The following is a 144,179-nucleotide window of genomic DNA, read 5'->3' as shown; positions in this document are numbered from 1 at the left end:
CCACACCAACTTGAGCATTCAGCCAGTGTGCAAAAGACAACAAACTTTGCAAATACAAAAAAAAAGAAATATTAATAATAAATAAGCATACAATAAATATCGAGAACATGAGGTGAAACGTTGTTCAAAGTGAATCCATTAGTTGTGGGAACAGTTCAGTGATGGGGTAAGTGAAGTTGAGTGAAGTTATCCTCACAGGTTCAAGAACCTGATGGTTGAGGGATAATAACTGCTCCTGGACCCGGTGGTGGGGGCCCTTGGGCTTCGGTACCTCTTTCCTGATTGCAGCAGAAACAAGAGAGCATGGCCAGGAAGGTGGCATTTCTTGATGATGGATGCTGCTTTCCTGTGACAGCGCTCCATGTAGAAGTGCCCAGTGGTGGGGAGGGCTTTACCCTGGACCGTATCCACTACTTTCTGTACAAAAACATTAGTGTTTCCATACCAGGTTGTGATGAGGTCATCAATATACACTCCACTGGTAGAAGTGAAGATTGTCGAAGTTTTAGATGTCATGCAGAACCGTTGCAAACTCCTGAAGAAGTAGAGGCACTGCCGTGCTTTCTTCATAATTGCACTTACATGCTGGGCCCATGACAGAGCATTTGAAATGATAACACTGAGGAATATAAAGTTGCTGACCTTCTCCACCTCTGTTCCTCCAGTGAGGACTGGCTCATGGACCTCTGCTTTCCTCTTCCTGATGTCAATAATCAGTTCCTTGGTCTTGCTGATATTGAATGAGAGGTTGTTGTTATGACACCATTCAGACAGATTTTCAATCTCCCTCCTATAAGCTGACTGATCACCATGCCTGATTTGGCCCACGACAGTTGTGTCGTCAGTAAACTGTGCTTAGCCATACAGTCATAAGTGCCTAGCGAGTAGAGCAGGAGACTAAGCACACAGCCTTGTGGTACACCTGTGCTGATGGAGATCGTGGAGGGGATGTTTTTGCCAATCCGAACTGACTGGGGTCTGCAAGTGAGGAAATGGAGGATCCAAATGCACAGGGAGGTATTAAGGGCAAGGTCTTGAAGCTTATTGATTAATTTTGAGAGGATGATGGTATTGAATGCCAAGCTATAGTTTATAAAGAGCATCCTGATGTATGCACTTTTGCTGTCTAGATGCTCCAGGATTGAGTGAAGAGCCAATGAAATGGCAACTGTTATGGACCTGTTATGCTGATTGGCAAATTGGAGCAGATCCAAGTCACTTCTCAGGCAGGAGTTGATATGTTTTATCACCAACCTCTCAAACACTTCATCACTGTGGATGCAAATGCTACTGGATGATTGTCATTGAAGCAGATCACCACATTCTCCAAGGCACCATTATAACTGAAACCTGCTTGAAGCAGGTGTGTACCTCAGACTGCCAAAGTGATATATTAAAGATGTCAGTAAACACTCCAGCCAGTTGATCTGCACAGGTCTTTAGTACTTGGCCAGGTACCCCATTTGGGCCGGATGCTTTTTGTGGGTTCACCCTCCTGAAGGTTGCTTGCAAGTCAACCTCAGACACTGAAATCACCGGATCATTGGGGGCGGTGGAGTTTATGATGGTTCCTCCATGTTTTGATGGTCAAAGTGAACAGGAAAGGCAGTGAGTTCATCTGGAAGCGAAGCCCTGGTGTCTCTCATGTCGCTTGATTTAACATGTGGCCTTCCTGTTAGCTTGAACCAGTCTAGCCATTCTCCTTTGACCTCTCTCACTAACAAAATGTTTTCAACCACAGAACTGCCACTCACTCATTTTTCTTTTTTGTTTCTTGCACCATTCTCTGTAAACTCTAGAGACTGTTGTGCATGGAAATCCCAGGAGATCAGGACTTTCTGAGACACTCAAACCACCCTGTCTGGCACCAACAATCATTCCACAATTAAAGACAAGTTAAAGACGACTGAAGTCTACAATCATTTCCTTGGTCTTAATGACGTTGAGTGAGAGATTGTTGTTATTACACCACTCAGCCAAGTTTTCAGTCTCTCTCCTGCATGCTGATTCATTCCTATCTTTGATACAGTCAACAACAGTGGTGTCATCAGCAAAGTTGCATGCAAAGAGGTGTACAGGTGTACCTAATAAAGTGGCCACTGAGTTTATATACAGTACGTATAATACTCGGCTTTCTTGACACTCGTTGTATCAACCAATCTATGCATTAATAGTGTTAGCAAGGTAGTGTCATCAAATCAACACAACCTCTATACAAAGCACTAATGGCACACATGTGCCCTCTTTGAATAATGCTCCCTGCAAGTGTTTGTGGGTCTGTTACACAGCACCCATGCCGTCAGAGTCCAATAGTGAATTTATCAATCTAACACTCCAGGCATAATTTGAAAATGTTGCAATTTTGAAAATAAATAGTATACATCCATTGATGATTGTCAAACAAAATTTAGAAAGTTTGGGACAGCCTTGCAGATTAACCTCTTGCAAGAATGCTAACACTGTTTTTTCATTAGCATGATCATATAATAAATAAGACCATCAGACATAGGAGCACAATTAGGCCATTCAGCCCATCGAGTCTGCTCTGCCATTCCATCATGGCTGATCCCAGATCCCACTCAACCCCATACACCTGCCTTCTAGCCTTATCCTTTGATTTTCTAACTGATCAGGAAATAATCAACTTCTGCCTTAAATACAGCCATGGACTTGGCCTCCAACACAGTCTGTGACAGAGTATTCCACAGTTTAGCTACTCTCTGGCTAAAAAAAAATCCTCCTGACCACTGTTCTAAAGGGTCTCCCCTCAATTTTGAAGCTGTGCCCTCCAGTTCTGGACACCCCCACCATAGGAAACATCCTCCCCACATCCACCCTATCTAGCCCTTTCAACATTTAGTAGGTTTCAATGAGAACCCCCAGCATTCTTCTAAATTCCAGTGAGTACAGGCCCAAAGCTACCAAATGCGCCTCATATGTTAACCCCTTCATTCTCAGAATCATCTTCATGAACCTCCTCTGGACTCTCTCCAATGACAACACATCCTTTCTGAGATATGGGTCCAAAACTGTTGACAATACTCCAAGTGTGGCCCGACTAGTATCTTATAAAGGCTCAGCATTATTTCCTTGCTTTTATTTTCTATTCCCCTTGAAATAAATGTCAATATTGCATTTGCCCTCTTTACCCCAGACACAACCTGTAAATTAACCTTCTGGGAGTCTTGCATGAGGACTCCTAAATCCCTCTGCACCTCTGATGTATGAATTTCCTCCCTGTTTTAGATAATAGTCTGCACTATTGTTCCTTATACCAAAATGCATTATCATACGTTTCCCAACACTGTATTCCATCTGCTACTCTTTTGTCCATTCTTCCAATTTATCGAAATGCTGCTGCAATCGCATTGCTCCCTCAGCACTACCTATTCCTCCATATCTTTGTATCATCTGCAAACCTTGCCACAAAACAATCAATTCCATTATCCAAATCATTGACATACAATGTGAAAAGTAGTGGCCCCAATACTGACCCCCGAGGAGCACCACTAGTCACTGGCAGCCAACTAGAAAAGGCCCCCTTTATTCCCATTCACTGCCTCCTACCTGTCAGCCATTCCTCTATCCATGCCAGTATCTTTCCTGTAACACCATAGGATTTTATCTTGTTAAGCAGCCTCATGTGTGGCACCTTATCAAATGCCTTCTGAAAATCCAAGTAAATGACATCCACTGCCTTTCCTTTGTTGCCCTGCTTGTTACTTCCTTGAAGAACTTTACCAGGCTTGTCAGGCAAGATTTCCCTTCACAGAAGCCATGCTGACTTTGACTTATTTTATCATTAGTCTCCAAGTACTCCAAAACCTCATCCTTAATAACACTTTCCCAACCACTGAGGTTGGGCTAACTGATCTATAATTTCCTTTCTTTTGCCTTCCGCCCTTCTTAAAGAGTGGGGTAACATTTACAATCTTCTTGTCCTCCCAGACCATACCAGAATCAAGTGATTCTTGAAAGATCATGACCAATGCATCCGTTATCCCCTTAGCAACCTCTTTCAGGACTCTGGGATGTAGTCCATCTGGTCCTGGTGACTTATCCACCTTAAGACCTTTCAGTTTGCCTAGCACTTTTTCCTTTTTAATAGCAGTGACACTCACTCCTGCTCCGACACTCACAGAACTCTGGCACACTGCTAGTGTCTTCTACAGTGAAGACTGAAGCAAAGCACCCATTAAGTTCGTCTGCCATTTCTTTGTCCCCCATTACTACCTCACCAGCATCATTTTCCAGTGGTCCAATATCAACTCTCATCTTCCTTTTACTCTTTATATAACTGAAAAACTTCTAGAATCCTATTTTATATTATTGGCTAGTTTTCCCTCATATTTCATCTTTTCCCTCTTTATTGCTCTCTTAGTTGCCTTTTGTCAGATTTTAAAAGCTTCCCAATCATCCAACTTCCCTCTCACTTTTGCTACATTACAAGCCCTTTCCTTGGCTTTTATGCAGTCCTTAACTTCCCTTGTCAGCCACGGTTGCCTACCCCTGCCACTTGAGAACAACTTCTTCTATGGGACATACCTATCCTGCGTCTTGTGAACTATTGCCAGAAACTTCAGCCTACTCTGTTCAGCCGTCATCCCTGCCAGTATCCTCCTCCAATCCACCTGGGCAAGCTTCTCTCTCATGCCTCTGTAATTCCCCTTATTCCGTGTGGTTAATCAAATGTATCCAGGGGTCAGGATAGTGAGTAGTGAGTATTGTGGGCATCACAGTAGCACAATGGTTCGGATAATGCTTTGCAGTGTCAGCTGTAAGATCAGAGTTCAATTCCTACTGCTATTTGTAAGGAGTCTGTATATACTCCAAGAATTTTTGTGGGTTTCCTCTTGGTGCTCCAGTTTCCTTCCAACTTCCAAAGATGTTCAGGTTAGATTGAGTGAGTTGTGGGCCTGCTATGTTGGTACCAGAAGCGTGGTGACACTTGCGGGCTGCCCCCTGCACAATCCTCACTGATTTGATTTGACCCAAATGATGTATTTCACTGTACATGTAGCAAATAAAGCTAACCTTTCAAACATAAAATCTTTTGTCTCAGGCCTAGAAAATCATATTAGATCAACATTCAAAATGTTCATTAAGGTTTTCTCACCCAGAAACGTTTACAGGCAAGAAACTTATTTAGAGTTAAGTTGGGCTGGTATCCATTGTCCAAATTACCCAAACTATAACTGAAGCAAAAAAATTTCAGTTTAAAGACTTGCTCATTGTTAGATGTGGGTGCCCGCCTTTAATGATCAGAGGAAATGTACTCTGCACATGAGTTTCATTTGTAAGAACAATTACCAAAAGCCTAACAGAAATTTATCGTAAAAAAATTATAATAATGAATGAGGCCATTTGATACATCACACCTGTACTGGAAATTCACAATGTACTTAGGTGTGAATCTACAGGGGTGTTTACCAATATATCATGATACAGTAAGTTATATTTATAGGGAAACTATACAGTAAATTCTGCCACTGTGGTATTAAGGACCTGTCATCAGTGCATTTTCCCTTTTGATGGATGCGTTCAAATAATTCCTCCTTTCTCCTTCTCAGTAATCCACTTATTTTCTTTTTCATTTAATAGTAACAAAGAAGGAAGCTTTCAAATCATCAAGTTCATGCCAGACCCCTATACTGCATCAGCAGTATAGATCTCTTATCAGATTCCTTCTTCTCTAGCCCTTGACCTTTCCCAGCCACCTGGCTTCAGCTACCACCTTCCAGCTGATCCTTCTTCCACCCCCCCCCCGACTTTTTATCCTGGCTTCTTCCCCCTTCCTTTCCAGTCCTGATGAAGTCCTCAGCCCAAAACTATATCTATTCATTTCCATTGATGTTGCCTGTCCTGATGAGTTCATCCAGCAAGTGTGTGTTACTTTGGATTTCCAGCATCTACAGAATCTCTTGTGTTTATGAATTATATATATAGAAACATAGACAACCTACAGCACAATATAGGCCCTTTGGCCCACAAGGCTGTGCCGAACATGTCCTTACCTAATCAAAAAATAAACTTATACTAATCACTGGAGTGCAGTTTGCAAATTCGAACCGTAACCACATAGGGCTGTGTTCTCCATTTTTAAAGCTTTATCCAATGGTTGATATAATAATGAATTCTGACTGTGGTCAGTAAAACATTGTCACTAATACATGAGTGTGAGTTAAAGTCAACATTTACTAACAATAAAAATCTCTTCCTGCAAAACCTAAAATGTGTTTCCTCATGTTATCTCTCCTCCCAGAGCTCCAGAGATACTGAGCAGTCAGTCTACAGCTGTGTACTGTATATTAGAAACAATCTTTGGAGTGAACCATATTATAGCAGTAGTGAATCTAATCATATATCGCAGATGAGTGCAAAAGTTTATTGCTGTGCATATGCAAAGTTAGGCTCTAGGAATCCAATCAGGCATAAAACAAACCCAAATAAGGTCCTTTAAAAGAAGTGGCCTGCCATCTCTGTGGAAATAAATGATTTGAGGGACCTTAGGTGTGTTTGATTTGACCAATGTTGAGGTGCTTGTAGCTTAAACTGGTACAAATGATTGTAATCAGGACAGCACCTTGCAAACCCACAACTTCTCCCACCAAAAAGGGCAAAGGCAACAGCGGCTAGGATCATCACAACCCACAGGTTCTCCTCCAATTTGCACACCATCCTTACTTGAAAATATTCTGCTGCTCTTTTACTTACTATGTTGTTGCTGGAATCTGTGGTGACGCTTACGGGCTGCCCCCAGTACAAACTCGAGTGTGTTGGTTGTTCACAGAGATGACACATCTCACTGGATTTCACTGTACACATGATAAATAATCTTGAATCGTGAATCCAAAGTTCTTGGAATACTTGCCCCAACATCACTATGGAATTATCTTCACCAGAAGGGGGACAGCAGTTCAAGAAGGTTGTTCACCTTCGCCTTCATTTTTTAAACATAAAGAAGATTTGCTTAATTTGTCAAATTTACATTGATACATACAATGAAATGTGTCAATGTGTCAAATTGACATTATGCCAGGCAGCCCACAAGTGTTGGTATGCTTCAGGTGCCAACTAGCATGCCCACAGCTCACTAACCCTAACCACATGTCCTTGAAGTATTGGAGGAAACCGGAGCACCTGGTCACGGGGAGAATGTACAGAGCAGCAGGAATCGAACCCTGACCTCACAGATAACCACTGTGCCACCTGCCCTAATTGTTCTTCTAAAAGACAACTAGGATGCACAAGAAATGTATCCCCAGTTCTAGGAAAATGAATAGATTAAAAAATATTCTCCACAGCATCTTTTTAGTATGTAGCTTGAGGATTTATTTGAAATCTTATTTTTGGAGGACATTTAAAATGACCAAGTGTCATTCTTCCTGGCATTCAGGCTTGTATTTTGCACAAAACCTCAGAAGACTTCTTCTGAAACAGTTAGAATGGATACAGATGCACATTTCGCAATTTGAAAGTGACGCTAATTAGCGTCACTAAGCTGAATTATTGCTACTCTGCCACTATTTTAGTAAGAGAGAGGATGTCTGGGTTCAAATGAAGGGAACTGAAATACTGATGGTTAGTATTTTTAATATTTTTTAGGTTTTGGTTGCTGTTCAGTCTAAAATAAGACAGTAATTTTGGTCATAGATATTGGCCAAGTTTACGGGAAGGAGAACAATTGTCCTTCTTAGAATTCACTATTGGTTCTGTTATGATCAAGGGTAAATTTTGATACATCAAAGAATAAAAAATAAAAATATCAAATTGTTGCTACAGAATTCAAAGCTAGGTTCCAATTATGTAAAGACTGATAATCTATTCAATTAGAAACATAGAAAACCTACAGCACAATACAAGCCCTTCAGCCCACAAAGCTGTGCCAAACATGTCCTTACTTTCGAACTACCTAGGGTTACCCATAGCCCTCTATTTTTCTAAGCTCCATGTATCCATCCAGGAGTCTCTTAAAAGGCCCTATCATTTCCGTCTCGACCACTGTCGCCAGCAGACCATTCCACACACTCACCACACTTTGTGTAAAAATCTTACTGCTGACAGCTCCTCTGTACCTACTTCCAAGCACCTTAAAACAATTCCCTCTCATGCTAGCCATTTCAGCCCTGGGAAAAAGCCTCTGACTATCCACATGATCAATGCCTCTCATTATCTTGTACACCTCTATCAGGTCACCTCTCATCCTCCGTCACTCCAAGGAGAAAAGACCGAGTTCACTCAACCTATTCTCATAAGGCATGCTCCCCAATCCAGGCAACATCTTTGTAAACCTCCTCTGCACCCTTTCTATAGTTTACACACCCTTCCTGTAGTGAGGTGACCAGAACTGAGCAGAGTACTCCAAGTGGAGTCTGACCGGGATCCTATATAGATGCAATATTACCTCTCGGCTCTTAAACTCAATCCTACAATTGATAAAGGCCAATGCACCGTATGTCTGCTTAACCACAGAGTCAACCTGTGTAGCAGCATTGAGTGTCCAATGGACTCGGACCTCAAGATCCCTCTGATCCTCCACACTGTCAAGAGTCTTACCATTAGTGCTATATTCTGCCATCATATTTGACCTACCAAAGTAAACCACCTCACACTTAACTGGGTTGAACTCCATCTGCCACTTCTCAGCCCAGTTTTGCACCCTGTCAATGTCCCGTTGTAACCTCTGACAGCCTCCACACTATCCACAACACTCCCAACCTTTGTGTCATCAGCGAATTTACTAACCCATCCCTCCATTTCCTCATCCAGGTCATTTATAAAGATCACAAAGAGAAGGGGTCTCAGAACAGATCCCCGAGGCACACCACTGGTCACTGACCTCCATGCAGAATATGACCCGTCTACAACCACTCTTTGCCTTCTGTGGGCAAGCCAGTTCTGGATCCACAAAGCAATGTCCCCTTGGATCCCATGCCTCCTTCCTTTCTCAATAAGCCTTGCATGGGGTACCTTATAAAATGCCTTGCTGAAATCCATATACACTACACCTACTGCTCTACCTTCATCAATGTGTTTAGTCACATCTTCAAAAAATTAAATCAGGCTTGTAAGACATGACCTGCCTCTGACAAAGCCATGCTGACTACTCCTAATCATATTATGTCTCTCTAAATGTTCATAAATGCCTCTCTAAATGCCTCTCAGGATCTTCTCCATCAACTTACCAACCACTGAAGTAAGACTCACTGGTCTATAATTTCCTGGGCTATCTCTCCTCCCTTTCTTGAATAAGGGAACAATATCCACAACCCTCCAATCCTCCAGAACCTCTCCCATCCTCATTGATGATGCGAAGATCATCACCAGAGGCTCAGCAATCTCCTCCCTCGCTTCCCACAGTAGCCTGGGTTACAACCCATTGGGTCCTGGTGACTAATCTACCTTGATGCTTTCCAAAAGCCCCAGCACATCACTTTCCTTAATATCTATATGCTCAAGCTTTTTAGTCTGCTGCAAGTCATCCCTACAATCGCCAAGTTCCTTTTCCGTAGTGAATTCTGAAGCAATGTATTCATCAAGTACCTCTGCTATCTCCTCTGGTTCCATACACACTTTTCCCACTGTCACGCTTGATTGGTCCTTTTCTCTCATGTCTTATCCTCTTGCTCTTCACATACTTGTAGAATGCCTTGGGGTTTTCCTTAATCCTGTCCGCCAAGGCCTATTCATGGCCCCTTCTGGCTCTCCTAATTTCATTCTTAAGCTCCTTCCTGCTAGTCTTATAATCTTCTAGTTACTTTAGACCATAAGACCATAAGAGGTAGGCGCAGAATTAGGCCATTTGGCGCATTGAGCCTGCTCCACCATTTCAACATGGATGATTCATTTTCCTCTCAACCTCATTCTTCCACCTTCACCCCTTCATGCCCTGACTAATCAAGAAGCTATCAACATCTGCCTTAAACACACCCAATGACCTGGCTTCTACAGCCACCTGTGGCAATGAATTCCACAGATTCACCATCCTGTGGCTAAAGTAATTCAACTTCATCTCCATTTTAAGTGGACATCCCTCGATTCTGAGATGGAGCCCTCTGGTCCTGGACTCCCCCACTACTGGAAACATTGAGGCCTTTCAGCATTCGATGGGTTTCTATGTGATGCACTCTCATAGTTCTAAATTCCAGTGAGTACAGGCCCAGAACCATCAAACACTCCTCAAATGATAAACCTTTCATTCTCGTGAAGCTCCTCTGAACTCTTCACATTCTTAGATAAGGGGCCCAAAATTGCTCCCAACACTCCAAACGAGGCCTCACCAGTACCTTATAAAGCCTCAGCATTACATCCTTGCTTTTATATTCTAGTCATCTCGAAGTCAATGTTGAGGCATTTCTTTTCATCACTATTGACTCAACCTGCAAGTTAACCTTTAGGAAATCCTGCACAAGGACTCTCCAGTCACTTCGCACCTTGGATTTTTGAATTTTCTGTCCATTTAGAAAATAGTCTATCCTTTTTACCTTCTCTCAAAATGCATGCTAGTATCTTTCCTATAATACCATGTGCTAAGTCTCTTGGTCATATGTGGCACTTTGTCAAAGGTTTCTGAAAATCCAAGTAAAATATAACCACTAACTGTCCTTTGTTTGTCTTGCCTGTAATTTTCTAAAAGAATTCCAACAGATTTGTCAGGCAAGATTTTCCCTTGAAGAAACCATGCTGACCACGACCTATTTTATCATGTGTCTCCAAGTGCCCTGAGACCTCATCCTTAACAATGCACTCCAACATCTTCCTAACTATATAGGTCAGACTAACTGGCCTATGATTTCCTTTCTTCTGCCTCCCTCCCTTCTTGAAGAGTGGAGTGACATTTGCAATTTTTCAGTCCTCTGAAACCATTCCAGAATCTTGTGATTCTTGAAATATCGTTACCAATGCCTCCACAATTTTTTCAGCCATCTTTTTCAGAACCCTGGGATGTAGTCCATCTGCTTCAGGTGACTTATCTACCTTCAGACCTTTCAGCTTCCCAAGCATCTTCTCTTTAGTAATCACAATTGCTCACTTCTGCCCCGATACTCTTGAACCTCTGGCATGCTGTTAGTGTTTTCAATCATTAAGACTGATGCAAAATACTTATTTAGCTCATCTGCCATCTCTTGTCCCTCATTACTGTCTCTCCAGTGTCATTTTTCAGTGGCCCGATATCCTCTATTTTATTCTTTATATACAGCATCTGGGGAAAAAAGACTTTTAGTATCTTGTTTGATGTTATTACCTTCGTACTTCATCTTTTCTCTCTTTATGGCTTTCTAGTTGCCTTCTGTTGGATTTTAAAAGCTTCACAATCCTCAACCTTCCCACTAATTTTTGCTCTTTCATTTGCCCTTCTTTTACTTTTATGTAGTTTTGACTTCCTTTGTCAGCCACGGTTCATCATCCTGTATTTAGGATGCTTTGTCTTTTGGATGTACCTATCTCGTACCTTCCAAATTGTTCCCAGTAACTCCAGCCATTGCTTTTCTGCTGTTATCCCAGCTAGTGTCCTCTTCCAATCAACTTTGGCCAGCTCCTCTCTCATGCCTCTGTAATTCGCTTTTCTCCACCGTAATACTGATACATCTGAATTTAGTTTCTCCCTCTCAAACTTCAGGGTGTAGTTTATCATATTATGATCACTGATTCCTAAGGGTTCCTTTACCTTAAGCTCCCTAATCAAATCTGGTTCATTACACAACACCTAATCCAGAATTGTCTTTGCGCTAGTGGGCTCAACCACAAGCTGTTCGAAAAAGCCATCTCATAGGCATTCTATAAATTCTGTCTCTTAGGATCCAACACCAATTTTCCCAGTATACCTGCATATTGAAGACCCCCATGACTATCATAACATTGACCTTTTGACATGTAATTTCTACTTCCCGCTGTCATTAGTAGCCCACATCCAAGCTCCTGTCTGGAGGCCTTTATATACTCCCATTAGGGTCTTTTGAGTCTTGCAGTTTCTTAACTATACCCTCAAGAATTCTACACCTTCCGATCCTATGTCATCTCTTTCTAAGCATTTGATTTCATTATTTACCAAACAAGTCACCTCAGCCCTTCTACCTACCTTGCTGTTCTTTTGAAACAGTGTGTACTCTTGGACATTAAGCTGTCATCTTCTTTCAGCTACAACTCAGTGATGCCCGCAATGTCATACAATCCAAACTGTGACTATGCTACGTTCATCGACCTCATTCTGTATACTGCGTGCATTCAGATATAACATCTTCAGTCCTGTATTCATCAACCTTTTTGGTTAGTCCCCTATTACACTGCAACTCATTCCATTGACTGCAATTTTACCCGATCATCTGTGTTTCCTTCCTGATAGTGTCTCTCCTTGTAAACCTACTGCTCCATCCTTAGCCCTGTCACTCCAGTTTCCATTCCCCAGCCAAATTGGTTTAAACCCTCCCCAACAGCTCTAGCAAACCAGTCTACAAGGATATTGGTGCCCCTCGGGGTTCAGCTGTGACCTGTCCTTTTTGTACAGGTCATCCTTCCCCAGGGGAGATCTCAATGATCCAGAACTCTGAAACCCTGCCCTCTGCACTAATTCTTCAGCCACACAGTCATCTGATAAATCATCATATTCTTACCCTCACTGGCATATGGCCCAGGCAGCAATCTAGAGATTACTACCCTGGAGGTTCTGCTTTTCAGTTTTCTGCTCCACTCCCAAAATTTTGTCTTCAGGACCCCCTCACCTTTCATTGTGTCAATAAGTAACAAGATTTCTGGCTGCTCACCCTCCCCCCTTAGAATGCTGTGGACCCAATCCAAGCCAACCCTGACCCTGGCACCTGGAAGGCAACATACCCTCCGGTGTCTTTACCACACTGAGTATTTCATCTCTACCTCTCTAACCACCCCTATCACAACGGCAGATCTCTTCAACACCCCCTTCCCTTTTGAGCCACAGAGCCAAAGACTCAGTTGCTGCAGCACCCCCGGCTAGATCAACCCCCTCAACAGGATCCAAAGCAGTGAACTTATTACTGAGGGGAACGGTTACAGTGATACTCTGCACTGGCTTCCCATTTCTCTTCCTTCTCCCGATAGTCACCCAAGAAAGTGAAGAAAGGTGGTGAAGAAAGTTGTTGGTATGTTTGCCTTCATCAGTCACAATACCAAGTTTAGGATTTGGAACATCATGTTACAGCTGAACAAGAGATTGCTAAGGCCACATGTGTATAGTCTGGTTGTCCTACTGTAGGAAGGATGTCATTAAACTGGAGATGGTGCAAAAATAAAGATTTACTGACACAGTAAGGAGATGTTGGATAGACTAGGATTTTTTTCCCTGGACCATGGGAGGCTGAGGGGTGACCTCATAGAGGTTGATAAAATCTTGAGGGGCAGAGATAAGGTGAACAGCAAGAAGAGTCCAAAATTAGAGTTTTAGAGTGAAAGAAGAAGGTTTTAGAAAGGACCTGGTGGCCAACTTTTCCACACAGAGGGTGGTGAATGCATGGAATGAGCTGCCAGAAAAAGTGGTGGAAGCAGATGCAACTTTGACATTTAAAAGACAATTAAACAGTTACAGGAAAAGGAATATAGACCAAATAAGGCAAATGGCTCAAGTGCAGTTAGGACCTGAGTTATAGGGAAAGATTGAATAGGTTAAGGCTTTATTCCTTGGAATGTAGGAGAATGAGGGGAGATTTGATAGAGTTATACAAAATTAGGAGGAGCTACAGATAGGGTAAATGCACAGAGAGCAGTTGACATCAAGAACTTGCAGTCTGAGGAGCTGGTAGAATTAGATACAAATTAAGAGATATGTAGGCAAAGCACAGAAGAATGCAGACCTAATGTGGGTCAATGTCAACTGGCTTAGATTCCGATTCAGATTCATTCATCACCAGTACTTCAAAACATACAGCAAAATTCATCCTTTGTACTAAGCAGCACAGCCAAAGACTTTTTTGCTTTATGTCTCCTCATATCAAGTTCAGATTCAGATCCACTTATTTATCACATGTACATCGAAACATGCTGTGACCTGTGCTGTTTGCATTAAGGGTGAGTTGGGGGCAGCCTGCAAATGTTGCCACACATTCCAAAGCCAACGTAGCACTCCCCCAATGTTCAGCAGAACAACACAGAACACGACAAGCAAAAAAGAACAACTGCAAAACAAACTCCTTTCCTCCCTCACAGAGAGGACAATGAGCTTCTGAGTTAACCAGCATGTCAACCATTGGACCTCGATTTGAGGATTTCCAATTAAGATTTGATTTTCAGATGGATATGATGGTCCAAAGGGCCATTTAATGTCTTGTCAACATCTATGACGATGACGCCTGATGTGAAGCAGGTTCAAAATGAATTCTAAATTCGAAGCAAATTATTTCAGCGTGATTTCTTCAAAACATCTAGTCAGTTTTTTGTTATTTACCACTGTGTACACTTATTATTATTATCATGATTTGACACAACTTATCTTTGAGCTATCTTATAGAGTTTCAACCAATATGCAAATCACAGTGTAAGTGGCATCCCAAGATATGATGACCAAATGAAAAAAAAGTACATTCTCAATGGGCTATCCCCTTGAATTTACATTAAACATGTCAAAAGGAAATTGCAATTTCTACCCTAACGTGTAATGTGGCATATCTTGCTGAGTCACTCTATTACTGCAATGACAGAGCTGCTTTAAGGTGCAGTATTTTCATTACATTTATACATTACATTTTAATGCACGGTGTTATTTATTTGTTTATTTATTGGGGTTTTTTTGTACAGTTCATCTTCTTTTGCACATTAGTTGCTTGCAAGTCATTAATTGTGTGTAATTTTTCCTTGATTCTGTAGTATTTCTTTGTTCCACTGCGAATGCTTGCAAGAAAATGAATCTCAGGGTTGTATATGGTGATATGTACACATTTTGATAATATATTTACTTTGAACTTTGAACTAAAAGCGGTTTTTACAGTTTGATATCATTTTATAGATCAAAATCACAGTAATTTTTTTATCAAAGGACGTATACAGTATGTCACCATATACAATCCGGAGATTCATTATTTTGCAGGCATATTCAATAAATCCATAGAATAATAATAGAATAATGAAAGACCACAACAACTTGGGCATTCAGCCAGTGTGCAAAAGACAGCAAACAGTGCAAATACAAAAAGAAAGAAATAATAATAATAAATAAACAATAATTATCAAGAACATGAGATGAAGAATCCTTAAAAGTGAATCCATATGTTGTGGGAACAGTTCAGTGATGGGCAATTGAAGTTAAGTGAAATTATCCCCTCTGGTTCAAGAGCCTGGTGTTTGAGGGGTAATAATTGCTGGTGTGAGTCCTGAGGCTTCTGTGAAGAGAGCATGCCTGGGTGGTGGGGGTCCTTGATGATGGATGCTGCTCTCTTGCGACAGTGTTTTGTGTAGACGTGCTCAAAATTGGGGAGGGCTTTACCCATGATGGACTGAGCCATATCCACTACTTTTTGTAGGATTTTTCATGCAAGGGCATTGATGTTTCCATACCAGGCTGTGACACAGCCAGTCAATATACTCTCCACTACACATCTATAGAAGTTTGTCGAAGTTTTAGATGTCATGCCAAATCTCCGCAAACTCCCAAGGAAGTAGAGGCACTGTTGTGTTTTCTTCGTAATTGCACTTACATGCCAGGCACAGGATAGATCGTCCGATGAGGACTGACTGATGGACCTCTGTTTTCCTCTTCAATAATCAGCTCCTTGTTCTTGCTGACATTGAATGAGAGGTTGTTGTTGTGGCACCACTCAACCAGATTTTCAATCTCCCTCCTATATGCTGACTCATTTCATTTCAATTATTAACTGAAATTTATTTATCCATATATTGTAAAGCTAATAGGTACAGTAGCACAATGCTTTACAGCACCAATGATCACTGGTACTGCCTGTAAGAGTTTGTACGTTCACGTAAGAGTGTGACTTTCCTCTGGGTGACTTAGTTTCCTTCCACATTCCAAAGACGTAACCAGGGTTAATGAGTTGTGGGCATGCTATATTAATGCCGGAAGCTTGCCGAGACATGCCCTCAGCTGATTTAAATTGATACATTATTACTGGAACCAAAAAGAAATATTGGTGATAGAAATGGAGATAGAAGTAGGGAGAGGTTATCAGCAGTGGAGATGGAGATAAGGTAGATTGAAGTTAAAGGTAGTAACAAATTGACGACACATCAATAATAAGACACATTATTGTTGAGCTACTTTTTTGTACAAAAGCAAATTTGAGGGGAGGTTGAAGAAAACAAGTTTCTGCTTCCACTAAAACAGCAATTAGGGGAATTCACGTGTGTAATATTTTTCTGCTCACGTTATCAGCAATCAGTTCAAGCCTACTAGACCACACAGGGTGTGGCTTGTAACTCAACAGTAGTGCTCCCACTGCACAAACTGCAGACGCTCACAGCCTCCTTCTCAAGGACATTTGGGGATGATGGGCAAGAAATGCTGGCCTTGTTAACAACACCCACGTCCCAGAAACAAAAGAGAGAAAAAGTCATCAAGTTTGCAAGTTCAAAGTCAACCCCTGAAACTCAGACATGAACTAAACTGACGCTTCAGTTTTGTACTGAGGGAGGATCATTAGATGAACCTTGAAACTGAGCTTCCACACTCACACACAGAGTGCCGGAGGAGCTCAGCAGGTCAGGCAGTGCCCTTGGAGAGGAATAAACAGTCAGTGTTTCAGGTCGGGACCCTTCATCAGGACTGGAAAGGAAGGGGGAAGATGCCAGAATAAGAAGGTGGGGGGGGGGAGGTGGAAGGTGTACAGGCGAGAAGATGATAGGTAAAGCCAGGTAAGTGGGGGAGATGGGATGAAGTGAGAAGCTGGAATGGGACAGGTGGAAAATGTAGAGGACTGAAGAAGGAATCTGATAAGAGAGGAGAGAAGGTCACGGGAGAATGGCAACATGGCTGATGTCCTTCCTTCACCTACACTTCCAATTACCTCACTGGCCACAAAAGGCAGAATCGGATCAGAATTAGGGTTAATATCATTGACCACTCTTGTGAGATTTGTTGTTTTGCCACAGCAGTACAGTGCAATACATATTAAAACTATAAGTTACAGTAAGAAATAAAAGAAATAAATAGTGCAAAAGAAAACGAAATAGTGAAGTAGTATTGTGCATTCATAGTCCTAATGAATGGGCTTGGCCTGAAATGTGAACCATTTATCGTATGTGTTCCTATGTTTAATTGTCCATTTAGAAATCTGATGGTGGAGGGGAAGAAGTTGTCCCTGAAACATTGAGTTTGTGTCTTCAGGCTCCTGGACCCCCTCCTAGATGGCAGTAATGAGCGTGACCTGGGTCATGAGGGTCACCTTCCTGAAGCATCACCTTTTGAATTTAAACTAATCTTTTCTGTCTCTACATGATTCATACTTCTTTATCTCTGTAGGTTTGTGCGCCTAATTCCCTGTAGTAAAGAAAATAAATAGCCTGAGAATATATCAGTTCAGCTTAAAAGTATGTCATTAACTGTGACATGTTTTAGGCTATCCTGTAATTGTGAAAGTTAGTATGTAAATGTTAATTTTGCTGGGCTCTCTTAGTGAAAAACTTACTTCTGGAGGTCAAAAGCCAGCTTAAAAGATAACCTTGTTCCTTCTATTGCATTCCCGATGTTAAGGGACCACATAGGGGAAATACATTGTCTTTCTACCACCCCCAGAAGCCTGATTATAGCAAGTGTGGAAACAGCTCTGAGCAAATTCTCATTTGAATTATTGCATAAGGTTCTGCAAATTTTCAGGTGGCAGAATTGTTGTATCAACAGCCACCTTCCATGTGTCATCAGGAATAACGAAATGTTTTAATTCAACTTAATGAAATAGTTCACAACATTAGAACTAATTATCAATGCACAGATGAAAGAGGTCAAAAAGTAGCAAGGGAAAAACAAGGAAGGGAAGAAGTTATCCAGTAATACCTTCTCAATAAGGATGAGGTATTGGGAATGAAAGGGTTATCATATTAAGAGTGTTTGATGACTCTGGGTCTAGACTCACTGGAGTTTCAGATGATGAGGGGGGATTTCATTGAAGCCTATTGAATATTGAAAGACCTAGATAGAGTGTATGGAGAGAGGATGTTTCCTATGGTGGGTGAGCCTAGGACCAGAGGGCACAACCTCACAATACAAGGACGTCCCTTTAGAACTGAGATGAGGAATAATTTCTATAGCTAGATGGTGGTGAATCTGTAGGATTTATTGCCATAAACACCCACGTATGTCATGTCATTAGGCATATTAAAAGCAAAGGTTGATAGGTTCTTGATTAGCTACGGTGTCAAAGGTTACGGGGAGAGGGCAGGAGAATGGGTTTGAGCGGGATAATGAATCAGCCGTAACGGAATAGCAGAGCAGACCCAATGGGCCAAATGGCCTAATTCTGCACCTATATCTTACAGTCTCTGACTCACCCCTTCACCACTGATCCCTCACTCCCACACATGATAAAGCCCGTAAGGCCTGACGGAGATCCCACCTCAGAAAGCTGTATTGATCAAAGTTGGGGCTTCCTGCTGAGAAGACCAAATTTCCAATCCATTCAAACTAACCATTGACACTTGAATGTCACCGATCTGCATGGCATTTTTTTACTTTACAAGAACATGTTTTTCTTTAAGCATTTGCTGTTCTTTGAGCAGTAACTGTGAACCAGCTGAGGACTTGGCAGGGGAACAGTGTTAAAGCCATTCAAGCAGGCTGTGATTCGTGTTGTTCACGTGAGTTTATAGGAAATGGGCTGCAGCTAAAACAGCAATGTTTCGATTCACACTTCCCACAGCGAGGGTCATGAGATCTGAGAGGATTGAATAAATTATACTCCTAAAAAAGAGGCTCTAATCATATTCTGCATCTTGTGGTTTATAGGTGTTTGGGAACTTGCATATGAACTGGTAGTAAAAAAATCAACTGTCATTTTTCCTCCCGTTTCGTCTTTTCAGATGTTTACAGTATGGAATAATCTTAAACCATTAGACCATAAGACATTGGAGCAGAAATCTGCTCCACCATGACTGATTTATCATCCATCTCAGCCTCATTCTCTTGTCTTCTCCTTGTAAGCTTTGCTGGTCTGACAAATCAGGAGCTTCAAATATACCCAATGACTTAGCTGTCTTCTTCAAATTAAAAAGAGAACTGGGAAATGTGTAGAGTTTATTCAAATGGCACTGATGCACCATCAATAACTCACACTGAGACGTAAGGCGAGATATCGGCTTTTATTGACTGGAAGAAGGAACCAGGAGTGAGTGTCCATCATACTATGACCTGGAGACTGAGGCCGAGCGTCAGGCCTCAGATCGCCTTTATACAGGGGCCTGTGGGAGGAGCCACAGGAGCATTCAGCAGGGGGCATGTCCAGACAGGCACATAGTTCACCACAGGCACCACTGAAAACAGCCTATTATTCCCATGTAACCTGAACAATGCTTGCTCCTGAATCAAAATCTCTTCAATAAATTATCTGGAGAATGTCACGTTGCCTCTTCTGGTATCTTGCTCTGCACACATAGTCTGCCACATTTAAAGATTAGTTTTATTTGTCACATTTACATTGAAACATACAGTGAAATGATTCATTTATGTCAAATTGTGCTGGGCAGCCAGTAAATGTTGCTTCTTTCACGTGCCAACGAAGCATGCCCACAATTCATCAACACTAACCTCTACATCTCTGGAATGTAGGAGGAAACCTATGTGGTCATGCAAGCTCCTTACGGACAGTGTCGGGAATTGAACCCTGATCAGTGATCGCTGGCACTGTAAAGCGATTGTGCTAACCACTATGCTGTTGTGCCACCCCTGTGTTACAGCAGTGGTCAGCCTTCAAAAGGCCATGTGCAGACCTGAGGCTTCAAAAACTCCCCAAAAATGTTTGTCTTTGTTATTAAAGTTCCTATTTCATTTTGAACCATCAAGAGAAATATGAGATGTAGCACACTTCAAAGTTCAAGGTTCAAGGTAACCTTATTATCAAAGTACATTTCAGTCAAAGTTTCAGATGACGTGCCAAATCATTGCAAACTTCTATGAAAATAGAAATGCTCTGGTGCCTTCTTCATAATGGCATTTATGTGCAGGACCCAGTACAGACTCTCTGAAATGATGACATTGAGGGATTTAAAGTTGCTGACTCTCCACCTCTGATCCTCCGATTAGGACTGGCTCATGGACTTCCGGTTTCGTCCTCCTGTCTTCAATAATCAGCTCTTTGCTGACATTGAGTAAAAGGTTGTTGTTGTGGCATCACTCAGACAGATTTTCAATCTCCCTCCTACATGCTGATTCGTCACCACCTTTGATTCGGCCAACAGCCGTGGTATCGTCAGTAAATTTACTTAAGACAGAAGAAGAGGTTTAGAAAGTGGAACAGAAGGCCGAAAGAAAAATCAGGAGATGTGAATGCAGTGTACTGCATGTTGTTATGTCTGTGGAAGAAGCATCATTAGCAAGTTCCATCAGCAGATTCAAAAAGCAACAAGTAATAAATTGCCCACTAAGTCCGTGATCTGATACTTGATAGCCTTCTATTGGGAAGTAGGAGAGGGCTGCTTAAAGTTCAAAGTCAAAGTAAAGTTTATTATCAAAGTATGTATGTGTTACCATATACTACCTTGAGATTTATTTTCTTGCTGGCAGTCACAGGAAAATAAAGAAATACAATAGAATTTAGGAAAATCTGCACGCAAAGTCTGACAAACAGCCGATGCACAAAAGAAGAAAAAATGTGCAACCCAAAAATATTACTGAAAATATGCATATTATGTATTCAAAGCACTGCTACCACAAATCAACAAATGCCAGTGATATTAAACCTAATTCTGATTCTGAGAGAGTCCTCGAAAATGACTCCATAGGTTGCAGAACCATTTCAGTGTTGAGGTGACGCAAGTTGTCCACTCTGGTTGAGGACCCTGATAGTTGTGGGGTCATAACTGTTCTTGAACCTGGTGGTATGGAACCTTTACCTCCTACCTGGTGGCAGCAATGAGAAGATAGTCTGGTCTGCATAGTGACGATAGATGCTGTTTTCCTGTGCCACTGCTCCTTGAGAGTGGTCTTCATTTTTGAAGCCTTCAAAAAAGGTGAAAAATTAGTATTCTCTGCAGTATCTCTTCCCCACTGATCTCATCCCCTTATGGTTTCCTCCACCACTTCTCCCTCAAACTCCTCTTCACTCCCTGTGATCTCTTTCTAACTCAGATCTTTGTCTCCTGTCTTCTCCCTATAACACTTGACGCCCCTACTAATCAGAAACCTATCAAGCTCTGCTTTAAATGTACTCGATGATTTGGCCTCCACAGTCATTTATGGCAATGAATTCCACAGATTCAACAGCTTCTGGATAAAGAAATTTAGAAACATATAAACATAGAAACCCTACAGCACAATACAGGCCCTTCAGCCCACAAAGTTGTGCTGAACATGTCCCTACTTAGAAATTACTAGGCTTACCTACAGCCCTCTATTTTACTAAGCTCCATGTACCTATCCAAAAGTCTCTTAAAAGACCCTATCATATCTGCCTGCACCACCGTCATCAGCAGCCCATTCCACGCACTCACCAATCTCTGCGTAAAAAAACTTACCCCTGACATTTCCTCTGTACCTACTCCCCAGCACCTTAAACTTGTGCCTTCTTGTGGCAGCCATTTCAGCCTGGGAACAAGTCTCTGACTATCTACATGATCAATGCCGCAAATACACCTCTATCAGGTCACCTCTCATTCTCTGTCGCTCCAAGGAGAAAAGGCCGAGATCACTCAACCTGTCTTCATAAGGCATGCTCCCCAATCCAGGCAACATCCTTGTAAATCTCCTCTGCACCTTTTCTATGGTTTCCACATCCTTCCTGTAGTGAGGCGACCAGAACTGAGCACAGTACTCCAAGTGGGGTCTGACCAGGGTCCTATACAGCTGCAACATTACCTCTCAGCTCCTAAACTCAATCCCACGATTGATGAAGGCCAATACACCATATGCCTTCTTAAACACTGAATCAACCTGCACAGCTGCTTTGAGCGTCCTATAGACTCAGACCCCAAGATCCCTCTGATCCTCCACACTGCCAAGAGTCTTTCCATTAATACTATATTCTGCCATCATATTTGACCTATAGAAATGAACCACTTCAGACTTATCTTGGTTGAACTCCATCTGACACTTCTCAGCCCAGTTTTGCATCCTAACAATGTCCTGCTGTAACCTCTGACAGCCCTCCACACTATCCACAACACCCCCAACCTTTGTGTCATCAATGAACTTACTAACCCATCCCTCCACTTTCTCATCCAGGTCATTTATAAAAATCATGAAGAGTAAGGGTCCCAGAACAGATCCCTGAGGCACTCCACTGGTCACCGACCTCCATGCAGAATATGACCCATCTACAACCACTCTTTGCCTTCTGTGGGCAAGCCAGTTCTGGATCCACAAAGCAATTTCCCCTTGGATCCTATGCCTCCTTACTTTCTCAATAAGCCTTGCATGGGGTACCTTATCAAATGCCTTGCTAAAATCCATATGCACTATATCTACTGCTCTACCTTCATCAATGTGTTTAGTCACCTCCTCAAAAAATTCAATCAGGCTCGTAATGCACGACCTGCCCTTGACAAAGCCATGCTGACTATTTCTAATCATATTATATCTCTCCAAATGTTCATAAATCCTGCCTCTCAGGATCTTCTGCACCAACTTACCAACCAATAAAGTAAGACTCACTGGCCTATAATAACCTGGGCTATCTCTACTCCCTTTGTTGAATAAAGGAGCAACACCTGCAACCCTCCAATCCTCTGGAACCTCTCCCGACCCATTGATGATGCAAAGATCATCGCCAGAGGCTCAGCAATCTCCTCCCTCGCTTCCCACAGCAGCCTATGGTAAATCTCATCTGGTCCCGGCAACTTATCCAACTTGATGCTTTCCAAAAACTCCAGCACATCCTCTTAATATCTGCATGCTCAAGCTTTTCAGTCTGCTGCAAGTCATCACTACAATCACCCAGATCCTTTTCCATGGTGAATACTGAAGTAAAGTATTCATTAAGTACCTCTGCTATTTCCTCCGGTTCCATACACACTTTCTCACTGTCACACTTGATTGGTCCTATTCTTTAACATCTCTCTACTACCCTCTCACTCCGCTGCCCACTGGATATGGTTGTCTTCTTTATAAACTTTTCCCACTCTACTGGCTGACGTTACATGCCTGCACAGTCTTACCTCTCTTTTACCCCGAGTAGTAAAACCTCTTCGCTCCGAAAATCCTTAGCTATTTCACTCGCAGCCTTTTCCCTTTGAATCTAAAACCGCTGAAGATTCCTTGCCTTTTTAAACTTTTCCTGCTCTACTACCTGACGTCACAGTCTGACCTTTCTTTACCCCGAATAGTAAAATGCCTTTGCTCCGGAACTCCTTAGCCGTTCCACTTGCAGCCTTCTTGCTTCAAACCTCCTCATCTTTCTCCTCATCTCTGTTTGTAAATGGATGTCCTTCCATTCGGAGGCTGTGCTCGCTGGTCGTAGACTCCCCCACTACAGGAAACACCCTCTCCACATCCACTCTTATCTGTGTCCTCTGGTCCTAGACTCCCCCACTATAGGAAACATTCTCTCCACATCCACTGTATCTGTGTCCTCTGGTCCTAGACTCCCCCACAATAGGAAACATCCTCTCCACATCCACTCTATTGTGTCCTCTGGTCCTAGACTCCCCCACTATAGGAAACATCCTCTCCACATCCACTCTATCTGTGTCCTCTGGTCCTAGACTCCCCCACTACAGGAAACATACTCTCCACATCCACTCTATCTGTGTCCTCTGGTCCTAGACACCCCCACTACAGGAAACATCCTCTCCACATCCACTCTATCTGTGTCCTCTGGTCCTAGACTCCCCCACTATAGGAAACATCCTCTCCACATCCACTCTATCTGTGTCCTCTGGTCCTATACTCCCCCACTATAGGAAACATCCCCTCCACATCCACTCTATCTGTGTCCTCTGGTCCTAGACTCCCCCACTACAGGGAACATCCTCTCCACATCCACTCTATCTGTGCCCTCTGGTCCTAGACTCCCCCACTATAGGAAACATCCTCTCCACATCCACTCTATCTGTGTCCTCTGGTCCTAGACTCCCCCACTACAGGGAACATCCTCTCCACATCCACTCTATCTGTGCCCTCTGGTCCTAGACTCCCCCACTATAGGAAACATCCTCTCCACATCCACTCTATCTGTGCCCTCTGGTCCTAGACTCCCCACTATAGGAAACATTCTCTCCACATCCACTCTATCTGTGTCCTCTGGTCCTAGACTCCCCCACTATAGGAACATCCTCTCCACATCCACTCTATCTGTGTCCTCTGGTCCTGGACTCCTCCCACTATAGGAAACATCCTCTCCACATCCACTCTATCTGTGTCCTCTGGTCCTAGACTCCCCCACTATAGGAAACATCCTCTCCACATCCACTCTATCTGTGTCCTCTGGTCCTAGACTCCCCCACTATAGGAAACATCCCCTCCACATCCACTCTATCTGTGCCCTCTGGTCCTAGACTCCCCCACTATAGGAAACATCCCCTCCACATCCACTCTATCTGTGTCCTCTGGTCCTAGACTCCCCCACTATAGGAAACATCCTCTCCACATCCACTCTATCTGTGTCCTCTGGTCCTAGACTCCCCCACTATAGGAAACATCCCCTCCACATCCACTCTATCTGTGTCCTCTGGTCCTAGACTCCCCCACTATAGGAAACATCCCCTCCACATCCACTCTATCTGTGTCCTCTGGTCCTAGACTCCCCCACTATAGGAAACATTCTCTCCACTTCCACTCTATCTATGTCCTCTGGTCCTAGACTCCCCCACTATAGGAAACATCCTCTCCACATCCACTCTATCTGTGTCCTCTGGTCCTAGACTCCCCCACTATAGGAAACATTCTCTCCACTTCCACTCTATCTGTGCCCTCTGGTCCTGGACTCCCCCACTATAGGAAACATCCTCTCCACATCCACTCTACCTGTGTCCTCTGGTCCTAGACTCCCCCACTATAGGAAACATTCTCTCCACATCCACTCTATCTGTGCCCTCTGGTCCTAGACTCCCCCACTATAGGAAACATCCTCTCCACATCCACTCTATCTGTGCCCTCTGGTCCTAGACTCCCCCACTATAGGAAACATTCTCTCCACATCCACTCTATCTAGGCCTTTCAATATTCGATAGACTTCAATGAGATCCCCATCATTCTTTTGAACTCTAGTGAATACAGGCCTAGATGTTAAAGAACCACCCTTGTATTCTGTGAGGTTGTGTCCTCTTGTCCTAGACTCACCCACCGTAGGAAACATCCTCTCCAAGGGAAATAATCCTCCTGTATTCTCCATTGCTGTGAGTCAATATCAGGAACATTTCAGGTCAGTGACCTTTTATCAGAACTATAAATGACCTTCAACAATGATCTTTGAGGTTAGGTGGGATGAGACACGCACTCTGTGTTCACTGAGCAATTGTGTTCGAAAGTTTCCTGTACAACTGTTAAGCTTCAGCTGATCATTTCCATCATGTAGGAAAGGGGAGAAGGTAATCATTCTGTAATACAGAGGAGGATCCAAGAGTTACAAGTCACCACAAAATTGAACAAACCACAATACAGACAGCCAGCCGCTTTTTTAAAGGATGTTCTGTGCAGGTTCTAACCAACCTGCCGCCTCTTAAAGCATTTACTCCCACATCCACTTTGCTATCAGCATCAGGTTTATTATCACTGACATACTGTATGTCATGAAATTTGTTGCTTTGCAGCAGTTCTATATTGAAAGTTTACTATAAGTTACAATAAGAATATTATGTAAAAATAAGTAAGTGGTGCATAAAGAGAGCAAAAAGTGAGGTAGTGTTCATAGTCCAATCAGAAATCTGAAGTGGTTGCTAAAATGTTAAGTTTGTGCCTTCAGGCTCCTGAACCTCCTCCTTGATGGTAGCAATGAGAAGAGGGCATGTCCTGAGTGATGGGGCCCTTCATGATGGTTGCTGCCTTCTTGAGGCATCGCCTTTTGAAGATGTCCTCAATGATGGAGCTGGCTGAGTTTACAACTTTCTGAAGCTTTTTCTGATTTTGTGCTGTATAAACCTCCCCCCACCCCCCCCCCCACGACCAGACGGTGATGCAACCAGTCAGAATGTTCTCCACTGTACATCTGGCAATACAAAATCTCCTCAAATCTTATTCTGCCATTTGTAAGGAAGGCGTGCAATATTCGGTCATCAATGATTTAGAAAGCTAAGAAGCCTGGAGCAGAAAAACAACCTTCTGGAGAAACTCAGCGAATCGACTAGCATCTGTGGGGGAAGGAGCTGTCAACCTTTCGGGTTGAACCTTGCATCAGGACTTGGCCCAAAATGTTCACTATTCCTTAACCAGACCTCCCCCTCAGATGTTGCTCAATCTGCAGAGCTCCTCCCGAAGTTTGTGATCAGTGATTTAATTATTTCAATTTAATCTTTAAATAATAGCCTAAAATCCAGTCACATAGATTAAAATCATCTTTAGAAAACATTTGCCTTAAGCGATTAAGGTTTAAGACATTCCAAAGAGCACAATAAGATTAGCTACAGCTGGGGGTTATGTAAACAACAGCAGTGAATCACTTGAAGCGTGCATGCACTTCGTGGTTTCTCACAGTCAGGTGCACATGTTGCACAACTAGAGAAGGCGAAGGAAGCTTGAGGTAAATGTGACTCATGCAAAGAGAGAAAAAGCTGGAAATATTTGAGCAGTATGTGTGGACAAACTATAGTTCAACGACTTTTCACCAGCACTTGGGAAAATTAGAAATGAAAATATTTCCATATAGCAGAGAAAGTGGGGAAAGGCAGTGACAGCAAAAAAGAAGGCTATCAGTAATAGGGAACGAGTGGCACAAGTCTTGAACAACAGCTTTTGGATTACATACAACTCATCATTGCTACAAGTCATTTATTTTAAAAAGTAGGAGGGTTATTATAAGATAAAGATTATAAAGATTAGCTTTATTTTGTCACATATACATTGAAAAATAAAGTGAAATGTGCCACTTGTCCAACTAACATAAACAACCAACATAGTCTGGGAATATGCTGGGGGCAGCCTGAAACTTATTAACACTTACCATATGTCTGTGGAATGTGGGGAAGAGTACAAAGAGACATCTACACTGTCACAGGGAGACTGTACAGGTTCCTTACAGACAGCAGCAGGAACTGGACCCCAATTACTGGCGCTACACTTCCGTGGTATAAGAGCAGCATTAAAAATGGATTAACGGATAATGTTTTAGCACTTCATATTTCTTTCTCTGGAAGTACTGTTACAACATTAGAGGTTTGGAGCTACTACCAGCTGTTCTTTCATATAGTGCAATGACTCTTACAGTGAGAAAGATGTTTGCAACTCTTGACGTGGTATAAACGATAATATGCAAAGTGGAAAGATGAAGGTCAGATAGAATGGACCATTAAAAGCAGAAGAAAGGACTAGTTTTTACTTGGCTTTACGAAGCACGGAAGGAAGAGCTAAATAACTCTAAATAATGGCTAATATGAGGGGGCAATATTTTAAGGTGATCGGAGGAAAGTATGGGGGGATGACGGAGCTAAGGTTTTGACACAGTGATTGGTGGTAGAGGCAGATACATCAGGGACAATTAAGAAACTCTTAGATAACAGAAAAATTGAGGGTTGTGGGGAAGGGAAGGGAAGGGATAGATTGATCTCAGAGTACGTAAAAAGTTTGGCACATAATAAAATCCATCTCCAAAAATCTAAAAAAGTGGGTGGCATGGCTTTACCTAACTTTCGTTTATATTATTGGGCAGCTAATATACGTTGTGCTACCGTTTGGTCTTTCTTCCATGGCCAACCCGGGTGCACTAACTGGGTGGCGATGGAGCTGAGCTCCACTAAAGAATTATCTATCTCTGCACTTCTTGGCTCTGCACTCCCTAGTAGTCTGCCCAGATCAATAGCTAATCCTCTTGTTAGACACACTTTGCGTATATGGGCTCAGATCAGGAAATGCTATGGTTTCCAGGGGTTTTCCGTTTCCAGCCCTGTTGCTCATAATCACCTTTTTTTTACCTACTACATACGATTCAGCATTCCAGGTTTGGTATAGGAAGGGCATTAGACATTTTGAAGATCTTTTCATTGATAATCGCCTTGCTTCTTTTCAGCAGCTCTCTGTTAAGTTCAATCTGCCCGATGCTCATTTTTTCAGATATCTCCAAATTAGACACTTTATTGCTCCTTTAATTCCTAACTTTCCTGAAATACCTGCGAAAAATGCTATGGACTTATTTCTTTCCATTAATCCACTAGGTAAAGGTGTAATATCAATCATCCGAGATAAACTAGCAGCCTTACGACGGGCCCCCATGGATAAAATTAAAATGGCATGGGAGCAGGATTTAAATATCTCCTTATCTGATGAGAGTTGGGACTCGATTTTCAAATCGGTTAACTCAACCTCTCCTTGTGCTCGCCTTTGCCTTTTACAGTTTAAGATTGTTCAGAGAGCCCATATGTCTAAATCTAAACTATCTCGATTCTACCCTAGCGTTAGTTCGCTCTGTGATAAATGCAAGAGGGGCGTGGCCTCTCTCATTCATATGTACTGGTTCTGTCCTAGCTTGGAGAAATTTTGGAAAGATGTCTTCACTACATTATCGTATATTCTGAATCAGCACCTAGAACCGAACCCCTTAATTGCTCTGTTCGGTTTCTGGGGCGAGACAGATTTATGTCTGAGTCCGACCAAATGCCGAATATTATCCTTTGCCTCTCTCCTGGCTAGACGCTTGATCCTCCTCAGATGGAGAGATGTTGCCCCGCCCACTCATGCTCAATGGCTTAACGACATCATGGCCTGTTTGGACCTCGAAAAAATTCATCATTCAGTTCTCAATTCGGATCTAGAGTTCCATAAGGTCTGGGGACCTTTTATCGAGTACTTTCGTAACCTTCCTCTTAACTAGGGTTTTTTTTCTTTTCGGTCCCTTGCTTTCAGCTCCCTTTTTTTTCTGGTAGTAGGCATTACTATCCTCTGTTACTAAGTGTATTCACAGTCTGGGAGTTTGAATGTCCTGATTTATATTCTCTATATTGTGTTGTGGTTGGTCTGGAGTTTTTTTTGTGTTGCGGGGCTTGGGGAGGATACTAACTTTACTTGTCTTCAATTTGGGTGCTTTTTTTAAAAAATTCTCTTTCTTTGTATCATATTGTCATTGTATGCTTAATTTTGCACTGTATTAATGTTCCTCATTTTGATTTGGGGTTTTTTAATTTGTAAAATGTATAAAAAAACTAATTAAAAAAAAGTTTGGCACAAGCGGCCTGTACTGTGCTGTAATGTTCTATGTTGTAACTCCAGGAAGGGAGACAGCAGAAATGAAGCAGAAGCGATGAGGAAGTAATCAGTGTCAGTGAAGTAAAACCTACATTCAAAAATATCATTTCACGTGTTTGCAGGGATAGGGCAGCCCAAGATCGTGGAAGCATTTGGTGGAGCATAAAGCCACTGATATTGACAAATGGAGAGTAGTGAAGAACAGGATATTTGAAGGGAAGAGCTTTCAGCAGGTTAGGACATGACACGCTCCAGATTGTATCTTGCAGAGGGTGGGACTTGGGAGAAAGTAGGACCCTTGCAATAAAGACAAGCACGCATGTGTCTTCAATCACAAGTGGGAATGTAAGTGTTTTTTTTAACTGAGCTCCAGCAGCTTTGAAGGTACACTGTTAGAGGATGCTTTGCTACTTTTAACTATTTTATGGGAAGAAAAGAAGAATCTTGCCATGCAGAGGAGAGCATTTTGCCACTCTGCAAGGTCTCTGAACTCTCCAATTAATCCCAAACAGGTAAACACCCCACCCCTTTCTACAGAGCCCAACAAATATTCCAAGTTCAGAGTTCAAAGTTCAAAGTAAGTTCTTTATCAAAGTATGTATATGCACCATATAATACCCTGAGATTCATTTTCTTGCAGGCATTCACAGTAGAACAGAGAAATACAATAGAATCAATGGAAAAACTACACACAAAGACTGATAAAAATCAAAAGAAAACAATATGTATAAATACAAAATAATACTAATAATAGTAATAATAATCCAGATTTAGAGTCAGAGTTTGACAAATAATGTTACAACTGATCTGTTATTGCAGTTAGGACAATCCATAATAACCATCCGGATATAATATTACAGAACAAAACAAGCAAGAACAACTAACAGAAATCAATAAGTGAAACACATTATAAATATAGTGAGTTACAAGAGGAAATTGAAAGACTATGGAACATGAACAGGATATACATTGTCCCAACAATAATATCTACGACTGGTATCATCCCAAAGTCACTACACAATAGCATTAAACACAGCAATATTTATGTAAATCTCCAGAAAGCCACAATACTAAACACCAGTAGAATAGTCCGAAAGTTCCTAGCAATTGAGAAATGGGTGTTCTTGGCTCTGCCCGTACCTGAGGTTTCACCAGCTTGAGCTGAGAAAAAAAATAAAAATACACGAATAATAGGAAGAAGAAATAAGAAAATAAATACGAGTGAGAAAATGAGTTGCAGAGTCCTCGGATGTAAGTTCTTAGGTTGTGGAATTAATTCAGTTTTGAGGTAAATCTGATGGTTGAAGGATAATAACTGTTCCTGAACCTGGTGGTGTGGAACCTAAAGCTCCTGTATCTCCTTCCTGATGACAGCAGCAAGAAGAGAGCGTGGCCTGGATGCTGGGGATCCCTAATGGTGGTTGATGCTTTCTTGTGGCAGTTGTCCTTATAGAATCATAGAATAGAGTCATAGAAAAATACAGCTCAGAAGCAGGCCCTTTGGCCCATCTAGCTTGTGCTGAACCATTTAAGCTGCCTACTCCCATCAACCTGCACTGGAACCATAGCTCTCCATACCCTTATTATTCATGTGCCTATCCAAACTTCTCTTAAACATCGAAATCAAGCTTGCATGCACCACTTGTGCAGGCAGTTTGTTCCACACTCTCATGACCCTCTGAGTGAAGATGTTTCCCCTCATGTTACCCTGTAACTTTTCACCTTTCACCCTTAACCCATGATCTCTGGTTGTAGTACCACCCAATCTCAGTGGAAAAAGCCAGCTTGCATTTACCTATTTATACCCCTCATAATTTTGTATACCTCTATCAAATCTCCTGTCAATCTTCTATGTTCTAAACAATACAGTCCAAGCTTATTCAGACTTCCCTTATAACTCGGGTCCTCCAGACCCAGCAACATCCTTGTCAATTTTCTCTGTACTCTTTCAACCCTGTTTACATCTTTCCTGTAGTTAGGTGACCAAAACTGCACACAACACTCCAAGTTAGGCCTCACCAATGTCTTATACAACTTCAACATAACATTCCAACTCCTGTACTCAATACTTTGATTTATGAAGGCCAGTATGCCCAAAGATTTAATTACGACCCTATCTACCTGTGACGCCACTTTCAATGAATTATGGACCTGTATTCCCAGATCCCCTTGTTCTACCACACTCCTCAGTGCCCTACCGTTCACTGTGTAAGACCTACCCTGGTTGGTCCTACCGAACTGCAACGCCTCACACTTGTCTGCATTAAATTCCATCTGCCATTTTTCAGCCTATTTTTCCCACTGGTCCAGATCCTGTGGCAAGCTCTGATAATCTTCCTCGCTGTCCACTATACCCCCAATCTTGGTGTCATCTGCAAATTTGCTGATCCAATTAACAACATTACTATCCAGTCTAAACCAATTCACCAGATTTCTTGAATGCCAAATGACTGAACCTTCTTTTTTTTTTTTTTTTTTTTAAATAATTTTTTTTTTAAAATAATTTTTTATTGCATTTTTAAATGATTACAAAGTATGAAAAAAACAATGTATATAACCCATACCCCCTCCCCTTAACCCCTCCCCCCTAACTGCCCCTTAGAAAAAAAAGAAAGAAAGAAAGAAAGAAAGAAAGAAAGAAAGAATGCCTGGTGGTTGGAAGATCTCCACATGCTCCATGGAGTTCGTAATAATTTTAATATGTATATTTATTTCTTTCCCCTAATAACCAATTGTTTCATCTTAAAAGCATCTATATATTTAATCCTATCTTTTGTAAATAAGGGCTCCAAATTTTCAAAAATGTTTCATATTTATCTCTTAAATTATAAGTAATTTTTTCTAATGGAATACAACCATAGATTTCTTTCTTCCAAGAATCTATACTTAAATGTGAATCCGATTTCCAAGTAACTGCAATAGCTTTTTTGGCTACTGCCAGTGCAATTTTTATAAATTCTTTCTGATACTTATTTAGTTTGAGTTTCGGTTCAATTAAGGGCTTATTTAAGAGAAAAATTAGGTCAAACAATGTTATTGCCGAAATCTAATGAAATAGAAATTTTAATTCAAAAAGGAAATATCAAAAAATTTGTATCTTGCATGTATAATTTGATTCAAAGACAGGTAATTAAGCAAGGAGTCCATAAGTCAAGACAAAAATGGGAAAGTGATTTGAATATTAAAATTGAAGAAACAAATTGGTCAAGACTATGCCTTGACAGTATGACAAATACAATAAATGTTCGGTTAAGATTAGTGCAGTATAATTTTCTACATCAATTATATATTACACCACAAAAAATAAAAAAATTTAATCCAAATTTATCGGATCAGTGTTTCCGATGTAACCAGGAAACTGGTACTTTTTTACATTCGACATGGTCTTGCTCTAAAATTCAACCTTTTTGGACAAATTTAAGACTTTTACTGGAACAAATTACAGGAACACAATTTCCTCATAATCCAATATTATTTTTACTAGGTGATATTGAAGGGATGACTGAACCTTCTTGACAAACCTCCCATGAAAGACCTTGTCAAATGCTCACTAAACTCCATATAGGCGGTTGCCTTCACCAACCATCCTAGTAACTTCCCCGAAAAGCTCTATATATCCGGTCCCTTAGGATACCTTCCAATGACTTTCCCACTACTGACGTCAGGCTCACCGGCCTATGATTTTCGGGTTTATTTTTAGAGACTTTCTTAAGCAGCAGTACAGTGCCAAATGGTGCAGCTGGCTTTCGGTAAAATGTTCTATTTCTTTTTGAGAGCTACTGTTAAAGCTGCTTCCACCTTCTTTCAGGCAAAGATCATTAGACCTAACTGAATAATATAATGTCTCCCTTAAATCTGGTTTTCTTACAAATGATTCTTAAGAACCATTAGAAGTAGTTTCTCCCTATGAGGCCTTCATAATCTTAGTCACCTTTGAAAATCCAAAGATAAATGTAGAATATAGTAAAAAAAGGCTTGTTTTTTTACACAAATGTGATTATGATATGAAGGGGTAATGAATAAAGAGACAATTAGACTTTTCAGAAGGGAGTGTATTTGGTAATATAGGGAGAACATGGGAAGAAAGACATAGTTGAACTGATTGGACTGTTGCACAAGGGGCTGGCAGAAACCTGATGGGCCAAATGCATTTATTCCATGTCAAAAATAATTGTATGTTTGCATGATTAAACTTCCACTTGATTTTCTTTGAGCAACAAATAATGGCAGCATCTGAGGAGAGGGGGTAATTATTCCATTCTCTCCCTTCTCTTTTTCCATTCCCCATTCTGGTTACCCTCTTACCCTTTCTCTTCTCCTCACCTGCCCCTCTAGTGCCCTTCCTCCTTCCCTTTCTCTGATGGTCCACCATCTTGTCTTGTCAGATTTCTTCTTCTTCAGCTGTTTACCTTTTCCATCTGTCACCTCCCAGCTTCCCACCCCCCATCCACCTACCTGCCCCCTCACCTGGTCTCACCGATCACCTGCCAGTTTGTACTCCTTCCCTTCTCCCTCACCTTCTTACTCTGGTGTCTTCCCCCTTCCTTTCCAGTCCTGATGAAGGATCTTAGCCCCAAAGATCGACTGTTTATTCTTTTCCATAGGTGCTGTATGACCTGCTGAGTTCCTCTAGCATTTTGTGTGTGTTGCTCTGGATTTCCAGCATCTGAAGAATCCCTTGGGTTTAAGATTTCACAGTTATTTGTGCCTTTATTTGATTTTCTTTGTTCTCTGGAGAAAAAAACTCAGCTTTTCTGATGAAGTAGAGGTGATGGAGGTCAGGGAATGGTGAGGTATCCTGCTCACATTTATTCATCAGGGACTTTGGCCATTCATATCTGTGAAACCTAATATTCTGACCAACAATAAATTTCAAAGCTTTTAAAGGTCAAACACATTCAGTTAATGGGAAGACCATTCGCAGCATAGATGTGCAGAGGGATCTTGGTTTCTGAGCGTGACCATACAAGGAAATAGGCTGGTAATAAAGGTGTATGGGGTGCTCACCTCCATTAGTCAGCTTTTTGAATATAAGGATAACAAAGTCATGTTGCAGCTATTAATATCTTCACTTAGGCCACACTTGTGCAATTCTGATCATTCCATTACAGAGGTTAGCCAGCCTGGATTTGTGGATACAAGCTGTAGGGAGAGGTTGGACAAACATGGGTTGTTTTCTCTGGAGTGGCAGAGACTGAAGGGAAAACTAACAAAATCTTACAGAAGTATGAGAGGCATAAATCAGGTGAACAGTCAGAATCTTTTACCCCTGGTAGAAATGTCAAACACTAAAGAACATGCATTTACAGTGAGGGGGATGTGTTAAATTAAATGTTAAACCTGAAATGTGATCATGCAGCCTCGTTTGAGTTATACCAGACATGAAAAGAAAGGATCTTTGTCTTATTTGTGAGTAATAATGTTATTGATCTCAAAAAAAGGAGATAATGCTCTTTGATGTAAAGGCTTTTACTGCTGTTACAGAAAGATCTCATTGTAGTTTATCAAATTAAAAGAAAATAAGAAGTGTTACATAAACCAATAAAGAGGGGAAAAGGGCTGGATAAGGAATAATCTGGAAGTAAAATACATTCATAAATAACATGAACACCTGGTGAATATTGACACATGATAATAAAAATTAAATACACTTTCAAATTGTCTTTCATCAACTCATGTCATGACAGTTGATCAAGTCAAGTTCTTATCAGTTAGATACAATGGAAAATGAGGAGGTAATGATAAATATATGTAGAACTTGTGTGGAACCACACAAGGAGTCTATCCAATGTTCAGCTCTCCTTTCTACAGCATTACAACAAGGAAAAATTGCAGGACAGATGTAAAAGTGCACTATCAACATTGACAGCAAGCAACTTTTGGTTAATATTAAATCAAATCAAATCAAATAAAGTTTAACTATCATTCAAACCATATATAGATAGAGCTGTACACTCCATTACAGAAAGAATGTTGAGGCTTTGGAAAAGCTGTGGAAGAGGTTAGCCAGCCTGGATTTGCGGATATGAGCTATAGGGAGAGGTTGGACAAACATGGGTTGTTGTCTCTGGAGTGGCAGAGACTGAAGGGAAAACTAACAAAATCTTACAGAAGTATGAGAGGCATAAATCAGGTGAACAGTCAGAATCTTTTACCCCTGGTAGAAATGTCAAACACTAAAGAACATGCATTTACAGTGAGGGGGATGTGTTAAATTAAATGTTAAACCTGAAATGTGATCATGCAGCCTCGTTTGAGTTATACCAGACATGAAAAGAAAGGATCTTTGTCTTATTTGTGAGTAATAATGTTATTGATCTCAAAAAAAGGAGATAATGCTCTTTGATGTAACGGCTTTTACTGCTGTTACAGAAAGATCTCATTGTAGTTTATCAAATTAAAAGAAAATAAGAAGTGTTACATAAACCAATAAAGAGGGGAAAAGGGCTGGATAAGGAATAATCTGGAAGTAAAATACATTCATAAATAACATGAACACCTGGTGAATATTGACACATGATAATAAAAATTAAATACACTTTCAAATTGTCTTTCATCAACTCATGTCATGACAGTTGATCAAGTCAAGTTCTTATCAGTTAGATACAATGGAAAATGAGGAGGTAATGATAAATATATGTAGAACTTGTGTGGAACCACACAAGGAGTCTATCCAATGTTCAGCTCTCCTTTCTACAGCATTACAACAAGGAAAAATTGCAGGACAGATGTAAAAGTGCACTATCAACATTGACAGCAAGCAACTTTTGGTTAATATTAAATCAAATCAAATCAAATAAAGTTTAACTATCATTCAAACCATATATAGATAGAGCTGTACACTCCATTACAGAAAGAATGTTGAGGCTTTGGAAAAGCTGTGGAAGAGGTTAGCCAGCCTGGATTTGCGGATATGAGCTATAGGGAGAGGTTGGACAAACATGGGTTGTTGTCTCTGGAGTGGCAGAGACTGAAGGGAAAACTAACAAAATCTTACAGAAGTATGAGAGGCATAAATCAGGTGAACAGTCAGAATCTTTTACCCCTGGTAGAAATGTCAAATGTTCCTCTGGGGCCAAGGTGCTAAGCATTCAAAATAGCGAGTAGCATATTTCAAAATATTGAGCAAAGAAGCATCTAAAACTTGAACAAAAAGCATGTATATAGTCCAAGACCCTGCACGACAATTTCCTGCTATCAATGGTCCAGTCTCCTGGCGGAGGACAGATGCACACACTCCAGCCTGTTATTCCACCACTCGAACACAGGAGGGCAGCACCAACGAGTGAGGCTAGGCCACAGCTGAGTTCAACCACGCTGTAGCGCTTCCACATTTTAAAAATTCAAAGTTTAAAGTAAAATTATTATCAATGTACATATGTACTCAATGGCTACATTATTAGATACCTCCTGTATGTAACAAGGTGGCCACTGAGTGTACGTTCATGGTCTTCTGCTGCTGTAGCCCATCCACTTCATGGTTCAATGTGTTGTGCGTTGAGGTGCTCTTCTGCACACCACTGTTGTGGCTATTTGGGTTACTGTTTGCAAATGGCTGCAGCTTGTTCAAAATGCAGCAACAAGAATCATAACCAAAAATGAAAATTAGAGCGCATTTCACTGGTTTTTGCATCATTACACTAGCTATCTATGTCCTTGAGAATCAATTTTTTAAAACTCTTAATTGTATATGAGGCTCTGAATAATCTAGCTGCTCCATATATTTTGGAGTTTCTGTCCCCTTACATTCTTAATTGTAATCTTAGATCCATGACTAATGGTTTGTTTAGTGTACCTGAGCCAACCATAAAAGAACTGATGATGTGGTCTTTTGCTCTTATGCACCAAAAATCTGGAATACTTTACCAACTGTGATATGCCAGACTAGTACTGGGGAACATTTCAAAACACTTCTCAATAGCAAAACTGCCCCTGCAAATTGGAGTAAAAGGCACCGGTTGAAGAAAAAGTTTCAGGGTTGTTGTTTCTACAGACCTGGCCAATAATTGCACCTCAATATATGTCAGTCACCACCTCATTTTTGTTTGTGGTAGCCTGCTATGCATTTATTAGCCACCCTGGTTCCTACTGCACAAGAATGCGTACATTGCAGTGATAGTAAACAGCTTTGCACAGTCTTGAAATTCTTAAAGGTTCTTAGATATTTAATACCTTTCTTCAACATAGTATACTTACAGTTACATGAATCTAAACCTTAATATTAAGCAAGAAGATATCCATAGCATCGTTAATGTAACACACACAAAATGTTGGAGGAACTCAGAAAGTCAGGCAGCATCTCCAGAGGGGAATAAATAGTTGACAACCCTTCATTAGCCCTGATGACCACTGAGTTCCTACAGCATTTTGTGAGCGTTACTCTAGATTTCAAGCATCTACAGAATCTCTTGTGTTTATAGCATTGTTAATATTCTCTACTTCATTAAAGAAAGCCAGAATGTGATTATTATGGACAAAAATGCAATTATTTCCATTTTTAATAAAATGGCAGCTTCAGAGAACGTAAGGATGGATGTGCTAGCTCTTCGTATTTTTAAGAGCTTCAACAGTGAAACAAATTATTCCAAGAATACCATAACTGCCAATAAAATTCTCTGTTTCAGTTATAATCAATATTTGAACATTTGTAGTAATAATTCCTTGGAATAATTTGGATTTGTGCCAGTTCATTCAGTACCAAAATATCAGATTCCTTTATTGAAAAGTAAGAGTTAACAGCTACCAGAAATCTAGAATAAAATACAATCAGTCATAGAGTCATAGAATCAAAGAATACTAGAGCACTGGAAAAGCCATTCAGTCCATCCAGTCTGTGCCAATAACTATAACATCTGTTATTCTTTTTTCCACATTGCCCGCTGAATATGTCCAGCTTTTTCTCCTTTGACTTCACCCTCAGCCCTTCGGATTAATCTCACTGTGTTTTCAGTCAGCCACAGGACATTCAGTAACAGTAACAGGAGCAGAATCAGCCCAATTGGCCCACCGAGTCTGCTCTGCCGCAGCTGATTTATTTTCCCTCACAACCCCATTCTCCTGCCGATACCGCATAACCTTTGACACCCTTACTCATTAAGAACCTTGATTATTAATAATGACATCAAGATCAATGGTCTCCAAATTTGAAGACATCAAGTTAAATTTCAGTTCTCATGACAGTTGCCTCAGATAGTGAGCAAGAATATCTAACTGCTCTAACCTCCACTGGTTGGACTTCTTGCTTAGCCATCAGCTAAGAAAGGCTTTATCACTCAAATTACCACACGTTTCACATTTTTTTCAACATGGTGCCGATGATCATCGGTGACATTCTGTAGGCTGCAGAACAGTTCCCACAACCAATGGACTCACTTTCAAAGACTCTTCATATTTATTACTTATTTATTTATTATTACTGTTTCTTCTTTTTGTGTTTGCAGCTTGTTGTTTTCTGCACTCTGATTGAGCGGTCTTTCGTTGATTATGTTACAGTTATTATTCCACAGTTTTGTTGAGTATGCCCACAAGAAAATGAAACACAAGGTTGTATACAGTAAAATATATGCACTTTGAACATGGCCATGAGCCAATTAGAAGCAGGAAATAATTACAACTTAGGAGAAGATTACACCTCAACAAATGTTCTTGACTGCTTCGTCACTGCCTCATCTTTGTGTGTGGAGCTGTACTTGTCATTTATTCCTACAGGCAATAAATGCACAGTATGCTTCCACACAAAAAATGAGGGGTTTATTACCTTGCATTTGGCTTCTCAAGCTTCCTACAGCACTTGGTAAAATCAAGCTTGGTTTAGTTGTAAGCTCAGCTCTGCATTCCCACCTCCCACCTTTAAAACACATTCTAGGACTAATTCCACTGCCTTTTGAGGAAGAGAGTTTAAAAGGGTCTCATCTCTCTGAATGAAATAAAATCATCTCTTCACTGTCTTTCTTATTTATTCTAACTAGTGGTCCCCTTGTTCTAGGTTCCTCCACAAGAGAGAAGACCCTCTGCACATTTGTTCTGTTACTAATTCTGTGAACTCATCCACAATTATGCACTTGGGCCTTGGTGACTGACAGAAACAGCAGTGTGTCTCCCTATCTGCTTAGCTGTTTGAGGGTTGATGAGGAACTAAAATGAATTTCTAACACCATCTAGTTCAACAAAATGCAGAAGAGGATAATGTGATTTGTTTCAAAGAGGTAAACAAAAAGACAGGAACAATATTCAAAAAAATTAATCCTTCACATTTTTAAAGATCTTTATGTAAGTGTGAGACTTACATAAGTAGGAAAAACTGAGTGATATTATCAGAATAAAAATGTACTTATACATTTAGTGTCCCAATGTTAACTACTTGCACCAAGATTAATTGGTGATGAAGGCACTGATTTCTTGAAACTGATGGGGAGTATGTGGAAAGCCCAGGACATGAAGAAGTTCATTGAGATCCAACAGTCAAGGAATATACTGTGGGACAAAAGATATCATATGGTTTTGGAGGCACAGTTCAGGTATACTAAGTGACAACACAAATGAAGCCAGGGGAGAAAAAAACCCAGAGGTTATGGGTTAAGGGTGAAGGGGGAAAAGTTTAAAGGGAACATTAGAAGGGATTTCTTCACACAGAGAGTGGTGGGAGTGTGGAATGAGCTGCCAGATGAAGTGGTGAATGCAGGCTCACTTTTGACATTTAAGAAAAACTTGGACAGGTATATGGATGAGAGGGGTTTGGAGGGATATGGCCCAGGTGCAGGTCAGTGGGACTAGGTGGAAAATGGTTCGGCACAGCCAAGAAGGGCCAAAAGGCCTGTTTCTGTGCTGTAATGTTCTATGGTTCTAATGAATTGTGTCCCACATCTTTTCCCCGGGTTAGAAATATCAAACACAGGACATGCATTTAAGATTAGGGAAGGATGTTTAAATAATGGCATGAAAGTGGTAGGGTGCCTGGAAAGAGTTGCCAAGTGAAATCAGGCAGTTTAAAAGGTTTTTAGATAGACACACAAATGTGAAGTGGGTTTCCCAACCTTTGTTGTATCATGGACACTTACCCTAACTGAGGTGTCTGTGGACTCCAGGGTGTGGACGGAGAGATATGGATGATATACAGGAAGAGAAAATTTACATCAATATTGTGAGCTGAATGGCCAGGCCAGTACTGTTGATCTTATTCTAACTTCATTATAAACCCTGCCTTCTTATTCCAGCTTCTTCACTCTTCTTTTCCAGTCTTGATGAAGCGTCTCAGCCCGAAATGGCAACTGTTTATTCATTTGCATAGGTGCTGCCTGACTGTTGAGTATCTCCAGCATTTTCTGTGTGTGGCTCTCTGTTATAACTGTTACTGTTTCAGTATTTGCTGCCCATTTGCTGAATGGATTGGATATCACAGGATTATCACGGACATGATACTTAAAAATATTCACTCACTTTTCCAGCTTCGCCTGATCAATCACAGCAGCGGCCTTATTTAGGAGTTCGTGTGAAAGATCCCGTAAAGGAACTGCTTAAAAGAAAGAGAAAGAATGTTGAGAACACTAACACAACTGCAAGCAGCTCAGTAAGTAGCTATTGTTCATTTGTGCTTTCAGCTTGATTTCAGCACTTAAAGCAGTTGCACTGAGTGATAACACAGATTAGTGTTATCTCTCACATGTACATTGAAACAGTGAAATGCATCGTTTCCGTCAATGACCGACACAAACTGACAATGTGCTGGGGACAGCCCACAAATATCACCTTGCACCAGCATCGCAAGCCCACAGCTCACTAACCGCACAGCTTTGGGATGTGGGAGGAAACCAGAGCACCAGGAGGAAACCCACACGGTCACGGGGAGGACTTATAAACTCCTTACAGAGAGCGGCGAGAATTGAACCTGGATTTTCTGATTGCTGGTACTATAGAGCATTACGCTACTGCACTGCCCTTGTAATGTGTTCCACATGTTTATAACAAGTTACTTCTTCATTGCTCATTAGCTATCGGGTAAATGTATGAATATCTTTAAACATGGAACAGTACAGCACAGGAAAAGGCCCTTCGACCCACAATGTTGTGCCAAACCAATTAAATTAGTCATCAAATGGCCAAATGAATTAATTCCCTCTGCCTACATAATGTCCATATCTTTACATTTTCCTCACATCCATGTGCCTATCTAAATATCTCTTAAAAGTCTCTAATCTATCTGCCCCTACCACCACCTCTCGTGGTACATTCCAAGCACCCACCACTCCCTGTGTAAAAACCTTGCTCCTCACATCTCCTTTGAAGTTACCCCCTCACCTTAAATGCATGCCCTCTGATATTAGACATTTCAACCTTGGGAAACAGGTACTGGCTGTCTACTCTATCGATGCCTCTCATAATCTTATTAACCTCAACCAGATCTTTCCTCAGTCTCTACTGCTCCAGAGAAAAAAACCCAAGTTTGTCCAAGCTCTGGTTATAGCGAGAGGTTGAAGTTCTGCCAAGCCAACAGTTTGGTATGTAATGGATTATAATCTCCATGACATACTCTCCAAAACAATTGATGCTCTAACCAATGACACTGCTCCTCATATGTCAAGCTTTTCATCCCTGGAAAAAGTCCTGTCGTTCTTCAACACCCACTCTAGAACTTTATATCCTTCTAAAAATGTGGTGACACAACAACCCTTCATTCTGTGACACGGTCCTAGCATTATGAATTGCAGAACATGGCAAATACAGTACAACCAGAAGATTACAGCTTAAGTGCTGTTTTATTCCCCAACGGGCTTTATATTGATACAAATGTCCGTGTTATCTGTCTTTCAGTCACAGCAGTCCTGCTGGTTTGGTTGCATCATTTGAGGTGTTTGGATAAATACATGTATGGAAGAGGTATGGAGGGCTATGGCCCATGTGTGGGTTGATGGAACTAGTTGGGCAGTGACTAGATGGGCTGAAGGACCTGTTTCTCCACTGCAGTGCTCTGTGACTATGCTGGCAAATTTGCTCAGTATGGCCACTAGATGGAGCATCTGTCCTGAAATTGTTTCTGTGGAGGAGGGGCACAGACGTCCTACTCGGTTCCGTTGTCAAGCCTGAACCTGAGGCAGAGTTACTCCAGAGGACGGCAATATGCTTTAATTGCAAGCCGGTCTTTGTGGCACTTCACAGCCAGATCCTGCAGAATCAAAGAACTCTACAGTGGTGACAAAGAGGCTGCAGATGCTGGAATGTGAAGCAAAATAATACAGGGTCTCAGCCCAAAATGGAGACTATTCCTTTGCCTCCACAACTGTTGCCTGACCTGCTCAGTGGAGGAATTCGACAGGTCAGGCCATAGTTGTGGAGACAAAAGAATATGTATCATTTTGGGCTGAGACCCTGCATTAGGACTTAAAGTGTAGAGGGGAGATATCTGATCTATATTGAGGCTGAAAAAGGCATTGGTCAGACCACACTTGGAGTATTGTGAGCAGAGTTGGACAGGCTCCTTATTTAAGATGTGCTTGCCCCAGAAATTCTCATTGAAACCTACCAAACATTGAAAGGCCCAGATAGAGAGGATATGGAGGTGATGTTTCCTATGGTGGTGGAGTCAAGGACCAGAGGGTACAGCCTCAGAATAGAATGATATCCATTTAGAACAGAGGTGAAGACGAATTTCTTTAGCCAGAGTGTGGTGAATCTGTGGAATTCATTGCCATGGACGGCTGTGGAGGCCAAGTTATTGAGTGTATTTAAAACAGAAGTTGATTGGTTCTTGGTTAGTCAGAGCATCAAAGGTTATGGAGAGAAGGCAGGAGAGTGGGGTTGAGAGGGAAAATGAATCAGCCATGATGGAATGAAGGAACAGACTCGATGGGCTGAATGCTGCTGCTATGTGATGCAAGGAAAGTTTGATGAGCAGGTGGAATCAAGTGGAGGCAATGAAGAGTGGGATTAGCAACAGAGGTCAGGAGGTGGAGGCAACAAATTTTGGAACTTGATCCAGAAAAGAAGATATAGATTTGAACAAGGTGAGGGAAAGATTGTGGGCAGATGGAAAACTTAGGGAACAGAGTAGGGGACTCAGTGGGGTGAGAGTGTGTGTGAAAAGCTGATCTAACTGGGTGGAAAAGGGGACAGAGCTGGAGTTGTGGTGGGCGTGGTGTTTGGAAAGGTGTTTGGGGTGTTGAGTGGAACTGAGTAGATTAGAATGGGGGAGAAAGGAAAAGAGGGAGAGCAGGTTGTTGGAGGAATCAGGGTCCAATATATTGAATTATAAACCACCCAGGCAGAAAATGAGGTGCTGTTCCACAAGTTACATACAGTGCTCTACCATTCAAAAAGGTCACGGCACAATGAACACTACCCCATTATTCCATTTTTGCACATTTTATTTTTATTGTAATTTATAGTCATTTGTTCTGCCTTGTTCTGTACTGCTGCACAAAACAACACATTTCATGATTAATGCCAGTGACATTATATATAGAGAGGTGTATTACTGTGTGATGAGAACCTGACATACCCCTATCATTCCCTCCAAATCAGGAGCATAGTAGCTGGAGGGTGTACCATCTACAAAATGCATTACACTTTCTCACCCAGACTACACTGACAGCGCCTTCCTAAACCACAATCTCAGCTATTAGGAAGAAAGACAAAAAAGCATCAGGACAACTGGAATATGACCACCCCAGACCCACCCTCACCAAACTTGGAACTATATCTCTCTTCCTTCAAGCTCAGTGAGTCTAAACCCAGGAATTCCCGACCTAACTACAATGTGGGAGGACTGTCATAGTTCAAGAAGAAAGCTCATCACCGTCTTCTCAATCACAGCTAGGCATGAAAGTTAAATGCAGGCATTGAAAGACGAACATCAAGTGCTGCTGGAACGTCATCAACTCAGTGAAAGACGCTCTTCGGTTGGCCCTAAACTTGGTGTGCCGGCACATTGAGATGACCTTGGAGGAAAGCTGCCAAATGTCCCAGTCCAGGCTGCAGGAGTACGTGCTGAGGGACACACTGAAGCCCAAGGACTCAGTGGGGAAGGACCGCAGTGTCCGCTACTGGACAGGGAGGGACCGGGCTGGGTGAGGAAACCCTTCAATTATTGTAGTAGTGAACTACTGCAGGGGGCCATGTGAGTGGCAGCAACACTGTTGTTTTTAACACGCAGGGCAATCATTTTAATGTGATTGAAGGAATGTATGGGGGGATGTTAGAGGTAAGTATTTTGACCCATGAAATACCCTGCCAGGGCAGGTATGTTAGGGACACTTAAGAGACTCTTAAATTGGCACATGGATGAAAGGACAATGGATGCCTATGTCAGAACGAAGAGTTAAATTGATCTTGGAGTACATTAATGGGCTGGCGCAACATCATGGGCCAAAGCACCTCTACTGTACTGAGTGTTCTATGTTCTACATTAACACATTGCTTATGAATATAAGAATGAGAAGGTGTTACACAGTTTATTCTTGTACATATTTTTATTATGAATAAAGTTCATTTTGGATAAAACATTTAAAATAAATACTGGCATTACCAATGATACTACAGTTTTGCATTGCTCACATTTTCTTTTAATCATTGACTAGAGAGACACAGAAGGGAAGTAAATTCAGAAAGTACCTAATTAGAGACAAAAATGTTGGCATTCGTTGCAATGGTAAGAAGTACTGATATGGGAGAACTTTTGCAACTGTTGAGGCCACACCTGCATACTGCCTTATGTTTTGGTTTCTTTGTTTAAGAAGGGATATTCTGTCAAAATATACAGCTCAGAGGAGGTTCATTTCACTAGTTTGTGGAATGAACGACATGGCTTATAAGGATTAAGGATCAAGGATCAACTTTATTTGCCATGGACACTCAGTGACCACATTATTAGGTATAGAAAGTACCTATACCTAATAAAGTGGCCATAAATTGCATGTTCATGGTCTTCTGGTGGTGAAGCCTGTTCACTTCAAAGTTCAACATGTTGTGTGTTGAGAGATGCTCTTCTGCACACCACTGTTGTAATGTGTGGTTATTTGAGTTACTGTCACCTTCCTGCCAGCTTGAACCAGTCTGGCCATTCTCCTCTGATCTCTCTCATTAACGAGGTGTTTTCACCCACAGAACTGGATGTTTTTTCTTGTTTTTCACACCATTCTCTGTAAACTCTAGAGACTGTTGTGTGTGAAAATCCCAGGAGATCAGCAGTTTCTGAGATACTCAAACCATCCTGTCAGGCACCAACAATCATTCCACAGTCAAAGTCACTTAGATCACAATTCTTCCTCATTCTGATGTTTGGTCTGAACAACAACTGAACCTCTTGACCATGTCTGCATACTTTTATGCATTGAGTTGCTGCCACGTGATTGGCTGATTTGTTATTTGCATTAACGAGCAGGTGTACCTAATAAAGTGGCCACTGAGTGTGTATTACCATGTATTAGAAATTCGTTGTGATGTGTTTGTCAGGGTGTAACATGCAGTAAAAACATCAACGTTCAACAATTATAAAAAAAATAATTTATATAAAATAAAGTTAGAGATTAATGTACAGATCTGGAATAAAATGTGCCAAGATATATAAATATTAGTGTGTATTTACGTATAAGGAAAGGTCATGAATGTTGAACTCATATTCACTAGTACAGAAGAATGAGAGGTGATATATTGAAACGCATGATCCTGAAGAGACATAACAGCATGAAAAGATGTTTGCTGTCATGGAGGAATCTGGAAAAGAGAGTATAATTTTACAGTAGGTGTTGCCAATTTAAAGTAGGCAGGAAAAGGAATATCATCTTTCAAATGGATGTAAATACTTGACTTTCTCAACTGCAGAGGCAGTGTTGACTGAGCAAGAGGACAGAGGCCAGCTATCAGAATTTTGGAGGGCCAAGGGTAATGGAAAAGAGGCCAAGTAAAGAGCAGCCACAACCTTTTTGAATGGTAAAGTGGGTACAAAGTGCCAATTGCCATCTCCTGCTTCTACACTGCATGTTCTTGTGTTCTGACAGATAGATGCTGGCGAAGTTAATGTCTACAGGTCAGTAGTTCAATGGAACACATTGACCTGTAGAACAAAGAAGGGAATTCTATTTCAACAGATCTGCCACACTCATTAATCATGAATCATTGGTATGAGTTTGCAATTTATCAAACAGAGTATTGACACACTACACAGCAGTCTGTACCCAAAGCACATTCAACATGGAACAATAAGGACCAAAGTTTAAAATCCAGTTCTTTAGAAGTCCAAGTATCTCCGATTTTTGAATGAGTTTTTAGAGTTTATAAAGTTTCATACTGCAGAATTTCTCACTGAAGATACAGGGAGATATCAGTAGAACAGGCAACTTAATCTGCAATCATTTGTGGATGATTTAGTTCCAGTTACAGAACCACTGGGAGTGCCCTTTGGAATGTAAATTCAAATTATTTCATCCATATTGCTATCTGGTTCTGGAATGTATAAGATTAGTCAGCTCTATTTATAGAGTCACAGAGTCATTAAAAAGTACAGCAGAGAAACAGGGCCTTCAGACCATCTAGTCAATGCCAAACCATTTAAAATGCTCCCATCGACCTGCACCGCGACCATAACCCTCTATACCCCTAACATCCATGTACCCATCCAAACTTCTCTTAAACATATAAATTGCGCTCACATTCACCACATGTGCTTTCAGCTCATTCCACACTCTCACGACCTCTGAGTGAAGAAGTTTGCCCTTGTGTTCCTCTTAAACTTTTCATCTTTCTCCCTTAACCCATAACCTCTGTTTGTACTCTCACCTAACCTCAGTGGAAAAAGCCTGCCTGCGTTTACCCTATTTATATCCCTCATAATTTTATATGCCTCTATCAAATCTCCACTCAATGTTCTACGTTCCAGGGAATGCAGTCCTAACCTATTCAATCTTTCCTTATAACTCAAGCCCTTCAGACCCAGCAACATCCTTGTAAATTTTCTCTGTACTCCTTCAATCTTAATTACATCTTCCCTGTAGGTAGAAGGCCAGACCTGCACACAGTACTCCAGATTAGGCCTTACCAGTGTTCTATACAACTTCAACATAACATCCCATCTCTTGTACTCAATACATTGATTTATGAAGGCCAAAATCTTTAACAACACTATCTCCCTGTGACGCCACTTTCAATGAATTATTGACCTGTATTCCCAGATCCCTTTGTTCTATCACACTCCATGCTCTACTGTTCACTGTGTAAGGCCTATACCCCTAATCTGCTAGGACAACCTCATGCCTTCTTTTAACCCTCCTGATTTCCTTCTTAAGTATTCTCTTGCATATCTTGTACTCCATAAGCACCTCGTTTGTTCCTACCTGCCTATACCTGCTATGCACCCACCTTTTTTCTCTGATCAAGGGCCTCAATATCTCTTGAAGACGAAGGTTCCCTACACTTGTTATCTTTACCTTTTATCCTGACAGGCACATACAAGCTTTGTACTCTTAAAATTTCACTTTTGAAGGCCTCCCACTTACCAACTACACCTTTGCTATAAAACAGCCTGTCCCAATCCACACTTGCCAGGTCATTTCTGATAACATCAAAACTGGCCTTTCTCCCATTTAGAATCTCAACCCGCAAACCAGTCCTAACTTTCTGCATATTTACTTTGAAACTAATGGCATTGTGATCACTAGATGCAAAGTGTTCCCCTACACAAACTCTGTCACCTGCACTGTCCAGTTCCCTATTAGCAGATCAAGTATTGCACATTGTCTCATTGGGACTTCTATGTACTAATGAAAGAAACTTCCCTGAACAGATTTGACAAACTCTATGCCATCTCGTCCTTTTACAGTATGGGATTCCCCGTCAATATGTGGAAAGTTAGAATCACCTACTATAACAACCTTATGTTTCTTACAACAGTCAATAATCTCTTTACAAATTTGTTTCTCTATGTCCCTTGGTCTGTCTGTAATATAACCCCATTAATGTGGTCATGCTTTTCTTATTTCTGAGTTCCACCCTGAATGCCTCACTGGTTGAGTTCTCCAGTCTGTCCTGACAGAGCACTGCAGTGACATTTTCCCTGACTAGTAATGCCAACCCTCCCCCTTTAATCACTCCCACACTGTCCCGTCTAAAACAACAGAACCCTGGGATATTGAGCAGCCTGTCCTGTCCCTCCTCTAACCAAGTCTCACTAACGGCTACAGTGTCAAAATTCCAGGTGTTGATCCATGCCCTGAGCTCATCCACGACACTTCTTGCATTGAAATATAGACAGCTCAGGACACTAGTCGAACCATGCTCAACCTTTTGATTCCTGACTTTGTCTGAGGTCTTACCAACATGTCTCTACAACCTCTCCACTAACTGTTCTGAGTTCCAAAGCCAGTATATTCTTCCTCAAGTATGTAGACCAGGACTGCACCCAGTACTCCAGGTGCGGCCTCACCAGTATCCTGTATAGTTGCAGCATGACCTCCCTGCTCTTGAATTCAATCCCTCAGGCAATAAAGGCTAACATTCTGTTTGCCTTCTTAATAACCTGTTGTACCTGCAATCCAACTTTTTGAGATTCATGAACAAGCACTCCCAAGTCCCTCTGCACAACAGCATGCTGCAATCTTTCACCATTTAAATAATAATCTGTTCCTCTATTATTCCTTCCAAAGTGGATGATCTCACATTTACCAACGTTGTATTCCATCTGGCAGACCTTGGCCCACTCACTTAACCTATCTACATCCCTCTGCAGACTCTCCACATCCTCTGCACAATTTGCTTTTCCACTCAGTTCAGTGTCATCAGCAAATTTTGCTATGCTACACTACAGGAATCTCAATCTTGTCCATAGAACCTCCGTTCTAATTCCCCTAAAACTGAAGCAGTTTCTTCCCCCATCTTCCCCCTTCTCTTCTGAGTCACAGATGCAGACTCAGTGCCAGAGACCCAACTACCGTGACTTCTCTCCGTTCAATCATCCCCCCAAAGACAGTAGCCAAAGTGATGTACCTGTTGTGGTGGGGATGGCCACAGGGGTATTATACACTGGCTCCTTAACCCTTTTCCCCTTCCTGACTGTCACCCAGTTTCCTGTGTCCTACACCTTGGGTGTAACTACCACTCTGTATGTCCGATCTATCATGCCCTCAGCCTCTTGAATGACGTGGTGTTTATCCAGTTCCAGCTCCAACACTTCTCACGGGTGTAGTCATCAATGACACTGAAGGTCTTCCTGCCTTCCCATATCCTGCAAGAGGAGCATTCCACTATCCTGTCTGGCATCTCTACTTTACTACCTGAGCAGATATAAAGAGGGGAAGCTCTACCCACAGTTTATCACTTTCACTGACTAAAGCCTTTTCCTTGCTGAAGCCTTGAAGAGCTAAAGCCTCAAAATCCCACTCTAACTCTGGCCACTTGAACAATGGCCGCTCTGTTTGCCCCTCCTTTACCTTAATTTCTTCTTGCCAATCAATCCTAAATGCTGATTGGCCACTGTTCAAGGCTCCAAACTGCCGCAAATTGCTGACTTTTCTACTCAGTTGACAAAGTTGAGTGAACTATGTCTCTCGGGCTTCCGATCTCTCCAATTGACCGCTGCTCAAAGCTCCAAACTGCCACAAGTTGCTGCCTTGTTTTCTCAATCGGTAATTAGCTGCTGTTGAAAGCTCCAAACTGCCGCAAATCGCTGTCTTTTCTACTTAATTGACTAAGTTGAGTGAACTACGTCTTCTCAAGCTTTTGATCTCTTTGACTGGGCGCTGCTCAAAGCTCCGACTGGCGCAAACCTTTTCTACTCCATTGGCAAACTCGAGTGAACTACATCTTCTCAGGCTTTCAATCTCTCTGATTGGGCACTATCATGGACCATAATAATGCAGAGCATATAAATATTCTACAAGTGCTTCCCTGACTCTGGCTATGTATATGTTGTAGAGTTGTCCATTTTGTCCCAACCATAAGCATTCTGGATCAATTTATCTCTGGTGGCATGGCAGCGTAGTGTTTAGCATAAAGCTTTACAATCGGGGTTCAATTCTTTCCACTGTCTGGTTGGAGTTTGGACATTCTCCCCATGACCAAATGAGTTTCCTTCAAGTGCTCCGGTTTCCTCTCAAAGGCGTACAGGTTAGGGTTAGTGAGTTGTTGGTATGCTAAGTAGGTGCTAAATGCAAGATGACACTTGCGGGCTGTCACCAGCACAATCCTCACTGATTTGAGATGACGCAAACGGCATATCTCACTGTATGTTTCGATGTACACGTGACAAATAGAACTAATCTTTCTTTAAATGCCCACTGAATATGTTGACTGAGAATGGAAACAAAAATTAGGTTCACCTTAAGACTGCAGAGCAGGTGGGTGTGAGTTGCAGAGAGTGGATGGTGGATGGATTATGGAAAGAAAGCAGGAATTAAATGCTTTCATTTTATCAATTACTTCAATCTCCTTGAGTTTGTTGGTATTCATTTTATTGAAATTACCTGGAAAATCCCTCTAAAGCTTTCAAGAAAACTCCAAAAGAATAAAGTTACTAGATTACTTTTCCAAGTAGGGTATTGCCTCTTTTTATTTAGTTGACTTTTCTCAAGGGATCATGTATTTGGAGTAGATGATGGTACATGGAGGTTGAATTGCATTTGGGCATCTAGATCTCTACTTTGTTTTGGGATATTTATATAACTGTCAGAGCTTGCAGTGGTATCAGCATTTCAACATGGGAAACATGACAAGATATGTTGCTGCAGTGAAATGGTGTTTACTTAAAGTAGCAAGCAATAGGGGAGGTGACTTAAGAGCTAAGCTTTAAAATGGTTCAAGGGAATATTTCCATTGCTCAGATATCTGAAGCATGGAAAATATGTTATGGAGCACATACAAAAGGTGAAGGAGTGAAAAGTGATTAAAGGGCTTTCAGACTGGAAGAGTTTGTAAAATGGCTGGGCCACGGAGTATTCTGATAATATTGATAAGAGTTCTGGATATTAAAATTATTGGAATAGCTATCAAGGAACACAAATAATGGGCATCAAAGATTGTACATGTTTAGACAACAGTGTTGAACAAACTCAGGCTTATGAAGAATGGATTACAGAAGTGGGCAGCATTCTAGCATCGGTGACCCCAGTTCAATTCCTGCCACTGTCTGTAAGGAGTTTGTACATTTTCCCTGTGACTGCTTGGGTTTCCTCCCACATTCCAAAGACAAATGAGTTAAGATAAGTATGTTGTAGGAATGCTATGTTGGTGCCAGAAGCATGGTGACACTTGCCTCACAAAATTGTCAAGACAAGCAATGCATTTCACTGCATGTTTTGTTGTACATGTGATAAATAAAGCTAATCTAAATCTAAATCTCTACCTAAACCAGGTAGGGAATATTGGAGTTTAGTCTGAATGTAGTGAAAATATGAAAGATTGTAAGCTAAAGAACAGAGAGAGAGAGAGAAGCTAAATTAGAGAGATGGATATTGTAATAGAAAGCATACAGGGTTGGAAGGATATCTCAAGGTCAAATTGGACTCTGATATTACAAGCAGTCATTCTAAGACAGTAAGCAGGAAGTGGGATGGAATCATTGACAACAGAATGAAGTCTCTAACAGGATCAAAGTGAACGGCTTCTGTCCAGGACATTCAGGACAGAAATCCAGCAACAAGGAGTGGAAGGAAATGATGGTGAGGCTGAGCTGGGTGTTGCCATTGTGGACCTGGAGTCCACATAATTGATAACATTGTCCCTTATTCCACATTCACATTGCAAGTTTTCATCCTGGAACATACCAACAGGACAAGAATTGTGTAAGTGCATGGACAGTCAATAGAGAATATTTGTTGGGAGCAAAAGTGAAAGTCAAAGTAAAATTTGTTATCAAAGTACATACTGTATGTGTTAGTGTGTACTGCCACCAGATTCATTTTCCAGCAGGCATTTACAGCAAAGTCGAGAAATGCAATAGAAGTTGTGACAAGCTATATATAAACAAAGACTGACAAACAACCAATGCGCAAAAGAAGAAAAATTGTGCAAACGTTAATAAAATAATAATATTGGAAACTAGAGTTGTAAAAAATCCTTGAAAGGGAGTCTGTGTTGAGTTATGGTGAGTGAAGCTGTCCAAGCCAGTTCAAAAAAGCTGATGGTTGTAGGATAATAACTGTTCCTGAACCTGGTGGTGTGGGACCTGAGGCTCCTGTACCTCCTTCCTGATGGTTGAGGGGTGATAACTGTCCCTGAACCTGGTGGTGTGGGTCCTGAGGCTCCTGTACCTCCTTCCTGATGGTTGAGGGGTGATAACTGTCCCTGAACCTGGTGGTGTGGGTCCTGAGGCTCCTGTACCTCCTTCCTGATGGTTGAGGGGTAATAACTGTTTCTGAACCTGGTGGTGTGGGTCCTGAGGCTCCTGTACCTCCCTCCTGATGGTTGAGGGGTGATAACTGTCCCTGAACCTGGTGGTGTGGGTCCTGAGGCTCCTGTACCTCCTTCCTGATGGTTGAGGGGTGATAACTGTCCCTGAACCTGGTAGTGTGGGTCCTGAGGCTCCTGTACCTCCTTCCTGATGGTTGAGGGGTAATAACTGTTCCTGAACCTGGTGGTGTGGGACCTGAGGCTCCTGTACCTCCTTCCTGATGGTTGTAGGATAATAACTGTTCCTGAACCTGGTGGTGTGGGACCTAAGGCTCCTGTACCTCCTGCCCAAAGGGTAGTAGTGACATGAGAGCATGTCCTGGACGATGGAGGTCGGTACTGATAGATACTGCTTTCCTGTGGCATGCTCTATAGAAATCAATATATAACTCAAAGGCACCAATTTTATATTTTTCCTAAAAAAATTCCCAAACATGATAATCACATCATGATTCCCATTGGCCTTAGTGAATATTTTCTCCTCGGATCTCCCGCACTGTTCTTCAGAAGTTTGAGTGTTTGACTTGAGGTGGAATGCTTTGTGAGCACCACTCTGCTCTGATATTATACTTAGCAGACCATTATTTTGAATTCTTTGCAGATGAAAAATGATACTAATTGCACTTCTGAGATCAAAATAGCTTGTATTTACAGCAACAATATTTGTTATAATTTTTCTAATTGTGTATATTTTTATGTCAAGCAGATGGTTTTGCCACATCTCTCAATGACATGCTATTCGCAAATAGGTAAGATCTAAGGTACATATTTATTGCATAAACAGTATAATCTTGACAGCAAGAAGCTCTAAATAGTTAAGTTACCTACATACAGTAATCCATTGTTTGTCCATTTAAAACTGGCATTGCAGTTATCATCAAAGAAAACTCGTCAATCTAGTGTTAGTTCTTTTGTGTTTATGCCAAGTATTTTGACAAAAAACGGTAACTAAAGTTCATTATCATTCACTTTCCTCTGAATTGACAGTCAGTGAATTGAATACATTTCAACTCATTTTATTACCAGACACAAGATGAACATACACTGGTACATGGATAGGAAAGGTTGAAAGGGATATGGTCCAAAGACAAATGGAACTAGCTTACAGCGCAATCTCGATACAAGGGCTAGCAGGTGCAAAAGGACCTATATGACTCGAAAGTACTGTGTTAACTAAAATCTAAAATTAAGTGTCCTTTCATTGCTTATTGGGACTCTGACATTATCGCTGTACTGGGTAATGGACTGCTTTTGTGGGAAGGAAGGACATCTAGATACTGTCCATTGCCTTGACCAAGTTTTTCTCAAGTTCTTGCAACCAACAAAGTGAGGAACCTTTCAGGCATAGATTCATTGGGCAGAGGCTTGCATAAAATTGAAATGGAGCCATTCTCTTCTCCCATGGTCCTTCTTCTTCAGCACTTCACCCCTTTTCCACTTATCACCTTCTAGCTTCTCACTTCAATCCCCCTCCCCTCCCCACCTGGCTTCACCTATCACTTTCTTACTTATACTCCTTCCTCTCCTCCAACCTCCTTATTCGGGCATCTTCCCTCTTCTTTTCTAGTTGTAAAGAAGGGTCTCAGCCTGAAATCGCGACTGTTTACTCTTTTCCATAGATGCTGCCTGACCTGCTGAATTCCTCCATTATTGTGTGTGTGTGTGTTAATCTGTAGAGTTTCTTATTTCTTATGGAGGCTGATGATTTCTTTGGCTAATGGGAATACTGCAGAAAAAAGCAAACTGAGACCTGATTCAGAGATGTAGTAGCATGGAGGTGGCACAGGAGATTCAAGAGAAGTATAATAATATTCTAACTTCATAAGAGAATATTTTACAATGGGAAAGTATTATTGGTGTTAAGATAGTCTCTTGGGTTAGCTTTAATAATCTGAGGAGGAATTAGAAAGGAATTTCCTCAAATATTAATGCCAAAATTAGCTCACGATGTACTTCTCAGGGTTTCAGGTCAGGTAGAATATATAATGTGGCATGTGAGGTATGGTATCAGCAGTTCTCTGATCTTATGCCCATATATTGCTCTGCATTTAGAGTGGATACCAACACTTATTACTAAAACTAATAAATTCTCCTTAAGAGTTAGAAACATAACACTGACAGACTGGACCATGCTTTTGATTCTTTTAAGCTTTCATTAAATGTTTTAAAATATTTTAATGTATTTTATGCCCATCACAATGATGATGTGTATTGTCTCCAATGAAATGTACTCATTCCATAATCTGCACAAGGGTATGTATGTAAGGACAGTAATTAATTATCCAGAGGCTCTGTGCATTGATCATGAGATACATGGTCAATCCTGTCATAACAGCAATTATTATTTTTTTAGAATTTAAGGCAAGTTGATATTAGTACCAAATTATGGGGAGTAGGCAGGAGAATGGGGTTGAGAGGGATAATAAAGCAGCCATGATAGAATGACGGGCTGAATGGTCCAATTCTTCTCCTTTGTTTCATGGTCTTAAAATCATACAATTGTCATGATATAGATGGAGTTCATTCAGTGTATCCATTCAGACCAGTGCTTTCCATGCAGCCTCTAAACCCAAATCTATTTTTGTTTGAAATCCCTGACCGACTGTTTCAACCACCGTTACAGACAGTGAATTCCAATTCATAACCAGTCTTTGCATATTCTTCTTGTGCCACTCTTCCTATTCCAGTTTCCTTTTGCCAATGATTTTTTACATAACCAGGCTAAACCTTGAACACTTACAACAAATCTCTTCTGAACCATTTCAAAGGTATTTGGACGGGTACGTGGATAGGAAACTCCAAAGAGCAAATAAGCTGAGGAAAGAGCTCAGGCTTTTGTGTCTAACCTTGCAGATAAAATCCAATGTAACACACACAAAATGCTGGAGGAACTCAGCAGGTCAGGCGGCATCTATGGAAAAGAGCAAACAGTCGATTTATCGGCTGAGACTCTTCAACAGGCTCGGAAAGAAGGGGGGCTGAAGCTGGAGTAAGAAGGTGGGGGGAGGGAAGGAGCACAATCTGGCATGGGATAGGTGAGACCCGGTGAGGGAGGAGATGGGTGGGTGGGGGATGAGGGTTGAAGTGAAACTCTGGGAGATGATGTCTGGAAAAGGGAAAGGGATGAAGAAGGAATCTGATAGGAGAGGAGAATAGAGCATGGGAAAAAGGGAAGGAGCTAAAATTCAAAGTTCCTGGAACTATTCTAGTCAATCTCTTTGGCAGTGTTTATACTCTTTCTAAAATGTGTTCAACGAAAATGAATACAATTCTCCATTTCTGGTATAACTGGTATTTTATAAAGATTTTCCTCATTTTTTACTCTGTGCCTCTATTTATCACTCACTTAACATGCTCTTCCACTTACAAAGATTTGTGCATCTGTAGATGCAGGTCCCTCTACTCATGAATACACTTTAAAACTGTAGCATCTAGCCCATGTTTTCTCTGCACAATCTTCTGCTAACATATATTATTTTGTACTTCTGTATGTTATATTTCATCTGCCCTATTTCCCATCCAATTGTCATCTTATTGCAGAATATTACTGTGCTCTTCAACAGTTTAATACCGCTTCAAGCATGGAGCCATTTGAGATATTTTAATTTTATGATATACAAATTAACAATGCATGTCAAAATAGAGCAACACTGATTCCTTCAGTTTACCACCCTCCCAGGACTGAAGCCAGAAACACTGGACAGCAAATTTTTTTCCTCAGAAGTTCGTTTTGTGTTCATGATAGACCATGTAAAGCTGAACACAAATATAATTTCAGACTACTTATATCAAGTAGGAATTAGGAGAAACACAAAATTAACTTTTATCAAATATAATGCATTCTGGTGCTGACACATTGCAACAGTTCAACTAAGCTAAAAATGTTTTGTTGATGATTTTCATTTGTACTCCATGTCTGAAGCTTCTCACTTATGTGTCCAACAAAAATCAGCCAACATTGATGGATCCCATTTGCCCTGATACCATTTCTCCATGACCGCAATGTTCTGGTGAAACCTCTCATCATGCTTGGCACTGACAGCGCCAAGATTTGCAGGGAAGATGTCTAAATGGGAATGCAGAAATTGAATCTTTAGTGACATGTTGAACTTCATAGTTATGTATGCTTGAAGCATGTTTACAACTAGCTGCACGTAGTTTGTGCTCTGTAGCTGCCAAGAAAAATCTCAATGTCCTTGAATGTCTTCCATCTGATTTTCGCCACTCCCTTTAGAAATTCTTCGAATTGCCTGTCATTGATGACTCATTTGATTTGTGGACCAACAAAAATGTCTTCCTTAGTCTTGGCATCAGTTATTCTGGGGAACGTCTGTCTCAAATCCTTCATGGAGATTTTTGTGCCTGGTGACAGCAGGTTCCATCCTTGCAGCCTTGAACCCAGTAATTCTGTTTTTGCCTTTGACAAACCCAAGTCTCTGACCAGGTCATTTAACTCAGATTTAGTTATCAGATGAGGCTCACTCAACATAAAGGGTTCACAATCTGTATCAGTATCAGTGTTGTTTTTCATTGCTGCCTTGTGCATTGTGGCATCTTCGTCTGCCCCCTCTAGACTCCACGTCTCTGGTGGCTTTGGTCCTGAAAGACTATCGTCACGTAATGCAGGTCTCGTGGCTGAAGGGAGATTGGGGTATTCAATGGATTTCAGAGAAACCAGACACACTGGTCAGACAGAAGGAGCAGTCTGTCACATGATCCTTCTGCTCTCGCCATATCATCAGGACAGCAAACGGCATTGATCTCCAAGTACCTCTGAGCTGAGCTCTAAGATCAACCGTGCATGTTGCGCAAAAAATGTGAGGAGCCCAGGCTTTGTCTTGGTCGCCAATTCTAATAAGAGAAGTCATGCTCCATCTTTGAAATTTAAGTGTATACTCACCACAAATATAACAGAAAGTATCGCAGCTGTTGCAATATTGGTGAGACATTTTGCTATCACAAATACTACTGAAAATACAATTACTTTATTATAATGAGTACACACATTATGCTATGTGCGTAGAGCATGCGCATCAACGTGATCGCAAACAGATATACAAGAAAACGCAATGCATAGAACAGTGTGTGCATGATGCTTTTATAGCTGTTCTAAACCTGTCCTGCCATGCAGCATCCACCCTGCCTAAGCATGTCCAGGCATTCCTGGACAAGATCGAAAACTTTTCAACTTACGTTGTGGGCAACATTTTAATTGATTAGATTGTGAACTGAAATAACAAATATAGGCAATTTTAAAAAAGGTGCACAATAGGAATATTTCATGGTGATTTTCATGATCAGCACCCCAAAATCCATAAGGTACACACAAAACTATTCAGGAAGCAAAATCTTTGTTGTCCAGTGTAATTGGTGAAGAGAAAGTACAGGAAATGCTCAACACAGCAGGCAGGAGCTACGAAGAGAGAAAGAATGTTAGCATTCCATCAACCTTTCATCAAGCTGGCAGAAGTTAGGAATGAAGCAAGATATATGCTGCAGGAAAAGAGGGAAGTAGGGAAACAACAAACAAGAAAGTATGTAACAAATCCCTACTTTATTCTTCCATATCACTGTAGCTTCCCTTTTGTTCTTTCATTCTCCCTATACTTTCTTTGTCCCATAACAGATGCATATCCAATTTTGTTGGAAGTTTATTGTCCAGAAATGTTAATTGTCTTTCACTCTTCAGGTCAATGCTGTATTTACTGGTAATTTCCAAATTTTTATTATAAAGAGCTTGCTTTTCATGGACAACACACACAAAACGCTGGAGGAACTCAGCAGGTCAGGCAGCAACTATGAAGAGAAATAAACAGTTAACATTTCAGGCTGAGACCATTCATCGGTCAGCATTTTGTGTTTGTTGCAAAAGATTTCCAGCATCTGCAGAATCACTTGTGGTTCCACTTTGCCTTCATGGTTTTGGAGCAGCTTCATTTCAAAAATAAAATCATTAATAATTAAAAATAATAAAATATTTGGGGCATTTAAGATACTTAGATAGACACATGGATGATAGAAAATTGTAGAACGATGTAGGAGGGAAAGGTTAGATTGATCTTAGAGTAGGATTATGAGCTGAAGGGCCTGTGCTGTGCTGTAATATTCTGTGTAATTTTACAAAACAGAATCTGTAATATATGGAAAGTTTATTGCTACCAAAGTTCACTTCTGATCAATGCTGAGAAGTATGTGTTTTTAATTTTCTTGGCTATTTTTGACAACCTTTAGGACATCCTGTGTTCCATGAGACAGATGTTTCTTCATCATCGGTACAACATGCTGAGGAGGGTACCTACCACACTACATGGCTGCCGCAGCCGTCCTCCGCTAACCTACAGCCAATACCACAGTGGTCGCCTTGCCCCAATTACACCTCACATGATGCGGTAAACTCATCTTATGTGCAAGATGTCTGCATGCAACCTGCATGTCCCAGCTACGCAATGATGGGACCCCCTTCACTGATGTCTTACGGCTCGCAGCCACTGCTCAGCAACTTCGGAGTGAACTGCCAGGTAGGAACTACTTTTAATGTCTTGCCAAAGTCAGACTATTTTTCAATATTATTCAAAGTTCAAAGAAAATTCATTATCAACGTGCATATTTGTCACCATATACAACAGTGAGATTCATTTCTTGCAGGCACTCACAATAAATAGAAGCAACACAATAGAATTAATGAAAGACCGCACCCAAAAGGATGGACAACCAATATGCAAAAGACAACAAACATGCAAATACAAATAATAATAACAACAGTAATAGATAAATAAATAAATAGCGAGAACATGAGATGAAGAGTCCTTGAAAGTGAGTCCATAGGTTGTGGGAACAGTTCAGTGATGGGGTGAGTGAAGTTGAGTGAATTTATCCCCTCTGGTTCAAGAGTCCGATGGCTAAGAGGTAATAACTGTTCCTGAACCTGCTGGTGTGGGTCCTGAGGCTCCTGTACCTCCTTCCCAAGGGCAGCAGTGAGAAGAGAGTGTGGTCTGGGTGATGGTGGTCCTTGATGATGGATGATGCTTTCTTGAGCAGCGCTCCTTGTGAATGTGCCTACTATTGGCAAGAGTTTTGCCAATGATGGACTTGTCCATATATTTAAATGTTGTAAGTGTACTTGGTACGACCACCTCTTTAGGAAGTAGATTTCAGCCTTCAGCCATCCTCTATGTGAAAAAAAAGTTCCTCTCGTATCTCCTCCAAACCTCCTCCCATTCACCGAGCTGATTTTGGAAACTATTCCTGCAAGTTGCAGATCTGGTTTTCAGTACCTAGATGATCAGTGTCAGCCTCAGGCAGAAGAACAGGAACAAGTTCCTTGAGCCTGCTTCTCCATTCATTTAGGTAGCTCACTAGTAGGGCTATTGTCCTAATAGTTCCACTCTGTCAGACTAAACATGGAGTAAATATTAGAGTCAAAGAGTCATAGAGCACTACAGCACAGAAACAGGCCCTTCAGGCCATCTAGTCCATGCTGAACTGTAATCCTGCCTAGTCTCATCGACTCCCACCTGGATCATAGCTCTTCATACCCCTCCCATAAATGTGATTATCTAAAGTTCTCTTAAAAGTTGCAGTCAAGTCTCACTACCCTTTGAGTGAAGAAATTCACTCTCAGGTTCCCCTTAAACATTTCACCCTTCACCTTAACCTATGACCTCTAATTCTCGTCTCACTCAACCACAGTGGAAAAGGCCTGTTTGATTTTACCCTATCTATACCACTCATAATTTTGTTTACCTGTATCAAATCTCCCCTCAATCTCCTACACTCCAAGGAAGAATGTCCTAAACTATTCAACCTTTCTCTATAACTCAGGTCTTCAAGTCCCTGCAACATCCTTGTAAATTTTCTCCATACTCTTTCACTCTTTTTGACATGTTGAACATAGAAACATAGAAAACCTGTAGCACAATACAGGCCTTTTGGCCCACAAATCTGTGCTGAACATGTACCTTTAGAAATTACCTAGAGTTACCCATAGCCCTCTATTTTTCTGAGCTCCATGTACCTGTACAGGAGTCTCTTAAAAGACCCTATCGTTTCCGCCTCCACCAACGTCGCTGGCAGCCCATTCCACACACTCACCACTGTCTGAGTAAAAATGTTACCCCTGACATCTCCTCCATACCTACTTCCAAGCACCTTAAAGCTGTGCCCTCTCATGCTAGTCATTTCAGCCCTGGGAAAAAAACCTCTGACTATCCACACGATAGTCAAGAAAGGGAGTAGAGATAGCCCAAGAAATTATAGACCAGTGAGTCTTACTTCAGTGGTTGGTAAGTTGATGGAGAAGATCCTGAGAGGCAGGATTTATGAACATTTAGAGAGGTATAAGGAATAGTCAGCACGGCTTTGCCAAGGGCAGGTCATGCTTTATGAGCCTGATTAAACTTTTAAAGGATATGACTAATCATATTGATGAAGGAAGAGCAGTAGATGTAGTGTACATGGATTTCAGCAAGGCATTTGATAAGGTACCCCATGCAAGGCTTATTGGAGGCATTGGATCCAAGAGGACATTGATTTGTGAATCCAGAACTGGCTTGCTCAGAAAATGCAAAGAGTGGTTGTATATGGGTTATATTCTGCATGGAGGTCGGTCACCAGTGGAGTGCCTCAGGGATCTGCTCACTTATTTTTATAAGTGACCTGGATGAGGAAGTGGAGGGATGACTGGAGTAAGACTGCTGATGACACAAAGGTTGAAGGTGTTGTAGATAGTGTGGAGGAATGCAAAACTGGGCTGAGAAGTGGCAGATGGAGTTCAACCCAGATACGTGTGAGGTGGTTCATTTTGGTAGGTCAAATATGCTAGCAGAATATAGTATTAATGGTAAGACTCTTGGCAGTGTAGAGGATCAGAGGGATCTTGGGGTCCAAGTCCATAGGGCACTCAAAGCTGCTGCACAGGTTGACTCTGTGGTTAAGAAAGCATACGGTGTGTTGGCCTTCATCAATCATGGAATTGAGTTTAAGAGCCAAGAGGTAATGTTGCAGCTATATAGGACCCTGGTCAGACCCTACTTGGAGTACTGTGCTTAGTTCTGGTCACCTCACTACAGGAAGGATGTGGAAACCATAGAAAAGGTGCAGAGGAGGTTTACAAGGATGTTGCCTGGATTGGGGAGCATGCCTTATGAAAACAGGTTGAGTGAACTCGGCCTTTTCTCATTGGAGTGATGGAGGATGAGAGGTGACCTGATAGAGGTGTATAAGATAATGAGAGGCATTGATTGTGTGGATGGTCAGAGGCTTTTTCCCAGGGCTGAAATGGCTGCTACAAGAGGGCATAGGTATAAGGTGCTTGGGAGTAGGTACAGAGGAGATGTCAGGGGTAAGTTTTTTACTCAGGGAGTGGTGAGTGAGTGGAATAGGCTGCCGGCAACAGTGGTGGAGGCGGATACGATCGGGTCTTTTAAGAGACTCCTGGACAGGTACATGGAGCTTAGAAAAATAGAGGACTATGTGTAACCCTGGGTAATTTTTAAAGTAAGGACATGTTTGGCACAGCATTGTGGGCCGAAGGGCCTGTATTGTGCTGTAGGTTTTCTATGTTTCTACCTCTTTCCTCACCATCATTCAAAGCCCCAATCAGTCCTTCCAGCTGAGGTGACACTTCATCAGCAAATCTGTTACAGTCATCTGCTGTATCTGGTGCTCCTGACGTGGCTCCTCTACATCAGCGAGGCCCAGTGCAGATTGGGGGACTGCCTTTGCTTTGTCCTCAACAGGCAACTATTTGAATTCCCATTCCGACATGTTGTTCCACAGCCTCTTCTACTATCAGGTTGGAGGATCAACACATCATATTCAATTTGGGTAGCCTCCGATCTGATGGCATTAACATTTTTTTCTAATGTCTACAAATTTCTCTCCTCTCCCCTTTCTCTCTTTTCCAATTCTTACCCCTCCTCACCTGTCTCTGTTGCCTTTTCTCCTTCCCTTTCTCCCATGGTCCACTCTCCTCTCCAGTCAGAATCCTTCTTCTCCAGCTTTTCACCTTTTCCACCTAATCACTTCTCAGCTTCTCAATTCATTTTCCTCCCCCCACCCACCATACCCTTCACCTTCACCTCTCACCTTCCAGCTTGTACTCCTTCCCCTCCCCGACCCCTACTTATTTTGGCTTCTTCCCCCTTCCTTTCCAGTCCTGAAGAAGGGTCCTGGCCCAAACTGTGTACTGTTTATTCCTCTCTATAGAGCTGCCTGACCTGCTGAGTTCCTCCAGCATTTTGTGTGTGTGTTACTCTGGATTTCCAGCAACTGCAGAACCTCTTGTGGTTTTGATTCAAAATCTTCAGGGTTAAAACACATTCACTGTTTACTGTTACAGCTAAGCTGAAGATAATGGCGGTGTGTAACCTAATACAATATCCCAACATGCTGAACTGAGGTACATTAGAAAATGGTGGTGTAGAATTGTAAACACAGATAGGTTAAGGACTGTTCTAAAGACAGAGAGGCAAATACCACAGCTTTGGCATAGATTTCTGGAGCCTAACGGCCAAACACAGCTCTAGTTCAAATTAGTTCCTGTGCCTGTGAATCTGGGCTAATTGCGAATATGGAATTTGGACTTTTGAGCTGCTTTCCAACGAGGTGAATTGATCAAGGTGTACAAGATAATAAGAGGCATAGGTAGAGTGGACATAGTCATGCTATCATAGAACACCACACCACAGAAAGAGGCCCTTCAGCCTAACTGGTTCATGCTGAACTATTAATCTAACTATTAACCAGTCCTATCGACCAGCACTCAGACCATACCCTCCATACCCCTCCCATCCATGTACCTTTACAAATTTCTCTTGATAGTTGAACTCAAACCCTCATTCACCACTTGCACTGGCAGAACATTACGCACTTTCGCAACCCTCAGGGCAAACAAGCTCCCCCTCATGTTCCCCTTAAACATTTCACCTTTCACCTTTAACCCATGACCTCTAGTTGTAGTCTCACTCAACTTCAGTGGTAAAAACCCTAATGCACATACCCTATCTATGCACCTCATAACTTTGTACAAGGGCTGATTGATAAGTTTGTGCCCTAAGGTAGAAGGAGTCAATTTTAGAAAACCTAGCACATTTATATTTCAACATAGTCCCCTCCTACATGTACACACTTAGTCCAGCGGTCGTGGAGCGTACGGATCCCTTCTTTGTAGAAGTGGTCCACAGCAGGGGTGATTGATAAGTTTGTGCCCTAAGGTAGAAGGAGATGAGTTATCAACTTCAAATTTTTTGCATTTTCACTCAAAGAGTTGAACTGCACGTGCATGTAATGAAAGCGTCTTGGACCTCCAGGTGGTCCACAGATGGGAGACTGATAAGTTCATGGCCTAAGGTAGAAGGAGATGAGTTATACAGCTCTCAACTCAACTTGCAAGCTTTGATAGTCTTTCTTCCTGTCTATTACACCCACAGTCTTTGTGTCATCCACAAAACTGCTGATCCAGTTAACCATATTATCATTCAGATGTTGACATAGATGACAAACAACAATGGAGCCAGCACCGATCCCTGCGGTACACCACCAGTCACTGGTCACAGGCCTCCAGTCAGAGAGACAAACATTTACTACCACTCCCTGGCTTCTCGCACAAAGCCAGTGTCAAATCCAATTTACTACCTCATCCTGAATGCTGAGCGACTGAATCTTCTCGACCAGCCTCCCATGAGGGACCGAGTTAAATACCTTCCTAAAGTCCATGTAGACATCCACTGTTGTGCCTTCATCAACTTTCCTCGAAAAACTCTAAGATTGGTTAGACACGACCAACCACACACAAAGTCATATTGACTATTCCATCAGTCCGTGTCTGTCCAAATACACATGTAACTGGTCTCTTAGAATACCTTTCAATAAATTTCCCACAACTAATGTCATCCTCACAGGCCTATAATTTCCGTGCTTATTCTTGGAGCCCTTCTTGAACAATGGAATCACATCCACTATCCTCCAATCCTCTTGCATCCCACTAGTGACTAAGGACAGTTTCAATATCTCTCCACTAGCCATCCTGAACCTAATATAGTGACCCAAGAGTGCATGTTCATGGTCTTCTGCTGCCATAGCCCATTCACTTCGAGGTTCGACATGTTGTGTATTCAGAGATGCTCTTCTGCACACCACTGTTGTAACGTGTGGTTATTTGAGTTACTGTCGCCTTCCTGTCAGCTTGAACCAGTCTGGCTGTTCTCTTCTGATCTCTCTCATTAACGAGGTGTTTTTGCCAACACAGAACTGCCACTCACTGGAATTTTTTATTTTGTTTTTTACACCATTCTCTGTAAGAGAGTGGACAATGGGAGAAAGGGAAGAAAGAGTGGCACTAGTGGGGGGAGAAGAGAAGGGGCAAGAGAGGAGCCAGAATTGAGAATGGCAAAAGAGAAAAAGGGAACGAGGGAGAAATTATCAGTAGTTAGAAAAAGGTAAACAAAGGATAATCAGTGCATTTGTCAGTGAGTCAAAGCAATGTTTTGAAGGGAACTGTTATTTGATGAAAGCTTTTGTTTCCCCACAGTCGAGGGCCCCTACACCGGCTGGGATTTCACAAATGGATCTGTTGGATCAGCAGTCAGCACTCAGTCACTCATCCTGGAGCCAAACGCTTTCAGCTTTACCACCATCAGGTGTACCATGTCAGACAAACTCCCTGCCATCCCCGTTCATGCCTCTGAACATTTCCATCCCTGAGCTAGGACTTCTGGAGTTGGAGGATGCCAGGAGAACCATTGCAAGCATGGCCATTGAGAAGCTGCTGCAGCAAGATGAAGACAATGACACGTATGTTACTTTACAATAGCAATGCAAAAGGTCTACAATGGGTCAGAGTGAGCCTTTAAAGAGGGAGTCATTTCAGAGTAACTATAGAACATAGAACATTACAGCACAGTACAGGCCCTTTGGCCCATGATGTTGTGCTGACCTCTTAACTCAGATCAATCTAACCCTTCACTCCCACATAGCCCTCCATTTTTATTTCATCCATGTGCCTATATAAAATCTCCCTAATGTATCTGCTTCTACCATCACCTTTGGCAGGGTGTTCCACACACCCACCATTCTCTGTGTAAAAACCTACCCTGACATCCTCCCCTATACAGTATTTTCACCCAATCACCTTAAAACCATGCCCCTCATATTAGCGATTTCTGTCCGGTGAAAAAGTCTGTGGCTCTTTCTATGTCTCTTATCATCTAGGCAACATCCTGGTAAATCACATCTACACCTCCTCTAAAGCTTCCACGCCCTTCCAATAATGAGGTGACCAGAACTGAACACAACACTCCAAGTGTGGTTTCACCAGAACTTTATAGTGCCACAACATTACCTCATGGCTCTGGAACTCAATCCCCTGATTGATGAAGGCCAACACACCATATGCCATCTTAACCAACCTATCAACTTGTGCTGGAACCTTGAGGGATCTGTGGATGTGAACCACTCTGTACACCTGTAAAGAATCCTGCTATTAGCCCTGTATTCTGCCTTCAAATTCAACCTTCCAAAGTAAATCACTTCATATTTTTCCAGATTGAACTTCATCGCATTTGGTTCCTATTAATAACATGAATTCTAGTCACATTGCTTCTCACAATATATTTTTTAACTAGATTTAATGCAAAGATTTGAAACTAGGTAGATGAGCTACTTTTATGTTTTCTAAAAACATAAACCATACATTCCTAAATAACTATTGCTCATTTAGAAATTGGGTCATCAGTATATCTTCAGAGCTGAGGCAAAAACAACAGCTGTGTAGCAGGAACTATGATCAATATTGGTAGGGCAAAAGAACTGGACTTACTGCCTGTCAGCTATATTTTACCAAGTGACAGTTTTAGGAAGTTTCCTGCTGTACATCTGTCACCAGCACTGAAAAGCACTTACTGTACTAACATTTTACGTTCAACATTAATCACAGGGAGAAATTTTAAAATGTCCGAAAAGGTATATTTCCATCGTCACTGGTCTTGATTTGACGGAAATTGTATGTTTCAGACTGACCATCCACTGAATACCTTATAGGGGAGGATTTGAGTTCCATGCGGCAAATGATGTTCTTTCTAGAATGACTTAGATATTATCAATTTGAACACATCAATTTCTCTTTCTAGTAATTTCTTTCCCTCACCCACCCTCTTCTTCTGTTCCTCACTCTGGCCTCTTACTTCTTCCCACCTGCTTATCACCTCCCCCTGGGTCCCCTGCTTCTTCCCTTTCTCCTATCAGATTCCTTCCTCTCTTGCCCTGGACCTTTTCTACCCTTTGGGCTTCACCTATCACCTTTCAGCTATCCTCCTTCCTCTTACCCCCACCATTTTATTCTGGTGTCTTCCCCCTTCTTTTCCAGTCCTGATGAAGGATCTCGGCCTGAAACATTGGCTCTTTATTCTTCTCCATAGATGCTGCCTGGCCTGCTGAGTTCTTCCAGCATTTTGTGTCTGTTGCTCAGGATTTCTAGAATCTCTTGTGTTAATGATTTTATCAATCAAATATTATTGTTTGGTATTCCAATTAAACCTCTGCCAAACTCCAGCCAGATTTTGTTGCTAATATACACTCAGTAGACACTTCACTAAGTCCAACTTGTACCTAATAAAGTGGCCACTGAGTGTATGTTCATGGTCTTCTGCTGCTGTAGCCCATCCACTTCAAGGTTCAACATGCTGTGCTTTCAGAGATGCTCTTCTGCACACCACTGTTGTAACGTGTGGTTATTTGAGTTACTGTCACCTTCCTGTCAGCTTGAACCAGTCTGGCCATTCTCCTCTGACCTCTCTCATTAACGAGGTGTTTTCACCCACAGAACTGCCACTCACTGGATATTGTTTTTTGTTTTTTACACCATTCTCTGTAAATTCTGGAGACTGTTGTGTGTGAAAATCCCAGGAGATCAGCAATTTCTGAGATACTCAAATCACCCCATCCAGCACCAACAATCATTCCACAGTCAAAGTCACTTAGATCACACTTCTTCCCCATTCTGATGTTTGGTCTGAACAACAACTGAACATTTTGACCCTGTCTGCACACCTTTATGCATTGAGTTGCTGCCACATGATTGGCTGATTAGATATTGGCTTTAATGAGCAGGGGTACAGGTGTACCTAATAAAGTGGCCATTGAGTGTATTACTCCATAATCATATAACATTTGCTTATACATGTAATGGTGCATTAAAGAAGGGGGAACTTATTGAAACATACTGGATATTGAAAAGGGTGGTGGCCGGGACAGTTATGATAGAAGTGTTTAAACGCTTCTTAAACAGGTATATAACCAGAGGGTGGTGAATCTGTGGAATTCATTGCCACAGACTGCTGTGGAGGCCAAGTTATTTTTGCATATTTAAAACAGAGATTGATAGGTTCTTGATTAGTCAGGGTGTCAAAGGTTACAGGGAGATGGCAGAAGAGTGGGGTTGAGAGGGAAAATAAATCAGCCGTGATGGAATGATGGAGCTAACTCAATGGGCCAAGTAACCTAATTCTGCTCTTAGGTCTTATGGTCTAAAATAAATTAAAACTTAAAACTATCCCTAAGGCATAAAATGTTAAGAGCTATGATTAAAAATCACCAGTTTAATGTTGAAGTAGAGAAGTATTTAGCCCAAGAAAATAAGTGAATAAGTTGTTATTAGTAGACAATTTCATCAACTCCTCACTAGAGAATGAGAACTATGTATCATTTTCCAAATAAATTTTCAGGCATGCATCACTTCTAAGAAATTAGTAATGGTGTCAGTGGTTACAGGGAGAAGGCAAGGGAATAGGGTTGCGAGGGATAATAAATCACCCATCATGGAATAGCCTGATTCTGCTCCTATAACTAATGGTCTTATGGTCTAAAAGGAAATTCTACTGTTAAGGTTGTCAGAAATATTCCACTGAGCCGTTCTTGGAATGAAATTAAATGTGTACTATGCTTCAAATTCCCATTTTAATAAAACTATTCCTGCTCCACAGTGTGAGGTATTAAACAATATCCACTCATCACCAAGCGCATCACCATCCTGGTTCACATCAGCTGTCTCCCACATGGCAGTCACTCACTGTGACAGGATGTTAAGAAGTGTGTAGATTCCATCGCAGCCAAATATTTAAACTCATCTCCATTACATTGGCCATGAAGTAGCAGCTGCAGATTCTAATGTTTTCAACATTGAGTTCTATTGACTTTGTTGGAATCAAAATTAGAAAAGCAGAATAAAACACACAGTCTTGGCTATTTAGTGCTACCCGCCAGGTCAAATTGTGCTTGTGAGAAGAAGGTAGAAAAGATTATGAGGAAGAAAGGAACTGTACAGCACAGTAAAGGCCAAACTACTACCAAACAAACTAGTAGTTGAATAAACTACTCAAGATTAATCTAACTTTTCCATCCCACATGGCCATCCATCTTTCCAAGATCTCTCTGTTCCTCCACACTGCTAAGAATCTTGCCATTAACCCTGTATTCTGCCTTCAAATTTGACCTTCCAAAGTGAATCACTTCACACTTTTCCATATTGAACTCCATCTGCCACTTCTCAGCTCAGATCTGCAACCAGTCAATGTCCCGCTGGGACTTACAACTACCTTCTATACTATCCACAATACCACCAACCTTCATATCGTCTGCAAATGGGCTCTATATTACATTAGGGACGTTCACTAAGTGCATATACATCACCATGGAGGAGGTGGGATAATAGGTCTTTTCCTGTGCTATAACCTTTTGTAATGTTATGATTTGTCTTGTTTTCTGTTTGAATTAGCAGGGATAACTTGATATGGAACTGTAACTAGGATTTATTTTTGAATGTTGTATGCTTAGTAGAATGATAGGATGAAAGGAAGAAACTGTTCCTCTGTATACTACTATTATACCTCATCTTCATAAAGTTCAAACTTTGACACAGTGTGATGAACTTTAAATAGCCCAGAGGTACTCTAGATTAGCTTACACTGTCCTCTTGTTGCTAGCAATGAGAAATTGTCTTAGAGAAGTTTCCAGTTTATTGGCTTTTTCAAGTCAAAGTCTTGTACCCACTGTGGGCACATTCATCATATATCTGCTTTTACAATTACATTTAAATGTTTATGATTGAAGTCATATTCTTTGTTTCTCAGTTGTCCCAGTGTAATCAGTGGTGTGAACACAATGATGTACTTCATGACTTTGTACTTTGAAAAGTTAATATTTGACATTACAAAGAAGCTAATTGCAGTTTTGAGATAAAGGATCATGGTCAGACAGCTACAAAGGAAAGGCAATTTTCCCATTTCTGGCCTTTGTCTTAACAGATCTATTGTTTTTTCATTTCTGAGTCATCATTTTTATTCAGATCAGCAAATGTCACAGAGCTGCAGTGTATCCTATTTTTATTTAGAGGTATAGGCCCTTCTACCCCTTCAAGCCACATCACCCAATTTAACCCTTGCCGAATCACAAGACAATTTGCAATGACCAATTATCCTACACAGTACATCTTTGGACTGTGGAAGGAAATCTACGCATTCCCATGGGGAGAATATACAAATGATATTGGAATTTAACTCTGAACTCCAAGCCCCTGAGCTGTACTAACATTTAATAGTGACCACAGTCAAGAATTAGTCCTGAACCAAGTTCTCCCCACTTCTCTGGCCCAGCACCAACTTCTCCCAAAGCAATATTCCAATTTCTGAGCTGATGCTTTGGCTAAGATCTGAAACCTACTACACTGAGGAAGTTAACCTACTCATGTGCATAAATTCCCGTTACCTCACACTAATTAGTTTACATTCATCAATAAATTCAACTCAGCCTGAACTTCCTTAACCCAAAAGTAGTTAAGATGTTGTACAATAAGAAGCTTTCCCAGCAAGCAACATGGTTGCTATGAAAGAGAATCTTGCTTAAACCACATGGAAAAAGAACTAGAGAGCATTACTGAAAAGGGCTGAAGTAAACTTGTGTGAAGAGAGCACAAAGCAGTCTGCTTGTGCTGTGGCCTTCATGTAACTTAAACCTTCGTTTAAAATGCAAATGTTATTTTCCTTTGAAAATCAAAACAGAACTGCAGATGCTAGAAATCTGAAATAAAAACAGAAAATTCTGGAAAAGGCTGGTCAGGCAGCATCTATGAAAAGAGAAACAGTAATACTTCAGGTCCAGGCGCTTCATCAGAACTGAGAAACATACATTACTCTAGGACGCAGTAGAGAAAATGGATGGGTGGAATAATGTTACATAGTGTCCGTAGTTGCTAGAGTAAGTAATCAAAGTAGACCTAAATGCTAAATGTGTGAACATTGTTTTATGAAAGGTAAATCATGCCTGTCAAATTAGCTTGAACACTTTGAAGTCGTAACAAGGAGAGCTTATAGAGGGCTATCTGTAGACATAGTGCAGTTAGATTTCCAAAAAGCTTTTTTGTAAGGAACCACATAAGGAGCTGGTATATAAATTAAGAGCCTAGGTATTGGAAGAAATAAGTTAGCATGGTTTGGAAATTGGCCATCACAAAGAAAAAAAGCATTTTGTCCGAATAACTCCTTTACAGTTTGAGGGGTGTAACTAGCAGAGGATGTTGGTGCTCAATTGCTTATTATTTGGTGACCTCCTGGAATTTTTATGAAGTCTCAAGGGGTATGGATAAAGTGAACATTGGTAGTCTTTTCCTCAGGGTTGGGGAGTCCAAAACTTGAGAGCACGGTGATGCACCATCAATAGCTCGGAGACGTGGGTTAAGGTAGGCTTTTATTGGCTGGAAGAAAGCACCGTCAGCAGCAAGTGACCACCACACGACATCCTGGAGACTGAGGGAGGGTCTGTGTCTCCAATCGCCTTTAAACCGGGGTCAGTGGGAGGGGCCACAGGAGCAGTCACTGGGGGGGGGGGGCGTGTCCAGACAGGTATATGTAGTTCACCACACACAGATACAAGAGGGATGAGATTTGAAAGAGACTTGAGAGATAACTTTGCACCTAGGGTAGTGAGTACCTGGAATGAGTTGCCAGAGGAAGTGGTTGAGCCAGGTAAGATTGCAACATTTATTTGAATAGCTACATGGATGGTAAGAACTTGGAGGGTTATGGGCTGAATGTGGGCAACTGAGATTAGCAGGGAGGATGCTGTGGTTGGTTGAACCAGTCGGGTCGAAGAGCTGAATCTTTTCAAATCTAATCTTTTAAAATTTAAGAGGGAAACATAGCGTTGCTTTGTCTGGAGCCAGAATCAGACTAGATCAGGATGGTACAGTCCCTTTAACAAATGGATTTTATAATGAAGTTCAAAGGACAATTGATATTGAATTCCTTATTAATTCTCAAATTGATAACTTTAGTGAAAGAATCCATAAAGTGGGTATAATGAAAGGTACAATTCAACCATTGGAGTTAGAATCATAGAATCATAAAGTACAGCACAGAAACATGCCCTTTGGCCTATCTAGTCTGTGCGAACCATTCCAACTGCCTACTCCCATTGACCTGCACCGGGACCATAGCCCTCCATACCCCTATCATCTATGTACCTATCGAAACTTCTCTTAAAAATTGTAGTTGAGCTTGCATGCACCACTTGTGCTGGCAGTTTGTTCCACACATGCACGACCCTCTCAGTGAAGAGGTTTCCCCTCATGTTCCCCTTAAACTTCTCACATTTCACCTTTAACCCATGACCTCTGGTTGTAGTCCCACCCAACCTCAGCGGAAAAAGCCTGCTTGCATTTACCCTATCTATACCACTATTAATTTTGTATTGAGGGAGTTAGATCACAGAGGAGCCATGCAACCAGGCTTTAGAGGCAATGGACACCCCTGTTTCAACACAGCTCCATTTCTGACATTATTAGTGTTAAATAATTTTTCTTTATTTTCCAAATTTACTTAACTGAAATTGAGTTTACCAGCTGCTTTGTGGTTCTGAGGATCACTACTCCAGGTCTATGGATTTGTTGGTGAACAGAGATCTCACTCTGATTTGAAATATTTCAGAATGCAACACAAAGAAAAGAGAATATGGCTTCAATTTATATGATCACAAATAATATATTCCTTTTGAAAGATTTATAAATGTATTTGTGCTCCTTGTAAGATTACCCTTGCTTTTGTGAACCACCTGTAAAAGCCAATAAATGGTATGTTATCTTGAGAAATATGTAAAGAGAGACCAAAATAAACACCCATTTGCACACAGCTTTCCTCCCGTCTCATGAATTCTTGGCTCAGTAAAAAGGAAAATCAAAATAAATGATTATGCAAAGTTAATCCATCTTAGAATCAATAAAATTTCAGACTGGTTTGTAACAATTGTGGAACTCCCCTGTGGCAAGAATGGCAGCCAGTGAATTTAAATTTAAGTAATCAACTAACTCTAGAAATTAAAGAACGGCATGGAGTAGCCATGAAACCATTATATTGTTGTAAAGACATATCTGATTTGCTATTTTCCTTCAGGGGAGAACATCTGCCATTCCTAAAATGCAAAACATCAAGGATAATGCTCAAATGATTCATAACTGAACTACCAATAAAATGTATTAGTTCAAAAAGTTGCACCATAAGACCATAAGGCATAGGAGCAGAATTAGGCCATTCAGCCCAACATCTGCTCCACCATTCCATCATGGCTGATTTATTATCCATTTCAACCCCATTCACCTGCCTTCTCCCCAAAATCTTTGATGCCTTTACTAATCAAGAATCAGGCAACCTCCTCTTGACATATACCTAATGACTTGACCTCCACAGCCATTTGTGGTAATCAATTCCACCATCCGGCTAAAGAAATTCCTCCTCATCTTCATTCTAAAGGGTCATCCATTATAGTCTAAAGCTATGCCTTCTGGTCCTAAACTCACCCACTACAGGAAACTTCCTCTCCACATCCACTCTATCTAGACCTTTCAGTATTTGGAAAGTTACAGTGAGATTTCCCCTCATTCTTCTAAATTACGTGAGTACAGATTAAATTCTGAAGGTTGAACATATGATTCAATGAGCAATGGGGTGATTGTGGTTTCAATTTGTGTGTCATGGAGTTGTATAGCATGCAAATAGGTCTTTTGGCCCAACTGGTCTATGCCAACTGTGTTACCCAACAAGCTAGTCCTATCTGCCTACTTTTAGCCCATAGCCCTCTAAACATTCCCTATCCAGATATTCACCTAGAGTGGCAATAAGATTTGACACAAAAAATCTGCATCCCGAAGGGATGTCTTGGGAAAGTAGTAACTAAATTTGTAAATAAGACCTTACAATTTAAGAAAAATATGATGAGGGAAAAATTATAGACATAAACAAAAAAAGTCAACATAATATTAAAAGTACTACAATGATAAAAGTATCAATAAAATTGAAGGAGTACAAGAGAGAATTTACAAGGATGGTGCCAGGTCTTGAGAAGCTGAGTTATGGTGAAAGGGTGAATAGGTGAAGACTTTTATTCTTGGAGCGTCAGAGAATGAGGCAAGATCTTACGGAGGTGTGCAAAATTATGAGGGGTATATTTAGGGTAAATTCATGCAGACTTTTCCCTCTGAGGTTGGGTAAGACTAGAACTAGAGGTTATAAGCTTATGGTGAAAGATAAAATATTTAAGGGGAAACTTTGTCACTCAGAGAGTGGTGATACTGGAACGAGCTACCAGTGGAAGTGGTGGAATATAAGGTGTTGTTCCTCCAACATGAGTGAGGTGACACTTCACCTGTGAGTCTGTTGAGACCCCCAAACCCCTTCCAGGTGAGGTGACACTTCACCTGTGAGTCTGTTGAGACCCCCAAACCCCTTCCAGGTGAGGTGACACTTCACCTGTGAGTCTGTTGGGCTCATAAACTGTGTCTGGTGCTCCTGGTGTGGCCTCCTGTACATTGGTGAGACCTGATGTAGATTGGGAAACTGCTTCACCAAGCATCTATGCTCTGACCAACAGAAATAGTGGGATCTCCCAGTTGCCAACCACTTTAATACCATTTCTCATTCCGATATGTCCATGGCCTTCTCTACTGTCATGATGATTAGACTGGAGGAAAAACACCTTATATTCACCTTATATAGTCTCCACCTGATGGCATGACCATCAATTTCTCAAACTTCCAGTAATGCCCCCCAACCACCCTTCTACACCATTCCCCATCCCTTTTTCCCTCTCACCTTATCTCCCTGCCCAACCATCACCTCCCTCTGGTGCTCCTCCCACTTCCCTTTCTTCCATGGCCTTCTGTCCTCTCCTATCAGATCCCCCTCCTCCAGCCCCGTATCTTTTCCATCAATCAACTTCCCAGCTCTTTACATCATCCCTCCCCCTTCAGATTTCACCTCTCATTTTGTGTTTCTCTCTCTTCTACCCCCACCTTTTAATTCTACTTCTCATATTGTTTTTTCCTCCAGTCCTGCTGAAATATTTTGGCCTGAAACATCGACTGTACTCTTTTCCATAGATGCTGTCAGTCCTGCTGAGTTACTCCAGCATTTTGTGTGTGTATTGATTCACCTGTATTTGTTCAGTTTTGCCACAGTCAAGTTGTAAACACCATAATTACATTGACACTGTTCCCACTTCCACACTGGCTTACTTTACATAGAAGTCTTGTTTGCACAATAGTCAGAGAATCATATAGCAGGGAAACATTCCGTTCAGTCCATGCCAGTCATCAAACAGTATTCTCCACTAATCCCATTTTATATTCTTTCTGCACTCCAATTGTTTTAAAGGAAGGAGTGAGTGGAATCTGCCCAAAACATTAAGAAATAAATGAGCATGCTGCAAGATGCAGAGGAGAACAGAGTTGATCGATAAACATGTTATGCTATTGATGGAGGCAGTGAAAGACCAGCAGAAGCTCAATGTTTCTGTAAAGCTGATTCAGGAACATCACCCACATCTTCATTCATGAGCCAGTAGACAACCATCTGACCTGAGAGTGGATGATCCACCTTCTTTCAACTCTGAGAAAGGCAGATCTATAGAAAGGAGATAGAAATACATCAAAGTAATGGGAGTGTCAACTCTTAATCTTCACAATCTTAATGATTGTTCATGAACCTCTCTTTATCTGTTGGTCATAGGCACAGGGATGTGTTATAAACCTTTCCAAGTTTCTGTCAGTAGTGCTCTTAGAAAGCTGCAAGGGCCTGCACTAGAACTGCCCAGTTGGATCCTCGTACCATGCGACATGCCATTCTTCATTCAGTGCCTCTCATGACAGCAGTGGAGACCAGCCATGCAGCAAAACAGAAGAACATTTTGCCTTACTCTTTAATGATGAATATTGAAGTTTCTATGAACTACCTCTTGAAGCATTTTTTCAGACTGGTTATCCATCTATCAGTCCAAAAAATGGAAGCAAAATTAGCAATCAGTCTAAACTGTAATTGTATGATTTTGTCTCTTCCAGAATCCTACACATCTACGCAGCAAAAGGTATGAGGGAGCATGCCTATGCAGCCGCTGAGCGAATGCGTGAGCTCAGAAGACTTGATACAAAAGAACACAGAGGAAAGGTATAAAAACCTTACCACAATCTAAGTTGAGTTTATTGTTGTATTGTTGTACATGTATTCACAGGTGCAATGTAAAACTTACTTGCAGCAGCTCCACAGACGCATAGCATTAGAGATACAACATACACTAGAAAAGCCATATACATTATATTGAAGCCCTCTGTGGTTGGGTCGGCCTAGCTGTCTACGTGATACGTAAGCCAGAGTGCAAGCCAGGGCAGTATGATATGGAGAATACCCTGTTGCCCATGGGGCAGGCTCCCCCTCTCCATGCAGCTGATGAATCCAAAGGAACAGCAGAGACTGATACAGTTTGGCACCAGCGGCGTCACAGGAATGGCCAGTCAGTGTTGAACTCAATGTCAGACTGCCTTAGGGACTCCAGCTCCAGATTTTTCCTTGGGGTTTACTCCCGAAGCTTTTCCCATGAATGGGTATAACAGCAAGGCAGTGGAGATTTGAGATCAGAGTTTTCCTTCTCCTATATGAGCCCCATCTGCCCAAAACAGTTGGTTTTAAGACACCAGTAATCTGTCCCTTCTCTTGTCAGTAGAAACAGTTCCATCGGGCTTAGTAGCTCAGCCTCATGTGAAGGCCAGGAGCTGGACTTGGTTGTTAGAGGCTATTTGAGAAGAACACTCACTATTGGGAGTATTTAGTATGTAGTGGGAGCTTATACCCACTACCTACCCCAGCTATGAAAACCTTAAGGAACCTAAAAATATGTAAATTACACAGAATTAAGCATAAAGACAAAAAAAAATCCATTGTTGCATTACAGTCTATAGTTAGCCTGTTTGATTGTAGAATTTCTGAATCAGAATCAGGATTGCTGTTATTGTATGACATAAAAATTGATATTTTGAAGCAGCAAAGATAATTATTACTATAATTACAAGATAAGTACATAGTGCAAAGGGAATAGCGAGGTAGGGTACATGGGCTCACAGACCATTCAAGAAGCTGATGGTGGAGAGGAAGTAAATCAAGTTCCTTCCCAATGTTAATAACGAGAAGAGGGGATATCCCAGATGGTGAGGGTCCTTAGTCAGGTGGATGCTCCCTTCTTGAGGTATCGCTTCTTGAAGATGTCCTCGATGTTGGTGGGTGGTGGGTGGGGGTGGCTGTTGGGGGAGTTGTTGAGAATCTGACAGAGCTGCCTGAGTCTATAACCTTCTGCAGCTTCTTGCGATCCTGTGCATTAGAAGTTCCATAGCAGACCGTGATGCAACTAGTTAGAATGGTCAGAAACAGGCATCTTAGTCCATCCGAACACTTATGCTCAATGCTATTCTCATAATCTGTTTCCATATCTTTCTTTATCCCAGCTCCCAGGTTGGGAAACATGCCCACTGAGTGTGTGTTGGGTTAATTCTGGCACAATCATAAAAGCCTCCATTAAAATGAAGGGGTGATTTTGGCTGCTAATTCATATCTAATTAATTGCAATATACTTTTAGTGCCCAAGATGAATTTCAGTGCACTAAGCATTAAAAAAATCATTTTAAACAAGATCCAAGTGTTAATGAGTTAATGGAGCAAGCAGTATGCACAAAGGTAGCGAGCTAGTGATTCTAGTGAATGATAGATGTCCACCATATCCATTTATTCATGACCCCGTCTTGTATTCATACAGTTTCCCTTCAATGCTTCTGTATTATTGATCTCAACCAGTCCCTACAGGAGCAAGTTACAATTTCTCAAAAAGTTTCTTTGCAATTTCCAATTTGATTTTTCCATGATTGTTCATGGCTTTTGTCGGCCCCACGAGTAGTGCCAACTGATTGATGAAACTTACTGTTAAGATACACAGTTGTCCCGCACGTACCTTACCCATGGGGATCAACTCACTGCACATCTCATCCACATCCCATTTGGTACCTTTTTCCATGGCAACTTTAATTGGGTTGCATGGTCGGAATCATGCCCCACCCACAAAAGGCAAAGCTAAGCCCCAGCACTGTCCTGCCAGATTTTCAATGTTTTCGAATGTCCACATTAAAAAATAAAGAACCAATTAATTTTTATAATATATATATTAATAATGGTCTTTAAAAAAGAAATAAAATAATATAAAAACATTTCTAAATCACTACAATTTTACAGTAAAAGCAAATAATTACCTTCTTCACATAAGTAAAATCTCCCTGGGCCCAAGGACTTTAACTTAGCTTAGATTCCAGGACTTGCTTGCCTTGCACAAAGTCTGCAAATTCTTCTCCACAGATATTCTAATGTAAAGGAATATCATACTCAAGACATTTCATAATTTTAAATATATTTATTAGATCTGTCACTTCTCTTTATACTAGAATCCAGCCTAAAAATTCCTTTTCTGACTGACATACCCTTGCATTTTTTTAATACTTGTATATTCTTTTTGCATCTTCTCCAGTACCGTGTATATTTCAAATAAAATGGTGATCAGGATTAAGGTCATAGACTCTCCATTTCCCTACAGATAGTATTCCTGCAAATTGATCCAATGATTGTTCTGATTATGTCATGTTTATTGATGCCACTCACTTGACGATCCTCCAGCAAATCAAAATAAAGGAAGACTTGCTTGCCTGCACATTACTCTCCACCATTCAGTACTGCTACGATATAGCCTCTGACCTGTTTCTCTTGCTACAGAGGCAGTGTGACATGCTGAGTACTTTCAGCACTTTTGTTGTTTTTAATTTTCGATTTCCAACATCTGCAGTTTTTGATTTGCCATTACTAGTTATCTGATTTGCTTATAAAGGCTATTACATTTTTATGTGACTCAGCAATGTTCCATCTTGCCTTTCTGAGTGTTCTTTTGCTGAGTTCTAAATATTTCTAATCCTCTTTCCTTTTGCTCTTTCTGGCAACTTTACAAAATTCGCTCTTTGATTCAATACTATCTTTAATTACTCTTGTTAGCCATGGATGGATTGCATTTTCTTTAGGCGTTTAGTGACTGAAAGGAACATATTTCTTTAATAACTTATTTATGACTTCTTTCGATATAAACAATTACCTCTCCAACATCCCACCTTTCAATGTATTCTCCTAATTACCCAATAACTACCCTTGCCTATCTTTACTGGCACTTTTAATAGACTTAGGAGCCTATATTACATAACCTCATAACAACATAACTTCCAAAGTCACCAACTCCCTACAATGTGGTGATCAGAACTGAATTTATATTTGACTACAAAAGTTAAGAGATGATCCAATCTGAGAATTTTAAATGATTAATGAATTTTTTGGGCTTGATGAAAGGGTTATTTGTTCTAGAGGGACTTAACAAAATTAGAGCAATACTGTACAGGAGCCATATCAGTAACTAATTCTTTACATAAAACATAGAACAGTATAGGACAGTACAGCCCCTTTGGCCCACAATGTTGTGCCAACTTTTTAACCTACTCTAAGATCAATATAACCCTTCCCTCCTACATTGCCCCTATTTTTCTATCATCCATTTGCCCATTAAAGCATTTTGTAAAAGCCCCTCATGTATTTGCCTCAATCACCATTTCTGGCAGTGCGTTCCATGCAGCCACAACTCTGTGTAAACTCTGATTCCCCCCACCGTACTTTCCTTCAAGTACCTTAAAGTTATGCCCCCTCATATTAGCCATTTCTGCCCAGGAAAAAGTCTCTGGCTATCCACTTGATCTATTCCTCTTATCATTACGTGCACGTCTACTAAGTCATCTCTCATCCTCTGCTCCAAAGGGAAAAGCTCTAGCTCACTCTACCTATTCTCATAGGATATGCTCTGTAATCCAGGCAGCATCCCAGTAAATCTCGTCTGCACCCTCTCTAAAGCTTCCACATTCTTCCTATAATGGGGCGGCCGGAAAGGAACACAATATTCTATTTTATTTATTATTTATTTGTTTAGAGATACAGCATATAACAGGCCCTTCTGGTCCAATGAGCTGTGCCAACCAGCACCCACCTATTTAACACTAGCCTAATCACAGCACAGTTTACAATGACCTATTAACCACTAACTGGTACATTTTTGGACTATAGGAGAAAACAGGAAGGACATACAAACTTCTTACAGAGGGTGCCAGAGTTGAACTCTGAACTCTAACATCCTGAGCTATAATAGCATTGCGCTAACCACTGTGCTACTGTGGCATCCCAAGTGGGGCCCAGCCAGGATTTTATAGAGCTGCAACATTACCTCATGCCTCTTGAACTCAATTGCCCTAACTTATGAAGACCAACACACACCATATGCCTTCTTAACTATATCCAATCAATTTGCACGGCAACTTCCAGGGATCTCAAAAGATGATGAAAATCTGGAATTCTCCCTGCAAAATGCTACTGAGGGTAGGTTTAAGTCATAACTAAGATTAATGGTTAATTGTAGAAAAGGGACTCCTTGCCAAGAAAGGATAAAGAGATGTCATAGATAAGTTCTTTATACAGAGAGTGGTGGATACATGGAATGCTCTGCCAGTGTGGTGATAGAGACAGGTACAGTAGGGACATTTGAGAAACTCTTAGATAGGCACACGGAAGATAGAAAATAAAGGGTTAGATTGATCTTAGAAAGGTCGGCACAACGTTGTGGACCAACGGGTCTGTATCATGGTGTTCTATGTTTTGTGTTATAAATAAATGAAGTAAAGGTACAATTCAACTCTGAATGAGATCATTTGTGGAATGGGCTCAAGATAATGCTGGCCCTTCTCCTATTCCATTAACCTCCTTTACTACCAACTATGCATTTTATGATATTCCTAGACACCCCTATTGGTTGCCGTGGTAGCTAATCAGCCTCTGATTGTAAGAGATCTGATCCTACTTGGTGCTGATCTGAATGCTGTTGACGACAAAGGGTTAACCTTTCTCCACCTGGCTGCGACATATGGCCATCTGAGCATCATTCAGGTAAGCCTGCTATTTGCTCGGTTCACTTTAAGCTACCAAAGCTCTCAATTACAATGATTCACATTCCTAAATGGCGTCCAAGTTAAATACATTCACCATGTCTCATATGATAAATTGGGAGAACTACACACTTTCAACTGTGGAAATGTGGAAACTGCATTGTTGGTTGCCTATTTTATGTTGAACAGTTGAGTTATAAGATCATATCATAAAGGGCCAGAATTAGGCCACTTGGCCCATCAAGTGTGCTCCACTATTCTATCATGGCCAATTTATTATCCCTCTCAACCCCATTCATGTGCCTTTTGCCCTTAACCTTTAACACACTTACTAATCATGGACTCGTTTTAAGTACACCCAATGATTTAGCCTCCACAGCCATCTGTAACAACGAATTTCTGGCTTGAGAAATTCTTCCTCATCTCTGTTCTAAAGGATCATTCTTCTATTCTGATGCTGTGCTCTCTGGCCTTAGAGTCACCCACTATTGGAAACATCCTCTCCACATCCACTCTGTCCAGGCCTTTCAATATTCAACAGGTTTCAATGAGATTCCCCCCTCATCCTTCTTGAGATAGATCATAAGACCATAAAACATAGGAGTAGAATTAGGCCATCTAGCCCATCGAGTCTGCTCCACCATTCCATCATGGCTGATCCTTTTTTTTCTCCTCCTCAACCCCAGTTCCCAGTCTTCTCCCCGTAACCTTTAATGCCATTTCGAATCAAGAACCTATCAATCTCTGCCTTAAATGCACCCAATGACCTGGCCTCCACAGCTGCACATAGTAACAAATTCCACAAATTCACCACCCTTTGGCTAAAGAAATTTCTCTGCATCTCTGTTTTGAAAGGGTGTCCCTCTATCTTGAGTCTGTGCCCTCTTGTCCTCGACTCTCCCACCATGGGAAACATCCTTTCCACATCTACTCTGTCTAAACCTTTCAACGTTTGAAAGGTTTCAATGAGATCTCCCCTCATCCTTCTGAACTCCAGTGAGTACAGACCCAGAGCCATCAAACGTTCCTCATAATATAACCCTTCAATTCCTGGAGTCATCCTTGTGAACCTCCTCTGGACCCTCTCCAATGCCAGCACATCTCTTCTAAAATGAGGGGCACAAAACTGTTCACAATACTCAAGGTGAGGCCTCACCAGTGCCTTATAAAGCCTCAGCATCACATCCCTGCTCTTGTATTCTAGTCCTCTTGAAATGAATGCTAACATTACATTTGCCTTCCTCACCACCGACTCAACCTTCAAGTTAACTGTTAGGGTGTTCTAGACAAGGACTCCAAAGTCCCTTTGCATCTCAGATTTTTGGATTCTCTCCCTGTTTAAAAAATAGTCTGCACATTTATTTCTACTACCAAAGTGCATGACTATGCATTTTCCAACATTGTATTTCATTTGTCACTTTCTTGCCCATTCTCCTAATCTGTCTAAGTCCTTCTGCATCCTACCTGTTTCCACAACACTACCTGCATCTCCACCAATCTTCATATCATCTGCAAACTTGGTAACAAAGCCATCTATTCCATCATCTAAATCTAAGGCCTGCAAGCATCACCAACATTGCATGCCCACAACTTACAACCCTAACTCATACATCTTTGGACTGTGGGAGGGAAATGTACCACCTGGAGGAAGCACTCACAGTCAAACTCCTTATAGACAGTGGCGGGAATTGAACCCTAATCAGTGCTCGCTGGCACTACAAAGCATTACAAAAAACAATGCTGCCCTGTTAAGGTTATCATTTTTTTACCATTAAAATTATACTCCCCCCCCCCCCACCCCCTGAACTCGGTGAGTTATTTCAATGAACAGTTAAGCAGTGGAGGTTTCAAGAGTAAATATGTTCTAGTATGCTCCAAACACATCAAAGCTTATGAGGAAGTCTTGTGATCCAGACTGTTACTTTACGGAAGTATTACTAAAATTCTTTGTAACTTCACAGCAATCAGGGATTATGAGCTTATTTGCATAGTGGCTGCCTATAAATACCCTCAAGGACACGAGTTTCTATTAGTGACAGAGAATCATAAAGTGGCTGCCAAGAGATTGTTTTTTAACCAGTTCTCCATCAAAATATTGGAACTCCAGCTGCATATTTTAATGTTTGAAGAGTTTAGGTCTAAATTACTTTTGCCAGCATTTAAGAGAATAGAATATAGAACATAGGACTGAGAACTGCACAGAAACAGGCATTTCAGCCCACAATGTCGTGCCGAATCAAATAAATTAGTAATCAAATGGCTACCATACCAATTCCTTCTGCCTACCCAATGCCCATATCTTTCCATTTCCTAGCCATTCATTACCCTGTCTAAGAGTCTACCAAATGCTCCTATTGTGTTTGCTTCCACAACCATGCCAAGAAGTGTATTCTGGGCACCCACCACTCTGTAAAAAAATACACCTGGCATAATTTCTTTCAATTCATTGCCCCACTCCCCCCACCCTTAAATGCATGCCCTCTGAATTTCCAAATTTCTAACAACTTGTGCAAACACTTTCAGGGAATTATAAACTTGGAACATAAGATTCCTAAGAATCTTTTTCAGTAATTTCACTTCCTCTGACGTGAGACTCACAGGTCTATAATTCCAAGATTAACCCTGTCCATGTTTCCCTTCTTGACTAATGGAAAACATTAGCTACTTGCCAGTCCACCAGAATCTCTCAACATCCAAGTTTCCCTATCAACACCCTTACCCATAATACTCCTAGCATTAAGATACACACACTTCACCCCACTTGTCCCATTGTGTTTATTACCTTGCCCCTGATTGTTCTTACTGGTCATAAAATTAACTGTCCTCTCCAACCCTCCTCCTTTGATCTGTTGCTTTAGTTATCACCTCTCCCCCACCCCCTCCACCCACCAACAACCTCACTTAAACCCTCCTGAGGATGGGTAACAAAACAACGTAAGAAAAAAGTATAGAAATGTCAGTGGGATATAATGGATTTTCAAAATATTATCTCGATGATCACTGGCTCTCTTGGTGACCAAGTGGATATAGGTCTGCTATGATACTCTGGGCCTGTGCTCACTGGAGTTTAGAAGAATGAGGGGGGATCTCATTAAAACACATTGAATATTGAAAGGCCTACATGGAATGGATGTGGAGAGAATGTGGGAGAGTCTTGGACCAGCGGGTACAACCTTAACATAGAAGGATGTCCCTTTAGAACAGAGATGAGGAGGATTTTTTTAGGTCAAGAGTGACAAATCTGTGAAATTTATTGTCACAGATAAACCCAAGTCTTTGGGTATATTTAAGTGGAGGTGGATAGGTTCTTGATTAGTAAAGGCACCAAAGATTACGGGAGAAGGCAGGAGAATGGAGGTTCAGAGATATAATTAATCAGCCATGATGGAATGATGGAGCAGACTTGATGGGCCGAATGGCCCGATTCTGCTCCTAAGTCTGATGGCCTTATGGTCTAACCTGAACTGCTCTTGAAGCATGCAAAATTTGGGAAGGATGTTGACCTAGAATGCAGAGGCGTACCTCTGATAAAACCCAATTGGAGTTTGTCATCAACTTCACGACAAATAAAAATGCAGATGCTCACCAAAAAACAGTGAATGTTGGCAATAATCACCAGGTCAAACAGCATCTGTGAAAGCACCTCTTTTGTGAAAGGCAAATGATTGTTTCACCAACTTGATAATGAACATAATGCAGCCAATGTTTTGTATATCAACTTACAAAGATGGAAAATTAGATCCATTTGACAAATTGAAATCCATAGAAATAGAACAGGTGGACATGTTTAAGAAAATCATTAGTTAAGCAACAGAAAATAGAGAGTGGTGGTGAACAGTCAGAATTAAGAAGTAAACACAAGAGAATCTGCAGATGCTGGAAACCCAGAGTAACACACAAAATACTGGGGGAACTCAGAAGTTCAGGCAGCATCTATGGAGAGGAATGAACAGATGACATTTCAGACAAAAACCCTTCATTAGGACTGGAAAAGAAGGGATAAGAAAGCAGAATAGGAAGGTGGGGGCAGGAGAAGGAGTACAAGCTAGAAGATGAAAGGTGTGACCAGCTGGGTGGAGGAGGGAGGGAGATGAAGGAAGAAGCTGGGAGGTGATAGGTGGAAAAGGTAAAGGGCTGAGGAAGAAGGAATCTGACAGGAGAGTGAAGCATTGAAGAAAGGGAAGGAGGAGAGGCACCAGAGGGGTAGGGGTAGGGGTGGGGGTGGGGTGGGGGTGGGGGGTTAAAGATGTGTTTGGTGGTAGGATTCTGTTGAAAGTGACAGAGTGGATGTGAAGGCTCTTGGGATGGTAAAAGAAACTCTATCCCTGTTAGGGCAGCAGGAAGGTGTGGTGAGGGTGAATATCCAGGAAATAGAGGAGATGCAGATGAGGGCATCGTCAAAGGTGGCGGAAGGGAACTCTGTGATGTCCTGGAAAGGAAAGCCGTATCCTGGGAACTGAGAAAAGAATTTTTACAGGAGACAGGGTGGAAAGATGTCAAGATAACCATGGGAATTGGTAGGTTTGTAAAAGATATCAGTAGACAGTTTGTCCCCAGAGATACAGACACCGAGATTGAGAAAGGGAAGAGAGGTGTCAGAAATGAACTAAGTAAATTTAAAGGTAGGAAGGAAGTTAGAGGTAAAGTGATGAAATTGACAAGCTCAGCATGGGTGCATGAAGCAACACCAATGCAGTCATCAATGCAGTGCAGAAAAAGTTGGAGAGCATTACCATAGAAGGCTTGGACATGGACTAGTCCATATAGCCAACGAAAAGGCAGGCATAGCTGGGGCCCGTGTGGGTGCCCATGGCTACACCTTTGGTTTGGAGAAAGAGAAATTGTTAAGAGTGAGATCCAGTTCTGCCAGACGGGGGAGGGTGGTGGTGGAGGAGAACTAGTTGAGTCTGTTGTCAAGAAAGAAGCAGAGAGCTTTATTAAGAAGTCTTGTGCTATTCCACATGGTTTGGTACTGGACCCAATTCTCCTTTGATTTGTGTATTCGCACCATAATTTCAAAGTGTGGGAATACCATTAACAGCAGAGGGTAGTGAGAGACTGCAGATGGATCCAGCCACACAAGTAGAAGCAATTTTAATATAGTAGTGAGTTAAAATAATAGAACTTGGCAGGAAACTTTACGATCCAGGAAGGTGAACAGAAATCCAAGAAGATGGCAGGACAAGTTAAGAAGGCTGCTAGAAAAGCATTTGATACCCTTAGTTTTATGAACAACTGGACAAAGTACCAAAACAATTGTAAATACATCTAAATCTCCAGCTAGGCCTTGGCTGGAAAATATCCATGCACCACATTTCTAGACAGATATCCAGTGTCCATCTTTGTACATGGATGCTCCAAAGTTGGTACCATGAAGATTTAATGGAAATGACTTACAGTGTTTATAGAGAGGGATTATAGTGACAGAAACTGGTGATGGAAGAATTAAAAAGCTTTCATATTCAAAGTTCAAAGTTCAAAATTAATTTATTACATACAGTATATGTCGCCATATACTACCCTGAGATTCATTTTCTTGCGGGCATTCACAGAACAGAGAAATACAATAGAATCAATGAAAAACTGTGCACAAAGACTGACAATGTGCAAATACAAAAAAAATCACAATAAATCAATCAATCAATCAATAAATAAATAAATAGATAGATAGATAAATAAATAAATAAATAAATAAATAGATAAATAAATAGATAAATAGATAAATAAATAAATAAATAAATAAATAGACAGATAGATAGATAGATAATATTGAGAACATGAATTGTAGAGTCCTTGAAAGTGAGTCCTTTGGTTGTGGAGTCAGTTCAGTGTTGAGGTGAGTAAAATTATCCCCACTGGTCAGAAACCTGTTGGTTGAGGGATAATAGGTGTTCCTGAACCTAGTGGGTGTGGCACCTGAGGCTCCTGTCCCTCCTTCCTGATGGCAGCAATGAGAAGGACGCATGGCCTGGGTGGTTGGGATCCTTGATGATAGATGCTGCTTTCTTGTGGTAATGCTCCTTGTAGATGTACTCGATGGTAGGGAGAGCTTTTCCTGTGATGGAATGGGCTGCATCCACTACTTTCTGTAGACTTTTCCATTCATGGGAATTGAACAATTTTAATATGGGAAATGATTGATGTTGTTTCCATTGACAGAATGCCACCAAAGAGCTGAAACTGCTCAAAGATATCAGATGTCCTGCCTGCAGGGTGCTTCTAACAAAGCCAGCCTAAAACAGTGGGAAAGATGCAGAATGCCTTCAAGATTCTTATGTTCCTCACTAGAACTATGTACATGTGTTAGGTTTCCTGAGCTGCAGGATAGTCCTGGAGTCTATGCCAGCACCTTCCAAACCTGCTTCATTGTTTATGAATGCAAACACTAGAAGATAGTCAGGTAGTGAAAGACTATGCATTCCGTATGTCTGATATTGATAGACTGATAAAACCTACAGACCATTTTTATAAATAATGGTTATCGAACTGACTTGTATGACACATTCCTGTGGATATTTGCACAAGTATGGACAAATGTCTCGCTTCAACAAAAGCAAAATGCTGGAGGAACTCAGCAGGCCAGGCAGCATCAATGGAAAAGAGTACAGACAACATTTCCGGCTGAGACCCTTCATCGGGACTGGAGAAAAAAAGATGAGGAGTCAGAGATAGAAGGTGGGGGGGCGAGGAGGAACCACAGGGTGACAGGTGAAACTAGCAGGGTAGCAGAGTGAAATAAAGAGCTGGGAAGTTGATCGGTGAAAGAGATACAGGATTGGAGAAGGGGGAATCTGACAGGAGAGTGTAGAAGACCACAGAAGAAAGGGAAGGGGGAGTAGCACTAGAGGGAGGTGATGGGCAGGTAAAGTGGTAAAGTGAGAGAGGGAAAAGGGGATGGGGAATGGTGAAGGGGGTGGGGACGTTACTGGAAGTTTGAGAAATTGATGTTCATGCCATCAGGTTGGAGGCTACCCAAACGGAATGCAAGTTGTTGTTCCTCCAACCTAAGTGTGGCCTCATCACAACAGTGGGGGAGGCCATGGATGGACATGTTGGAATGGGAATGGGAAGTAGGATTGAAATGGGTGGCCATTAGGAGAAAACAGCAGCTAGAACATCAAAACCCCAAACCCCCAACCCCCTCCCTCTCAAAAAATCAGTGACAATAGCATCAAACCCTCAACCCCTCTCTCACACACAAAAACTAGCAGATCACTCACATAGGAGCACACCAACATCAGACATCAATCCCTCCCTCACATAAACAAGTAATGTATCACCCACCCACCAATCAGCAACAACACAGAAAACAACGAGACCAATATAAACTACAGTCCAATAATCAAATCAGTGAGCCAATTACCAGTGAAGATCAGTGAAATCAATGGCTCTTAATGGAACCTTTTGCCTTTTTAATCAGTGTTTTGAGTGTCAGAAGATATAAACGGCATTACAGCTAAATCAACCATGATCTGATCTGAAAGATTCCTTTACAATACTGTGTGATATTTGTAAATACGCAACAGGTTCCCTTCACAAGTGCATTTTCCTATAAGATCAACAGCAACAACATTTGTTCCTGGTCACTTTCAAGAAATATTCAATATAGTTCTGACCACAAGACAATAAGACCTAGGAGCAGAATTAGGCGATTCAGCCCATCAAGTCTGCTCTGCAATTCCATAGTGACTGACTTATTAACCCTCTTAATCCCATTCTCCTGCCTACTCCCCGTAACCTTTGACACCCTTACTAATCAAGAATCTATTGACCTCATCTTTAAATATACTCAATGACTTGTGCACCACAGCTGTATATGGCAATGAATTCCACAGATTCACCCCCCTCTGGCTAAAGAAATTCCTCCTCATCGTTATTCTAAAGGAACGTCCTTCTATTCTGAGACTGTGCCCTCTGGTCCTAGACTCTCCCACCATAGGAAACATCCTTTCCACATCCACTCTATCTAGGCCTTTCAATACTCAGTGGATTTCAATGAGATCCACTCTCATTCATCTAAACTCCAGTGAGTATGGGTCAGGGCCATCAAATGCACCTCATACGTTAAGCCTTTCATTCCTGGGATCATTCTCATGAACCTCCTCTGGACCCTCTCCAATGCCAGCATTTTGTTTAGAGTGGATATGAACATGATATTCAGAGTAGACTGCTTGGACGTTACTTTGTAAAAATACAAGGACCAGTCCTGGAATTGAAATACGATTCATTTCAACATGCAGTTTAAATAGATGCTTACTGTACACACATGCCCAGATAGATCCTTCTTTAATGTGCTTGGCATTTATCAAGGTGAGGCTTGCCGTTCTTTTGTTTCCCTTCCCAAGCCTGTACACAAAGATAATATTTTGTGAAACAAGGTCCAATTCGTTGCACTTCAGAATTTTACCAAATGAATTCAGCTTCCAGCTGTAGTCACTGCATCATCTCTGAATTTAATTCCTCCATCATTGGAACCTGAGCCATCAAATGCAAAGATCTATTATCAAAATCAGAATCAATTTTAACATCACTGACATAAGTCGTGAAATTTGTTATTTTGTAGCAGCAGTACAGTGCAATATATAAAAACAAATTATAAATTCCAATAAGAAATATTATTTATAGCTATAATTTATAGTATAACTATATACTATAGGGTTAGGGTTCAAAATGAAGACAAGCTGATGTTAATCTATCGAGTGTTAAACTGACAGAAAATTAAAACGATGTTGAGACTGTGCTTCCACAATATGGAGCAATTTAGTTTTTAAAAAGCAGCACAGTAAGTGAAGAAATATATCTTAAACTGAATCACATGCCTTCAGGCTTAATGTCAGAGCTTTTAACCCAGCAAATTACCACTTGACACTTACACACTGCTCTCTCCAGCCAACAACCAACAGTGAGGTAACTTGCATAGTGTTCTGTCAAGCTGGGGCTGATCACATCTATGGAATTATAACTCTTGCCTGATCTGATTCAGGCTATGTTTCAAATTTATTTTTATTTCAACTGTCATTAAACATATCACCATGGTTCTGGCTTTCTGAAGTTTGATTCATTCAACAGCTGCCGTTATCCCACATAAAGCAGGAAAACCTCACAAGTATGACCGATTAATGTCAAATTTTACTTTGTGTGGAGATGAGAAAACCAGCATATTTCAAAGCTTCTTTTTAGCATAGCTATTGTGACACTGGACTTGCTGGACTAAGACAGATACATTTAACATCTTCAGCATTGTTTTACCTGTTGTTCTGGGACCAGGCTGACAGAATGAAACTGTGGATTAGGCAGCAGCCAATCCAATCATCATTGTTGACTGCCAAGTGTCTATTAGTTAGCTGCTCTCGCCATGGTAGGCTCAAAGATTTTCTCAATAAAACAGCTTTCTAGAAAGTATGGAAGGAAGGATGTGTGTATTAAAAGGGCAGCCTAGCAGTTAGTGTAGCACTTTCAGGACAGGTGAGCTGGGTTCAATTCTGCCACTGTCTGTAAAGAGTGTGTACGTTCTCCCTGTGACCACAAGGTTTCTTCCAGGTGCTCCGATTTCCTCCCACATTCTAAAGACACACATTTCAAGTTGTAGGTATGATATGCTGACATCAGAAGCATGGTGACACTTGCGGGCTGCCCCCAGTAATCCTTGACTGTTAATCGTTGATACAAATGATGCATTTCACTGTATGTTTCAATGTGTACATGACAAATGAAGCTAACCTGTCTTTCTTTTCTTTTAATCTAAAAAAGCTACATGGCACCATCTCTCTGTTTGTAATGAAAGATGGGGTAAAATAGTGAATGCTGTGTTGACATGATGTTGGAATCACAGTTACTTTCTACAGTGGATCTACAGAATTTGCTGGTTGATTTTTATTACTCTTTCATTTGCTTTTTACAAGCATTTCCTCCCCCTTGGTGTCACTGATTATTCTTAACTACTTTCTGAACTTACTCTGAAACCATTCATCAATATATTCCCTGCATGAAGCTGGCAATGGAACGTCAGATCAATGAAAGTCTTTTCAATCAATTCCAAATCATTTCTCTAAAACATAATTAAAGTCATTCAGTCTCATTCCCACTTATTTGGTTGCACACATTTCTTGTCAATGATTTTTTAAATGTATCATTTTTCCCTGTGTTTATTTCTCCTTCCTCTTTACTTTATTGCTATTTATGTCACTTTCTTTACCTTCTGTTGTTTAGTATCTGAACGGTGTAGAGTTAGGTAAGGGAGAAATACAAAGAGATCTAGGAGTCCTTGTTCATCAGTCACTGAAGGTGAATGAGCAAGTGCAGCAGGCAGTGAAGAAGGCTAATGGAATGTTGGCTTTTATTACAAAGGGAATTGAGTACAAGAGCAAGGAAATCCTCTTGCATTTGTACAGGGCCCTGGCGAGACCACACCTGGAGTATTGTGTACAGTTTTGGTCTCCAGGGTTAAGGAAGGACATCCTGGCTGTAGAGGAAGTGCAGCGTAGATTCATGAGGTTAATTCCTGGGATGTCCGGACTGTCTTACGCAGAGAGGTTAGAGAGACTGGGCTTGTACACGCTGGAATTAGGAAGATTGAGAGGGAATCTGATTGCAACATATAAGATTATTAAGGGATTAGATAAGATAGAGGCAGGAAATATGTTCCAGATGCTGGGAGAGTCCAGTACCAGAGGGCATGGTTTGAGAATAAGGGGTAGGTCATTTAGGACAGAGTTAGGGAAAAACTTCTTCTCCCAGAGAGTTGTGGGGGTCTGGAATGCACTGCCTTAGAAAGCAGAGGAGGCCAATTCTCTGGATGCTTTCAAGAAGGAGCTAGATAGTTATCTTATGGATAGGGGAATCAAGGGATATGGGGACAAGGCAGGAACCGTGTATTGATAGTAGATGATCAGCCATGATCTCAAAATGGCAGTGCAGGCTCGAAGGGCCGAATGGTCTACTTCTGCACCTATTGTCTATTGTCTATTGTCTATAATTCACCTTCCTTCTTTTCCTATCTGGTTTCTTCTGTTCTCAAAGCCTAGTGATAAACTGCTGATCTCACAATTTACTGAAGTCCCAGATGTCCTGTGGTTGGCTCTGTTATAAGGTCTTGCCTCCACTAAGTTTTTGTACAGATTTTTGAATTGCAGAATGTGGAAGAGGTCTGACTATAACATTTATCATAATCTTGTTGGATTTTGGCTGCATATGGGACTAGTGACTGAGAGATCAGAGTGCAAATCATTAAATGGGCCAACATAATTACTCAGGTTTTTGACAAAGGCAGTAACTCGTTCTTAATGTAATCTTGCTGCTATCTGTTACAGTATGCACCCAATTGTGCCAGCTTCTGGATTTAGATGCTCCAATTCTCGGAATATGACTAGCTGGTGCAGCTCCTTTAAAGAGTCAGGCCCATCCTGCTAATTGATGGCCATGTTTTTGTGCCAAGATTTTAATATTTAAAGTTCAGGGTTCAATGGCCAGCTCTACTTTGGATTCTTGTCTAGCAAAACCCTGGACTCCATTTTAAAAAGCAAGTTCCATTATCTCCAAGAATGGCCATTCTTCCAAGAATGCGCAGCATGGTAACATAGCGTACAAACAAGCTGGATGAACTCAGCAGGTCGGGCAGCATCCGTTGAAACGAACAGGCAATGTTTCGGGCCGAGACCCTTCGTCAGGACTGAAGAAGGAGGGGGCAGGGGCCCTATAAAGAACGTGGGGGGAGGGTGGAATGTGCCAGGTGAAAAACCAATCAATGGAAAGATCAAGTAACATCAAGAAAGATTGGTAACATAGCAGTTAGTAGCGCCATCAGTCACCAATCAGGTTTCAATTCCTACTGCTGAGCGTAAGGAGTTGGTACGTTCTCCCCAGGACTGTGCATGTTTCCTCCTGCTGTCTGGTTTCCTTCCATATTCCAGGTGTACGTGTAAGGGTTAGTAAGTTGTGGGTATGCTTTGTTGACGCCAGAGGTGTGGCGACACTTGCGGCTGCCCCCAGCACTTCCTCAGACTGTGTTGGTCATTGACACAAAGGATGCATTTCTCTGTATGTTTTGAAAACTTATCTTCCAGCATGTTACCCAGACATTCTGAAGCCCTGTGAGTATAGAATTCATAGCACAGAATATGGCCATTCAACCTATCATAGTTATACAACCATAAACACTATTTACATGTCCTCCCTAGATTACTAACAGCCAACTTGTGTAGAGACTTGTAAGTAAAATCAAGCACTTGGGAAACCGTAAGGTGGATTTGCCAGCTGTTGTGGGCCTGCAGACACTTTCTGCTGTGTGGAAACTCAGCTTAGGGTCACATTTCCAATTTGTGAACTGTTCAGGTTACAAAACGGTTCACAGGAACAGAACCCTGTTGCATCCTGGAGAGAGCCTGTGGTCTCATTTCACTCCCCAGCTCCCAAGCCATAGATTTATAGCTTACACCAATAGCACTGCTCACCTTCTCTGTGCCATCAGGGGAAAGTGAGAAAAGCCTGGGAGTTACTGGAGCACGTTTAAACAAAGCAGCATTTACTGGTCTAACACACAAAACCCTGGAGGAACTGAGCAGGTCAAGCAGCGTCTATTGAAATAAATAAACAGTCAACATTTCAGGCTGAGACCCTTCATCAGGACTAATGGAGTATATCAGCATAAATTATGGAGAAGGACAGGACTGGACTTTAGAGTTGAGATTTTTGATTGGAGAAAGGCTAACTTTGAGGGGATGTGAAGGGATTTAGAGAGAGTGGATTGGGTCAAGTTGTTTTATGGGAAGGATGTAATAGAGAAATGGAGGTCATTTAAGGGTGAAATTATGAGGGTACAGAATCTTTATGTTCCTGTTAGGGTGAAAGGAAAGGTTAAAGGTTTGAGAGCACCATGGTTTTCAAGGGATATTAGAAATTTGGTTCAGAAAAAGAGGGATGTCTACAATAGATATAGGCAGCATGGAGTAAAGGAATTGCTCGAGGAATATAAAGAATGTAGAAGGAATCTTAAGAAAGAGATTAGAAAAGCTAAAAGAAGATACGAGGTTGGTTTGGCAAATAAGGTGAAAGTAAATCCGAAAGGTTTCTACAGTTATATTAAAAGCAAGAGGATAGTGAGGGATAAAATTGGCCCCTTAGAGAATCAGGGTGGTCAGCTATGTGTGGAACCGAAGGAGATGGGAGAGATTTTGAATGATTTCTTCTCTTCGGTATTCACTAAGGAGAAGGATATTGAATTGTCTAAGGTGTGGGAAACAAGTAAGGAAGTTATGGAACCTATGACAATTAAAGAGGTGGAGGTACTGGCGCTTTTAAGAAATTTAAAAGTGGATAAATCTCCGGGTCCTGACAGGATATTCCCCAGGACCTTGAGGGAAGTTTGTGTAGAAATAGCAGGAGCTCTGACGGAGATCTTTAATATGTCATTAGAAACGGGGATTGTGCCGGAGGATTGGCGTATTGCTCATGTGGTTCCATTGTTTAAAAAGGGTTCTAGAAGGAAGCCTAGCAATTATAGACCTGTCAGTTTGACATCAGTGGTGGGTAAATTAATGGAAAGTATTCTTAGAGATAGTATTTATAATTATCTGGATAGACGGGATCTGATTAGAAGTAGCCAGCATGGATTTGTGCGTGGAAAGTCATGTTTGACAAACCTTATTGAATTTTTTGAAGAAGTTACGAGGAATGTTGACGAGGGTAAGGCAGTGGATGTAGTCTATATGGACTTCAGCAAAGCCTTTGACAAAGTTCCACATGGAAGGTTAGTTAAGAAGGTTCAGTCGTTAGGTATTAATGCTGGAGTAGTAAAATGGATTCAACAGTGGCTAGATGGGAGATGCCAGAAAGTAGTGGTGGATAATTGTTTATCGGGATGGAGGCCGGTGACTAGCGGGGTGCCTCAGGGATCTGTTTTGGGCCCAGTGTTGTTTGTAATATACATAAATGATCCGGATGATGGGGTGGTAAATTGGATTAGTAAGTATGCCGATGATACTAAGGTAGGAGGTGTTGTGGATAATGAGGTGGGTTTTCAAAGCTTGCAGGGAGATTTATGCCGGTTAGAAGAATGGGCTGAACGTTGGCAGATGGAGTTTAATGCTGAGAAGTGTGAGGTTCTACATTTTGGCAGGAATAATCCAAATAGAACATACAGAGTAAATGGTAGGGCATTGAGGAATGCAGAGGAACAGAGAGATCTAGGAATAACTGTGCGTAGTTCCCTGAAGGTGGAGTCTCATGTAGATAGGGTGGTGAAGAGGGCTTTTGGAACGCTGGCCTTTATAAATCAAAGCATTGAGTACAGAAGTTGGGATGTAATGCTAAAGTTGTACAAGGCCAAATTTGGAATATTGTGTGCAGTTCTGGTCACCGAATTATAGGAAAGATATCAATAAATTAGAGAGAGTGCAGAGACGATTTACTAGGATGTTACCTGGGTTTCAGCAATTAAGTTACAGAGAAAGGTTGAACAAGTTAGGTCTCTATTCATTGGAGCGTAGAAGGTTGAGGGGGGATTTGATCGAGGTATTTAAAATTTTGAGAGGGATAGATAGAGTTGACATGAACAGGCTGTTTCCATTGAGAGTAGGGGAGATTCAAACGAGGGGACATGATTTGAGAGTTAGGGGGCAGAAGTTTAAGGGAAACACGAGGGGGTATTTCTTTACTCAAAGGGTGATAGCTGTGTGGAATGAGCTTCCTGTAGAAGTAGTAGAGGCCAGTTCAGTTGTGTCATTTAAGGTAAAATTGGATAGGTATATGGACAGGAAAGGAGTGGAGGGTTATGGGCTGAGTGCGGGTAGGTGGGACTAGGTGAGATTAAGAGTTCGGCACGGACTAGGAGGGCCAAGATGGCCTGTTTCCATGCTGTGATTGTTATATGGTTATATATGGTTAAATGTGTGGGACTGGTGATGGGAGAAGTAAGGATATTTTCCTTTAAGTTGACATGATATGTAGAAGCTTATCCCTGGGCTGTGAGAGATCTGGGATCAAATTCCTGGGATCAGAGAAATAAACAGTATGACATTCCTGATATAGGAGGGTACTAGATCATATTCCTAGGGCATATAAATGCATAGATTTTAAATTGCATGTCTCTTTGAAATATACAAGGTAATGATTTTCAACTGACCTTATGTGATCTCAGTCAAACTTGTTTGCTTTTACAGATGGTCATAGCAGCAGGTACATTGGTGGACTTGGAGGCCAGAGACTTTGAAGGTATGTAATTACTGCTCAGTCATCGAGGGTTTGGCCTCACTGGTTGTATAAAACCCATGTTTAATCCTGATTGGTCCCCATATCTAGAAAAGATGTGCTGGCATTGGAGAGGGTCCAGAACAGGTTTCGATGAATGTTCCCAGGAATGAAAGGGTTAATGGAAGGATTACTAATATGAGAGGGCATAATTTTAGGATGATTGGAGGAAAATATAGGGAGGATGTCATAGCTAAGTTCTTTACACAGAGTGGTGGGTGTGCGGAATGCCCTGCCAGGGGCAGAGGTAGATACATCAAGAACATTTGAGAGATAGGCACATGGATGATAAAAACAAATGGAGGGCGATGTGGAAGGGAAGAGTTAGATTGATCTTGGAGTAGGTTATCAGGTCAGCTCAAAATTGTGCACCAAAGGGCCTGTACTTTGTTGTAACATATGAAGAGTGTTTGATGACTCTAAACCTGTATTCACTGGAGTTTAGAAGAATGAGGTGTGTGTTGCTGAAATGCTATCACTTTGGACACTGTTGAGGGGGAGTCGCAGTGACCAGGTCTCTGGTACTGTGGCTCAGAAGACCAGTGACGTGAAGAGGAATGCAGAAGTGATAGGTGATTCTGTAGTTAGAGGAATAGAGACAAGACTCTGTGGATGCGATAGAGACATCCAGATGGTATGTTACCTACCAGGTGTTCAGGGTCAGGGACGTCTCGGATCAGGTCCAGAGCATTCTTGTTTCCTGTTCTTCCACCTTGCAAAGAAATGAGTTAATTATCCAGAACTGAATTTCCAGCTTGTTCAAATCCTTGAATTGATTCTGAAAATCCTTCTACAAGTGTAAGCAGTACTCTTGCAAATCACCATCTGTGAAAGAGAGTGCCATACTTTCCACACAGGGGAACTGTGAGAACATTCTTCTCCCAATGTTCTGCTTATATATTTTCAATTTTTTGTGTACAATGTCCTGGGTATGTTACTCAAAATGGCCTCGTTGGTTTGTTACAAGTAGGAATGTTTCTTTGTCGGATAAGTGTTTCTCTCGCCGTTGTTTCACTTTAGAATGGCTGATATGGTAATTGTCTTCATTTGTTAATCAATGGGGAATGTCATTGTGTCTTGTGATGCTGGGAACTTGGGGGAGGGGTTTTCACGGGTTTTTTTGGGGAGGCCGAGGAAGACGCTGAGGAAGGTGGACGTGTGCTGGACTGCTCGTAAGACCACCGGGGTGGTCCCAGGTGCGACGGCCGGATGGGTCGATTGGTTCGTTGATTGAGCTCCAACGAGTGCACTAAACAGACTGAACTTTGATAAGTTGGCGCCTTTTGTTTTTTCCTTGTATATATATATATATATATATATATATATAAATATTGTATTGCCTACTATTTTTTTAATTTTAGTAAACTCTTTAAAGTGTATTTCATAACGGTATTTGTTGTGGGTTTGATACTGTTGGCGGGCGCGAGGCATTAACTCGATTCTCACAGCACCTGCGTGTACGGGAGGTGGGTTGGAGAGTGGCTGGATCTCCTTTTTCCCCTAGACATATACCAGCCTGTGGGTAAGGGTTACATTTGTGGGGTGCTCGTCCCGGATTGGATTGTCAGGGGCTGTGGAATCACGCAGGCAGCAGAGCGGAGATGGACAGAGATAAGTTTGTTTGTTGGTGCCAGTTTGAAGGTGTACCAGTACAGTACGCATGCGTAGTGAGCGGAGTGGATTTTCGAGTTTCGGGAGACGCGATAGTGCGGGGTTTAAGTTCGGTGAAGGGTATTGGGCAGGTAGAATTGGTAGCTAGACGGTGTGGTAGAGAGGTGGAGTCTAGCTGGGTGTTGGTTCGTACGAGTGCTGAAGTCAGGATGGTGGAACTGCCGGCGACGGTCAGTGTACCGGGGGAGGAGGGGCTGTGGGGGCTCCACTCCTACAAGGATGAGGCTGAGGAGACATCGGAGGAGGAGTTAGAGCTAGAGGTGGACCCCAGAGAGGTGCCCAGCACTAGTAAAAGGAGGTGGGAGGAGGGAGTCGTGACTAAGCCCCGCTCCCCAGGTAGGGTGGAAGCCTCGGAGCTGGCAGCCGCGCTTAATTCCCTGGTGGGGGTGGCCGAGAGGCCACGGCTGAAGCTGGGGGTGTTCTCCGGAGCCAAGCCTACTCTGGATGGGGAGGTGGACTATGAGACCTGGATCGAGCATACGTCTTTGATGTTAGAGGAGTGGCCAGGCTCAGAGGAGGAGAAGAGGCAGCGATTGGTGGGAAGTTTGAGGGGCTTAGCAGCCAAAATCGTCCGGGAGTTGAAAGCTGAGAAGCCTGGGGCCTCAGTGGAGGACTGCCTAGAAGTTTTGGAGGGAGCGTTTGGGTTGTCAGGGGAACCCTGGCTGCTTTTAGCAGAGTTTCAACGCCTGGAACAATGGAGAGGGGAAAAGCTCTCCGAGTACATATTTAGGATGGAGGGGTTGCTCTCGGGGCTGCGGCACCGAGGGGTAGTGAAGGCGACTGACGTGGCTAGCGTGAGGATGAGTCAGCTATTCAGTGGCTCTCTGGAGGAGGACAAAGTGGCGTGGACTATCCGGCAGGCTTATAGGAAAGGTCCCCCTCCATCCTTCGGGCAACTGATTAGAGAGGTGCGAGAGGAAGAGAGAGCGTTGGGGCGGAAAAGGGGCGCGGGCCTACGGGAGCGATCTTCAGCGATACAGGAAGTGGTGGCTGAGTGGAGGAATGACAAACCCCCGGGGAGTAGGGAACCCCCTTTGGAGGGGAGGGACAGGGGAGGTACCTACTCTCAGGGGCGATCAGTGCAGTGGATTGGGAGCAGGAGCCGTCCTGGGAGAGGAGGGGCGGCCGGCAGTGTGTGCTTTAACTGTGGGAAAGAGGGGCATTTCAGGCGGGACTGTGGAAGGCCGAGGGTGTGCTATAGCTGTGGAGAGGAGGGTCACTTTAGGTGGGATTGTGAGAGACGAGGAGTCCCGCGGAGGACAAGCCCCCCTGCGACTAAGGGAGAGGTGTCGGGGAAACTTAGGAGAGGCTCAGTGAGGGAACGGACTGGAGCCTCTGGAAGAACACGTTCCCAGAGATCAGCCAGAAGACCACCGGGTGCCCACGCCTCTGTTCCGGATGGGCTGGTAGGACCCCGTGCCAGTGTGGGTCTATGGATAGAGGGAATTTACGCAAAAGCCGTTCTTGATACGGGATCGCAGGTGACCTTATTGTACCGGTCTTTCTACAATCAATATCTAAAGCATTTGCCCGTAACCCCATTTGACGCCCTGCAGATTTGGGGTGTGAGCGAGGGTGACTACCCGTACGATGGGTACCTATCGGTGAGATTGGAGTTCTTGGAGGGCGATGTGGGAGTGTCGGAAGCTATTGAGACGTTGGTGTTGGTGTGTCCTGACCCAGTGGAAACCGGTGGTGCTGCCCTCCTGGTGGGGACTAACTCCCCAGTTGTGCGACGGCTCCTGGGAGCTTGTAAGGAGAAAGGGGGGGAAAACTTTCTGGAGACCCTCTCGGTGCATCCAGTGTTTCGAGCAGTGTTCGCAGAAGGGGTTGCCTCCCAAGGGCTGGACCCGGAGTGTAAACGAGGGACGGTGTGGTGTACGCAGGCGAGGCCCAAGGTGATCCGACCCGGGGAGGTAGCCCTAGTGATGGGGACCCCCAGATTCCCAGGAGTGCCGACGGGAGAAGCCCTGTTAGTAGACGCCCCAGACGATCTTGAAGGGGAGACACGATTTCCGGCGGGGGCGCTGGTGAGGCCCGAAGTGCGGAGACCAGGGGTGGTACATGCGAGGCATATAGCTGTAAGTGTCAGGAACACCACGGCAAGAGAAATCACCTTTAAGAGGGGAATGCCGCTGGCACATCTGTTCCCGGTGACGGTAATGTCCAGCGCACCAGTGCGGACCCCTAATGGGGAGGGATCGGAGCATCGAAGGGAGCTGACCGCTGAAGCCTTTAACTTTGGGGATTCCCCAGTGTCGCCGGAGTGGAAACGCAGGCTAGTGGAGAAGATGCTGAAGATGGAAGCTGTTTTTTCTCGGGGCGAGTTTGATGTTGGCTGCTCCAAAAGCACTCGCCACACCATCCGGGTGACGGAGGACACCCCGTTCCGAGAGAGATCCCGGCGGCTGGCTCTGGCAGATGTTGAGGACGTGCGACAGCACTTGTGCAAGTTGAAGGAGGCCGGAATCATAGCTGAGTCTCGAAGTCCTTATGCGTCCCCAATAGTGGTGGCACGGAAGAAGAATGGGCGAGTGCACATGTGTGTTGACTACAGGACGTTGAATCGGCGAACTGTCCCAAGAGTCGAGGATGCGTTGGCCTGCCTGAGCGGTGCGAAGTGGTTCAGTGTGCTGGATTTAAGAAGTGGGTATTACCAGATCCCGATGAGTGCGGCCGATAAAGAGAAGACCGCTTTTATCTGCCCGCTGGGGTTCTTTCAGTTCGAACGAATGCCCCAAGGCATATCCGGAGCCCCAGCCACCTTCCAGAGGCTCATGGAGAGAACTGTGGGGGATATGAATCTGTTGGAGGTGCTGGTGTACCTGGACGATTTGATAGTGTTTGGATCGACTTTGGAGGAACATGAGGAGAGGCTGTTGAAGGTGTTGGGCCGGCTTAATGAAGAAGGGTTGAAGCTTTCCCTGGACAAATGCCAGTTCTGCAAGTCGTCGGTTAACTACATTGGCCATATCATTTCGCGAGAGGGAGTGGCTACTGATCCAACCAAGATAGAGGCTGTGACCACCTGGCCGAGACCCCAGAAAGTGGGTGCTCTGCGCTCATTTTTGGGGTTCTGTGGGTATTACCAGCGATTTGTGAAAGGATACGCCAAAGTGTGTCACCCCTTGACTCAGCTGTTGTGTGGCTATCCCCCGGTGGGGAAGAAGAGGACGGGGAACCAGAGGCAGGATGCTGGAGGATACTGGAACCCGGCGGAACCTTTTGGCTCGAGATGGGATGATCAATGTGAAGAGGCGTTCCGATCTTTGAAAAGGGCACTGACCCAGGCCCCGGTGTTGGCTTTTGCCGATCCCCAGAAGCCATATGTGCTGCACACGGATGCCAGCCGAGAGGGTCTCGGGGCTGTTCTGTACCAGGAGCATGGCAAAGCATTGAGGCCGGTAGCCTTTGTCAGCCGAAGCTTGTCGCCATCGGAGAGAAACTATCCCACTCACAAGTTGGAGTTCCTGGCGCTGAAGTGGGCGGTAGTGGACAAGTTGAGCGATTACCTGTACGGAGCCAAGTTTGAGGTGAGAACGGATAACAATCCTCTCACTTATATTTTGACTTCGGCGAAGCTGGATGCCACAGGACATCGGTGGCTGGTGGCCTTGTCTGTATATGATTTCAGCCTGAGGTATCGCCCCGGAAGCAAGAATGTCGATGCGGATGCATTGTCTCGTCGGGAGCCGGGGGAGGAGGAGAGGGATGAGGAGTGGGAGAGTGTCCCTGCCCCTGGAGTGAAGGCGATGTGTCAGTTTGCTATCACTGTGAAGGCCGAGGGAAGAGGGAGGCTGGAACGAGCCGTGGACCATTTGGGGGTTTTTGACGACGCCATACCCCTAGTTTACTGTGACCTGACCGCACTGGGGACTAAACAGTTGCCGGAACTGAGTCCGGGGGAAGTGGCAACTGCTCAGCAAAATGACCCGGGCACTGGCACAGTGTGGAGAGCGGTCGAGAAGGGGGATGCGGCGTTGGCTGAGCAGGCGAAACACCCATGCGTGCCTCTGTTGTTGAAGGAGTGGTCTCGGTTGAAGTTAAAGAACAAAATCTTGTACCGGGTAACGACGCCTCCGGACCAACCCCGCTGTTGGCAACTGGTCCTGCCGGAGGAGTATCGCCAGACTGTACTCCAGGCCTTACATGATGATTCTGGACACTTGGGGGTGGAAAAGACATATGGATTACTCAAAGACCGGTTCTACTGGCCCCGGATGAGGGGGGAAGTCGAAGAATACTGTAGGGGATGCCGTCGTTGCATCCAGAGGAAGACCCTGCCAGCGTTGGCGGCTCCACTGTCGCACTTGCAGAGTGCGGGACCTCTGGACCTGGTATGTATGGATTTCCTGTCGATTGAGCCTGACACCAGCAACACCGCGAATGTCTTAGTCATCACCGATCATTACACTCGCTATGCTCAGGCATTTCCCACCAAGGATCAGGAGGCGACGACAGTGGCGAAGGTGTTATGGGAGAAGTACTTTGTGCATTACGGCCTTCCCAGGCGAATCCATAGTGATCAGGGGCGGGACTTTGAGAGCCGCCTTATCCAGGAATTACTGACTATGCTTGGGGTTGAGAAATCCAGGACTACCCCTTACCACCCACAGGGAGATCCTCAGCCAGAGAGATTCAACAGGACCCTGTTGGATATGCTCGGGACGCTGGAGATTGGGCAGAAAAGCAGGTGGAGTCGTCAAATTGGACAATTGGTTCACTGTTACAATTGTACTCGCAATGATGCTACAGGGTATTCGCCCTATTATCTGATGTTAGGGCGGGAAGCGAGGTTGCCCATTGACGTGAGTTTTGGAGGTGGAGTGGGTGAATTTCCCGGGAAGTCCCATCTAAAGTACGTGTCCGACATGAAGAGGGAGTTACAGCGGGCGTACGAGTTGGCCGAGGCGGCGGCTACCAAACAAAATCAGAGGAATAAGATGCGGTATGATCGAAGGGTGAAGTTTGTACAATTATTACCGGGCGACCGGGTCCTTTTACGGAATTTGGGACTCCCTGGTAAGCACAAGTTGGCAGATCGATGGGCGGCCAGCCCCTATGTAATAGAGAGCCAGATGCCGAACCTGCCAGTTTACCGGGTGAAACCCGAGGATGGAAAAGGGCCTATCAAGGTACTCCATAGGAATCACCTGCTGCCACTGGGTCAAGCGGTGCAGGTGGATAAGGAGCCCGAGTGGGAGGTTACGCCCAGTACAAGGACTCTGCGAGGGAGCGGAGAACGGGAAGAGCCCGCTGCTGAAGAGCGGGGACGGGTCCCTCACCCGGGAATGGCTACCGATTCAGAGGAGGACGACTCAGATGAGTGGGTCCTGTTCCCATTCGCTGGTGCTCCAGTACCAGGAGAGGAGGCTCCTGGCCCTTCCCATACTGAATTGGGTGAGAGGAGGGAAGGTCTTGAGGGTCAGATGGAGAGGCAGCCTACATTGGTGGGAGAGAGGGTGGAACCCGAGCGTGAGCCAGAGAGATCTCGGGTGAGGGAGGACCCCTGTGAGGAAGGGGGTGCGGGTCTGTCAGGTAGACCTGGGGTGTCTGAGACAGTGGGTTCGCAGGTGACGAGGGAGCCCAGTGGGGCAGAAGGGGTTTGGAGATCTCAGAGGATTAGGCGCCCCCCGGAGCGGTTGACATATGTGGTACCAGGAGAACCGAGTGTGATTTCTACTGCTCTGGGTAGTTATGTCACTGCTTTCTGCACCTGGGTTGGGTTTTGTGTGTTGCAAGAAGCTTTGGGGACCTCTAGTAATGCCATGAGGGCATGACATTTGCTGGTGGGGAGAGAATGTACAATGTCCTGGGTATGTTACTCAAAATGGCCTCGTTGGTTTGTTACAAGTAGGAATGTTTCTTTGTCGGATAAGTGTTACTCTCGCCGTTGTTTTACTTTAGAATGGCTGATATGGTAATTGTCTTCATTTGTTAATCAATGGGGAATGTCATTGTGTCTTGTGATGCTGGGAACTTGGGGGAGGGGCTTTCGCGGGTTTTTTGGGGGAGGCCGAGGAAGACGCTGAGGAAGGTGGACGTGTGCTGGACTGCTCCTAAGACCACCGGGGTGGTCCCAGGTGCGACGGCCGGATGGGTCGATTGGTTCGTTGATTGAGCTCCAACGAGTGCACTAAACAGACTGAACTTTGATAAGTGGCGCCTTTTGTTTTTTCCTTGTGTATATATATTGTATTGCTTACTACTCTTTTTAATTTTAGTAAACTCTTTAAAGTGTATTTCATAACGGTATTTGTTGTGGGTTTGATACTGTTGGCGGGCGCGAGGCATTAACTCGATTCTCACAGCACCTGCGTGTACGGGAGGTGGGTTGGAGAGTGGCTGGATCTCCTTTTTCCCCTAGACATATACCAGCCTGTGGGTAAGGGTTACATTTGATAAAAGTGGACACTGCACTTTTTGCCTGGATTAAGTTGAAATTCTCACCCTGCAGTTTCAATGTTCATATTGTCACGCAGATCGGCTAGGTATGTCACATCTCCACGTCGAAGTTCAATCTTGTTTCCCAAGCTCTTGTCAACTTTGAGCAAATATTCAACCACAGTGTGAAAAAGATCAAAGAAACGTTTTAAACAGCAGCCTTTTGGCAGCCAACGCACTTTGGTGCAAGCACTATCTTCATTATCTGGCATAACTGGTGAAATATTCTGCTATTTAATGGATGAGCTTTAATTTTGTTGAAAGCAGATATTACAAGAGTCATGCTTGAAAAGCATCAGTGGCTGAGGTTTTCGGCTGCAAGATGTTGGTGATAAATTACATAATGAATTGCAAACAGATTTGGAGTTTCTTTTTTCACAAATGCCACTAAACCAGCATGGCAATCTGTCACATATGTTGCACAAGAACTCCTAATCGAAATGCTTTTATCCTTAATATACATTTTGAGCTCATTCTGGATTGATTCTCTGTTGATATTTGCTTTCAACTTTTTCCAAAAGAGAATCTGTTCATAAACTTTTCCATTTTTGATAACCATATATTTGTCTCATTGTCCTGTTGACTCATCCAGTTGTATGCCAAATTGTGCTTTTTATAGCTCTGTGCATAGTTGATTCTCAATGCCTTCATTCATTTTGTCAGTATGACGAGCTACAGAGTTATTACTCAGATAAATTGATTTTATCCATTTTGAGAACAATGGTGAGCACTTCTGATACAGCAAGCATTATTAATCTTTTGCCAATTGTATGAGATTTTTCACACTTTGCTATCATTTTGGAAATGTTATAAGAAGCAATGAGACCACTATCAAGGTCATGTTTAGCTTTCTTGGCAAATGACTCGAGTTTGCAACACCTTTTAAATGCTTCTTTCATCTTCTGGAACTGAGTAGCCTTTTCAGACTGGTTTTTACGGAAGTGTTCCTGCAATCTTGATGGTTTAATGGCTTCATTAGACAGTGCAGTATTACAAACAACACACATGGAGTGTTGCTGATCTGACGGGAACAGAATAAAACCATACTCCAGGTGTGTAACATTGTATTGACATACTTCCTGTAGTTTCTATTTCTTAGCAGGATTAGAATTCAAGGCTTCACTGCCTTCAGACTCATAGAGATTGCGCCATTTATCCATCATTAACAAGGATAAATTAAAAGTAAAAATTAACACAAACTGGGAATGCCTGTCAGATGTTGATGACGGCAGCGAGTTGACATGGATGGAACGATGGTAGCGGCATGTGAGTTGAGATGAAGACGATCACGACAGTGAAAATTACATTGACAATGATTCAGATTGGAATCTGAATGTCAGTTGAAATGGAGCTGGTGTTCGGCAAACTACCTTTATACTATTCCAGTTAGCACAATTGCCCAATAATGTCTGTTTGATTGGTAAGGTCGGATGAGATTGCTGAGTTGTGACGACGAGTGCTCACCGCCTGCAAAGCTATGCTTCTTCCTGTGTTCCAATGCCTCATCCTTTTTTTGGAAGTGCCTGCTCTACTAATGGTCGATCATATCTCATGCCTCAAGTTAGGGTACCACTTACTCCCACCTCAAGAATCTTGAACACCTCCCAATGACATTTTTTCCCTTAACATTTTCTTAGGACACATAACTGTCCCCATTTGAAATCATTGATCTAGGCCTTTCAATATTTGATGGGCTTCAATGTGATTCCCCCTCATTCTTATAAACTCCAGTGAATACAGGCCTAGAACCATCAAACACTAAAGGGACTCTCTCATATTCTGAGACAATGCCCCCTGGTTCTACACTCCCCCACTACATCCACTCCATATAGGCCTTTCAATATCCAGTAGGTTTCCATAAGACCTGGCTTCCACAGCCACCTGTGGCAACGAATTCTACAGATTCACCACCCTCTGCAAAAGAAGTTCCACTTCGTCTCTGTTCTAAATGGACATCCCTCTATTCTGAAGCTGTGTTCTCAGGACCAAAACTCCTCCAATATAGGAAACATCTTCTCCTCATCCACTCTATCTAGGCCTTTCAACAGTTGATAGGCTTCAATGAGATCCCCTATCATTCTTCTAAATTCTAGACCAAGAGCTATCAAATGCTCCCCCTATGATAAACATTTCATTTCTAGAATCATTCTTGTGAACCCCCTCCAATGTTAGAACATCCTTTCTTTGATGAGGGGCCAAAAACTGCTCACAATGCTCCAAGTGAGGCCTCACCAGTGCCTTGTAAAGGCTCAGCATTACATCCTTGCTTTTAGATTCTAGTTGTCTTAAAATAAATACTAAAGCATTTGCCTTCCTCATCACTGACTCAACCTGTAAGTTAACCATTAGTGCATCCTGCACAAGGACTCTCAAGTCCCTTTGCACTGTGGATTTATGCATTTTCTCCCCATTTAGAAAATAGTCTACCCTTTTATTTCTTCTACTGAAATGCATCACCATACACTTCCTGACACTGTTTTCCAATTGCCACTTATTTGCCCATGCCTCAAATCTGCCTAAGTCCTTCTGCAGCCTCCTGCTCCTACCTCCCAATCTATCTTGGTATTATCTGCAAACCTGGCCAGAGAGCCATCAATTCCATCACCCAAATCATTGATATATTATGTAAAAAGAATCAGTCCCAACACAGACCCCTGTGGAACACCACTAGTCACCAGCAGCCAGTCAGAAAAGGCTCCCTTTATTCCCACTCTTTGCCTCCTGCCAATCAGTCACTCTTTATCCATGCTTGAATCTTTCCTGTGATACCATGGACTCTTAACTTGTTAAGCAGCCTCATGCGTGACACCTTGTCAAAGGCCTTCTGAAAATCTAAGTACACAACATCTACTAATTCTCCTTTGTCTATCATATTTGTTATTTCTTCCAACAGATTTGTCAGGCAAGATTTTCTCTTAAGTAAACCATGCTGACTTTGACCCATTTTAGCACATGCCTCCAAGTACCAGAACATCACATCCTTAACAATCAGCTCCAACATCTTCCCAACCACTGATGTCAGACTAACTGGGCTATAATTTCCTTTCATCTGCCTCACTCCCTTCTTAAAGAGTGGAGTGACATTTGCAATTTTCCAGTTTCTGGAACCATTCCAGAATCTAGTGAGTCTTGAAAGATCATTACTGATGCCTCCACAATCTCTTCAGTCACCTCTTTCAGAACTCTAGTGTGTATACCATCTGGTCCAGCCTTAAGACTTTTCAGTCTTCCAAGAACCTTCTCTCTAGTTATAGTAATTTCACACACTTCATGCCCCCAACACCTGGAACTTCCACCACACTGCTAGTGTCTTTCACAGTGAAGACTGATACAAAATACTTATTCCATTTATCTGCCATTTTCTTGTCCCCAGTACTACCTCTCCAGTGTCATTTTCTAGATCTATGATATCTACTTTTGCCTCTCTTTTACTCTTTAAAAAGCTGAAAAAACTTATGGTATCCTTTTTGATATTATTGGCTAGTTTACCTTCATATGCTATCTTTTCCCTCCTTATGACTTCATTAGTTGCCTTCTGGTGGTTTTTAACAACTTCCCAATCCTCTAACTTCCCACTAATTTTTGTTCCATTATATACCCTCTCGTTAGCTTTTATGTTGATTTTGACTTCCCTTGTTTGCCACGGTTGCATCATCCGGCCTTTAGAATACTACTTCTTCCTTAGGATGTATTTATCCTGCGCCTTCCAAATTGCTCCCAGAAACTCCAGCTGTCATCCTTGCTAGTGTCCCCTGCCAATCAAACTTTAGCCAGCACCTCTTTCATGCCTCTGAGTTCCCTTTACTCCACTGTAATATCTGACCTTAGCTTCTCCTTCTCAAACTGCAGGGTGAAGTCTATCATATTATGATCACTTCCTCCTAAGAGTTCCTTTACCTTAAGCTGCCTAATCAAATCCGGTTCATTACACAACACCCAATCCAGAATATTCTTTCCCCTGGTGGACACAACCACAAGCTGCTCCAAAAAGCCATCTCATAGGCATTCTACAAATTTTCTCTCTTGGGATCCAGCACCAACCTGATTTTCCCAATCTACCTGCATATTGAAATTGCCCATGACTATCATAATATTGCTCTTTTGACATTCCTTCCCTTTCTGCCGTTATAATTTGTAGCCACATCTGGTTACTGTTTAGAGGCCTATATATAACTCCTGTCAGGGCCTTTTTGCCCTTTCAGTTTCTTAACCCTACCCATAACTCTACTAATCCTATGTCACCTCTTTCTAAGGATTTGATTTCAATTTTTACTATCAGAGCCACCCCACCCCCCCGCCTACCTGCCTGTCCTTTCAATACAATGTGGATCCTTGAATGTTAAGATCCCAACTTAATCTTCTTTCAACCAAGACTCAGTGATGCCCACAACGTCCTACCTGCCAATTGCACTATAAGATCATCTACCTTAGTCCGTATACAGTTGTGCATTCAAATATAACACCTTCAGTCCTGTATTTATCACCCTTTTAAATTTTATCCCTCGGTTACACTGCAACTCATCCACTGACTGCAATTTTTCCCAATCATCTGTCCTTCCTGACAGTCTCACTACACACTGCATCAAGTTGTATAACATCCTCAGCCTATCACTTTGGTTCCCATGCCTTTGTCAATTTAATTTAAACACTCCGCAATAATGCTAGTAAACCTGCCAGCAAGGATATCGGGTCCCCCCTTGGATTCAGGTGTAACCCATTCCTTTTGTACAGATTATATCTTCCCCAGAGAAATCCCAATGATCCAGAAATCTGAAACCCTGCCCTCAGTTCTTCAGCCACACATTCATCTTCCAAATCATTCTATTCCTACCCTCACTGGATCGAGGTGCAGGTAGCAATCCAGAGATTACTGGCCTGGAGGTCCAGCTTTTCAGCTTTCTACCCAACTCCCTTCAGGACCTCTTCCCTTTTCCTACCTATATCATTGGTACCAATATGTACCAAGACTTCTGTCTGCTCACTCTCCCCATTTCAAATGCCGTGGACCCAATCCAAGATGTCCCTGACCCTGGCACCTAGGATGCAGCATACCATGAAGGCTTACTGTGTAGAATTACTCCCAATTAACCACAGGCTGTCCGTGGGTAATAGTTTTACAGACATCCACAAATTGATTTTGTCCATAAGTTGGAAAGTATACAAAAACTACTCAATATTGCAACTACACCTGCACAGTGTTGTAATAAAAGGCAAAACAAGCCCATAAGACTGAGAAGAAAGAACATTACTAACTTCCTCAACTAGTGAGAGCTAATCCCTATTGGAATGGAATTACCTTCAGGTGGTAACACAGCATGAATAGTGCATAAATATTGGCTACTCATACATCAACCCAACATCATCCAACTGTTTGGCTACTTTCTCCTCCGTGTCCATTGCCAAGTAGAATAGACACGCATTGTTTGATAAGAGGATTAGATAGAGTGCGTAGCCAGAGACTTTTCCCCAGGGTTGAAATGACTAATGCAAGGTGATTGGAGGAAAGTGTAGGGGAATGTCAGAGATTGGTGTTTTATAGAGAGAGTGTTGGGTGCATGGAACATACTGCCAGGGGTGGTGGTAGAAGCATGTAAATCAGGGGCATAAAGAAACTCTTAGATAGGCACATAGATAGAAAAAAAAGGAGAGCTATGCAAGAAGGGAAGAGTTAGATTAATCTTGGAGTAGGTCAAAACTCAGCACATCATGGGCCAAAGGGCTTTACTGTACTGTTCTATGTTTGATTTAACCAGCTTTTCAAGGTCATCTCTTTCATTGTTGATCTTCTTGTAGTTTGAACAGATGAAAAGCATTGACAGGAATAGATCCTAGTTTGGTGTGATACAGGTAATGAGTCTATGGCCACCCACTTTGTATCCCTTCCAATGACTTCGATTTCCATTAATTACACATAATTTTTATCATCACACAAGTGCAGATTCCACACTAATGTATTAGTGAAATTTAAACCAGAGCTTGAAATTCAGATTCATCAGCATCCAAGCTCCTATTGACTCAGCTTCTTCCTTACATAACAAGTGACATGCTGAGGTGATGGCATTGATTTATTGTTGTCCCATGTACAGAGAAAGGTGTGTGTTTCATGCTGTTCATTTTGATGAAATTATTACACAGTGCATTGAGGTAGAACAAACTTAAGAAAAAAGAATGGTTTTGGTACTAGGGTTTCAATATTATGCATTTATTCAAACAGCTTGAACAAAGGTGTCAAAGATATGATTGCTAAACTTGCTGATACCACCAAGATAGGTATGAAAGTAAGTTATAAATAGGTCATATGGAGGCTACAGTGGCATATAGATAGGTTAAGTCAGTGGGCAAATATGAAACATAGTGTGTGAAAATCAGGAATTGTCCATTTTGGCAGGGAAGATGAAAAAGAAGGATGTCATCAGAATAATGAGAGATGAGAGATGGAAGAATTCTGAGATGCAGAGGGAGCTGAGTGCATGGTTCACAAAAGGCTAGAAGTGACACCAAGTAAGGTTATTTGATTCCAAACAATTAGTTTATTGATCATTACAGAATGTCTCGCTGGTGCTTCCCACTCCCTCCTTTCTCCATTCCCCTTTTCCTAACATTGTTTCCCTTTTCTCTGTCCCCTTCCCACTCTCAGTCCACAACAAAGACCCATATCAGAATCAAGTTTATCATCACTCACATATGTCATGATTTTTTAATGGCAGTAGTATAATGCAATACATAAAATTAACGCAGTACTCTGCAAAAGTCTTAGACACCTTAGCTATATACAGTGTATATGTGCCAGTACTGTATTAGTGGTAGCAAAATTTCTTCTCCAGGGAAGCAACTGAAACAAAAGCTTTACAAAATAATTATCAGGAAATGTCATTCAAGTTGATTTTACCTACACCACCATTTTCATTTCTTGGTCACGTACTCGAATATCTCCTTATGTAGTTCAGTTACTTTTGTGGTTTTATAAAACTCCTTTGGTCGGTTGCTGTGCTAAAGGTTTACAGTTGATGTGGTTTGTCTGCATGGAACTAAATTCCAGTTCTCTTTGTGTTTTAGGACTCACTCCTTTGCACTGCGCAGTTATTTCTCATAACTCTGTTTTTCGGGAACTCTTTTATGATCATGATCTGACACCACAGAGGCAGAACGAGCTACATTATAAAGCTGATCAACTTCATTCCTGCATCCGGTTACTGATAGAAATGGGAGCCTTAATAACCAGCCAGGTAACTTGTTTACCAGCACTGTTAAAAAGATAAAAGAAAAGATTATAAGATTAGCTTTATTTATCACATTTACATCAAAATATACAGTGAAATGTGTCATTTGCATCAAATCAAATCAGCAAATATGCTGGGCAAACTGCAAGTGTTACCACGCTTCCAGCAGCAATGTAGTATGCCCACTGCTCACTAATCCTAACCCATACTTCTTGGAAATTGGAGTACCCAAAGGAAACCGACACGAACACAGAGAAGGCACAAACTTCTTATGGGCAGTGGTGGGAACCAAACCCCAATCAGTGATCACTGGTGTTATATATATACCAATCTCTATGCTACCATGCCATCCTTAAGATAATGGCCCAATTGGAGTACTTCATCGTCTTTCACAGGCCCATCTATCAATGTATATTTTTATGGAGTTATTTACTGATATTTACATTCACTGTGCCAGAGTTTCTAGACGTGTCTGCATGTTCCATAGAATTACAAAAAAATCTTCACACATAACTTGTCCAATAGTTGCCAGAAAGTTTGAGACTTCCAAGTTTATACACGTATCCATGACTTTTCCAAACTTGCTGATGCTTGTATGGGGAATTCTCAGGAAAATCATGCCTTGTCAATCTACTCACACTCTCAACATGTTGGAACAAAGCTTTCTTCACTGTTCCACATCACTGAACCACTTTTTCATTAACATAACATGGGCAATGGAATATTTGTTTCCCATCTCTGATTTTTGCTTTGGCATGGTTTCCCTGAGTAGCATAAACAAGAGGGCATGTGCAATGGGGAGAGGCGTGTAATGAGTTTCTCTGGAGCGGAGAGGGGAGGGGAAACCTGATAGAGGTTTATAAGATAGATTATGAGAGGCATAGATAAAGTAGACAGACTGTATCTTTTCCAAAGGGTTGAAATGTCTAACACTAGACAGTATGCATTTAAGGTGAGAGGGGATAATGTCAATGGGCAAGTTTTTTCAACGGTGAATGATGGGAGCATGGAATGCACTGCCAAGTAAGTACAATAGAGATGCTTAAGAAGCTCTTTGATATGCACATGAATGTGCAGAGAATGGAAGGATATGGACATTGGGTAATATCCTCCCACATTTTCCTTCCTTGTTGTTTGTACATAGCAATGGAGACGCAACATACAGATTTTTACTCCCTCATGTTGTGAGATGGATGTAAGAAATAAAATTCTAATTCTAATTCATTGTGTGGGCAGAAGGGATTCATTTACTTGGGCACTTGATTACTAAAGATTAGCTTTATTTGTCACATGCACATCAAAACATTGAAACATACAGTGAAATGCATCATTTGCATTAATGACCAACACAGCCCAGGAATGTGCTAGGCAGCCCGCAAGTGTTGCTATGCTTTCGGCACCACCAAAGCATGTTTACATCTCACTAAGCCTAACCATACACCTCTGGACTGTGGGAGGAAACCTGCGCAGACACGAGGAGAATGTAAAAACTCCTTACAAACAGCAGCACGAATTGAAACCTGATCTTCTGATTGCTGGCACTGTAAAGCGTTACGCTAACTGATATGCTACCATGCCACCCTAGTTAACTAGTTTAATTAGTCTGGCACAATATCATGGGCTATACTGTTCTAGTGTAGTAAGTGCTACACTAGAAAAGACTCTCCATAGGTGTCTGGATGCAAATGAAAGTTCCATTCATTTTCTTTTCTGTGAACAGGATGTGAAGAGCAATAAAACAGTGGTGCACTTTGCAGTTCAGGAGGGAAATCTCTTGCTGCTGGACTACTTCCTGAAACTCAGTGGCACCAGGTCATCTGAATTTGTCAACATGAAGGTAGGTGATGTTGACGCGTTCATTTGTAAAATGACAACACTCTGGTGATATGATACATAGGTTAGGTTCTTTGACAGCATAATAGTATCTCAATTTAATTAAAATTCTTTAATTTACCTAATTGTAAGGATAATTAAGCATTTAGTAAGCTTTGCTGACTTTATAGATGTATTATGTTTAGGTATGAACTACAAGTTTAGCACTACAACTCTCAAGCATAATTTGTTCCATTGGCTACAAAAGAAGAAAAAGCCAGTTTCTCAGTGAGTCAAGCAGCATCTATGGAGGGAGAGAAAGAGTTAGTCTTTCCAGTTCACAACCCTTCATCATTAACTTGAAATGTTTTACTTTCATATTAGATTTCCAGCATCTGTATTTGTCTTTAGCCTGTATTGCATTGAAGATCTCCTCCTTGTTTTCTACATGCATTCACCAGGTCAAAGATGTAGCTAGTCACTCACATGCAATGCCTGTCTTTTCATGAAATGCGTGGAACAATCCTTTATTCAGTCCAATTTGGGCTCCCTCCTTCACCTCTTTATCTGATACAATGATGACATGATTCATGCTGCTTCCTACAAATGTGCAACATGGAACATTTCATTATCTTTGCTGCCAATTTTTACCCTTCTTTTATTTTGTCATGCTCTCTATCCACCTGCTCCTTTCCATCTCTTGACTTTTCTATCAGCATCTAAGGAGACAATTACAGACCAAATATCCATTAAAAGCTCACAGACTCCTGCAACTATCTTAACTACTCCACTTCCTACCCTCTTCTGGTAAGCATTCCACTCAGTTGTCCCAATTTGCCCATTTCTATCATCTCTGTTCAGAAAAGACTTCCTTCAACAGACTATTCAGATGTCTTCCTTCTTCCCCCTCTGCCCTGGTCAAGAGAGCCTCAGTTCCAGTTCTCACACTTCTGCCCTCTTATCACAACCAGATCAATGATTGGGTTTCCCTTGGCCTTACCTTCAATACCACTCACCTCCACAAGCAACGGATGAGTCTTTAGATTTCAAATTCAAGTTCAAGTTCAAGTTTATAGAGATTCAACCATTGCAAATACATAGCCAAACAAAACAGTGTGGCTCTGGAACCAAGGTACAAAACACAGTACATACAGTCACACACAGCACATAGAGTTACGATCTAGCGCATACAGTCACAAAATAATACCAGCACAAGTTCCTGAGTGGCATGGTCTGAAGATTGAAAGTGTGAGGTACATGTTTCTGTAAGACAGTGTAATGTTACTGACACGATCATAATAAAACAAGCAGTCTGATAGATATGTAAAACAGCAGCAATACAAGATGAAACGTGGCCAGTGCAGGATGTGACTTGGGAAGTTGGTAGAGGGCCCTTTATCTGCATATACAACTTTCTGAAGCCTTCAATAAGATTCCACTGCCAAATGTCGCCTCCCATCTCCACCTCTTTCATCACTTTAAAAGGACTCTTCTGTCCATGATTCCCAGCTCAATTCATCAATCCCTAATACCTGCTCAAATTCTTCCACCCCCAATGTTCCCGAACAAAGACAGGGGATACAGCAACTGCACTTTTCCCTTGCCCACTTCCCATCAGACACCCAGGTGAAACAGGGAGACACTTACTCTTTCTTAAGTTTAATGTTTTGCATACTGTGTTACTGCTCAGGTCTCCTATACATCAGAGAAACCAAATGCAGTTAACACAGAGTGCTCACTCTCTCTAATGCTGTGATTCATTTCCCCTACTTAAATGCCACAGGGAGATCAGCTGTGCTGCAGAGAGATCTGTGCTGATAGTGAGGTCTCTAAATACTATGAGGTCTCCCTTACATACAACGATGTCTCCTCCATATGCCATGGGCTCTCCTCGAGATAGGAGGAGATTTCTTTTACATAGCATGAGGTCTGCTCTAAATGCCATGAGCTCTCCTCTTGATATAAGGAGGTCTCTTTCATGAGATCTCATCTACATACCATGAGGTCTCCTCCACATACCACTATAGAAAGGGTGCAGAGGGGATTTACAAGGATGTTGCCTGGATTGGGGAGCACACCCTATGAGAATAGACAATAGACAATAGGTGCAGGAGTAGACCATTCGGCCCTTCGAGCCAGCACTGCCATTCACTGTGATCATGGCTGATCATCCACAATCAGTACCCCGTTCCTGCCTTCTCCCCATATCCCTTGACTCCGCTATCTATAAGAGCTCTATCTAACTCTTTCTAGAAAGCATCCAGAGAATTGGCCTCCACTGTCTTCTGAGGCAGAGCATTTCATAGATCCACAACTCTCTGGATGAAAAAGTTTTTCCTGAACTCTGTTCTTATTGGCCTACCCCTTATTCTTAAACTGTGGCTTCTGGTTCTGGACTCCCCCAACATCGGGAACCTGTTTCCTGCCTCTAGCGTGTTCCAATCCCTTAATAATCTTATATGTTTCAATCAGATCCCCTCTCATCCTTCTAAATTCCAGGGTATACAAGCCCAGTCGCTCCAATCTTTCAACATACTGACAGTCCTGCCATTCCGTGAATTAACTTTGTGAACCTACACTGCACTCCCTCAAATAGCAAGAATGTCCTTCCTCAAATTTGGAGACCAAAAGTGCACATAATACTCCAGGTGGGGTCTCACCAGGGCCCTGTACAGCTGCAGAAGGTCCTTTTTGCTCCTATACTCAACTCCCCTTGTTATGAAGGCCAGCATGCCATTAGCTTTCTTCATTGCCTGCTGTACTTGCATGCTTATTTTCAGTGACTGATGTACAAGGACACCTAGATCTTGTTGTACTTCCCCTTTTCCTAACTTGACTCCATTCAGATAGTTAACTGTTTTCCTGTTCTTGCCACCAAAGTGGATAACCTCATATGTATCCACATTGAACTACATCTGCCCACTCACCCAACCTGTCCAAGTCACCCTGCATTCTCCCAACACCCTCCTCATATTTCACTCTGCCACCCAACTGCAAATTTGCTAAAGTTACTTTTAATACCTTCATCTATATCATTAATGTATATTGTAAATAGCTGCAGTCCCTGCACCGAGCCTTGTGGTACACCACTAGTCACTGCCTGCCATTTTGAAAAGGACCCATTAATCCCTACTCTGTTTCCTGTCTGCCAACCAATTTTCTATCCATGTTAGTACCCTATCCCCAATACCATGTGCTCTAATTTTGCCCACTAATCTCCTATGTGGGACCTTATCAAAGGCTTTCTGAAAGTCCAGATACACTACATCCACTGGCTCTCCCTTGTCCATTTTCATAGTTACATCCTCAAAAAATTCCAGAAGATTAGTCAAGCATGATTTCTCCTTTGTAAATCCATGTTGACTTGGACCGATCCTGTTACTGCTATCCAAATGTGCCACTATTTCATCTTATGTCAAGATTTCATCTTCATCTCAATAGGTTGACTGAACTCAGCCTTTTCTCCTTGGAGCGACGGAGGATAAGAGGTGACCTGATAGAGGTGTATAAGATGATGAGAGGCATTGATCGTGTGGATAGTCAGTGGCTTTTTCCCAGGGCTGAAACGGCTAACACGAGAGGGCACAGTTTTAAGGTGCTTGGAAATAGGTACAGAGTAGATTTCAGGGGTAAATTTTTTACACAGAGTGGTGAGTGTGTGGAATGGGCTGCTGGTGACAGTGGTGGAGGTGGATACAATAGGGTCTTTTAAGAGACTCCTGGATAGGTACATGGAGCTTAGAAAAATAGAGGGCTATGGGTAACCCTAGATAATTTCTAAAGTAAGTACATGATTGGCACAGCCTTGTGGGCCGAAGGACTGTACTGTGCTGTAGGTTTTCTATGTTCTGTGTTACCATGGGAACTCCTCTATATACCAGGAGAACTCTTCTATATACCATGAGGTCTCATCTACATACCATAAGGTCTCCTCCATATACTGTGAGGTGTCTTCTACATGCCACAAGGCCTCTTACACATTGCATGAGGTCTCCTCTTCACAGCACATTCTCCTGCACATACAACAAGGTCTCCTCTAAAACCATGAGTTCTCCTCAACATACAATGAGGTCTCCTTTGCAAGCCATGAGGTCATCTTTACATTACCACAAGGTACCCCTGATATGCCATGAGTTCTCCTCTACATACAATGAGGTCACTCCATACCATGAGGTCTCCTTTGCATGTCATGAGGCCTCCTCTACATACCACAAGGCCTCCTCTACATACCCTGAGGTCATTCCATACCTTGAGGTCTCCTCCACATGCCATAATGTCTGTTCTACATGCTACGACATCTCCTCTACAAACCATGAGGTCACCTTTACATGCTACAGAGAGATCTGTGCTGATGATGAGGTCTCCCCTAAATCCATTTCCAGCAGGAATTGCACATACTCTCCCTAATGCTTTTATTCATTTTCCTGTACTTATACGCTGCAGAGAGATAAGTTGTGATAAATTACTTTTCATTTCCCTCTCTTTAAACCGTACTGAAGGCTATCATGTTACCTGATCAACTATGCTTTCCACTCTATCGAAAATCTTATTGCAGATATCCCCTTACATCAGGACTGGAAGGTGTTAAGTTGCAGAGAGAACGGTGGAGAGAACAAAGGGAATGTAATATTAGCTCAGTTTTCCTCTCTAAACAGCTGCTACCTGACCTGTTGAATATTTCCAGAATAGAATCAGGTTTATTATCGCTGTCTAACCGTGTGTGATTAAAAATTAAAGAGATTAACATTATGTGTCACATGTACATTGAAACCTGCAGTATAATGCATCATTTGCATCAAATCAAATCAGTAAGAATCATGCTGTGCAGCCCATAGTGTCATCATGCTTCCAGCACCAACAGCACATGCCCACAATTCACTAAACCTAATGACATGTCTTTGGAATCTGGATGGAAATTGAAGCACCTGGAGGAAACCTACATGGTCATGGTCAGCACGGACTAGAAGGGCCGAGATGGCCTGTTTCCGTGCTGTAATTGTTATATGGTTATATGGTCATGGGAGAATGTACAAACTCCTTACAGGCAGTAATGGGAATTGAACCCCAATCAATGATCATGGATGGTGTAAAGTGATGTGGTAACTGCAATATTACTGTGGTGTTTTGTGGCCACAGTATAGAGCAAAGACATAAAGTTACAACAAATTACTGAATAAATAAATAGTGCAAAAACAAAAAAGAATAGTGAGGTAGTGTTTGTGAGCTCAAGGATTACTCAGAAATCTGATGGCAGAAGGGAAGAAGCTGTTCCTAAAACACTCAGTGTGTTTCTTCAAGGTCCTGTAGCTCCTCCCTGATAGAAGGTATGAGATGGGTGCATGTCCCATCTGGCTGTACACAGGAAAAACAACACAAGTTAGAAATAAATGTACACTTTCACTGTTTCCTCTGGAAGTCAGCAGGGAACAGAATTTGCATTTATCCAAGAAGGAACCAACAACTTAAGCTTATATTGTGCACTTCAGTTGATTTTGTGTGTTATTGTCTATTACATCTTTACATCTATTTGGTGTATTATTGTTGTTATGTTGCAAGATGCATGGCAGGCAGTTGCTTGTAGACTAAGATCTGTTATTTTTCTTCACTCATGGTATAATTTTTTGTTCTCCAGCCCAAACTGGCTTTCTAGGTGTTTTCCACAGGTATTTTCCATCTGTTAAGAGATCTCCCCTAAACTGGGCCTGAAATCTCATAAAGTCAGTACTATGTCAGATTTCCCAAAGGACAGAGTGAACCAGGTAGTTCTTTGTTGAGAGACTGAGGGAGTGTTACACTGTCAGATGTGCCTGTCCTTTGGATCCCAATTAAATAATAAGGCCTTGTCTTCTCTCAGGATGTTGTGCTTAGTTTTCTGTCTAAATTTGAACCCTAGTCAGCACTGCAAAAAGAACTTGTCTGGCCATTATCACATTGCTGTTTGTGATAGCTTTTGAACAAGGCTGGCGATCATATTTCCCTCTCTGGAATAGTGCCCAGGTGTCAGGAAGCATTCATTTTTTGTAAATTGTCCAGGAATGCCTTGAGATCTTACAAAGTGTACAGGACTTTTGGAAATTAAAGGGAGATTTTCAAACCCTTAGAAATCTTCCAATGTCTTGAGCAATCTTGGAGATTTATTGAGAAAGTGTTAGTCCAATGAACAACTTTAAGTGTACTAAGAGATTAAAACTAACGATCGGCGTGAGGCAAGTTCAGACACCTGAGCTTTTTCCTCAGCAATTAAACAAGTCAACTTTTGGCACGAACAGTGTTAGTTGACATTGTCTATCTTCCAGTTCCTACAGGATGGTAAGCCCTGGAGTATACAAAGTCTTTTGTTTCTGGTGGACAGAGTTGCTCTCCAACTTTTCCACACCAAACGAGCTCCCCTCTTTTTTCACATTGTCCCTGGCAATGCAGTTTGATCACTTTTATTAACCCCACTTATTGTAGGGAAATCAGAATCAGAATTATTATCATCAGCACATCATTAAATTTGGTGTTTTGCAGCAGCAGTACAATGCAATACATAAAATGTACTATGAGTTACAATAAAACTATTTAAAAAAAATAAATAAGTAGTGTTAAACGAAAGCAAAATGGGTTCATGGGCTGTTTAGAAATCTGATGGTGGAGGGGAAGAAGCTGTTCCTAAAATGTTAAGTGTGTGTCTTTAGTTTCCAGTACGTCCTCCTTCATGGTAGCATTGAGAACAGGGCGTGTCCTGGATGAGGAGGGCACTTAATGATAGACACCACCTTCTTCAGATTATGTCTTCAATGGTGGGGAGTCTAGTGTCCATGATGGAGCTGGCCGAGCTTACAACCCTCTGCAGCTTTTTCCAATCCAGTGCAGTGGCCCCTCCAGACTAGATGGTGATGCAACCAATTAGAATGCTCTACACAGTACATCTGTAGGAATTTGCTAGAGTCTTTGGTGACAAACCAAATCTCCAAATAATACACTCATCATTGGAAACTGTTCATGATGTGACTGTACAGGAGAAAACGCAAAAGAGATTCACGTGGATGCTGGCTGAGTTGGAGAACTACAGTTATGGGGAGGGATTAGATAGACTTGTCTTGTTTTCCCTGGAGTGAAGGAAGCTGAAGGGTGACCTGATGGAAATATATGAAATTATGAGGAGCTTGGATAAAGTACATGATCATAAGATACCGCCTCCCCCATGGTAGGAGTATGAAAAAGAAGAAGTCATGGGTTTAAGGTGAGAAGAAGGAGCTTTAATGGAGATTTGAAGGAAATCAGTTTTTTACATAGACAGTGGTTGATAGCTGGAATGTGCTGCCAGAGGAGCTGATGAAATTAGATAGAGTCAGTGTGTTTAAGGTACATTTAGACAGATGCTTACAGAAGTAAAGAACAGAAGAATATATCCCTAACATGGTCAAAACATGGGCAAAAGAGATTGAAAGTGGTAAACAGAAGGGCCACTTTCTGTGTTGCACAACTCCATAATTTTCTGATACTGTGTCTGAAATCAGAATTCACTGTCAGCAAGATAAGCCTAACCATTAGGCCCTGCACTACTACACTGGGACTGGAATAAAATGCACCTCATTCAGAGGAGAGATTACCTACTCCTAACTGGTTACATGTGCCCAATCTACATTTCTTAATCATAAAGATTAGAAAACATCAAACTGAGATCTCTATATAGATAATTATGGTGTGTATTTTCACTCAGTGAATAATTAACTTATTTTTCCATTTGATTTTATCTGAGATTTCGTTTAAACATGTTAATCCTTTCCATAACATAACAAGTAATCACATACTGTATGTGTTCACTAAGCATTTTATAAAACCATAAGATCATAAGACATAGGAGCAGAATTAGGTCATTTGGCCCATTGAGTCTGTTACACCATTCCATCAAGGCTGATTGTTATCCCTCTGAACCCCATTCTCCTGCTTTCTCCCTGTAACCTTTGACACCATTTTTAATCAAGAACCTATCAACCTCCTCTTTAAATATACCCAATGACTTGGCCTCCACAGCTCTCTGTTTTAATGAATTCCACAGATTCACCACCCTCTGGCTACAGAAATTCCTCCTCATCTCTGTTCTAAAGAGACATCCTTCTATTCTGAGGCTGTGCCAACTGGTCCCAGACTCTCTCATTATTGGAAACATCACCTCCACGTCCATCCTAATCTAGACATTTCAATATTCGATTCCTCCTCAATCTTCTAAACTCCAGTGAGTCCAGGCAGAGCCTTCAAACACTCCTCATCATACTTTAACTGTGGAGTGCCTGAATTAACTGTTTGTGAAGAATGGAAACCTGCAGTGATAGTAAAGTGGAATTGTCGACCTTTGGTCACTCATTTAGTTTTCCTTATCAAATAGTTCTATTACATGCAACCAACCTGATACTGTCCACTTTACACAGTGGTTTAATACTTCAGTTACTACCTTGCCCTGGTTGGGAAGGGTAACTATTAATCTTGGACACTCAGTGTTAAAAATAGAATTTGCAAAAATAAACAATGAATAGGACAAAGAAAAAGCAATAAACAAAGAAAAGAAGGTAGATGGGTAAGTAGGGAGGGGGGATGGAATGAAGTGTGAAGCTTCACTTCAACGACCCTCCCCCACCCATCCACCTTCCTCCTCACCTGGTCTCACCTATCACCTGCTAGCTTGTACTCCCTCTGCTTACCCTCCCCCACCTTCCCATTCTGTCTTCTTCCCCCTTTCTTTCCAGTCCTGATGAAGGATGTCGGCCTGAAATGTTGACTGTTTATTCTCCTCCATAGATGATGCCTGGCTTGCTGAGTTCCTCCAACATTTTGCGCTAATCTGGATCTTCAGAATCAGGAAAACATTTGTAATTTTTTTGCTTTTGTCTAGGCTCATGGTAACACAGCTTTGCACATGGCAGCTGGTCTTCACAATGAGAGAAATCAGGAGAAAATAATTAAACTACTTCTACAGCACGGAGCAGACGGCAGCATTCGAAACCTGGAGAACGACCAACCTATTCATTTGGTACAGCCAGGGGAGCGGGGAGATCAGGTGAGGAAGATCTCTTGTTGGCAGTTCATCAATTCCTTGTAATGATGATTACAGTTTCACGTGCCCTCCTCACATCCATCTGTGTTGAAATGCGATGCAACGAACTGTGGGGGATAGATTTCCTTTACTGAATGCCCTGCTCGTCCACGTATCCTCGATAGCAGAGCCACAGAAAATGTATTCTTTGTCCTTGGCTCCCACAGCTCTTCAAGGTTCAAGGTTCAAGGTACATTTATTATCAAAGTATGTATGCTGTATATGACTCTGAGATTCGTCTTCTCCATGAAGCAAAGAAAACCATGGAAGCCATTCAAAAGAAAAATATCAACCCCACCCCCATGAACAAAAAAAAACAAATTGCACAAACGGCAACAAGAACATCAACACCCCTGTGCAAAAAAATTCGCATATGGCAGCAAGAACACCAAACTCACCCCATGTGCAAAAATTTGCGCATACAGCAACAAGAACATCTAAACCCTTTGTGCAAAAATCAAAACGCGCAAACGGCAACAAGAACATCAATCTCCCTCCACGCGCAAAAAAAGAAAAACATGCATACAGCAACAAGAACATCAAAACCCCTCATGTGCAAAAATCAAAACGCGCAAATGGCAACAAGAACATCAAACCCCCCCCCACCCTGTGTGCAAAAAAACAAACAAATTGCGCAAACAGCGACAAGAAAGAATGGACAAAAACACAGAATATAAAACAAAAAGTTGAAAGACTCTCCCTTAGAAATTATACCATGTTTGTCAAAGTTCAAAGTTGAAAGTAAGTTTACTATCAAAGTATATATGCCACCATATACCACCCTGAGATTCACTTTCTTGCAGGCATTCACAATAGAACAGAGAAATACAATAGAATTGATGAAAAACTACACACAAAGACTGTCAAACGACCAATTTGCAAATTAAGTAAAACTGTGCAAATACAAAAAAAAAATCAATCAATAAGTAGGTAGTAGGCAGCTGTTGATCCCAGGGGATAATGGGTTTGGGCCTCTGCTGGACTGTGTCCTCTCCAGGGTGCAAGAAGATTTGAAGAACCGGCTGTTGCCCATACAGCGGGTCCCCCTCTCCATGTCACTGATGTTGTCCAAGGGAAGGGCAAGCACCGATACAGCTTGGCACCAGAGTTGTCTCAGAGGTTACCAGAGTGAAGTTGTAAACAACATCAAACTGCCTTAGGGACCCCGGCTCCGGATTTCTTCCTCGGGATTTACTCCCAAAACCTTTCTCATGGGTGGGTGTGGCCGCAAAGCAGCGGAGGTTTAAAATCAGAGTTTTCCTTCTCCTGGGCGGGTTGTCGTCCAAGGCTGATGATCCCCACCTTCCCGAAGCAACTAGTTTTGAGGTGCCAGTGGTCTGCCTTTGCCCCTTCTCTTGTCAGTAGAAATGGTTCTGCCAGGCCTAGTAGCTAAGCCACATGTGAAGGCCAAGAGCTGGACTTGGTTGTCAGAGACTATTAGAGATGCATGCCATTTGGAGCACTTTATAGGTAGTGGGAGCTTATCCCCATTACCACCCTGGCTATGACAACCTTAGCAACCAATAAATCAAATGATATTGAGAACATGAGTTGTAGAATCCTTGAAAGTGAATCAATAGGTTGCAGATTCAGTTCAAAGTAGAGGTGAGTGAAAATATCCCCACATTGGTTCAGGAGCTTGATGGTTGAAGGGTAATAACTGTTCCTGAAGTGTGGGACCTGCCTTCTTGTCGTAGTGCTCCCTGTAGATGTGCTCAATGATGGGAGGGCTTTTCCTGTGATGCTGTTATCTGTTTGAACTCCATTTTGTAGCACGTAATATAGGTGATAAAAGGTTTGATAGTTTAAAACATAAGAAATGGTGGAAGGAGAGGCTTACATGCTTCTCAAGCCTGTTTCATCACTCCTGAACTTCGTTATGAACTTCTCATTATAGGAAGGATGTGGAAGCTTTAGAGAGGGTGCAGAGGAGATTTACCAGGACGCTGCCTGGATCAAGGAGCATGTCTTATGAGGAGGGGAGCCAGAATGGGGAATGAGAAAAGAGGGAAGGGGTGGGGGGTAGGGAAGGAATTAGCGGAAGGAATTACCAGAAGTTAGAGAAATTGCTGTTTATAGCAATGGGTTAGATGCTACCCAAGCAGAATATGAAGTGTTGCTCCTCCATCCTGAGAGTGGTCTTAATGTGGCCACAGAGGAGGCTGTGGACCAACATATCAGAATGAGAATGGAAAGTTGATTGAAATGGGTAGCCAGTCAGAGGTCTTATCTTGCATGGCTGACAGAGAACTGATTTCCCCATTACCAGTATGGCACCGGGTTGTACTGTTAAGCATTTGAAATGGGTTTAAACATTCACTTGAAGCTTATTGTGAACATTTTTATGGCTTTACAGATCAGGCATCTCTTGAAGAAAGGACGAGTTGGCTCAGGGTCAAACCAACGAAGTGCAACATCCTAGGAATGTAGCTGAGCCTGGACTCAGACCAGTCCCACCCACATCACTCCGCGGAATGAATGCATTAGGAATGTTTAAGCATGCACTTATCTGCAAAACTCAAGTCTTTCATTCCTGGTGTAATTTACCTTTGTAACAAACTACTTCCAGCAGACATTTTCTTTCTCACTTAATGTTCAAGGGACTTGTGAATCTTCATGCAGTCATAGAATTTAAACTGAATTTTTTAATTCCTTTCAGAATGAAGCCTCAAAGTCCTTTACAGCCAATGAAGTATTTTTGTTGGATAATAACAGCATAGTTCAATAGAGCATTTCAAAGGGGAAATATTTACTTATTCATTTTAGCACAGACCCAAAATACAAAAAAAGTTATACAGCAAATAATGAGTAAATCAGAACTCTACTAATCAACAGTGGAGCTGATCCAAATTTGTTTTCTATTTTGCTAAGCAAATGCAATGATCAAATATTGATGCAAAAACTTTAGCTTGTGCCATCCAAAACAGTCTGACACGTTCCTACTGAGCTTGGAGAGAAAATAAAATTGTCCAAAATCCCCACACCTGTTTATGATAAAGCAGATTCTGATGGGCACTGTATGGGAAGGAATGTAGAAAGAGGTGGGATAAAGACTAGTTTTGATAATTACACCCAACCCCACATCCTTCCCCCTCACCTTTCCAACTCCTTCCTTGGTGGTACAGTAGTATGTTGACGGACCAGATGGCTACAGACCATCCTAAAAAGACACCAGCCCTGGATAATCTCAGGAGAGGATGGAAAATAGGAAAACAAGAAACAATAATTTCCAAGCAGAAAGCTGTATCTTTTTAACATCTGAAGTTGAATTGGCTAATTTGAATAATGGGATAATTTTACATTTTTGTACTTTATTTTGGTAACTTTATTTATATTGGTTAAATTAAATCACAAAGTAGTTGTACCCTCTTAAGTTTGAATTAACAGTAAGCTACAATAGAATCATTCAACAAAAAATAGTTAATAGTTATTCAATAGATTCCTAAAAATCTAATTTAAATCAATTTTGATATTTTATTATTATTTTGCTTTCATTGGAGCCTAGCAAAAATGATCAGCTTGCTAAGTAAAGCTCAACCAGTGTATCAAAGTGGTTGGTAACACAAATGGTGAAAGGATGTGGAGAGGATGTTTCCTATGGTGGAAACCTTAGGAAACCTTAGCCTAGGACCAGAGGACACAGCCTCAGAACAGAGGGGCGTCCTTTTAGAACGGAGAAGAGAGGGAATTTTTTTAGCTAGAGAGTGGTGAATCTGTGGAATTCTTTGCCATTGGCAGCTGCGGAGGCCAAGTCTTTATGTATATTTAAGGCAGACGTTCAAAGATTCTTGATTGGTCAGGGCATGAAGGGATATGGGGAAGACAAGAGATTGGGGCTGAGAGAAAAATTGGATCAGCCATGATGTAATGGTCGAGCAGACTCGATGGGCCAAATAGTCTAATTCTGTTCCTATATCTTACAGTTTTATGGTCTAATAGGTTCATTTATGCTACCCACATTCATTGCTTTGCCACGTTGATTGTCTGGTGATGCATAGCAGCACCATGAGGTACATTGTGTAGGCAGTCTTTGCTCCCTGTGAGACTGAATAATGAACAGTGTAATTAAAATTTTTAAAGTTATGAGTCAAAAAATAATTTAACTAAAGTACATTAAATTAGTACAAGCTAATAAACAAAATAAAAATCTTAGCAGGTATTTACATGAAAGCTAGCACAAATCACTGGCATTATGCCAGAGGACTGGATACAAATTATTTCTGTCTCCTCGGTCCATTGTGATCCAGAACAGCTGCCGAACTCAGTCTGGACTCAGACCACTTCACAAGTATACCCTCTTCACTCCTGTGGAACTGATGTATATTCGGAATATAAGATGCACTGCAATCAGTGTGCATTGGATTTCTGCACCACAGTGCAATCAAAGACTCATTAAACATCCAAAGGTATGTGGAAAGTAGTGATTCTGGAGGTCAGTCCTATACAAAAAAAGGCAGATTACTAGTCAGACTTCATCAGTCTGTTAATTCCTCAGCTGCAAAGATCTTCCTGCTTATAGAACAATTATTTTCTTGATATAATTATTTTTCCAATAGCTAAAATAAGTTCCACAGAATTATAAAGAACTATCATTTTTAAAGCTTGAAAGAATAAGCTTCTTGAGATGGTGTCAACTCTGGTTCAATCAGGGCCATTTTTACTTGGAAGGGCTCGAGCACAAAAACTCATTTCACACTCCCGTGGAGTACTGTGGGGTGCCACACTGCCAGCTGTCAGATCAGACATCAATTCAAGAGGACTCTTGAATTTTCTCCACCCAGCATCATTTCAGTTTAAAATGGAGGAATTCTCACCATTGTCTTTGTCAGTATTTGCTTGCAAACCAATATAATTAAAACAGAATCTGTACCCCTTTACACAAATTGGCTGCTACGTTTCATGTTACCATGCGTGACAACATTTCAAAAGTACATCGTTGGCTGGAAAGTGCTTTGCAGCTTCCTAAGGACCAGAGAAGCCAGTTTTATCACAGATTATTCCTACTTTAGTGCAGGACATGGGGTAAAACATCAGCACCAAAACAAAATAGGAGTTGTGGCCTCTTTCAGAATTACAAAATGGTGAGGAATCAACAGCCTTAGAAATGACTTGGGCACAACTAACTGACAAACACTCAGAAGACGACAAATATTGGGGGGGGGGGGGGAAGTATCTTTAGTCACTAGTGTTGAATGGCTTTGAGATTATTAACCATTACTTGTGTTAGCCTCCTGGTTTTCAGTTCCATTGATGTGAATGAAATCATTAAAATTATTGCTGGCAATTGTCAGAAGCTGAATACAACTAGCAGCCAATACTCTCAAACATTCATGGATGGTAACGAAGATGAACTTCCCCTCTCCTAAGTCTAACGCAAAAATAAAACCACTTTGGTTTATTTCCAGAAAATAGACCAGAAGGCATAGAAGCAGAATTTGGTATTCAGCCCTTTGACTCTGCCCTGCCGTTCCATCATGACTATCTTCCCTTTCAACCCCATTCCCCTGCCTTCTTTGATGCCCTTACTAATCAAGAACCTACCAACCTTGGCTTTAATTGGACCCACAGCTGTCCGTGGCAATGCATTCCATTGGCTCAACACCCTTTGCCTGAAGAAATTCCACCTCATCTCTGTTCTAAAGGGATGTCCTATTCTGAGGCTATGCCCTCTGGTTCTAGACTCCCCCACTATTTTAAACATCCTCTCCATACCTACTATATCTAGGCCTTGCAATACTTAATAGGTTTCAACAAGATTCTTCCTGCCCCCCCCTCCCTCAATTCATCTAAACTCCAGTGAGTACAAGCCCAGAGCCATCAAATGCTCCTCATATATTAACCCTTTCATTCTGGAGTCATCCTTGTGAACATCTGAATCCTCTCCAATGCCAGCACATCTTTTAATAAACCAAAGCATCCCACCACTATTTCTTGTTCTGATTTCTCACCTCACCTCATTTTGAAGACTTTAGAGCCACTCAGCTGGGAAACACACCATGTATCCACAACCTAGAGAGCTGTTAATTTAAAAGCAGGGATTAGAGGAATTTTACTCCGTAGCATTTTCATTACAAGTCATTGATAAGGATACAGCCATGGCTGAAAAGGTAGAAGAAAATTGTGCTATTGCCTGTAATAGCATTTTTTTTCTGCTTGATTCTGTTAAATGTAACTTAAAACAAAGTTTTCAGTATTTATTCATGTCTGGCCTTAAGCCTTAGTTTTAACATTACCGAGGCCTAGACTAGGTATGCTAACAGATTTTAAAATGAATTAATTGGAGTATGTTCCAATGCGTCTCTGGATACTTTGCTAAGGTGTACCTTGGAACAAAGATATAATCTTTGATTATTCTCCAACTGTGAATATCATTCTTCCATCTGGATGTTTTCAATAGCATCAGAGTTAGTTCACTGGGCCCTGCATACTGAATTTCACTATGTTTAAGGACAATGCCCACAAATATTGGCTAAACACATAAGCTGGGATGGGCACAAGCCATGGTTACTTGTTAACACATTACCAGTAACATCTCATTGTGTCAAAAACAGTTGTATTTCAAATTTAATATCCTCCTTGATTGTATCAAATGTGTTATCTTGAAAATTAGATATTTTGCCACAATTACTTACATCGCTGCCCAGAAAATTCTTGTCTTGGTTTTAGCAAATTAATTCTACGCACATCCTTCTTGTGTTTCAGATACTTTCTTTTCTCAGCCTACTGGCTTGCTTCATTGATAAGAACACTGTATTTATTCAGTTTCATCTAATTTAAGATTGCCAGAAATAGCTTAATGACAATTTTTACAATGGTTCTTTTCAAACTAATTTTCAAAATTTCTTAAGCAATTGAGAAATGTGATATGAATTTATCTGCTAACACCACCATAGATTTAATATTAGCACCATTAATACTTGTCAGCTGGATTAGAGACTCTTCTCATTTGGGTGGGTGCCAAGTATGGTTCTACAGTTTGAAATAGCTCAAGAGAGCACAATACAAGCCAAAAAGAAATTGAGATGATTTGGGTTCTTCATCCAATTGAGCAAGCTAGGGCTTATCTCTTTGCAGCAAAGGAGGATGAGAGGTGACTTAATAGAGATGTACAAGATGATAAAAGGCATAGATCGAGTGGACAGCCAGAGACTTTTTCACTGGGCAGAAATGAGTACAAGAGGACATAATTGTAAGGTGATTGGAAGAAAGTATAAGGGGGGGGGGGGTGTCAGAGGTAGGTGTCAGCAAGTGGTGAGTACCAGGGTGGTGGTAAAGGCAGGTAAATTAGTGACGTATACAAAACTCATAGAAAGGCACATAGATAAAAGATTAATGGAGGGGAGTCAGGTTTCGGAGTTCAATTCCAGCATCCTCTGTAAAAAATTTGTACATCCTTCCTGTGAGCATTTCCTCCAGGTGGTTTGGTTTCCTCCCACAGTCCAAAGACGTATCAATTAGTAGGGTAATTAGTCACTGTAAATTATCTTGTTATTAGGCTAGTGGTTTGCTGAACAGTGCAGCTGGTTGGGCTGGAAGGGCCTGTTCATTCCTTGCTGTATCTTGAAATAAACATCATGAGCTGAAGGCTCTGCACTACTCTTTGTTCTCTATTCAGTATGTTTTTGCCTCTGATTGTAGCATTTTCAATTAAGAGATCAGGCTTCAAACAAGAAAGGATCATCTCACAGCTTTCTACAATTTGTTTGCCTTATATTTTGTTCATTATTTATACATGAGATCATATTTTCTACAGTTTGGCCCGTTGTTTGGCTCCCACATTTTTTCTTTCAGGGAATCAGTACTGGTGACAGTAACTCCCTTTTCTGCACATCTGTGACTGATGTGTGGATCAGGTTAAAGCAGAATATTTATTATTTCTATGAAATAGATTGTTGATTGTCATACAATCTGCGATATAAATACATACTTTGTATTTTTGTATAGATCAAATTTGATTACACTGCATCAGTGTGGCAGGGCTATATTGCTTGGCTGCATTTAGGATATCACAGAATTCAGGTTTGACAACATACATCTCTGATGTACTTTATTATTCTTTGGAACAGCATAATGGTAACAAATGAGTAATTGTTCATGACAATATTATTACAATTTTGTAACAATGGATTATACTGGGAACTACCTCACAAGTCTGCAGATAAAAACCTGAAAAGTGAGGTTAGTCTCAAATATTCGCTGTCCAAGCTGGACACAATTGGTCAAATGAAGTCCTTCCACTGCTATGCCATAAAATCCTAAGATTCTCTGATGATGATGATGATGATTCCAGTTGTTAACAATAAACCTTTTGGAAGGCGTTCCTGTACGTCAAACATACATTGCTCTCAGCTCAAAACTGTTTCATGGAAATTCATTCTATGCATGTGGCGGTTTTTAAGAAGCTTGAGATTGTCGGATAATTCCATGATTATTCCTTGACCGGAAGTTTAAGAGATAGGGTAAACATTTGTTCTATCTTTTTCATTTGGGTTCCTGTTTGTTCCAACATATAGAAATAAAATGCTTGTTATTTGAAAACAATTGATGCTTTAATTACCCTGACAAGGTGAATGAAACTTGTGGTGAAATAGCTATGAAGTCCATTGAGGCGGAAGTTAACGATGTTCACTATCTTGCAATTTAAGAGTGAAGTATGAAAATCCCTTCTGAACAAACTCCTAAATTGACCCACCTAAACCTGGTAATCCCTCACAAATAGGCAGTATGCCTGATCTGGAGATGTGGGATTTTTAAAATGATTCCTGTAATAACTATTTCAGGAGAATACTATTCACCCAATTCAGACATTTGACGCAGTTTCTAATCCAGTGCTGCTTCAGCAGTGCTTGCATCTGCCGCTTGCTTCACATTATTAAGTTTTGATACTATGTTTACCGTGATGTTGCAAACTGATCTGACGTTGCCCTTGGAATTGAGATATCACAATCTTTCTTGTATTTATTCCTGAATCCTGGATAGAATTATTTCTGTCACTGTAAGCTTGGCTATTTTTGTGGTATGGAAAAGAGTTTAAACTTGAGTTTGTTATTCTTTATTAGAATATCGTTTTATCATTTATTGTGAACCACAATGTAACATTTTGCTGGTATAACTGGCCCTTTCATCTGTATGCATATTGATAACAATGCATAATAAACATTTGCACTCTTGAAAGAATTTCAGCATACTGTCTCATAATACTGCATTTTAATATGTCTTGTTTCTGTCCTGAGTAAGATGACTTACAACATACATCCAGCAAAGATTTTCTAGATTATCTACATTAGCTTGTCACATGTATATCGAAACATCAAAACATACGATAAAATATTTTGCTTTCTGTCAATGAGGATGGTCCAGGGTGGCAGCTGACAAGTGTCGCCAACTCACTAACTCTAACCCTAACCCAAAGTGTATGAATTTGAAATATGGGAGGAAACCGGAGCACCTATGAGATCAGAGGAAGAATGTACAGATAGCAGTGGGAATTGAACCCCGATCATTTCAATGCTGGCACATTGTGCTAACTGCTACACTACCATGGCCACCCTAGCTGTTAAGGCCACTATAATATGTTGTTATAATCAGGTTCTTTCAGTTGAAGGAGTGTGCTTCCTTATCTACCACTTCCTAAAAATTGAACAGTACCTACTGCAGAAAAGATGTGGTCATTTGCTAATTGTAATCAATATTAGTCTTGGCCAGTTGTCAGTAAAAGTTCCCAAACTATCAATCACCATCTCAGTTTCCCTTTTTCATGAAATTGTGTCCTATTCTGTCAACAAGACAAATGAAAATCTTTGAATGTGCAAGGTAAAACTCTGAAAGACTCCCTAAATGACCCCTAAAATCCTTGTGCAGGATTCCCTGAAGGTTTATTTGGAGGTGGTGGTGAGGGAGGCAACTGCGATGTTAGCATTCATTTTAAGAGGACTAGAAGCAAGGATATAGTGTTGAAGCTTTATAAAGCACTGGTGTGGCCTCATTTGGAATATTGTGAGCAGATCTGAGCACCTTATATTAGAAAGGATGTTCTGACATTGGAAACGACTCAAAGGAGATTCACGAAAATGGTTCCAGGATTGAAAAGCTTGTCATATAAGGAGCGTTTGATGGCCCTAGGCCTCTGCTCACTGGAATTTAGAAGAATGAGGGGTGACCTCATTGAAACCTATCAAATGGTGAAAAGCCTCAATAGAGTGGATGTGAAGAGGATGTTTCCTATGGTGGGGGAGTCTAAGACCAGAAGTCACAACCTCAGAATAGAGGGGTGTCCAATTGGAATGGAGAAGAGGAGGAATTTCTTTAGCCAGGGAGTAGAGAATCTGTAGAATTTGTTGACACGGGCGGTTGTGGAGGCCAAGTTATTGGGTATATTTAAGGCAGAGGTTGATAGATTCTTGATTAGTCGGGGCATGAAGGGATATGGGGGGAAGATAAGAGATTTGGGCTGCGAGGGAAAATTCTGCTCCAATATGTTATGGTCTTATGATCTAAAGGTTATAGTCTGATTTACGAGAAAATTAATTATTTTTTATTTATTGAGCTACAGTACTGAACAGGCCCTTCTAGCCCTTTGAGTCATGCCACCCAGGACTCCCCCAGTTTAATCCTAGCCTAATCACAGACAACAACCTATATGTCTTTGGACTGTGGGAGGAAACCAGAGCACCTGGGGAAACCCATGCAGTCATGGGGAGAATGTACAAACACCTTATAGACAATGGCAGGAATCGAACGTGAGGCACCGGTACTGTAAAGTGTTGAGTTAACCACTATGCTAACACGCTACCCCAAGTAGCTCAATTCAGAACTTTAGGCTAAATGTTGGGAGGAATGAGGCCAGCACACTGAGGCTTCTAGCAGATTCAAAACTCTTAACGATAATCCCATAAGTCAATATATTGGGCAAAGACTCTTTTTGACCATGGTACTATACTCAACAGACAGGTGATCCTGTTGACCCAAAAAAGAAACACGGATGGTAGTTTGCCTCCCAGGTGCCAGGGTTCGTGATGTTTCTGAGCACAGCCACAATATCCTGAAATAGGAGGGTGAGCAGCCAGAAGTCAGGGTACATAATTGGTACCAACAACACAGGTAGAAAAAGGATGGAGGTCCTGAAAACAGAATACAGGGAATTAGGAGGAAAGCTGAGAAGTAGGACCTCAAAGGTAGTAATCTTGGGATTACTGCCTGTGCCATGTGACAGTGAGAATAGGAATAAAATGAGGTGGAGGATAAATGTGTGGCTGAGGGATTGGAGCAGGGGGCAGGGATTCAGATTTCTGGATCATTGGGAGCCCTTCTGGGACAGGCGAGACCTTTACAAAAAGGACAGGTTGCACTTGAATCCAAGGGAGACCAATATCCTGGCAGGGAGGTTGGCTAATGCTATTGGGGAGGGTTTAAACTGGATTTGCAGGGGGGTGGGAACCGAAGTAAAGAGGCAGAGGATGGGGAGGTTGGAGCACAAGTAGAGACAGGTTGTATGGAGTTCGTGGGGAAGGATCGGCAGATGATAGAGCAAAGATGCACTCAGCCTAATGGTTTGAGATGTGTCTATTTTAATGCAAGGAGTATCATAAACAAGGCGAATGAACTTAAGAGTGTGGATCAATACATAGAACTGTGATGTTGTGGCCATTACAGAGACTTGGATGTCTCATAGGCAGGAATGGCTGCTGAGTGTGCCAGGCTTTAGATACTTCAAATAGGACAGGGAGGGAGACAAAAGAAGTGGGGGGGGGGGTTGGCATTGCTAAACAGGAATAGTGTCACGGTTGCAGGAAGCGAGGAAGTCATGGAGGGATTGTCTACGGAGTCTCTGTGGGTGGAAGTCAGAAACAGGAAAGGGGCAATAACTCTACTGGGTGTTTTTTTATATAGAGCCCCCCCCCCCAATAGTAACAGGGACATCGAGGAGCAGATAGGGAGGCAGATTCTGGAACAATGCAATAGTAGAGGGTTGTTGTGATGAGAGATTTGAACATTCCTGATATTGACTGGCATCCCCTTAGAACAAGGGGTCTGGATGGGTTGGAGTTTGTTAGGTGTGTTCAGGAAGGTTTCCTCACACAACACGTGTATAAACCAACTAAAGGAGAGGCTGTACTTGATCTGGTATTGGGAAATGAACCTGGTCAGGTGTCAAGTCTCTCAGTGGGAGAACATTTTGGAGATAGTGATCACAATTCTATCTCCTTTACCATAGTGTTGGAGAGGGGTAGGAGCAGACAATTTGGGAAAACATTTAATTGGGGTAGAGAGAAATATGATGCTATTAGGCAGGAACTTGGGAGCATAAATTGGGAGCAGATGTTCTCAGGGAAACAAATGGCAGAAACATGGCAAATGTTCAGGGCACATTTGCATGGAGTTCTACACAGATATGTTCTATTGAGGCAGGAAAAAGATGGTAGAGTTAAAGAACCATGGTGTACAAAGTATGTAGAAAATCTAGTTAAGAAGAAAAGAAAAGCTTACGAAAAGGTTCAAGAGACTATGTACTGTTAGAGCTCTAGAAAATTACAAAATTGCTAGGAAGGAGCTTAAGAATGGAATTAAGAGAGCTAGTAGGGGCCATGAGAAGACCTTAGTGAGCAGGATTAAGGAAAACCCCAAGGCATTTCACATGTATGTGAAGAGCAAGAGGATGAGCCGTGTGACAATAGGACCAATCAGGTGAGATTGTGGAAACGTGTGCGTGGAGTCGGAGGAGGTAGCGGAGGTACTTAATGAATACTTTGCTTCAGTATTCTCCAGGGAAAGAGACCTTGGCAAATGTGGGGATGACTTACAGGAGACTGAAACGCTTGAGCATATAGACATTAAGAAAGAGGATGTGCTGGAGCTTTTGAAAAGCATTAAGTTAGATAAGTCACTGAGACCAGATGAGATATACCCCAGACTACTGTGGAAAGCAAAGAAGGAGATTGGTGAGCATCTTCTGATGATCTTTGAGTCATCAACAGGGACAGGAGAAGTACTAGATGATTGGAGGGTTGCAAATGTTGTTCCCTTGTTCAAGAAATGGAGTAGAGACAACCCAGGAAATTATAGACCAGTGAGTCTGACTTCAGTGGTGGGCAAGTTGTTGAAGAAGGTCCTGAGAGGCAGGATTTATGAGCATTTGGAGAGACGTAATCGGATTAGGGATAGTCATCATGGCTTTGTCAAGGCCAGGCCATGCCTTATGAGCCTGATTGAATTCTTTGAGGAAGTGACTGAACACATTGATGAAGGTTGAGTAGTGGATGTAGTGTATATGGATTTCAGTAAGGCATTTGATAAGGTTCCCCATACAAGTCTCCTTCAGAAAGTAAGGAGGCATGGGATCCAAGGAGACCTTGCTTTGTGGATCCAGAATTGGCTTGCTCACAGAAGGCAAAGGGTAGTTGTAGATGGCTTGTATTCTGCATGAAGGTTGGTGATCAGTGGTGTGCCTCAGATATCTGTTCTGGGATCCCTCCTTTTTGTGATTTTTATAAATGACCTGGATGAAGAAGTAGAAGTGTGGGTTAGTAAGTTTATTGATGACACAAAGGTTGGGGGTGTTGTGGATAGTGTGGAGGTCTGTCAGAGGTTACAACGGGACAGCAGTGGGATGCAGAACTGGGCTGAGAAGTGGTAGATGGAGTTCAACTCAGATAAGTGTGAAGTGGTTCATTTTGGTAGGTCAAATATGATGGCAGAATATCGTATTAATGGTAAGACTCTTGGCAGTGTGGAGGATCAGAGAGATCTTGGGGTCTGAGTCCATAGGACGCTCAAAGCTGCTGAGCAGGTTGACTGTGTTGTTAAGAAGGCATACGGTGTATTGGCCTTCATCAATCGTGGGATTGAGTGATTGAGTTCAAGAGCTGTGAGGTAATGTTACAAATATATAAGACCCTGATCAGACCCCACTTGGAATATTGTGTTCAGTTCTGGTCACCTCATTACAGGAAGGATGTGGAAACCATAGAAAGGGTGCAGGGGAGATTTACAAGGATGTTGCTTGGATTGGGGAGCATGCCTTATGAGAACAGGTTGAGTGAACTCGGCCTTTTCTTTTTGGAGTGACGGAGGATGAGAGGTGGCCTGATCGAGGTGTATAAGATGATGAGGGGCATTGATCTGGTGGATAGCAACAGGCTGTTTCCCCAGGCTGAAATCGCCAACACGAGGGGGCGTAGTTTTAAGGTGGATGGATAAGGGGATGTCAAGAGTAAATTTTGGATAAGAGGATGTCAGGGGTAAGTTTTTTACACAGAGAGTGGTGGGTGCGTGGAATGCACTGCCGGCGGTGGTGGAAGCGGGTACAAGAGGGTCTTTTAGGAGCCTCTTAGATAGGTACATGAAGCTTAGAAAATTAGAGGGCTATCCAGTAGGGTAATTCTAGGCATTCTCTAGAGTAGATTACATGGTTGGCACAATATTGTGGCTGAAGGGTCTGTAATGTGCTGTAAATTTCTATGTTCAATGTTCAACTCAGTTGTGAATTTCTGAGCCAAGAGTTTCTCCACCAGAGATAAGATTTTACAAATTAAAATCTAACATGAGCACACTTGCTCTGTACTATAGAGCTTACAATATTAATCAATACTTTACCCAACCTGATCATAATAAAGATCAGGTGAAAGCTTTACCTATAGAAAACTGCTCTCCTTCTCCAGTGTCTTTGAAGTTCTCCAGAAATGGAGAGTTTCACTGAGGTTAAGCAAGACTATAAGACGAGATTATGGGTTAAGGGTGAAATGTGAAATGCTTATGGAGAACATGAGGAGGAACTTCTTCACTCCAAGGATGGTGTGAGCATGGAATGAGCTGCCAGTGGAAGTGAGGGATGTGGGTTTGATTTCAACGCTTAAGAGAAATTTGGATAGGTATGTCGATGGGCTAAGGTCCGGGTGCAATCAATACAACTAGGCAGATTAACAGTTTGGTATGGACTAGATGAGTCAAGGAGCCTGTTTCTGTGTTGTAGTGCTCTGTGATTCTTTGACTCTATTCTACAACTGTAACCCTCTTCATAACCTCCTCAAAATCTTTGTAACATTGGTTAGACACTAACATTCCTAATCAAGCCCTGTCAATCCACATACTTACACATCCTAAGCCTTTGATAATTTTCCAATAATTTACCCACAACTGACATCAGGCTCACTGCCTGTAATTTCCAGGCTTATTCTTAAAGCCTTTCTTGAATAATGGAACAACCTTTACTATCCTCCAGTTCTCTGGCACCTCACCCATGATCAAGGATGTTTTATATATCTCTGCCAGAGAACTTGCAATTTCTGCACTAGTTCCTTCACTTGGTCTGAGGGAATGTATTATCAGCTCCTGAGGATTTATCAACCATAACTTGCTTTAAAACAACAAGCATCTTCTCTGTAATCCAGAAAGGGTCCATAACCTCGCTGCTGTCTCGCCCCACTTCTGAGGATCCTGTGCCTGTGTCCTGAATAAACACAAATGCAAAAAATTCATCTCTTTCAATTCCATGCATAAATGACCATGGTGATCTTCAAGAGGACCAATTTTGTCTCCTACTATCCTTTTGCTTTTAATATATCTGCAGAAGACTTTGTGATTCTCTTTCACCTTGTATGCTAGAGCAACCTCATATCCTCTTTCAGCCCTCCTGATTTCCCTCTTAAGTGTTTTCTTGCATTCCTTATGTTCATCAAGAACCTCATTAGGGTTCCTAATGATGATCCTAACTGCCATTTCTTGATATAATATTCCTTCTTAAAAAGGAATATTAAAAAAGGTCTCAATATCTTCAAAAACCGAGGTTCTCTAAACCTGTTGTATTTTATTCCAACAAAAATATATAAATTCTGTACTTCCAATATAGAACATAAAACAGTAGAGCACAGGACCAGGATTCAGCCCACAATGTTGTGCCAAACCAGCTAAAGAGCAAATCAAAACACCCAAAGACTAATCCCTCCTATCTACACCATGTCCATATCTCTCCATCTTCCTTACATCCATGTCACTATCCAAACATTTCTTAAAAACCTGTACCACCATACTAGGTAGTGCATTCCAGGCATCCATGACTCTCTGAGTGAAAAAACTGCAGTGCCTTGGCTAAGATTTCAACTACAATCCTGTGAGATAGTTTATTTTAGCAGTTTCTGTAAAAACAGTGTGTCCTGCTGCTAAGAGTGTTTTGGCTTTGATAAAAGAATAAGAAGCCATGCTGTCCTTAGGAATGGTGGGTCAGCCAATCAGGATTGTGGGATAGGTGAGAAGGTTTCAGAGAGCTGGGCGGGAAGGGATTTCTGAAGGACAGCAATCTGGTTTGGGGTCATTTGGTGGAAGGTGTGGAGAGAAGAGCACCAGAGAAGAGGCCTGGAGGATTCCATTGAAAGGGAAACCCTTCGCAAGGTGGAGGATTCCAAGAAGGGAAGTTCTACCTGTGGTTAGTGATAGGAATTCAGCGCCATGAGTAAAGCGACAGCTACGACAGAAATGAGCTCCAACGTTTTGTGACATTTAGACTATTTAACTGTAATGGGCCCTTTTTTTTTTCTTTTTCTGGTAACTGTTTGATAAAGATGAAAATTGATAAATATATTTTCTTTATAACTTTATCCCAGTGTACAATCTGTCACTTCTGCGTTATCAAAAACTGGGTATGGGCAGTATTTACACAACATCCGCTCAAATCGAGGTTCCTGTAATCGGAACATCACGACGTTCCTGTTTGGTTGAACCCCAAATCATACTGACCCAAGTTGTATATTTCTTATTAAAGGTAGCCTTCACACCGCTGTTATGGTAACAAGCTAAGCTGGTGTACAAGCCCCAGTGTGAGGGTTACAAAACTTATCCTCACATCCACCTTGAACCTGCCCTCTCTCACCTTCAATGCATACCCACTGGTATTAGACATTCCAGCCGAGGGATACAGATACTCTCTGTCCAGTCCAGCCTCTTATAACTTAATAAACCTCAAGCAGATCTCCCCTCAACCTTCAGCACTCCAGAGAAAACAGCTCAAGTTTATCCAGCCTCTGGCGATAGTACATGCCTTCGAATCAGGGCAGTATCCTGGTAAACCTCTTCTGCATCCTATCCAAGCTTCAACATCCTTCCTATAGTGGGGCAACCAGAACTGTATGCAATACTCCAGAGGTGGCCTAACCAGAGTTTTATAAAGTTGCACCATACCTCCTGACTTTTGAAGTCAATGCCTCGACTAATAAAAGCAAGCATTCCATAAACCACCTTATCGACCTGTGTAGCTCTTTCAAGGAGTTGTGAACTTGGATCCCAAGATCTCTCTGTTCAGCAACACTGTTCAGGACCTTTCCCTTAACAGAATACTGTCTCCTTGCATTTTCCCTACCGAGGGGCAACACCTCACATTTATCTGGGTTAAACTCCATCCGCCATTTCTCAGCCCATATCTGCAACTGATCTATATCGTGCTGTATTCTTTGCCAGTCTTCTACACAATCCACAACTCCACCAATCTTGATATCATCCACAAATTTACTAACCCATCCAGGTAACCCATCCATATACATTTTCATTTAGGTAACCCACCCATCTACATCACTTAGAGATTGGATAAGATTTTGTTTGGCATGCTAAAATATTGTGGCATTTAATACAAAGGGAAATTCATTTCCCCTCATATCATAAAAATTGGCCAAAATCTGGAACTGTATTGGAGTGTTTTACACTCAAAAAGATGAAGAAAAATAAGAGATCTTTCATTCCCTACAGGATCCAGCTTAGATGAATACTCTTTGGCATCTTGCTCAACAACAGTCAGGGAAGGACATCATACTCAAAGGCAAATATAATGCAAGTATGACAGGATTTTGGACCATATACACAACGGAGCAAGATAGAGGAAACTTTATGTCATCAGAATAGATTGTACATCAGGATAGTTGGCAGAGCACCAAACACATATCTTGGGAAATTCTTTGGGATCTAGGATAACATGACACTTACACAAACTGCTACTGTATTGTTGCATATCCAATGATGCATCAACCTTTAGGGGGCAGATGCATGATTTTTGGTCACTTCATGAGGTCAGCATAATGCCCACTATATGGTGTAGGATGCTTTTCAACAGAAATGAGAGACTCACTGTGATAAAAGCTACCATCCTATTCTGGTGATAACTCAAGGTGACTTCTTGTCTTCTCTCCACTGGTCTCCTCTTGCTATATGTATCATAGCAACTTCTGAGAAGCTGAGTGGTGTAAGTAAAATCACCACTTCCTTTTCATTCTGTGGTAGAATGATTGCAGCAGGGACAGATGAGAACACTAGTCAAAAGTGATTGCTGTGCAGGTAAGTGTGATATCTACATGTGCCTCAAGTTTCAAGTTTCAAAATTGCTTATTGTCATTTGTCAATATACGAGTGTAAAGGAGAACAAAATTATTGGTACTCCTGATCCAACGCAGCAAAAAAAAATCACAATAAGCATAAAGAACACAATGAAAAACACACAATAAATATCAATACATAAGATTAGGTTATATACATTGACTGATTGAATGTACATAAAGTGTACATCAGCTTGATGGCTTGGGGGGAGTAACTATTTTGAAGTCCAGTAGTCCTGCTGTGGATGTTACGTAGCCTCCTCTCTGATGGGAGTGGTGCATTGCGCAGTGTTAGAGTCCTCCATTTACCTCTGAGAACTCATCAGTTCTTCCCTTAGACCAACTTCAAATTTGCTTCACATTCAAGTCTGGGCATTCTCAATGAATGAGTATGGACTTCATTGCCTGAAATACCAGCTCCTCCATCTTTCTCATCAGAGATTCTGGAAATCTTGAGCAACACACACAAAATGCTGGAAGAACTCAGAAAATTAGGAAGCATCTATGGGAGGAAATACAGTCGACATTTTGGGTTGAAACCCTTCTTTAGGAATGGAAAAGAAGGGGCAGAAGCCAGAATCTACTCTATGATTTAAATATTGTGATGCAAGATGCATTAGTTGTAACAGTGAAAGCCACCAATAAGATTGAATAAGCCCAAAATATACAATCTTTCAATTACTGATTGATTTTGACCCCCAGAATGGAGCAATTCCAAGGTAAATGTTTCTTGTTCAAGGAGCAGGCTTCTTACTCATCAGGAGCACAGAGGCAGAGATCGAGTCATAAATAATTATAATTATAAATTATAAATAATTAGCCATAGAGATGTGTAGCACAGAAACAGGTCCTTCAATCCATCATTTTCAGACTGACCAGTGAGTAGCCATCTACAGTCGACTCATTTGCCAGCTCTTGGAGTGTAGCCTTGGTGATTCAAATGTGCATCCAGATGTTTTCAGATCACCTCTTTTCACCACCTTCTCAGGCAGTGCTTTCTGGATTGCAACCACCTCTGGATGAAAAAAATATTTCCTCTAAACTATTTGCTTCTCACCTTAAAATTATGCCCTCTGGTCCTAGACACCTCTGTCTTTGGGAGAAATTTCTTATTATCTACTCTTTCTATGCCTCTCTAATTTTGTAGACCTCCATCAGGTCACCCCCTCCTTGCTCCAAGAAGAAGAAACCCAGCCTCTCCAGTCTTTCCATCTCAGGCTGTTCATTCATGCACTGAGGTGTTGTGATGGGTGAAGACTGGAGCAGAACAAATCAGGGAGAAGAATTAACTTCGCATTGGAGATCAGCCTGTCTTTGTCAGAGAGAAAGGACAATTAATAAATCATCAACTGCAGAGCTCAGAAAAATTAATAAACCATCATCATCTGAGCTCTGCAGTTGATGGTAACAAATGGAGAGTGGACATGTTACTTAGCTTGTGCTGGTGTGTAAAATTTTGCAGTTTCCTTGGAAGAAATGATTTTTAGACCAGGTATCTATACATCCCTAACAGACGTTATCAACTCAGCTGGGAGATGAGGATGTGGATGCTGAGTGGGGTCATCCCCGTTCTTGTGGAATATTGCAAGGCAACCAGAGATTCATACAGTCCCTCAGAGTGGAAATAGGCCCTTCAGAACTTTGACTCTACACCAACCATCAAACATCCATTTTACACTGATTCCGTTTATTCTCTCCACGTTCCTATCAACTCCCTGCAGATTCTGCCATACTTCCAATATAAGCTATCATGCCTTTTGAAAATGGGAGCAAGCAAGAACATAGAATATAGAACACAATTGAGGCCCTTCACCCCACAATGTTGTGCCATCCCTTTAACCCTGCTCTTTAATCCAACCTGTCACTCCCACATACCCCTCCATGTTTCTATCATCCCTGTTCCTAACAGATCCTTAAATATCCTTAAATATGAATTTGCCTCTACCACCACCCCTGGCAGGGTGCTTCTCATGCACTTACCGCTGTCTGTGTAAAGAACTTACCTATGTCATCTCCCTATACTTTCCTCCATTCATCTTAAAATTAATATGTCCACTGGTATTAGCCAGTTCCACCCTGGGAAAAAATCTCTAGCCATCCACTTTAACTAAGCCTCTTATCATCTTACACACTGCTATCAGGTCACCTCTCATCCTCTTTTGCTTCAAAGAGAAAAGTCCTAGCTTGCTCAACCTATCCTATTAAGACATGCTCTCTAATCCAAGCAGCATCCTGGTAAGTCTCCTCTGCACTCTCTCTAAAGCATTCACATCTGGAGGAAACCCATGGAGTCATAGAAAAATATGCAAACTGGAGATTGGGCTTGAACAAGCAGCACAGTAGTGGTTAGGGCATTCCGGGGTTTGGAGTTCAATTCCAGTGCCGTCGTGTATGGAGTTTCTGTATGTCCTCCTCGTGGAATGCATGGGTTTTCTCCGAGCTCTCCAGTTTCCTACCGTAGTCCAAAAGTGCACCGGGTAGGTTAATTGGTCATTATAAATTGTCCCGTGATTAGGTCAAGGTTAATCGGGTTTGTCAGGGGTTGCTGGGACGGCGTGGCTCGAAGGGCTGGAAGAGGCTACTCCACGCTGTGTCGTTAAAAATAAAAATTTAAAAAAATACCTCTGCATTTTCTCTGTGATTGTTACACTTTATTCTGCATTCTGTTAATGTTTTGCCTTGCACTGCCTCAATGCAGTGTGGAATGATTTGGTCTGTATGAATGGCATGCAAAACAAGCTTTTCACTGTCAGTGCAATTTGATTTAACATTCCTACTCTGACGTGTCTGTCCACAGCCTCCTCTACTGCCACGATAAGGCCAAGGTCAGGATGGAGGAGCACCACCCGGCTAGCCTCCAGCTTTGATTTGAGAGGTTGGTCATGTCTAGACTGAATTCCTGCCTCAGCATCGACCTGGACCCATTGCAATTTGCCTATCGCCACAATAGATCAACGGCAGACGCAATCTCAATGGCTCTCCACACAGCTTTAGACCACCTGGACAACACAAACACCTACATCAGGATCCTGTTCATCAACTATAGCTCAACATTTAATACCATCACTCCCACAATCATGATTGAGAAGTTGCAGAGCCTGGGCCTCTGCAATTGGATCCTCGACTTTCTAACCGGAAGACTACAATCTGTGCAGATTGGTGATAACATCTCCCCCTC

The 144,179-nt window shown here is 41.9% G+C and overlaps 1 protein-coding gene across 1 annotated transcript; it reads left to right on the top strand.

The window, feature by feature from the left end:
- Window positions 1–51,980: 51,980 nt before the first annotated feature.
- On the top strand, window positions 51,981–125,245 carry LOC132385081 (NF-kappa-B inhibitor delta-like). Its single transcript, XM_059956808.1, has 11 exons — window positions 51,981–52,086; window positions 53,523–53,565; window positions 59,048–59,334; window positions 65,346–65,608; window positions 76,191–76,296; window positions 81,040–81,186; window positions 96,341–96,392; window positions 111,600–111,769; window positions 113,484–113,600; window positions 122,451–122,615; window positions 125,008–125,245. Exons 1-11 carry the CDS (start codon window positions 52,081–52,083, stop codon window positions 125,071–125,073), a joined length of 1,422 nt encoding a protein of 473 aa, XP_059812791.1. The 5' UTR covers window positions 51,981–52,080; the 3' UTR covers window positions 125,074–125,245.
- The last annotated feature ends 18,934 nt before the right edge of the window (window positions 125,246–144,179 follow it).

This window comes from Hypanus sabinus, chromosome X2, assembly GCF_030144855.1.
Source record: "Hypanus sabinus isolate sHypSab1 chromosome X2, sHypSab1.hap1, whole genome shotgun sequence".
In the NCBI taxonomy this organism is placed as follows: Eukaryota; Metazoa; Chordata; class Chondrichthyes; order Myliobatiformes; family Dasyatidae; genus Hypanus; species Hypanus sabinus.
The sequence above is the reverse complement of the archived record's forward strand: the minus strand, read 5'-3'. Positions and strand labels throughout refer to the sequence as shown.

Bases quoted from the DNA above. Each gene is read 5' to 3' on its own strand.
- LOC132385081 (XM_059956808.1), top strand. The intron at 96,393-111,599 runs GTATGTAATTAC...TTTGTGTTTTAG, and splicing joins GGAGGCCAGAGACTTTGAAG to GACTCACTCCTTTGCACTGC. The intron at 111,770-113,483 runs GTAACTTGTTTA...TTCTGTGAACAG, and splicing joins GAGCCTTAATAACCAGCCAG to GATGTGAAGAGCAATAAAAC.